Source organism: Rhizophagus irregularis, chromosome 19 (genome assembly GCF_026210795.1).
Source record: "Rhizophagus irregularis chromosome 19, complete sequence".
Taxonomy (NCBI): Eukaryota; Fungi; Glomeromycota; class Glomeromycetes; order Glomerales; family Glomeraceae; genus Rhizophagus; species Rhizophagus irregularis.
The window spans coordinates 350,275-471,025 of NC_089447.1; the positions used below are offsets into that span (position 1 = coordinate 350,275).

General features: G+C 26.7%; 22 protein-coding genes across 22 annotated transcripts; 7 read left to right on the top strand and 15 right to left on the bottom strand.

Moving 5' to 3' along the window:
- Positions 1 to 5,173: 5,173 nt before the first annotated feature.
- Positions 5,174 to 6,281, bottom strand: OCT59_010616 (uncharacterized protein; the record flags this gene model as incomplete). Its single annotated transcript, XM_066136029.1, has 3 exons — positions 5,174 to 6,070; positions 6,148 to 6,164; positions 6,230 to 6,281. 3 exons carry the CDS (start codon positions 6,279 to 6,281, stop codon positions 5,174 to 5,176), a joined length of 966 nt encoding a protein of 321 aa, XP_066000704.1.
- Positions 6,282 to 14,647: 8,366 nt separating this feature from the next.
- OCT59_010617 (uncharacterized protein) lies at positions 14,648 to 16,051 on the bottom strand (the record flags this gene model as incomplete). Its single annotated transcript, XM_025328079.1, has 1 exon — positions 14,648 to 16,051. One exon carries the CDS (start codon positions 16,049 to 16,051, stop codon positions 14,648 to 14,650), a length of 1,404 nt encoding a protein of 467 aa, XP_025168289.1.
- A 2,800-nt stretch (positions 16,052 to 18,851) lies between these two features.
- OCT59_010618 (uncharacterized protein) lies at positions 18,852 to 20,079 on the top strand. The gene has a single exon (XM_025321637.2). It carries the CDS (start codon positions 18,885 to 18,887, stop codon positions 19,662 to 19,664), a length of 780 nt encoding a protein of 259 aa, XP_025168286.1. The 5' UTR covers positions 18,852 to 18,884; the 3' UTR covers positions 19,665 to 20,079.
- A 1,017-nt stretch (positions 20,080 to 21,096) lies between these two features.
- On the bottom strand, positions 21,097 to 22,319 carry OCT59_010619 (uncharacterized protein; the record flags this gene model as incomplete). The annotated part of the gene is made up of 2 exons (XM_066136030.1): positions 21,097 to 21,661; positions 21,724 to 22,319. 2 exons carry the CDS (start codon positions 22,317 to 22,319, stop codon positions 21,097 to 21,099), a joined length of 1,161 nt encoding a protein of 386 aa, XP_066000705.1.
- A 1,251-nt stretch (positions 22,320 to 23,570) lies between these two features.
- Positions 23,571 to 23,840, top strand: OCT59_010620 (uncharacterized protein; the record flags this gene model as incomplete). The annotated part of the gene is made up of 1 exon (XM_066136031.1): positions 23,571 to 23,840. One exon carries the CDS (start codon positions 23,571 to 23,573, stop codon positions 23,838 to 23,840), a length of 270 nt encoding a protein of 89 aa, XP_066000706.1.
- Positions 23,841 to 24,645: 805 nt separating this feature from the next.
- Positions 24,646 to 27,208, bottom strand: OCT59_010621 (uncharacterized protein; the record flags this gene model as incomplete). Its single annotated transcript, XM_066136032.1, has 3 exons — positions 24,646 to 24,945; positions 25,029 to 26,578; positions 26,686 to 27,208. The coding sequence occupies 3 exons, from the start codon at positions 27,206 to 27,208 to the stop codon at positions 24,646 to 24,648; spliced, it is 2,373 nt and encodes a 790-aa protein (XP_066000707.1).
- A 10,680-nt stretch (positions 27,209 to 37,888) lies between these two features.
- OCT59_010622 (uncharacterized protein) lies at positions 37,889 to 40,056 on the bottom strand (the record flags this gene model as incomplete). The annotated part of the gene is made up of 1 exon (XM_025321634.2): positions 37,889 to 40,056. The coding sequence occupies one exon, from the start codon at positions 40,054 to 40,056 to the stop codon at positions 38,239 to 38,241; it is 1,818 nt and encodes a 605-aa protein (XP_025168282.2). The 3' UTR covers positions 37,889 to 38,238.
- Positions 40,057 to 52,734: 12,678 nt separating this feature from the next.
- OCT59_010623 (uncharacterized protein) lies at positions 52,735 to 53,145 on the bottom strand (the record flags this gene model as incomplete). The annotated part of the gene is made up of 1 exon (XM_025328076.1): positions 52,735 to 53,145. One exon carries the CDS (start codon positions 53,143 to 53,145, stop codon positions 52,735 to 52,737), a length of 411 nt encoding a protein of 136 aa, XP_025168281.1.
- A 1,929-nt stretch (positions 53,146 to 55,074) lies between these two features.
- Positions 55,075 to 55,485, top strand: OCT59_010624 (uncharacterized protein; the record flags this gene model as incomplete). Its single annotated transcript, XM_025332705.1, has 1 exon — positions 55,075 to 55,485. The coding sequence occupies one exon, from the start codon at positions 55,075 to 55,077 to the stop codon at positions 55,483 to 55,485; it is 411 nt and encodes a 136-aa protein (XP_025168280.1).
- Positions 55,486 to 61,417: 5,932 nt separating this feature from the next.
- On the bottom strand, positions 61,418 to 64,519 carry OCT59_010625 (uncharacterized protein; the record flags this gene model as incomplete). The annotated part of the gene is made up of 7 exons (XM_066136033.1): positions 61,418 to 61,432; positions 61,498 to 61,557; positions 61,730 to 61,864; positions 61,935 to 62,604; positions 62,683 to 62,806; positions 63,131 to 63,421; positions 63,505 to 64,519. 7 exons carry the CDS (start codon positions 64,517 to 64,519, stop codon positions 61,418 to 61,420), a joined length of 2,310 nt encoding a protein of 769 aa, XP_066000708.1.
- Positions 64,520 to 65,213: 694 nt separating this feature from the next.
- OCT59_010626 (uncharacterized protein) lies at positions 65,214 to 65,585 on the bottom strand (the record flags this gene model as incomplete). The annotated part of the gene is made up of 1 exon (XM_066136034.1): positions 65,214 to 65,585. One exon carries the CDS (start codon positions 65,583 to 65,585, stop codon positions 65,214 to 65,216), a length of 372 nt encoding a protein of 123 aa, XP_066000709.1.
- Positions 65,586 to 67,348: 1,763 nt separating this feature from the next.
- On the top strand, positions 67,349 to 68,606 carry OCT59_010627 (uncharacterized protein; the record flags this gene model as incomplete). The annotated part of the gene is made up of 5 exons (XM_066136035.1): positions 67,349 to 67,415; positions 67,515 to 67,879; positions 67,948 to 68,180; positions 68,249 to 68,519; positions 68,601 to 68,606. 5 exons carry the CDS (start codon positions 67,349 to 67,351, stop codon positions 68,604 to 68,606), a joined length of 942 nt encoding a protein of 313 aa, XP_066000710.1.
- An 8,919-nt stretch (positions 68,607 to 77,525) lies between these two features.
- On the bottom strand, positions 77,526 to 77,978 carry OCT59_010628 (uncharacterized protein; the record flags this gene model as incomplete). The annotated part of the gene is made up of 1 exon (XM_025328373.1): positions 77,526 to 77,978. The coding sequence occupies one exon, from the start codon at positions 77,976 to 77,978 to the stop codon at positions 77,526 to 77,528; it is 453 nt and encodes a 150-aa protein (XP_025166928.1).
- Positions 77,979 to 80,688: 2,710 nt separating this feature from the next.
- Positions 80,689 to 81,221, top strand: OCT59_010629 (uncharacterized protein; the record flags this gene model as incomplete). Its single annotated transcript, XM_066136036.1, has 4 exons — positions 80,689 to 80,772; positions 80,856 to 80,922; positions 80,996 to 81,030; positions 81,117 to 81,221. 4 exons carry the CDS (start codon positions 80,689 to 80,691, stop codon positions 81,219 to 81,221), a joined length of 291 nt encoding a protein of 96 aa, XP_066000711.1.
- A 342-nt stretch (positions 81,222 to 81,563) lies between these two features.
- On the bottom strand, positions 81,564 to 82,505 carry OCT59_010630 (uncharacterized protein; the record flags this gene model as incomplete). Its single annotated transcript, XM_025329572.1, has 1 exon — positions 81,564 to 82,505. The coding sequence occupies one exon, from the start codon at positions 82,503 to 82,505 to the stop codon at positions 81,564 to 81,566; it is 942 nt and encodes a 313-aa protein (XP_025166930.1).
- Positions 82,506 to 84,285: 1,780 nt separating this feature from the next.
- OCT59_010631 (uncharacterized protein) lies at positions 84,286 to 84,888 on the bottom strand (the record flags this gene model as incomplete). The annotated part of the gene is made up of 1 exon (XM_025322166.2): positions 84,286 to 84,888. One exon carries the CDS (start codon positions 84,886 to 84,888, stop codon positions 84,286 to 84,288), a length of 603 nt encoding a protein of 200 aa, XP_025166931.2.
- Positions 84,889 to 89,200: 4,312 nt separating this feature from the next.
- Positions 89,201 to 89,605, bottom strand: OCT59_010632 (uncharacterized protein; the record flags this gene model as incomplete). Its single annotated transcript, XM_025328374.2, has 1 exon — positions 89,201 to 89,605. The coding sequence occupies one exon, from the start codon at positions 89,603 to 89,605 to the stop codon at positions 89,201 to 89,203; it is 405 nt and encodes a 134-aa protein (XP_025166932.2).
- A 3,888-nt stretch (positions 89,606 to 93,493) lies between these two features.
- Positions 93,494 to 95,593, top strand: OCT59_010633 (uncharacterized protein; the record flags this gene model as incomplete). Its single annotated transcript, XM_025328375.1, has 1 exon — positions 93,494 to 95,593. One exon carries the CDS (start codon positions 93,494 to 93,496, stop codon positions 95,591 to 95,593), a length of 2,100 nt encoding a protein of 699 aa, XP_025166933.1.
- Positions 95,594 to 97,597: 2,004 nt separating this feature from the next.
- On the top strand, positions 97,598 to 98,050 carry OCT59_010634 (uncharacterized protein; the record flags this gene model as incomplete). Its single annotated transcript, XM_066136037.1, has 1 exon — positions 97,598 to 98,050. One exon carries the CDS (start codon positions 97,598 to 97,600, stop codon positions 98,048 to 98,050), a length of 453 nt encoding a protein of 150 aa, XP_066000712.1.
- A 10,352-nt stretch (positions 98,051 to 108,402) lies between these two features.
- Positions 108,403 to 108,814, bottom strand: OCT59_010635 (uncharacterized protein; the record flags this gene model as incomplete). Its single annotated transcript, XM_066136038.1, has 2 exons — positions 108,403 to 108,580; positions 108,741 to 108,814. The coding sequence occupies 2 exons, from the start codon at positions 108,812 to 108,814 to the stop codon at positions 108,403 to 108,405; spliced, it is 252 nt and encodes an 83-aa protein (XP_066000713.1).
- A 1,281-nt stretch (positions 108,815 to 110,095) lies between these two features.
- OCT59_010636 (uncharacterized protein) lies at positions 110,096 to 111,253 on the bottom strand (the record flags this gene model as incomplete). The annotated part of the gene is made up of 1 exon (XM_025328377.2): positions 110,096 to 111,253. One exon carries the CDS (start codon positions 111,251 to 111,253, stop codon positions 110,096 to 110,098), a length of 1,158 nt encoding a protein of 385 aa, XP_025166936.1.
- Positions 111,254 to 118,209: 6,956 nt separating this feature from the next.
- Positions 118,210 to 118,617, bottom strand: OCT59_010637 (uncharacterized protein; the record flags this gene model as incomplete). Its single annotated transcript, XM_025328378.1, has 1 exon — positions 118,210 to 118,617. One exon carries the CDS (start codon positions 118,615 to 118,617, stop codon positions 118,210 to 118,212), a length of 408 nt encoding a protein of 135 aa, XP_025166937.1.
- Between the last annotated feature and the right edge of the window lie 2,134 nt (positions 118,618 to 120,751).

The following is a 120,751-nucleotide window of genomic DNA, read 5'->3' on the forward strand; positions in this document are numbered from 1 at the left end:
CCATGCTTTTTCCGTGAATGTATCATTTTCATGGAATTAATAGCCTCAAATCATGGAAATTTTCATCTCGCTAACACGGATATCCGTGAATGTATCATTTTCACGGAATTTTTACGGAAGACACGGATAAATAATGGAAATATTCGGATAAAAATTTTTTATAGGGTCTGAAAAAAGAAAAAATGATTTTTCTTTTTTAAAAATGACCGACTTGAACAATGATGTTCTTAATTTAATATTCGAACAACTACAAGATGATAAAAATACATTTTATCCCTGTCTTTTGGTTAATAAAAATTGGTGTGTAATGATTATTCCAATTTTATGGAGAATCCTTGGAAATTCTTAAAAAGAGAATGAAGGATTATTATTAAATGTAATCATCTTATCAAGTATATCAAGGAATCAAATAAGGGAACATGAGTCATTGACAAATTCTTATCAAAGACCTTCATTTAATTATATTAGTTTCTGTAGACATTTAAATTTAAATGAAATACATAGAATAATTAATGAATTATATAATAAATCTTTCTTAACAGTTCTATAAAATGAAATATTAAGTCTTTTTATTAACGAAAATATGAAATTTACTCACCTTTATATGAATCAAAAATTCGACAAAATACACTCCATTCATGGAGCTGTAAGGCATTAAATTCCTTAGTTGTGGTTACTGATTTAAATAATAATATTTTATCTAAAATAATAGAAACATGTAAATCAATTAAGAAATTGGAGATTTTTATTAAAAAAAAAAGACATAATAATTGTGAAATTATTAAATTGATCGAAGCTCAAAAGAAATTACTTAGTATTACTAGCTTAGTTCCTTCGCACACAAATCATCCATTTTATAAAATTCTTGAAGATTCGTTGGTTAAACATGCAAATACCGTACAATATTTTAAGTTACCAGATCAACTCACCGCAAAAATTTTCTCATCTTTTGCATTGTAAATTTAAAAGGATTAAAATTAGTTAATGGTAATCTCAATCTGGAATGGAATTGTTTAAAAATTTATCTTTATCTTTCTTACAAATTTTAAGAACTAGCCTAGTTCCAGATTTAGCTTTTACAGATTTAATTGAAAATACAAATGGTTCTCTTATTCTGATTATTGGCAGATCTTGTTTCTTCAATAGACAGATTTATATTTTTTATTATCCCCCTTTTTCATTAGCAGATCTTTTTTCTTTACCAGACAGACTTATATTTTTTTATTATTACTGACAATCATTTTTATTTATTAGCAGATCTGCTAAATCTCACCGCAGGTGATTTCACCATAATTCGAATATATAGAAAGTAAGTAACGGAAATTGGTTAAGTAAGTAACGTAAAGTCACATGATCTATTACGTTACTTCTCTTATATAAGGTACGGAACGTAAATTTTTTTGGTATCCTGTTCTTCTTTCGGTAGTGGAGGGGGATCAGGCTGGTTCCAACGTCTTTAAAGAAGTTCGGGTCCGTCCTGGTGATGGATGATAGCTAGAAGTAGGATAACTCTCCCTTTCGAGGGAATATGTTCTGTTGAATAGTCTGTCTGGCTTCACATAAAATAAATAAATAAAAATAAATTTTTTTGGTAAATACTTTACGTTACTCTTATTGCTAGGGTCTTCGATCACGTGACGGATTTAATATTTTTGATTGGTCAAATTGGCCACATAATCACGTCATGTTTATTTGTTTATTGAATCTCGTTTTCAGTATAGGTTCGTTTCTCAGTTCTTTCGGTCTCAAGGTATTTTTCTTTTCTTTTATTTTCATTTCTAACTTACATTCTGCTTACACTTTATTTCTTACTAACTCTATTTCATCATTTTAGGTCCTTTATTCCTTCCAGTTCTGCAATTAAGGTTCAGTTGTTTTTCACTTTACGTTTCGTTTCTTTCTTACTTTTTTATTTTTTTTATTTTGTTTCTGTTTCATATTTCGTTTTCACTATTTTATTTTATTTTTTTTTTAGATATTTTAGTTCTTTCAGTTCTACAATTAATAAAGGTATGCTTTTTTATTTTTATTTATTTTTTTTATTTCATTTTTATCTTATATTTGGTTTCTTACTAACTTCATTTTTTTTTACTTTATGGTTTATTTTTTACTTGGTTTCCTATCATTACCCGACCTTTTATCATGATCGTTTTTTTATTTTTTGTCTCCCATCATTTTTCACCTCATATTACTTCTCATTATTCGTCTCCCATTATTTTCTATTACATCATTTCATTTTCCATTATTTCTTTTTCTCTCCTGTTTACTTCCCATCATTTCTTTTTATCTCTCATCGCTTCTTTTTGTCTCCCATCACTTCTATTCGTTTTCCATCACTCCTTTTTGTCTCCCATCACTCCTCTTCATCTTCCCATCACTTCTTTTCATCTCCCATCACTCTTTTTCATCATCCATCATATGTCCTATTTGTTCCCTATCACTTCTCATTACTCTTTTTTACTTCCTTTCTTCTTCTATTACTTTCCATTACCCCATTGTTATTTCATTTTTTTTATTAGCTTCTTTCTCCTTGATCATTGTAATTTCCTTATCTTTTTTATTTATTGTTATTGTTATTGTTTTTTTATTTGCATCACTTCATTAAAAATAAATACAGTGAAATTTTTCTTTAAAATCGAAAATGTGGAATTAAATTTTAATATTTGCAAATAAAATTTCATTAAATAAGATTATTTTGAATAAATATGTTTGTAAAAAAAATTTTAAAAAATATCTTCAAATAAAATTTTAAGTTTAACCGATCAACAGATGATGTTTAGTACCTTATATAAGAGGAGTAACATAAAGTAAATATAATTGACTTTACGTTCCGTGCCTTATATATATAAGGGGAGTAACGTAAATTGACCTAAAATAGTAATTTTACGTTACTTACTTAGCCAATTTCCATTACTTACCTGCTACCTACCGTTATAATTCCAGCCAAATTCAATTGTGTAACCTAATAAAAGTTTTTGGCTTTTTTTAGTTACAATGTGGTATAAATATTGCACCAATGGATCCGGAAGATACCCATTTATAAGTGAATATGCAGTTAAATTTTGTGTCACCTCACTGCATAAATCACTTTACTTAAGAAATCTATTTCGTAATGGTCAAAAGTGGTCTATTTGGCCTTAAAAGTGGTCAAACTTGCCTATCAGCTACCTTAATTGATGGTCAAAAGTGGTCTATTTGACCCTTTGACCATCAATTAAGGCAACTGATGGTAATTTGACCACTTTAACCATCAATAAGGTAGCTGATGGTTAAGTTTGACCACTTTTAAGGTCAAATAGACCACTTTTGACCATGATTAATTACTAAGTAAAAGAGATTTATGCAGTGAGGCTACATAAAATTTAACTGCATATTTGATATAAACGGGCATCTTCCGAATTCATTGGTACAATTTTCATACTACACTGTTACTAAAAAGTCAAAAAACTTTTTTATTAGGTTACACAATTAACTCCAGCTAGAATTATAATTTGGCCGGAATAAAATCACCTGCGGTAAGGATCACCTGTGGTGAAAACTTAGCGAATAAAAATGATTATCAGAGCTAATAATAAAAAAATACAAATCTGTCTATTAAAGAAAAAAGAACTGTAATTTTAAAATTACAAGAGTTGGTAATATTTAAATTAAATAAATACAAATCTTTCTAATAATATAAAAGGAATTGCCATTTTAGGAAAAATCAGTAATTTAAAAATACAAGAGTCAGTATTATTTAAATAGTAGGAGTTGGTAATAACAAAATACCAATCTGTCCACATCAGCACGCCATAAAATCATAAATAAAAAAATAATAATAAATCTCATAATTTCAACATTAGCTACAATTGATTTTAAACAAGAGGAGATTATTTTTAGGGAATTGGAATTTGAAGAAAAGAATTAAAACTTATTAAGTGAATTAGAGTTTACAGAATGGTTATGCATGATAATACATACTACTAGTATAGGCTTAAATGCAATAATGTGATAGATACTTTAAAATTGACCTGACAAATTGATTTCTTTGTAACTAATAAAATGGCCACATTTTTAAGAGAAATAAATGATATATAGGTTAGAGGTCTGACCCCCTATTTTACAATCCAGCCCGGCTCACACTTGGAAATTAACATAAAGTGCCCGGCCCGGCCCAGACTTAATATATTAAAAACTGGAGCCACACTATTATTGTATCATTTTGTTGTAAAAAACAAAAAAATCGGCCAACTTAATTTTGGCCAGTTTAATTTCGGCCAGAATTAAGACGATTTTGGCCAGAATTACGAAAATCCAGATTTAACGAAAAATCATGTGCCGGCCCGGACCTGGCCCGGGTGAATTTTGACAACCCAAACCTGGATCCGGGTCTGGACCAGGTTAGGGTTTCTGGGTTCTGAGTCCCGTTTGCAGATCTCTAATATAGGTGTATATATGCACATATGCATAAAATTTTTATTGGCCTGTGAACCAATAACAATAGTGATTATAGTGATTATCCAGACTTTTATAGATTTTGGCTCCTTTGGTATGGAATTCTACTTCTTAAAATATTGAGTATGGTTAATTATACTATATAATATGACATGATATTCAGTTTTCTGAGTATTCAAAAAATTTTATAGTTCATGTATTATAAAATTAATTACTTGTAAAAGTATCAGGTAAAAGCTGTATTTCTTTTAATTCACTTTTTATTGCCTAGCCAAGTGTTATAATATTAAAGCCTTTTAATTCAAATATATTGTAAATAAAATAAACTTGGATAATTTATATTTAATAATTGATAAGTTACAAAAAAAAGATTTATTTAAATTACAAACTAAGAAATTTATAAAATATTTACTACTCTAGTTCTAGTGTTTAAATAATTCTAAGTAAAATAAAAAAAAAAGAGAATGTAAATATTTAATATTTGGATAAGCTATAGAAAAAAGGAATTACTTAAATTGCAAACTAGGAAACTTGTAAATATTTTACTACTCTAGCCTTAGTGTTTAAATAAATCTGCAAAAAATAAAATAAAAGATAACTCTTCTGTTGAACACATCATGTCAAATATCATTTAATTTCATCTGTTTTTAATATATAAATAAAATTAGTTTCACATAATTAATTAGCAAATTAGTTTTTCTTTATAAACTATATATTACATACCTAATTGTTAATAACTTTAAATTATACAATCATTCAAATCTTCAGTTATGCCGGTAGAAGAATAACTTCCACTTTCAAGAATTTCATTCAATTTTTCACTAGTAAAATTAAGTAGACGACTTGTATAACATGCTTGTGGATGAGGTTCAGCAGTATTAAGATTGTTATGCCCAATTTGTGCATTTATAAATTCCATTTTGTTATTTTCTAATTCTTCATTAATTTCATTACTAGTAGGCTGGAAAATCCAATTTCCAATAACATATTTCACTTCTGATACAGATGGCCTTTTTAATGGATCTTCATTCCAACATTTTTTCATTAACTCCATATAACATTTTGGAGTATTTTCAATAATTTTAGGACGTTCGCCTTTACAAATACTTAAACTAAGCTGAAGATCATGTGTTCTATCATTAAATGGTGGAACTCCAGATGTAAATTCCCACATAATCATAGAAAAACTATAAATATCACTAGCTGGAGTATAAGGTTTGCCTCTTAAAACTTCAGGTGCCATAAATGGTATAACTCCATAAATTTCACCTTTTTTTAAAGATGATTTTACAGGTTGACATAATCCTAAATCACTAATAAAAACTAAATTATTATCAACTTCATTTTCTTCCTCCTCTTCATCCTTTTTATTGCTGTGATTTAAAATATTGCCATCATGTAAATCACAATGAATAAAATCTTGTTTATGTATTTCATAAAGCCCAGAAATAATTTTATACAACATATTTAACTTTTGTTTCCAATTATATTTAATTACTTTAGTTAAATTTCCTCTTAAATTACCTTTATTTGCATAATCCATTACTACCATATAATACGAAGTATCTGAACTTTTTGTGAATCCATATAAATTAATAATTTCATATGAATCTGAACAACTTTGATGATATTTCCACTATAAAAATGAAATAAGAAATGTACAATTAGTACAAGTAAAAATCAAATTAAAAAAATTAATATTGGTTATCATACTTCATTTAAAAATTCATCTAAATTTTCATTCAAATTATTGAAGCATTTAAGAACTACTTCTCTATTTTGATTTATATCTAACCAAATAGCTTTATATACAGTACTAATCCCTCCTTTATCAAGGTATACAACATTTGTAAATTTATCATAAGGAATCCATTTTAATCTTCTTTCAGAAATAAATTTATCTAAAATTATATTTCCACTCTTTCCAAATCTATAATATAAATAATTAAAATTATAATAAAATTATCCTAAACTTTAGAATTAAAAAAACAATTTAATACTTACCCTAAATTTAATTAGAAATACAATAACAAAAAATCTTAGTAATTATATAAATATATATATAAACTTATAATTTATAACTCACCCGCTAAAGTATCAAATATATATTAAAAAAAGAAGTATTTAGTTAATTTAAGTCAAATTCTATATAGATGTAATAATAAAAAAACAACTTACAAGAATCTAAAGTAAATTACAATTTTTAAAATAAAGAATTTAGTTAGTTAGTTCAAGTTATATATAAAGTTATAAATATGTAATAATAAAACTAAATAAATAACTTACTATCTGAAATAAAACACCAAAATAAAGAATTTAGATACTAGTTAGTTTAATTTATATGCAAATATCATATAAAATAATAAAATTAAATAAATAATTTACCACCTATATTTTAAACAATTTTTTAAATAAAGAATTTAGTTAGTTTAAATCATAAAATTGCTATGAGATTTCGCCGGCGTCACATGATTTTTAATAATATAAAATTTGTCACCCCGCGTCACACCCTCCTTGTTTCCGCTTTTACTATGTATTCTAGGGACAGAATTTGCTAATTCCGGCCAAATTTTATAATTCCGGCCAAAATTAAAAAATCACGTGATACCGGCGATAAATAGACTCCTTTAAATTATATGCAATAATGTAATAATAGAATTAAAAAATAACTTACGTGCTATATTATGAAATAATTTTTTTAATGAAGAATTTAGTTAGTTAAATTATTATGCGATTATGTAATAATAGAATTAAAAAAATATCTTATAACTTACGAACTAAACGAAATAAATGAAATTACAAAATAATTTTTTAAATAAAGAATTTAGATAGTTTAATGATGCAATAATAGAATATAATTAAATAACTTACTCCCTATATTACAAAATTATTTTTTAAATAAAGAATTTAGTTAGTTTAAATTATGTGCAAATATTATACAATTATGTAATGATACTTACGACCTAAAATAAATTACAAAATAATTTTTTAAATAAAGAATTTAGTTAGTTTAAATTATATGCAAATATTATACAATTATGTAATGATACTTACGACCTAAATAAATTACAAAATAATTTTTTAAATAAAGAATTTAGTTAGTTTAAATCATATGCAAATATTATACAATTATGTAATGATACTTACGACCTAAAATAAATTACAAAATAATTTTTTAAATAAAGAATTTAGTTAGTTTAGATTATATGCAAATATTATACAATTATGTAATGATACTTACAACCTAAAAGAAATTACAAAATAAGAATTTAGTTAGTTTAAATCATATGCAAATATTATACAATTATGTAATGATACTTACAATCTAAAAGAAATTACAAAATAATTTTAAATAAAGAATTTAGTTAGTTTAAATTATATGCAAATATTATACAATTATGCAATAATAGAATAGAATTAAATAACTTACTCCCTATATTACAAAATTATTTTTTAAATAAAGAATTTAGTTAGTTTAAATTATATGCAAATATTATACAATTATGTAATGATACTTACAACCTAAAAGAAATTACAAAATAATTTTTAAATAAAGAATTTAGTTAGTTTAAATTATATGCAAATATTATACAATTATGCAATAATAGAATAGAATTAAATAACTTACTCCCTATATTACAAAATTATTTTTTAAATAAAGAATTTAGTTAGTTTAAATTATGTGCAAATATTATATAATTATGTAATAATAGAATCAAAAAATAACTTACTTGCTATATTATGAAATAAATTTTAATAAAGAATTTAGTTAGTAGTTTAAATTATATGCAAATATTATACAATTATGTAATGATACTTACGACCTAAATAAATTACAAAATAATTTTTTAAATAAAGAATTTAGTTAGTTTAAATTATATGCAGATATTATACAATTATGTAATAATAGAATTAAAAAATAACTTATAACTTACTTGCTATATTATGAAATAAGTTTTAATAAAGAATTTAGTTAGTTTAAATTATATGCAAATATTATACAATTATGTAATAATAGAATCAAAAAATAACTTATAACTTACCACCTAAAAGAAATTACAAAATAATTTTTTTTAAAAAAAAATTTAGAAATATTATACAATTATGTAATAATAGAATTAAAAAATAACTTATAACTTACTTGCTATATTATGAAATAGTTTTAATAAAGAATTTAGTTAGTTTAAATTATATGCAAATATTATACAATTATGTAATACTAGAACAAAAAATAACTTATAACTTACAAACTAAAAGAAATTACAAAATAATTTTTAAAAAAAGAATTTAATTAGTTTAAATTATATGCAAATATTATATAAATATGTAAAAATAGAATTAAAAATAACTTACAATCTATATTATGAATAAGTTTTAATAAAAATTTAGTTAGTTTATTTATATGCAAATATTATATAAAAATATGTAATAATAGAATTAAAAAATAACTAATAACTTATCACCTAAAAGAAATTACAAAATAATATTTTAAATAAAGAATTTAGTGCAAATATTACACAATTATATAATAATAGAATTAAAAATGACTTTTAACTTACCATCTAAAAGAAATTACAAAACAATTGTTTAAATAAAGAATTTAGTTAGTTTAAATTAGTTGCAAATATTATACAATTATGTCAAAAAATAACTTACAACCTACATTATGAAATAAGTTTTTAATAAAGAATTTAGTTAGTTTAAATTATTTGTAAAAATTAATTATACAATAATAGAAATAACTTATAACTTACAAACTAAAAGAAATTGCAAAAAAAATTTTAAATAAAGAATTTAGTTAGTTTAAATTATATGTAAATATTATAACAATAAGTAATAATAGAATTAGGTAAATAATTTATAACTTACAAACTAAAAGAAATTGCAAGATAATTTTAAATAAAGAATTTAGTTAGTTTAAATTATATGCAAATATTATACAATTATGTAATGATACTTACAACCTAAAAGAAATTACAAAATAATTTTTTAAATAAAGAATTTAGTTAGTTTAAATTATATGCAAATATTATACAATTATGTGATGATACTTACAACCTAAAAGAAATTACAAAATAATTTTTTAAATAAAGAATTTAGTTAGTTTAGATTATATGCAAATATTATATAATTATGTAATGATACTTACAACCTAAAAGAAATTACAAAATAATTTTTAAATAAAGAATTTGGTTAGTTTAAATTATATGCAAATATTATATGATTATACAATAATAATAGAATTAAACTTACAAACTATATTATGAAATAAGTTTTAATAAAGAATTTAGTTAGTTTAAATTATATGCAAATATTATACAATTATACAATAATAGAAATAACTTGTAACTTACAAACTAAAAGAAATTGCAAAATAATTTTTAAATAAAGAATTTAGTTAGTTTAAATTGTATGCAAATATTATATAATTATGTAATGATACTTACGACCTAAAATAAATTACAAAATAATTTTTTAAATAAAGAATTTAGTTAGTTTAAATATATGCAAATATTATATGATTATACAATAATAATAGAATTAAACTTACAAACTATATTATGAAATAAGTTTTAATAAAGAATTTAGTTAGTTTAAATTATATGCAAATATTATACAATTATACAATAATAGAAATAACTTATACTTACAAACTAAAAGAAATTGCAAAATAATTTTTAAATAAAGAATTTAGTTAGTTTAAATTATATGCAAATATTATACAATTATGTAATAATAGAATAGAATTAAATAACTTACTCCCTATATATATTACAAAATTATTTTTTAAATAAAGAATTTGGTTAGTAGTTTAAATTATATGCAAATATTATACAATTATGTAATGATACTTACAACCTAAATAAATTACAAAATAATTTTTTAAATAAAGAATTTAGTTAGTTTAAATTATATGCAAATATTATACAATTATGTAATGATACTTACAACCTAAAAGAAATTACAAATAATTTTTTAAATAAAGAATTTAGTTAGTTTAAATTATATGCAAATATTATACAATTATGTAATGATACTTACAATCTAAAAGAAATTACAAAATAATTTTTTAAATAAAGAATTTAGTTAGTTTAGATTATATGCAAATCTTATATGATTATACAATAATAGAATTAAACTTACTTGCTATATTATGAAATAAGGTTTAATAAAGAATTTAGTTAGTTTAAATTATATATACAATTATGTAATAATAGAATTAAAAAATAACTTACGTGCTATATTATGAAATAAGTTTTAATAAAAAATTTAGTTAGTTTAAATTGCATGCAAATATTATACAATTATGTAATAATAGGATTAATAAACAATACCCCGAGCCATTATTTATAATTGTATCAAAGTCTTCTCTAAAAGATAGTGTAAATATTTTTTAATTTGTTAAACGCTTTTATTATGTAGTGTATATATAATTGTTTAGGTAATACAAAATGCATGTAGATCACAACCAGCCTAATTATGGCGCAGCAAAAAATCACAAACAGAGAAAATTTTCATAATATAATTAACATATAATTATTAAAAGTCATTATTAATAAGTAAATTTGGCTGCTCTGCAAGTTGACATTAGTTTTTATATTCCAAAGTCAAAACCAGAATTAAAATTTCCTTATTAATTAATTCTAAGCCAGCTTTTAGAGCAATTAAAGATATAAGCGCCTTAAAAGCTTTGTTTTAGTTAATTTTTTTTTGAAGTGTTACGCGACAAGGAACCTTAACCTCATGCTATTTATAAACATCATGATAAATACCAGCAGTAAATTACAAATACTTTTTAGTTAACAAAAAGTAAATTATAGATACTTTAATGATACGTTAGTTGAGTTATATACAGGACTCCGAGCAATATATACTGTAAATAGGTAGCAACTCATTTATTATCATCTCTTCATCAACATAATACGTCTGGCATTATCAAAAAAGGATGGGACTACACGTTATTTTGGTGCATTATATCATAGCAAACTTCATATTATTACCTTTTTGTGTATTGCTCAGGTCCTTTATATATACATATAATCATTTATTTTTGCTCTTAATTCATTTTTTGTTTAAGTTGTTCCGACATTTTTCATTAATATCAACACTCTTTTATTTTTACAAGGTCTAGTTTGTGTTAATAGTAGGATTGATGTATGAAATTTATTAGTAGGTAATATCATGTGTGTTTATAAGAGAAGAGATTTATAATAAATTGATAATATAAATTAAATACAGTATACAAAATCATGAGTGCGTTCATTCGCCTATAGAGAAATTTCATGGAGCTAGATTGATTTGCGTATAATTTGTGTTTTTAAAAGTTGTTACATTTTGTATTCTATACATTGATATAGTTCACTCATCCTAAACGGGTCACTCCTAAACATGTTGGAAATGTTTTCTGAAAGGCTTCCAAGCTTAAATATATTGATTATATCATACTGTAATAATCTAAAAAAAGTAATATGTATCTATATAAAATAAATAAAACTGTGAGAGAAAGATTATCTTATCCGCCATTTTTATTCTGAATATATAGCAAGGGAAGGATAAATGTCAATTTATAATTATTTTAATTAAAGCATTCTGAGCAAGTTGAGGAATAGAAGAATAGAATTCTGATAATATGGACGATGATGATCTAATACAAGTTGATGAAGTGACAACACCTAGTAGTCAACCTAGTCAATGATAGATAATAAGTACGTACGCAGGATAGTTAACCAAAATTATTGTATAATAAAAATGAAGAAGGCATGTATAAGCGTGTTAAGGCCCAGTAGCTTCTAAAGAACAAAAAAAATTTTGGTAGCAACTAGAAAACAAATAAATTTATTTTAACTTGTGATCCTTGCCTACCTTAATAGTTTGTATACTCATGTTGCCACCTTTGGATGCTACCTGAACGTTTCAAGGATATTCCAAGCATGCCTCAAGGATATATAGTAAGATGTGATTAAATTTCGCTGTTAAATGCTCACCACTTATCTAATCAAAAGAAATATCAAATTAAAAATGTCAAAATAATCAAAAAATTCGGATCTGACCGTAGGGATACGCGGTAACACTAACATGCTAATCACCTTGTGGTTCACATCTGTGAGCTATGGGGAAGCGCCGAAGCGATCAAAATTCTTAGTATTATTTTGAAATATATTAAAATTACCTATTGTAAAGGCCACCTGGATTTTAAAAAAATATGTACGGTTTTAAATGCTGTATTATTTTATTTGTGATCTACAAATGATCTACAATAACGAGTAGCGCATAATGCGGATTAAAAAAAAATCATTTATTTATTAAAACAATGTTTTGTCAAAACTGACATAATAGTTTTTTATTTTTATTTTTTATTATTTTTTATTTTTTATTATTTTTTATTTTTTAAAAAAAAATCTTTTAAACTAAATTTAAAAACTCAATAACAATGCTAAAAAAAACAATTAATTCGTGATCCGTTAGTCAACTGCAAAAAATTCATATATTTCGGTGCAAATTTATATCGATCATTAGTAATTTTTTCTGATACCCGATTTTCATTTCTTAAATAATGCTCTTTATGTAAACCCATCTAACACCAACATATTCTAATACATAATATTTATCTCAAAGTTTCAAATAGTTTGTTTTTTACAATAATTTTTTATAATTTTTTACTTTTATTTGACGCCTCCCATTTTCTGCAGATCGTTTGCAGTTGACTCGTGGAGACCAATATTAAACATAATTTTGGCCATACTTAATTCTGGCCAAAATATAATTCGACCAGAATTAAGAAAAACGAAGTAAACGTAATATTTACTGTACTTAGATTAGGGTCGCATTTCTGGATCTCAAATCAATAAAAAAGTGTTACCTACGGGTATTACCGTACGTTTATATAGTGTTTATATCCGTTTATCTTTTTCATCCGAGTATTACCAAATAAAAATAGGACCCAGAAATACTATATATATATATGGGATGGTATCAGGACATTTTGCCGAAAGCCATTTCGCCGAAAAATAATCTCTGGCCTGAGTTATTTATAATTCTGCATAATGTTGCCCTATTTTTCGGCGAAACGTCCTTTCGGCAAAATGTACCGTAACCATATGGGAAGAGTAGTAGATAGAGTCCAATGATACGTCGCCATCATAGTATAGTCAGGCAATGTTTGCATACAGTTTACTATAGGAATTTTCTGCTTAATGTCAGGATTATCATTTTTTATTAAAAATTTAGAAATTTAGTTTGCTGTTATATAATATTCTGTATTTATTATAATAACTGATACAAGAAAAAAAATTTTTTTTTTTTTGATTATTCCTTAAAGAGTAAACATATTTGTATAACCTTGATATGACATTTTTCATACAGATCATTATGTCTCTTTGTAATAAATTATAGGAGTACAAATATATAATAAATATAAATTCTTCGATTGGATTGGTTGGCGGTCATACCCGGGCATATCATGTATCAATATAATAAAAACGGATACAATCTGATATTACTCATTTTTTTATTTCAATAATCCGGATACTCATAAATATCCGAGTATCCCCGATTATATCCGGGTAAATGGGTAACAGGCCGTAGCTCTAACTTGAAAAAAAAAAAGTTCATAAATTCATTAACCTTCGTATTAGCAGCTGTCGTAACCCTGTTTTTGTAAGAAATTAATACTATAATGTAGAATGTTGCAAAATTTATTTTGTGAAAAATTGCGGATTTTCCGTAAAAAAGTTGGAAACCCTAACTCGCAACGGAATAAATAAGACCCGAAATATACATAAACAAGTCAGTTTCAGGTTTGAGTACAAGCTGAAAATCATTCCATACATATATTTTGGGATTATATAACGGTAGGAGTTAATAATACTTTACAATATTCTGTTTAATAATACTTTTTTTTTTTAATTTAAGGGATTCCTTGTAGCTGATTTTCATAATATTAAGCCAACTTTAACACTGCCTAAAATCATTATGATGCTTGAATCATCATTGGTGACGAGTGACGATCAATCTATTGCTAACGATGGTATAACGATTAAAAACACAATTTACGTAATTTCTAAATATTATATTAATAATTTAAAACCGATTTTTTTTACAACAATAAATATAATTTAATTATTTTTTAGTCGTTTGGTTAACAAATCACGTTCGGTTATTAATAATTACTAAGTTTTTTTTTAAAAAAATAGAATAATAATAATTTTAAAAATTAAATCCATTCAAAATCTCCACCACATAATTCATTACATTTTTTAATTATTCCATCCGCTTTATATTTTTCTATTAAATCACCTATATTACCTATATTATCTAATCGACTGAGTTGTAATACTAAAGAATGTCGATCTTTCCAATTATCAAAGAAAAATTTCAAAAATTCTAATTTAATTGGTTTATAACAAAAACTAAATTTAAATCTAAACAAACTAGTTGGTGATGTTTCAGTTAATATTTCAAATAAATTATCCCAACCAAATGTATCTACCATATTACTAATAATAAATAAACCACTTAAATTTTGACAATTAACTAATAAATTTCTTAATTCAAGAATATTCTTATTTCTTAACATTAATTTAAGATATTTAAGATTAGGACATTTCTGATAAATTGCTTGAATAATTCTCTTATTATCAATCTCTTCATGAGGTATATGATCGATTTTTATTTCAATAAGTTGTCCGCTTGTACTTGCAATTAAACTTGTTAAAGCACAAATTGGAACGCCCTTAGCATATAAAAATTGTAAACAAGGTAAAGATGAATAATTTAAACAATTCCAAGGAAGATTTTCGTATGAATTATCTAATTCTAATCTTTTTAAATTAGCAAAAGATGAAAGAACTTTTGTGACAAGTGGTTTAGTTGATATCTTAAAATTTTCTATAGTATTTGCGTGTCTTATTAATGAATTTTCAAGAATTTTACAAAATGATTCATTGACATACAAACACTTATTTATGAAACTAATTTTAAATAAATTTCCTGCAGATTCGATTAATTTAACAATTTCGTAGTTATTATCATTCCCTTCAATAATAAGTTCTAATTGTTTAATTGATTTGCAAGTTTCTATTAATCCAAATAAAATATTATTATTTATGTTAGTATGACAACTAAGGAATTCAATTTCTGAAAAACAACTTTCAGTTCCAGGAATGAGACGTATTTGACAATCAAGTTGTTGAGGTATATAAAGGGTTTTATAACTTACGTTTCCGTTAATAAAAAGTTTGATTATTTCACTTTTAATAATTAATATTGAAGATTTTTCTTGTACAAGTTCAACGTCAATTATCCTTTGGATTTCATTTAAATTTAAATGTCTACAGAAACTAATATAGTCAAATATAGAATTTTGATATGAATCTATCAAAAAATCAAAATGTTGACCTAAATTATTTCTGGATTCTTTTGATAAATGAGAAATAATTACGTTTAATAAGGATCTTTCCTTTCCATTCTTTAAACGTTTCCAAGGATCTTTCCATAAAGTTGGAACGATTGTTTCACACCAAGTTTTATTGACTAAAAGACATGAATAAAGAGTATTATCATCATCTTGTAACTCTTCGAATATTAAATAAAGAATATCTTTATTTAGGTTTGACATTTTTTATTAAAAAAAAAAAAATTATTTTATCGTTATTTATTTAATTATTTTTTTGTTTTTATTTTTATTTTTTATTTTTTTATTTTTTTGATGCATGATATTAATTACATCGTGATTATGCAGGGCCTTTTTTGTTTACGTACCACATTATATTTATTTATGATACCAATGTTGTTTTGAATTTAAACGTCAATAAACATGTATAATATAATATCAGATATCACTGATCATAATAATAAATAATTTTTTTTTTTTAGTCCGGAAATTTCCGAATGAGGTCTCCTCATAATTCCGGCTAAAAGATCTGCACGGCTTTTTTTTCGGTGAAACAGTATCCGGCATTAAAGAATTATGTAACGGGTAATATATATTGTAAATTGTGTAACGCGGAAGATCCACCTAGACTGGGTCTAGAATGTCTAAAATGAATTAAAAATATATACATATCTGTGAAACTATTAATTGTGTAACATGAATGGTCTAGTAATCAACGGAAGAAAATTTAGGATATTATGGATTAATGGATATTAAGGGACTTTTTATTCGGATCAATCGGACTTTTGCTAAAAAAATCTTTTTAACATGGATCGATCCGTCAAAGAAAAAAGAAAAAAATTAAATAATAAAATTTTTTTTTATTGTATATGTATAATATAATTTGTATATATATATATATATTGTTTTTTTGGTAAAAATTTTACTGTTTATGTTCGCTGTATATAATTTGAATCAATTGATTTGATTGGGCATTATAATTTGACGATTATTCTGTTTCCATTTTTATTTATGTCACAATGTCGCATCAAATATGCTTGTATAACTAATATCATGTTACAAATAATTATTAGGTTTTCTTTAAAAAAGAAAAAAAAAAATGTTTAGAATAAACAGAGACGTACTTCATTTAATATTTCAAGAAATTAAAGATGATAAAAAAACACTTTATTCATGCCTTTCAGTTAATAAAACATGGTGTGAAATGATCATGCCAATTTTATGGAATAATCCTTGGAAATATATAAATGAAAATTGTGAACATCGAAAATAAAAATTATTATTAAATATAATTATTTCACATTTATCAAATGAAAATAAAAAAAATTTAAACAATCAAGGTATTGATTTTTTAACAAAAACCTTTATTATTTAATTATATTAATTTATGTAGACATTAAGACATTAATCAAATTCAATAAAGCTTATCTGTTATGTTTTTATTTGTTTTTATTTTTATTAATAAATTATAAATAAATAATTTTGTTTTAAAATAAATAATTTTTATAATTTTAAAAGTATAAAATCAATTTTCTTTATATTTAAAGGCATAAGAAAATCAACTCTAATAGTATGAAAAATTCTTTTTTAAAATAAATTTTTTACTAAGATAAATATGCAAAAATAGATAATATAAATCACGTGGCTAGATATGGTGAGTTAACGTAAGGTAAAAAAATTTTATCTTACGTTCCGTGCCTTAATTAAGGGAGTAACCTAAATTAGTAATTTTACGTTGCTCACTTAGCCAATTTCCGTTACTTACTTACCTACCTACCGGATTAAATGGACATTGATGTCCGAAACTCCGAATAAACCCTATGGTTAAAACGTATTATTTAGATCGTTATGGTATGATATAGTGTAACAGTTATGGCATGGTTGTTTACTTACATACAGTTGTGATATCAATAGGTACTAGTATGATAACCCATTTACTAATCATATTATGCCTGCTGTTTTGCCATATGTACTGTATACATTACTACTACTAAAGTTACAGATATTGTATGAAATTAAATATATAAAGATCATACTTGTAATAATACAAGGTTGATTGTTAAAAAAGTGTTTAAATTGTGTCCAGCTGATAATTAAAGATAAAGAACTTGAAATTGCTCAACTAAAAGCAAAAATAAGCGGTTTATAAAAATATTATTAATTTACCAAAATTTTTTATGTCTCTAAAAAATGATTGAAATTTCAAAAAATAATGATTCAATTTACACATTACGTACTATATGATAAAATTGTCAAAACTATTTTCTTTATTTACTGTATAAAAATTTATTTGATATCATGCATTTATATATATATATACACATATATATATTTTAATATGTGCAAAAAGTTGCTATATAAATTTATGAAGTAATTTCCTGAAACTTGATAATTATAGAACCCTCCTTTTACAATAATAAAGTCATTCTTCACAATTATTTAAATTTTTTTACAAATGGATCAAATTCTAATGGTTCATTCAATTGAATTCAACTAATTTAAATCAAAATAAATCAATCGTAACATCAATATTAACTCAATAACAACATGAATTAGATCATATCCATTCGTACCTGTACATTATTGATTGTACAGTACCTTTCACTCCATATCATACCGTAATGTACCATATACTCTTAATCATACTCAAAGGATTATTTTATGTGCTATTGTGATTTCTCAGTATTTCGGTACGACATCATACTTATATATGATTAGTAATACCATATCATATCGTACTGTACTACTTTACTATATACTTATGGTTAAATGGACATTGTCCAAAATAAACACATGTAATCACTACTTATTCTATCACTATTTACGATCTGCATCAAGTCATTTGATCAACCGTACCGCACTTGTTTGTCAAATTTGCACTAGTACTGAATTATCTCTTATCTACGATATCTATGATACGCCTAATTGTGAAAACAATGACCAATCAGTGAATTCGAATTTTACACGTTGTTTACTTGTGAATAACCTGGATAAATAAAACAAATAAATTAACCCTTATTAAAATAAGTCATTCCGGAAAAACATTAATAATATAATCATGGCTTATAAACTGTCCCTAATCTTTGTCAATATTATTATTCTGGTTCTCCTATCAACTTTTGCTTATTCCGCACCATATAATAATACAACTGAACATAATGAAAATGATATAATTAAAGAACAAGATGATAACTTCATTTGTCTAAGTGGGTCAAACATAGCTTGTTGTCCTCAATTGGCGCACCATGTTGCTTCTAAATATCATTCACGATGTGCATCAATTGTTCTAATTAATAAGAGTGGTTATAATATGGTTTTGGACATTATCAATCTTGAAGATGGTCGCTGGGTTACATCGGATGATTATGATGATATTGATATAAATTGTGAACCACACTCTCTTCTAAATGATGAATCTGAAGCTATATCTAGTGTTACAAGTCATTTTCTTGGTGGAATATCGAGTGTTGTTATTTTCACCATAGATGATGATATTTCAAGCAGTTTTTTTATCTCTTGGAATGTTCCAACTATTGGTTCCCCTAAATATTTAATTGAGTTCTTTGATAAATCATCAAAAGATAAATACAGTATTATAACTCAAAAAACCTTTAGAAACACAGTTTTTCGAATTGAAATTCATAAAAGAATTCCTTGGACTTGGTCTATTCTTCCATTGCTTGTGTTTTTTATCGCTATACCTTGCTGTTACATTCCAATGATTATGAAAGAATCAGAATTCAGAGAACGACTGCTTAATTCTACTAGTTGGCAACAAAAATCTTATAATTCTAACGGACAAAGCAATCAATCTTCTAATTCCAACGGACAGGGTTAATAAACAAACTTATAATTCCAACGGACAAGGTAAACAATTTTATAATTCCAACAGAAAAGGCAAGCAATCTCTGATAAAATACATAATCTTCTAATTCCATCATTCAAAATAATCAATATCCTAACACTATCGGTCAAAATAATCAATCTTATAAGTTTTTTTGGAACTGGAATTATCATTATTTTAATTTTATGTTATAAAAAGATTTTTTCAGAAAAAAATATATTGCAGTAACAAGTAGAATCAAATCTTTTGATGAATTTTTTTCAAATTCAAGCCTGACTCCGAACATTGGAAATTGTAGCTATGATCTCAATGATTATATTTAGTAAATTTTAAAGACCAAAATTGTAATAAAATTTGCAAATACTTTTAAAGTAATGAATATCAGACAAGGGTCATTGATAAAAAAAAGTGAAATAATAAAAAAAAATATAAAAAAATATCCTTTGTTCAAATCTTGATTAGATAAATAATGTAATTGTATAGTATAGTATAACATGTATAATATACTGTAATAATACTATTTATTTCTCTTAAATATGAAAATAATTTTGTATGTGAATAAGACATTTTAACTTTAATTTTGGATTGGACATTTTTTCGTCTGACCGCTTAATTGTAATATCGTTAATTTAAAATAAATGATAATAATAAAAAAATAACAAAAATATTAATAAAAAATGCACAAACATTTTTATTCATTTTTATTTTGATCTTTCGTCAGACATATAAGTTTCCGGTTCCTTGTTCCTTATACTAATTATATTTGTATACTTAGGGGCGCCTATCCTGATCAATACCCGAACGGTACGCTCTTTCCGTCGTTCTTTCCCTTCTTTGCCTAGAGTTGAAAAAATTTTTGATTTTATTCTCAGAACGAAGCATGCCAAATTTTATTACTAATCCATCAACTATATATTTCCGATGAATGATACTAGATCGCATTTGGTATTTACGGACTCGTCCAATAATAAAATTTTTCTCATTAATACTTAAAGGATCGTGACATACTAATTATTAAAGAAAATTAAACATATGATATGTAATATATTATAGCATTGGTTTAATGGATAATAAATTAAAAATCATAGAATCAAAGAAAAAAAAATAAAAAGTCTTAATTTAATCATAATTAATAATTTAAAAACTTAAATAATCTGTTATATACATGTATATTTTTTTCTTCCAAACATCCTTAATTGAACTATAATTGATTTAATTGATTAATACTCAATAATTTAAAAACTATATAATCTATCGTATAAATATTACTTTTTTTCTCCAAAACATAACTTAAAATAATATATTTATTAATTTTAACGTAGATTAGCACTTTATAAATTCGTCAATTTTGATTAGCGTAAACGAGAAATAAAAAATTAAACCATATCGAAACGGGTTTCATTGCTAATGTTGGATATGATGGGAATCAACATCTTGTAACTTGATGAATATCACTTACATTTTGGCGATCACATGCCAAGTCATTGGTTTGCGTTGTTATTACATTGTTATCGACATTACTATTATGCGAATCTATGTCCTCATAATTATTGTTGATATGATTAACTTGATGAATATCATTTATATCTTGGTGATCGCATGTCAAGTCATTAGCTTGTGTTGTCGTTACATTGTTTTCAATATTTTCATTATGCGAATCTGTACCTCTATAATTGTTGTTGATATGATTAACTTGATGAATATCATTTGTATTTTGGTGATCGCATGTCAAGCCATTAGCTTGCGAAGTCGTTACATTGTTTTCAATATTTTCATTATACGAGTTCCCATAATTATTATTAAAGTCAACTTGTTGCTGTGATTGGTGAATATCATTTATGTCTTGGTAATCGTACGTCAAGCCGTTAGCTTGTGTTGTCATCACATTATTTCTGATATTTCCACCATACAAATCTGTGTCTCTACAATTATTGTTGAGATCAACTTGTTGCCATGTGTAGGCAAAATTTCTTGTTCTATTTACGTTTTGGCTATCATTACCATGATTAATATCTGTTGTCAAAACAGATTGTGTTACGGGTGTATTATTTACAATACTTCATGAAACGATCCCATTTCTCTATCAGTAATGTGTAGTGAAATATTATTGAAATCAATTTGTTGTTGTGAATTAGTAGTGACATTATGAATAACTCTATTTTGTGGTGCCGCAGATGTTGAAAAAGGATTGATGGATTGAAGGAAACCATTGCCTTGGCTATTGGTGATCGAAACTGCTTGTGTTGTTATTACATTATTTCCGATATTTCCACAAAATGAATTTGCATTTCCATTATTACCTGGTCTTTTGGGAATTTGTTGCGGTATACTATTGAAATTACCTTGTTGTGAACTGGTAACATTATTTGTATAATATCCAACTTCAATTGGTTTAGAGAAATTATTATCAAAATTAGTTTGACTATCCCCTATTGAAATTGTTTGAGTATTATATCCGTAAGGAGAATTTAGGTTTCGATTAGAATTCATTCTTAATTCTCTATTAGAAGTATGATGTTGTGTAAGATGAAAAGGAAGGATTCGTTCCAAATCTTGTTCCAAATTCAATTTTTGATGCAAAGATACTACTTCTTTTCGTTCCGAATTATTTATACCAATATCTATTCCGTATGTTTTTCTGTTCAACATGTTTGCGATCAAAGAATGTGGTAGTATCTCACATGTGATATAATAATTTTCTGTATGATTAATATTATAAAAAAATCCATGATCATAATTGTGGTCATCAAAGAAGTCAGAACCTTGTAAAATAATTTGGCAAGTTATATGATAAAACTTATCATAATTTGGTGCATAATGAAAAAATTTATGTTCATTAATTTGTAACTTTGCGTAATGGATTGAATATCAAAGTTGAATGAAGTGTAACGATAGAGTTACTGAAAGGAGGATAGTAACCGTTGGTTATAATAAAGAATTGTGTTAAATAACAATAAATGTAAAAAATAATTATAAAATAATCTCTTTATTTTTTTAATTTTTTTTTCTTCATAAAAATTTTGCGAATAAAATAGAAAGATAATTTGTAATCTTAATTTAAATAAATTAAATTTTTTATTTTTTTGAAAGATACTGGAAAGGGGAATAGAAGGCTGTTTCTGAAAATATTACGGGAACGAATGGGTACCCTTAGATAATAATATCCTAATATTGATTCATATAAAAAAAGCACAAAAAAATTTTTTTTTATTTCATAAGAATATATTTTAATTTTATCGTTAAAAAAAGTTTTTTAAATTATTTTATGTGGTATTGGAATAAAAAATAAATAATGAAATTAAAATTTTTATGAATTTATAGAAGAATTTTTAAATGTAATTTAACCAATCAACATAAAGTAGCTGCATGATGATCAACAAAAAAGAATTACCAAACCGACTTTTGCTTTGGATAATCATTGATTTGCTAAGAGTTTTTTGTCAATGATGTGTTACAGGGCTGTGTGTGTATTTATAAAAACATTAGCTTGAGCTATACCAAAATCAGCTGAATTCGGCGAAAACTGATGCAGTTGCGTTAGACAACCATTTGAATAGCAAATTTTCTAATAACAAAGGAGTTTCTTTTTTATTTTTTTTAGGAAGCATAACAAAGGAGTTTTTTTTTTTTTAGGAAGCATAATAAAGATTTTTAGAATAGTTTTTCTCTATTTAAACCATTTGTTTATTTTATTATACATTATTATCTTACTCTTGATTGTCATTATCGGTCATATTCATGGTCATAAGATCGATTATTTGGTTGACTGTAATAATAATGTAAAATTATATAATATTACTAAAATAAATCCAACACACGATCAAGAAGTTGTTTATGCAAAAGGCTGTACTAATATTGAACAGTTAAATCAATTGACCAGCTCGTAAAACCGTCTTTAAAATGGCATTCTTTTATAATCCACCAGACGATTATCAAATTTATCATATTACTTGTGAATTTTTGAACGGTATCAACAATAATGAATCTCTTTCTGATCATACATTCTATTATAAACTGGACGATAAAAACCTTTATAAGATAACTTGTATTTTGATTTCACACTCATTAATTGTTCAATTTTTGAACAAAAAGATGTATGGAATTGAACTTAAACAAGGCGATGAACAACAACAAGAATTTTTGACTTTTAGTAATTATGAACGTAATTAATTTAGAATCTAATTTGAAGGAGTATTTATTAGCGTCGAAACAAATTAAGAAATCGAATATAACTATAATATATTGTATAAGGTAACCTTTATTCTTCTAGGAAAATATATCTTTTTACCTTTATGGGTTACGCCGTTACGGTACATTTTGCCGAAAGCCATTTCGCCGAAAAGGACGTTTCGCCGAAAAATAGGGCCAACATTATGCAGAATTATAAATAACTCAGGCCAGAGATTATTTATGGCTTTCGGCAAAATGTCCTGATACCCTTTTTATGGAATTATTATGTCAAATATTATAGTATACAGCAATTAAACAAAGAGTTTATGCAGTGTGATGCAGTGTGAGTTTCTTACATAAACAAATAAGTATATATTGTTACTCTGCAGATCATATGAATAAGTCTACTTGTTTATATATAATATAATACATTTATGTAATGAATATTAATTTGCCAATTCTCATTATATAGTTGCAAAACGTATGCAAATGTAGGATCAATAAAAATATTTCCTGGATGAAGATCTTTATGAATTAACCCATGAACATGAATATTATTAAGTGCAAGACAAATATCATATATTTTATTTAATCTTTGATCCCATGTAATATTATTAGCAGTTCGTTCAAGATATTTTCGTAAATCGCCATTTTCCATATATTGTAATACTAACGCATAATTGTTAGTAATAGGATCTTGAGTAATTCCAAAACATTTTACTATACACATATAACCACTAACTTCGTTAAGAAAGTTTATCTATAAATATATAATTAAATATTAATTTGTAAATTAAAAAGTAATTTATTTTACTATTTTACGTACCTCATTTAGAAAATCTCCACTTATATTTTTTGAATTATTCAATACTTTTAAAGCGATTTTTATTGTTTCATTTCTTTTCCAATTATTAGAAAATTGACTCCACTTTTCAATTGGTCCATCTTTCCATATAGCTGAATATACTTTTGCAAAACCTCCTTTAGCAATGTAATTAATATTCGTAAATTTATCAGATGAAATCCATTCTAATAATCCGTACTTTCTGCCTATATTTTGATTGTATTGTATCAACTTATCAATAACCTCATTCCTACTGGTCCGCTTATCAAAATCTCTTTGAAAATGTTTAGGATTGCAGGATAAACAACCATCCAAATCCTCATGTATCTTTAGACATTCTTTACATTTTCCAAAATCCATACGTTTTTTTCAATAATATCAATTTCTTTATCATAACAATCACAGCAATAAGAACGAAGTTTACGCCAACAATTATGTACTCTATTATATCTTATATTATTTATAAGAATTTTCTTATTATCTACATAATTTTTCGTGTTTTCAAATTGTTGTATTATTTGTTTAAATATTCCTAAATTACTATTTAATTTAAAATAAACGTTTTTGTAATCTATTAAAATAGATTGTAATTCTTTTAATTCTCTTAATTCTTTCGTTTCTTTTTTGTATACTTTAAAATAAAAATTTTCATAATCTTGTAATTTAGAGGATAATTCTCTCATTTCTTTATCAAAGCACTCATAACAATAATTATAATGATACTTTCTATCACACTTCTCACATAAAATATAATCGAAGTTCTTGTATTTTACTCGTCTATCATCTTCATCTAAATCATAATCTGAAATTCCAATTTTTGATTCTATAAATACATTATTTTCATTAATCCATTTACTAAAATTTTCCAAAAATTGCTTAAATTCATAAAATGAACAACAATCATCATTATTTCCTATAAAACATACTTTACATCTATTAATTATTATTTGATTATTATGATAACAATAATTACAATTATAATATTGCTTTTTTATTTCATTGTTACATTTTTCACATACAATATGACCATAATTTTTATATTTTACTTTTCTTTCTTCTAAATTTAAATTATAATCGAATGTCTCAAAAATTCTAAAATTTGGTCCAAATTTCATATGACTCTTTACAATAACATCAGTTTCTTTATCATGACAATACGCACAATAATAATAGTGTTTATTAATTTCTTGATTACATTTTTCACATAAAATACCATCAAGATTCATATATTTTGCTCTTCTTTCTTTTAAATTTAAGTTATAATCTAAAATTCCAAAATTTGATCCAAATGTCATATGCCTTTTTTTATTAGTATCAGTTTCTCTATCATAACAATAAGTGCAATAATAGTGATGTTTTTTAATTTCTTTATTGCACTCTTCACATAAAATGCCATCAAATTTCCCATATTTTGCTCTTCTTCCTTCCAAATCTAAATTATAATATGATGTCTTAAATATTCCAAAATTTGATTCAAATTTCATATGCCCTTTTTTATTAGTATCGGTTTCTTTATCATAGCAATAAGTGCAATAAATATAGTATCTATTGATTACTTTATTACACTCTTCGCATAAAATGCCATCAAATTTCCCATATTTTACACTTCTTTCTTCCAAATTTAAGTTATAATCTAATGTTTCAAAAATTCCAAAATTTAATCTAAGTATCATATGCTCTTTTTTATTAGTATCAGTTTCTTTATAATAACCATAACAATAAGCGCAATAAATATAGAGTCTATCAATTTCATTATTACACTCTTCACATACAATGCCATAAAATTTCCTATATTTTGCTCTTCTTTCTTCCAAATTTAAGTTATAATCTGATGTCTTAAAAATTCCAAAAATTGATCCAAATTTCATATGAAGTTTTTTATTATTATCAATCTCTTTATAATAACAATAAGTACAATAATAGTATTCATTAATTTTATTATTACACTCTTCACATAACTATGTTTTGAATATTTATATTTTGCTCTCCTTTCTGTCAAACCTAAGTTATAATCTGATGTCCTAAAAACTCCATAATTTGATCCAAATTTCATACGAAATTTTTTATTGACATCAGTCTCTTTGAAATAACAATAAGTGCAATAAAATCTATAATAATCTACTTCTTTATAACAATCTTTACATAAAACATAATTTGAATTCCTGTATTTTACTTTTCTTTCTTCCAAATTTAAATCATAGTCTGATGTCTTAAAAATATTGCAAATTGAACAGCCATAAGAAGTACTTGATGTAAAACAAGATTTACATATTCCATGATTCATACGATTTCGCTCATTACAATCGGTTTCCTTATTATAACAATTATAACATACAAAACTAAACTTTTCAATTTCTTGACTACAATCTTCACATAAGACACGATCATATTTCTTAAATTTCAACTTTCTTTCATCTAAATTTAAATCATAATCTAATATTTTAAAAACTCCAAATCTTGATTCAAATATATCATATTTATTAATAAGTTGGATGTTTTCTTCAATATTCTCTTCTAACGACATGATTCCAACAAGTGTTTTCAGCCTTATCGTATTTGAACTTTAATTTATACCCAATGAATAAGGCCGTAATCTTATTTTTATTCACTTGATATAATTCTTAATTCAATAATAATTGACTATATATAAGAATGACTATTTTTTAAATATTTTTAACAATTCACAGTTTATTTATAATAATATTTCGTATTATTAATTGGAATAAAACCATAAAAAGGGGTTCATTTCCCGACAAACGTTTCACCAAAAGGGTTATTTCGCCAACAAACGTTTCACTGACAAACGTTTCACCGACAATCATTTCACCGACATAAAAAATAAATATTGAATATGAGATATTTTATTATATAAACTTTTATTTAGACATTTACTTAGACCTAATAATTAAGTATTGATACTTACTTCCATCTTAGACGGGTTAGTAGATAGAATAACATATAGTTATATCTATTGTATTTTTTTATCTTTTTATATATGTAATTTATTATAAATTTCATTAAATAATAAAAAGCGCGTTACTAGCAATAATAATAATAATAATAACAAGAAATTGACTTATTAGCAGGGGAGCTGCCATTCGATTCATTCATTGTGTTATAAGATAATAAGAACCATCTAAAAGAGGAAACCAAATAGTAATGCTTTATTCACTAGTAAATTATTATTTAAAGAAAAAAAATTATTATTAAAAAAAAAAATCTATATAACTAAAAAAATTTGTCCGACGTTTGGATTTATAGTCTCTATGTAAATAATTTGGAATTGTGTAACTTGAAATCCCATGCCATACAACAAGCCTCTTTCTGATCTATTTATGGTCAAAACTATTCGATCCGTGTGCATTCCAATCAACTAATTCAATTTTAGTTAACTGTTAATAAAATTTTGGAAAATTATTTGTCCGATTTTTTTTTTTAAAAAAAAATTTCAGAATTTTTTTCGTACTTATTTTTTTTTTCAGATTCCTTTTTTTCGAAAATTTCCCTTTTTTTTTAAAACTGATTTCCTTTTTCTTTCCCCAAATTTTTTTATTATATTAAATATATTTACAAAATTATTATTTTTTTAAAAAAAATCAATATAACATATCAGATATAGGAAATTGACCGACGTTGATAAAAAGATGAGTAAGATTTTTCAATTAAATTGAACGCTGGATAAATAGTTTGATTTTCAAATTCATAAAAATCAATTAATTAATTATAAAATATGTAAAAATGTCAATTTTTTTTGAATTGTTTATTTAATAATAGATTATTATAACTAAATCCATATCCGAAATTCTCTAAATAACTACTAGATTTTTGAATAAAGATTTTAATTCAAATGGTTTAGTCAAATTAAGTACCAAAAGAATAATAATAAATGAAATGAATAGATTCTAATACGTTTAATTATTTGAGTTGGTTATAAGTTTAAGATTGACGTAATATAAAATAAGAAATAATTATAAAATTTATAATTAATTAAAAAAAAATATTTATAGTATTTTCATAATATTAAAGTTTTTCGAAAATGCTTCTAAAAAATTAATCAAAAAAATGAGGGTAAATGAAAAAATAGGGAGATAAAAGGGAAACGAAGAGGGAGTGAGGGAGAAACGAAATGGAGCAAAGGGAGAGTGAAAGAAACAAAAAGAACGAAAAAGATCAAGTAGGAATGAAAAAAAATGAAAAAAATGGAGGGGATGAAATGGAGCAAGAGGGAATTAAAAAAATGAAAGGAACAAAGGGTAGTATAAAGATAAAAGAACAAAAAAGATGAAGCGGGAATGGAATAAAAATGAAAGGAACAAAGAGTAATGTAAAGGAATGAAAAGATGAAGAAACAAAGAGGAAATAAAAACAACGGAAAAAATGTAGGAAGGGAAGAATAAAAAGAGCAAAAGAAATGAAAAGACAAAAAGAAACAAAAAATGGAGAAGGGGCGGAAATGAGATAAACAGGGGGACCAAGTAAAAACCAAACCCATAAAATTAAAAGAATAGATAAAGTTAGTAGGGAACGGAAATTACATGTAATAAATAAACAAAAACAAAAAAATAAAAAACATACCTTAGTAGTTACAAAGAAGTACATTAATTAGCCAATAAAATTTAATGTACAAATTTAATAATGAGGTGATATCACCGGGTAAATTATATAGGTTAAATCACCCAAGGTGAAAAATTATTAAATCGCCAAATCGCCCAGGGTGAAAATACACTCAAACGTCAAATCATTAATATAAACTATATTATTGTAAATATAATTTAATAATGTTATTTATTATTTTTTGCTAACTAATTATTACCATATTAAATTCCTAATTATAAACAAAAAACTACTGTAACCATCTTTAATTTACCTATAATCTAGATTTTTTTGAAGATATAATAATATTATTAAGATTAATCACTTTTTTAAGAACGATAAATCAGCTGTAAATAGTGATATAGTGATCTGCAAATTCGTATATAGTACACCATAAAGTTATTTAAAAAAATAATAATAAACTAATGCTAAATTGTACTATAATCTAAATTTTTGAAGACATAATAATATTTATTTTTTATATTTAAAAAATGGAGTAAAATTATTATTAAAAAAAAAAATCAAAAAATTATTAATTAAGAAAAAATTCATTTTGAAAATTTTGAAAGTCATTTTTCATTTTTTAATTCTTTGATAAAAATTTTTTTTGTATAAAAAGAGATTTTTAAAGATAAAATAAATAAATATAGATTTTTTACAAAAAAAGAAAAAAATAGATCAAAAATGTAAAACCATTTCCTTTTATATTTTTATGATTTTTTGATTTTTTTTTTCAACGAAAAAAAAATTTTTACAAAAGGAGAAAAAAAATAAATTAAAAAGGAAACCCATTTCCTATGATTTTTTTTCATGAAAAAAAAAATTTTTAACAAAAAGAGAAAAAAGTAAATCAAAAATGGTAGGGTATTTCCTTTTTTATTTTTATAAATTTTTTTTGATTTTTTTTTTCAACAAAAAAAGAGTTTTTTATGAAAAGAGAAAAAATTAAAGCAAAAATGGAAAGTTATTTCCTTTATTAATATAGTTGCGTCTATTTTTGTTATGAAGATCAAGGAAGTAGTATTTACTGACGAAATTAATTTAGCTGGCCTTATTAGTCATTTTTATTACTTAATGGAAATTAATATAGTTATTGTCCGAAGCATAGCGTAGGACTATACTGTTTGAACTCGATATCATGCAATGTCCGTCTGTCACGCCGCGTATATAACCAATGAAATTTTAGGATCAGTGTAACAGATAAACGCGTAAATAATTTATTAATTATAAAATAGTTTAAATAGTTTATTATATAGTATAATGGTACTATATATAATAAATTTTTTAAACTAATGTTTTTATGGTTTTTATGTATTATAAATAAAAATTTGAAAATTAATATCTCTTTTGCTAATAAACCGTTGCTTTTAAAGTGTCAGTCTATAAATTGTACATTCAAAAAAAAATTAATAAATAATCCATAAAAAATAATTAAACAATTTGATAAATAGCAAAAGCAAATGAACAGATAACAAACCTGTCAACACTTCGTAAATGTAAATCCAGAGAAAATGAAACTGTTAAACATCATGAAATACGCCATTCAAAAGATCGAGAAAATAAACAAATGAAAAGGTCACCAGAAACACCAGATCAGCATGACGTGTGGCTGAGCAGAGAATGTAAATGAAAGAGTAGTAAAAGAACGAGAGGTGTTTTAGAAAATAATAATGACCACATCAATAGGCAGAATGAAAACCAGAATCGGGATGCTGTCAACCAGCAGCTTTCTGAAACTGATCGAGAACTTCTGTATAAGTTTTAAACAGAGATGAATAAACTTAAACATACTTTTTGCTTTAAATGTAACGAACGATTTCCATCCGTTGAACTTATAAAAGGAGAATGTTGTCGACGCTGCTATAGTGATAACAGGAAGGTGACAATACAGGGAACAATACATTGAAAAAGTTTTTTGCGGATAATAATATGGACCTGGGTGAAGTTCCAGAGGAATTAAAAGGATTAACAGAAATAGAAGAAATGTTAATTGCCCAGATATTTCCCATCGCTTTGGTATATTGCCTTCACAAGATGTATTAGAGTTTGCAACGCACCTCCTCGAAATCCATCATTGCTTGATATTCTTGTCATATGGCATCAGTCTTCAAATGGTTTGGCATTCAAAAATTTTTCAACTATACATTTTTTAACTTTAGTGATACATTTAACTATACATTTTTTAGTGAAGCATTTTTTTAGTGATACATTTTTTAGTGATATATTTTTTTAGATGGTCATGTGAAGAATATAACGCTTCGGACACTCCAACAGTTCCTGTTACCTAGTTATTTTATTTATTTTGATAACTTAAATTTATTTTATATATTATTTTTTATTTATTTATTTATTTGATTTTTCCTTTGTGATTTCTATCTTCCGTGTAAAAAATGGAGTGAAAGTAAATAAGTGGGACCGATCTTGCGAAAATGTGAGCCTTACTATTGTATAAAATAATAAAATTATAGTTTCATGTTGTACAGCTCCGGTTCATCTAGTCCCAGCAACTCCAAAAATTAAGGTGCCAAATTTTACTTTAAAGTCACGTGATAAATTAGCCAGCATTAAGAAATTAAGCATAATTTTGGCCAGCATTAAGAAAAATTTTATTTGAGATGTCTTTTATATTATCAGTTATAAGATTTTCTTTAATTTGTGATATAGGATGCTGCGACAGGATGAAAGTGGTGGCATTTTTGGAATAGTGTGCAAAAATTTTTTGTTGCCTATCTTATAGAAATTCATGAAATTTTACCATAAATAGCAGAAAAATTTCATATACAATATTATGAAATTTTGCCAGATAAAATTAATTTTTTACAATGATTGCAATTTTATTTTTAAATTGTAATCTATTAAAATACGATAAGTTTATTACGATAAATATAATTTTCAAGAAGTAGAAATAGGATAAAAAATTTTCTGAGACTAGATGACGGGAGCTATACAATGGAAAAATGAAATGAATATAAATACAACAAGTTGGAATCATCAAAAGCATCATTAAAAGTATTTTAATTTTCTTCATTAATTTTGCAATGAATTTGATTGATCTTTGCATAAATTACAGAATGAACACTTCGTTCAATATTGGAGATTTTAATTGATTGGCATTATAATAAAGCAGGTGTAATCCATGTTTTGAATAATTGAAAAAGAAATTGATAATGAACGTATCACTTACATTTCTATTTTTGGCCAAAATTATCAATAATTCAATTCAGGCAGCACTATGACTTTGGCCCGAATTACTGACGATCAGTAACGACGCAAAAAAAAGATTTTTTTAAAATTATTCTGGGACTTTAAATTGGATATACTGTATCATCAAAATTCATTTGCATTTAATGTGATTTGTACAGAAACTAATTTGATATAGTATTCTTTTTTTTTAATTTTTCGTGTTTTAATTTTATTAATACATATTTTTATGTATATGATACAGCATACGTGCGTTATTTTTTTTTATACTTCATATTAAATTAATTACTTTTAATCTACAGTATATAAATTTATAAATTATATTACATTTTAAAAATTTTATCATAAAATCTGAATCTATTCCGAAGTTACGGCATTATCATAATTCTTGCCGACATTATTTGTTAATCCCGTGACTTTATTAATGTTCATTTATAATGATGATTGTTTCCATAACTATCATTGATGAATGATCATTTAAGCTAATTACAAATATTTCATATGTGAACCCTATATAACCTTCCATTTTTGTTACTTATATTGTTTCAAACAAAAAGTAAAAGGTTAAATGAAATTATAAAAGGAAATAATAATTGAAATGCACAATAATAAATATTTCCGTAATTAGATAAGCATTTCTTTGTTATTTTTAATGAAAATGCCTTTTATACAAATAAGAAAAAAATTTTTATTTATGGAATTTTTCAACTCCGGATAATTACGCCATTAATTTCGGGATTTCGATAATTTTCAAAATATTTGTGTTATTGCATTTACTTTATTTGGTATACTAACATCAATTATCTACACTCTTAAACGCCAAGAATAAACTATCCCTAAATAATAATATTTATTAATAAACAAAAAAAATATACAGATAAAAGAAATTAAATATTTTTTATTTTAAGGAATATTTTTAGCTCCGTATTATTGCGTCATAATTTCGGTTTTTTCGATTTTGAAAGAGATATTTTCAAATGTTGCGTACAATAAAACTTTATTTGGGTATACTAATAGTACTTGCATCGATTAACAGAACTTAAATCACACTTTTATATATCATAGCGCCTCTTTTGATCTTTTCAGGGTATTCGTGAAATGTTCCTGATTGATTTATACGGATAAAAGAAATTATTTATGGAATATTTTAACTCCGTATTATTGCGTTATTGCGATTTTAAAGAGATAATTTTCAAATGTTTGAATCTTTATTTGGGTATACTAATAATACTTGCATCGATTATCTGAACTTAAATCACACTTTTATACATCATAACGCCAAGCTAATGACAATGAACCATCCTTAAATAATTATTAATAAACGAAAAAGTATTCTAAACAAAAATAAAAATAAATTAACCGTAAATACACGAATCTCCTACGTTGACCACCTATCTTTAATAAAGATTGGCCGCGTTTATGTCATCTCCCATCATAATATTCAAAATATTTTTATCTTTTTATCATATATCTTGATCTTTCAGGGTATTCGTGAAATGTTCCTGATTGATTTATAAGGAATATTTTTAGCTCCGTATTATTGCGTCATAATTTCGGTTTTTGCGATTTTAAAAGAGATAGTTTTCAAATGTTGTGTAAAATAAAACTTTATTTGGGTATACTAATAATACTTGCATCGATTATCCACACTCTTATACATCATAGCGCCACTTTGATCCTTTCAGAAATGTTCCTGATTGATCTATACGGGTAAAAGAAATTATTTATGGAATATTTTAACTCCGTATTATTGCGGTTTTTGCGATTTTAAAGGGATAATTTTCAAATGTTTGAATCTTTATTTGGGTATACTAAATAGTACTTTCATCGATTATCTGAACTTAAATCACGCACGCATATCATAACGCCAAGGTTAATGATAATAAACTATACTTAAATAATAATATTTATTAATAAACGAAAAAATATTCTAAACAAAAATATAAATAAATTAACCGTAAATACGAATCACTTACGTTGTTCACCTATCTTTAATAAAGATTGGCCTATCGATAAGCGTTTATGTTATCTCCCATCACGATATTCAATTGATCTTTCAGTATTCATGAAAATGTTTCTGATTGTACAAATTAAATATTTTTTTATTTATGGAATATTTTTAACTCCGTATTCTTGCAGTTTTTACGATTTTTAAAAGAGATAATTTTCAAATGTTTGTGTTAAAAATAAATCTTTATTTGGATATACTAAATAAACACTTGCATCGATTATCTGAACTTTAAATCACACTTTTATACATCTAACGCCATAAATAAACTATCATTAAATGATAATAAACGAAAAAAAATAAATCAACCGTAAAAATACGAATCTCTTACGCTGTCCGCCTAGATTGGCCTATCGTTGATCTTCGGGTATTCATGGAATGTTACTTCTAATTTGATTAAAAATAAATGTTTGTTATTTTTTGGAATATTTTGACTCCGTAATAATATTACGCCATTAATTTCGATTTTTGCAGTTTTAAAAAGGATAATTTTCAAAATATTTGAAAAATTTGAAATATTTGGATTAAAATCTAATATATTACGTTACTTTATTTAGTATATTAATAATAATATCCGCATCGGATTATTTTAAGTAAATATTTTACGCCAACTCCAACTTAATAAACTATTCTTAAATAAATGAAAGAATATTTTTAAAAATTAAAAAAAATAATCCCTTACATTGACCACCTATCATTGATTGAAAACTATCAATGTTATATCCAATCATAAATAATCAAAAAAAATTTTTACATCTTTTGATTATATATTTTAATCTTTCAGGGTATTCATGACGGAAATGTTTCTGATTATATCTATAAAGATATAAAAAAAAAAATTAAATGTTTGTTTACGCAGAGATAATCTTCCAAAATATTTGTTTTTTAAAATCAAATATACACATTACTTTATTTAGTATATTAATAATAATACCCGCATCGGATTATCTGAACTTTAATTCTTTTTATATTTCATAACGCTTAGTTAATGTCAATGAATTATCCTTAAATTAATAATACTCACATACATCGGATTATTTTTTCATAATGCCTAGTTAATGTCAATGAATTATCCTTAAAATTAATAATACTCACAACATCGGATTATATTTCATAATGCCTAGTTAATGTTAATGAATTATCTTTAAATAAAACAAAGTATTTTCAAAATTGGAAATAAAACAAAGAAACTAAAATAAATCGACAATAAAAATTTCCACCTATCATTATTTTACAAGATATTTATTTTTTCAAATTAAAATTTAATAAAAGTAATAAAAAGTTCCCAATGCCACTTTAGTAAATAAAATATGCAAGCGCGGTGAAGACCTTAGATTCAGAATTTCAGATACGTCGTTTGGATGAATATCAATGATACAATTATTCATTATCGCAAATAAAAATATTTCTATTATGCTTTTTCCTTATTCGCCATTGATGTATGTGGAACAACAAAAATTGCTTTATGAAGGAATGAAGGACTTCCATAAATAGAAATTATACAATGAAAATTTACACAATTACGCATAAATAGTTATTTAGGCTTCAAGTTGTATCACCTGACCTAGTCAAATGCATGATCGACACACATATGAATGAAAAATGGAAGTTAATTCGCACGGTATGACCGCGCAGACTTTGTTCCGATATCTATGTAAAAAAAGACCTCTGGGAACAGATCTCAGATACGTTATCACAACGTACCAATGAGAAATTTTCACCTCCGCAATGTGTGTGTAAATGGAAAAATATCAAACAAGATTGTAAGGTAAGATCTTTTTTTTTTTAAAAAAAAAAAAATTAATTGCGATTTTTGATAAATTTATTATTTAGCGCCTACAATATTCGTTGTAAATTATATATCAAATAAATTTAATTACTAGTAGTAATTCATAATAATTCTGAAGTAGTATTGTTGAAATTAATTTCTATTACTAATAAGAATATAAAAGAAAGAAAAGTTTATAAATAAATAAAAGCATGATCTATATTAGTTGTACGATAATATGGATACCACGGTATTGTACTTATATTGATTAGCGTCTCTTCGCGACGTTGACCATGTAAATACCGCAGTATAATATCTATGAAATTATATAATTTTTAGTAATAATCTTAGTAATTTTTACGTAATAAATAATCATTGTAATTTGTAAACCTACGTGAACTTTCTATAATAAATTTGTCTTCATATTATTTAGTATTCAGTTAGTGATTTATTGTGGTGGTTCGTGATGGCATATTTTTGTAACATAATGCGTCAGCATCTATTACCATCGCCCATTGGTATGTTTTCAGGAACAATACAGCGATATTTTTACAAAATTATAGGTACTAACAGAAGAGGGAGGTAGTTATTGTTAAGGCGTTACCGCTGGCTCGACGATGTCGTAAAGCGAGTTTTTACGCTTGAGTTCAAAACGTCATCGTATGAGCGGGACTACTGACGATCCAAAATCATTCATGTAAGCATTTTGCTTAAACTTTTTTAACGCAGAAATTCATCAAATTTTTCTGCGACGTGCATTGTATAGGTTCATATTTATACTAAAAATTATAATTCTAACGGACTTAAATGAATGATATTTCATCTTTCGAAAATTATGAATGACTTTTGAAAGTAAATCAAATAAATCGTCAAACATAAAACATAAGCATAAAATGAATTGTATAGATCAGTAAAATAATTGTAAATTTGACACGAACAATTATCCAATGATAATGGATTAAAAAATTATCAGAGTTGACAAATTGACCAATTGGAACAGCTAATTATAAAAAAAAAATTGCATCATATGCGTGCCAACTGGTCAAGAAATTTTATATGCCCAGTCAAAAAAAATAAAATTACTGAACATGTACTATTAAAATTTGCCAACACTGTTTTTTTTTCATATATTGAGTTTTATAATTCTTTCCAGCCGAGTATAAAATTTCTTAATTTGCCTGTTAGTCGATTTTTTTTTTTAGTAATATACATATATGTGTATATATATATACAGTATATATATTTTTACATATTTCTTAATTTGTTGCAATTTCAACTGAAATTGAAATTCATTCTCAAATTGGAATTCGAAAAAAAAATAAACGTTAAATTAACAAATTCCAATTTTCGGAAAAATTTAATTTTTATCTTAAAGTTTCGATCAATAACATCAAAATCGAAATTTGATCTGAAATCAGAAAACATCGATCGTACCGTTCCCGATTTCATAAGGATCAACAAATGAAAGGTAACCCAGTAACATCCGAAAAAGTTCCGTAATAATGGACAGACTTTATGATCAGAAACATAAGAAATAATCCTGTCAAAAATCGCGGAATTTTTTCGAGTGTTACTGGGCTAATATTTCCGATGAGAATTCGCATTTATTGGCTTTTTTAATATCAGTCATTTTTAAGGTTTACAAAATAAAATAATGTAAAAATTTTTAAATATTTATTTAAATAATTTTATAATTTAACATTAATAATTTAATTTTTATAATACATTTAAATATAAACTAATTTGTTCTGTGGCGGGCTTGCTTACTCGGAATCACTTGCATTTTTTTTTTTTAATGATCATCCCTTTTTCTCGGCGCTAACTGCATGGACTCCAACTTAATAGCGGACATACATACAAAACGTGAAGTTTGGTTTTGGTCCGGTATAATACATACATACGTATTTAACTATATACATTCTTACATCAACACGTTCCTCGACGCTATTAGCATATTTGGTGCCGGATTTTTCATAATCAAACTTTATTGTTTTAACCTTTTGGGACAAACTTCTTCATTAATCTCTTGATTCTGCGAAGAAGTAATTCTTTCCAAGAATTTTTCAAAATTGTTTCTAAAAGTTTCGGTAATGTCTGTATTATTATTTACAAGAGTTTGCAAATCTTCTAATAATCTAATCCATCCACTTCTATCTGGATGTTCTGGTTGTTCATTCATGTCGGTATACTTTCTCTTATTATTTTCATTATTGTCAATTTCTGGTCTGTTATATTCATAATCTATTTTATATGAATTGCATTTTAATTCTAGACCAAATAAGTTTGGCAAACTAATTTCAAATAAAGGCCTTATTATCTCCTCATTGTTTACCAATGTTAAATATTGTAAATAATTTGCTTTAAATGGAATTCTTTCATTACAAAATTCGAGGTAAATTGAACAAATAGCATTAAAAGCACATCTAGTAAGATGATCAGGAATTTCTCTTTCAAGAATTTCTTGTGATTTTAAATCTATCCATATTCTTGATTCCATAATATCCTCGAAACATTTTTGGGTAGCTTCGGAATTAGGTCCGAATTTTTTTAATATCCAATAATATAGATTCGAATGTACTGATAAAGACCTTATTTTTATCTTTTTTATTGAAAAAGTATTATATCTAAATCCAACTTTGTAACATTCCAAAGCATTTTTCATAGCTTGTTCAGGTTGATCAATTCTATCATTCAAAAATTCTAATAAATCAGTTTTTCTATGACTTCTCTCCGGCTTAATAGCTTGAATGAGACATAAACTAGCAATAGCAGATTTTGATTTTTTCTTATGAATAATCTGAAACGATTCAAGCAAAACATCTCCAATTTCATTTAATTTATGTTCAAATAAATGAAGTGCTTCTTCCATGACAGAAGCAGTTAACTTAAATCCAAGATTAATGAGTTGTTTTAAGCGTTTCACAACAATCTTTGTATCAGGACGTTCCCAATCAGCAGGAGGGGTCGGTGGGAATAAAATTAATAGTGCCCCTTGCATCACGAGGTCGTTAACATCACTACAAATTTCATAATATCCAATTTCTTTCCATAAAGTTACTAAATCGGGATATATCAAGATCGCCCGAGCTATAACATTGAGTTGACGACTATTTTCGTAACCATCTTTTGGAGGATATTCTTCATGAGCCCTCGATTGCATTAATTGAATATATTCCACCGTATCTTCATGAGCCGGTTTTGGTCGCGGTGGAAATGGTACGAATTTTTTATTTATTATTAAATCTTTAATATCAGCAAGATTTTGAAATAATTTTTGAGGTGCTTGATTAATTACTAAAGGGCCAGCTGATAAGAAATGAAATAATTCCATATCATTTCCTTTGATCACGAGATTTTCATCGTTTAAAATATTATAACCCGCAGTAATCAATTTTGTAAAAATTGGTAAGGGCAAATTGGATGCCCATGGAGAACTTAATTTTTTTTGAAAGGCTCGAATTCTATCAAAATCGACTTGATTTACATTATGCTCAATTTTGAGTTCAATCAACTTTTCATCATATGGTCCGAAATGCATCAATAGACGCTGTATGAAATATCTTGAAATTATTGCATTTTTACTTAGCAAAGAATGTAATACTTCACTTGTTAAAAAGCTGTTCCCAAGTCTTACTGCGTGGAACAGTGCATGAGCATGACCGTACTTAAAAATGAGCCAATCAGCGCGAGACTGCGGATCTTGCGAAATAGCATACCACTTCTTATTAGTGAGAGCTAGTGAAATTGGTGTATCTACAAATTTGAATATTTCGATTCTTAACTCGTTGTAAAGAGACTCCATGTTTTTTTTTTTGTGGAAGTGTTTCGATAAAAATTGGGACTTATATAATTGATCGGAAGGGGCGGAGTGTGATCATCATGTACAAATTGTACAAATTTTTTTTTTTTATACATCATTCAGAAATCCCAAAAAGGGGAACCAATAAGTTCATTCGGTGTATGTAAATTTTTACTCCAAATGTATAAAAAAAAGGTAAGCCATCCCGCTATTATTTAATTATTTAAAAAGCTTTAATTATTTCTCTTGAGGATAGTGAACAAATTTTATGACAATTAAATGATCAACAAATTATCTCGTATATATAAAAATTTTTTTTAAGGCAAATTTTCTTCTTGTTAAATATATGTTAACATTAAACATTTTTGTATTGAACTTCTTAATCTTTAAAATATAATAATATTAAATTATTAATTAAAATTCGTATTATTCAATCCGGAATTAATTTTGCTGAATTGTGATTAGTTTCATTCAATCCTTTCAAACATGGCCAAATTTGGTCACATTTCAATGTAAATAAATGTAACACAACCCCATAGTCCCTTATTAGCTTTGAAAAAATTTTTGTGTAATTATTAAAAAATAAGCCATAATTAATCTATGCAGTTATTTACGACCAGTTCATTCATTCATTCGTTTTGATTGTTGTTTGTAGCAGTTATTCATTGTTGTCCCATATGATTATCTATATCCTTTCATAAGCGAGTTTGTCCGTTTTTTATAAAAAATGAATGATGATTAGTACTTGAATGCCAAATGTTTACAAATAGAGAAATAAAAAATAAATATTTGGTATAACAGTTTCTTTTATTAGTAGTATCTTTATTTACTGACTTTTTAATTAATTACATATTATTCCTATACACAAAGTTACAAGAAACTTTAGCAAGATCAAAGAAATTATAAGGAAGCTTATTGTGCTTATTGTCGATGCAGGTTATTAAAAAATTTTTATATTTTAAAATTTTTGAATTCTAATCAGAAATTCCGATGGTGTTATTAATAATACTATATAAGTAATTATTCAACAAGAATCTATTGTTTTAAAAAGGAGAACCAGTTATTCTCTGCATTAATAAAAGCTTAATTTTTAGTACCCGAGGTAATAACTAAGAAGGATATCGTAATATTTATATAATTGCATAATATGACTCCGTATCTAGTGATTTATTTAGCTGGGGAGAAATTGTACATAAGGAGAATTATACAAGGCGCTAATTAACTTTATCGGTCTTACTCCGCATATTGTACGCATATCCATACGTATATATATAAAACGATAAATGATGATTCTTTATTGTCTTAGATTATTATGGTTTGAATTGTTTAATAAAAAAGGAAAGAGCTTAAACGAAATAAACATTTTTTAAGTAAAATTTTCGATTTAATCTATTAATCTTATATGAGATAAAAATATTATGCTTTTTTTATTAATCGAAAAAATTATAACTATCGTAAATTTTATTAACGTTATTAACATGGCATTTTTGGTAGGTTAGTTTGTAAAACTGTAAAGTTTGTTCGCTAAATCCTTGTTTCCCAAAATTGGAAATAATCTGCGATGTAACATTTATTTTTATTTCTCTTTCTTAGAATTTCCTTTTGTAGTTACAGTAAATTCCGTGACGCCATTTTTGATTACACATAATTAGTTACAGTTTTTTTATGATTTTCCTTCTTTGATCTTATTTATTCATTTTGAAAATCGCTTTGTTGTGATTTCCTAATTTTGTTGATTAAAGTTTGCTACAGTTTTGTGTATCATTTGAATAACACGTTGATCTTTCAATTTCGACAAAAGAATCTAGATTAAATAAATAATGTAATGAAAGACAAATATTGATCATGTGGTCGTTCAATCAGTATTTTTGTAAAATGTTTATTTGTTATTATATAACATGATTAAGCTATTAAACAAAATAATAAGCTTACTTTGAAAAATTCACCATATTTGATCAAATTATATTTTTAGGAAACATTATCCATAATAATAAAGCTTAATTAAAAAAAACGAAAAATAAAAGGAATATTTTCTATCTTATCAAATTTCTTCAATGTAAAATGAAACAAATTAAGTAATAAAGTTATTATGTTTTAATCAATTTTATAAATTAATATTTTGGTGTAATTAAAGATTCCGGAAATTAACCTTACTTTATTAATTCAAAAATGGAAAAAAAATGGAAAAAATTAATTTTTTTTTTTCTTTCCCTTCTTATTTTCCTTTTTTTAAAAAACATACATACAAGGTATTATTGTGGACTTATAATTAAGACGAAATGTGGTGGTCAATGTTTGGTTTTACCGTATTTAATTTCGGTATCACCATCTGCTGCGCCAAGCCCAAAATACTTTTAATTTTTACCTTTCGCTTTGTACCGATAAAGAATCGAATAAAAATGTCATTATTCATATTACATATTTTTTTTTTATAATCTAACATTAAGAAATGGGCATCTGACAGGGGAATGATGCAACAACGCATATTTTCTCTTTCATAAGGAAAGCTTCAATATTATAACAAAGAAAATAATCAAAGATCTACACATGTTAAAAATAGTATACGCCACAATGACAGAAATTACCTCGATTGAATGTAAAATTTTTGAAAATTGTTGAGAGTAAAAAAAAAAAAAATGAATGAATATTATTATTATGATATCAAATTTTGTAAATATTTTTTTTTTTTTGAATGAATACTTAAATAGAAATAAGTTACCAAGAAAATTCATCATGTTATTCATGCTTCGTCTACAAACTTTGTTCGATTAATATTTTTATGGTAATGATGAAAATAATGTTATAGATATCTCATTACGTATTATTATGCATATTATAACGGTAACTTTGTTTGTTTACTTTTTCTTTCTTTTAACTCCGTCTTCAGTTATTAAACAAAACAAAATAGGAAGGAAGGAAATGAGACAAAAAAAGAAACTTCTTTTTTTTTTGTTTCATTTGAAACCACTTAAAAGGATAATTCCAAACTTTTACAAAGTTTGCATGAAATTCACTTTATAGATTCGTTCTAAAGCAAATAAAAGGAAAGGAGAGTTATCATAATCTGTGCGCGCACATTCTGAAATGGATAAGAACGACTTTACAATAACATGCCATTCCTTGCATGCATTTACTTATAATTTCGTTTAAAAGTAGAAAAAAAGGAAAAAATAACATATCCGTGCGGTGCATCATGCATTTGGATCATTAAAGTATCTCCTTTAAGTAAGTGAAGTTTTTAGTGAGCGACATTTATAGTGCAAAAAATGGAATAATAGGATTTCTACATATAACAGATAATATTTTCATATTTTACCTTTTCAACTAGCGACCGATGTCCGGTAATTATCAATATCTCAGCAATGAAATTTGAACGAAAAAATTATTCACATTGTAATAGGCAAGTATCCTAATTTTTTTTTTTTTTTAAAAAAAAAATACTAATGTTTCAATTTTCGAAATCCAATATTTTAGAAGCGTTACGGTGACTATAGTTTGAATTCTCAATGTTCCTATTATTTATATTGCTATCGGATAAATTGTGAAAATGATCAAGAAAAAATAATCAAACGCCAGTATCAATAAGGTAAAAATTTCTTCTACTTTAGATTCCTTTAATTTTTAAGTTTCGGACGGAACAGCTGTAATTCTATAATTTGTAATGACATACTACTATTTATTACCTTCAGAGTCAAGATAGTCGCCAACGAACCGTACATCCTATTACTCTGACGAAATTAATCTATGTTACGCGAACTATAAAATTAGTGTGTTTAATATGAACAATACAAATATTTCCAAAGGCTCTTTTCGACATCATTTGCTAAAGGTGAATACGCATTTTTTTTTTTGTTCTATTTATCAAGAGTATTCTATATATTGTAAAAACAGATAATTCCTCAGAAATATTCAAGATTTTAAAAAATTGATATCATTTGGAACATCGACTAATAATACTCTTTTATCATTTTTTAGTTCTGAGAATAAATTATATAATTTGAAATTGCTTTAGGGCATTTTCTATATTAAAAAATTTTCCCGGCAGACGGCTTTCTGTATTTTTTTTTTTCCAACCATATCAATGGTTTAACATTAATAAAAGTATTAAAAATTATGACAATACATTTTGTCAAATTAATAACTGAAAATTTTTTAGATTCTCGTAAAAATTTTAATAAAAATAATGAGGATCGTGCAAATAATCCATATAACAATATAACAATACGTAGTAAACTTTGGTTCTTGCATTTATTTTTACCATTTTTGACAAAAATTATTTTTTTATATTTGACAAAAATTAAATTTTTTTTTTTTAAAAAAAAAAGTAAAAAATATGAAAAATTTTATATTTAAATGAAAAAAAACAAAATTGTGATAAGAGAATTCATTTGATATATGCTAGATTTATAATATTCATTAAAAGAAAATTTCAAGAATTTTATAATTATTTTTGTATATTATTTTTTTTTTTCCAAAGTAAAAGGTATGGTTGCGACGTAAACCATTAAAAAAAGCGATGGACTAGATCATTCACTACTGCCAAGTATACTTAACACCACCGATCTTCATGCAACGAAAAAAGAATATTTGAGCTGATATGCAAATAAAATTGAAATTTCCGAAGGTAATTATGTGAAAGTGATGACGAGAATAAAAATCATCCTTCAAAGAAGATGGTTCAATTCTCAATACTTGGAAAAATTTACCGTATGATGCTGGCCGCAGTACTCTCATATATAGTATTCCCCTCTTTTATCTGGAAAAAATCTCCATTTTCTTCCCCATAAAAACGAAATTTGTTAAATTTGTCTTATACTTGTGCTCATGTGTAATAAATGTCTAAAAAACGCCATTTTGTTTAATTTTTGTTTTTTTTGTAATGACATAAATCGGACAAAATGGTGCTTTTTAGACGTGAACACGAATATATCACACATTTTATTTTTATAGGGCTTTAATTTTACTATTTAAACATTCTAATTTTACTCAGGCGACACATTTAAATAATTTTTGAATATACTACAAGTTTTTAAAACCCTTCGTTTATAATAATAAAAAATTTCGTACACCCCGACAGCGTCAACCGAGTACTGCGGCCTGCGAACATGACATGCGACTGTTGATGCATAACATTAACATGTTTACATATGTTTACATATGAGAAACAATGTTTGTGTGAAAAATAAATAATCATTGAATTACAGACTAGCCTGGGTGAATAAAATAATTTCTAGATTCTCGTAACTCTCGTGCGTCGGTTTTTGAAAAAAGAAAATTTTCTTATAATAAAAAAATTACCGCATGATTTAATGGCGCAGACTTTTTGAAGACGTGTTGATACCAGATAATAAATGTGAAGACATTGCGAAGAAGGTAACTCGCGAATTCCACTATATCGAATTATGAAACAACTTTGCTCTAAGTCGTTTGAATTTCTGACATGCTAATTATGTCAAAAATTAGTAATTGAATTTTTTGGTCTTAGTCCTTGACAAATTTTCATATCTATAAATTCATCGTGAGATATATTATGATAAGGAGGTCGAATGGCCCTTAAACATAACTGAATCATATTGATAACCCGAAAGCCACCGAAGATCGAGTCTGCGGCACTCACGATAACCGCTGGTCGTCAATGGGTTACCTGGTCTGATAGGAATTTTCGCGCGAAGTAGTTGTTGAAAATACGTCCTCTTTTGGGAAATCTTATACAAATTTCTTATGCAACAATTCTAATCCATAAAGTTCATCTGCTTGGTATATATTTTTCTCTTAAGACATCAAGGCAATACTTTATAAATTTATAAATTTTTTAAATGCTTTTATTTTTACTAGTTACCTACTAAATTATCTGTTTTCTTCTTATTTTAAATTAAGCGTTCCTAATTCTTTCTTATTAGCAACCGTAATGCGTGTAATATCATTCATCACGATAATAATTAAGATTAATTTATTTTAAGTCCGTCAATCTTAGGGTTTTTACCGTATTGAAAACAGATATCAATCCAAATGAAAAATTGTATGATTGTTATTTTATTATTATTATTATTGTAATTTGGATAGTTGTTAAAATTACAAGTTTTTGTAAATCCTTAAAGTAAGATTTTTTATTGCTTCGTCAAAATTTCTATTTTCATCAATATTCAATTTTGGCTTTTATTTTACATAGTATCATAGCGAGTAAAATTCAGTTTATTGACCCGTAACATTATGATAGATTTTTATAAGATATAGTAATAGTAAATGATAATCATGAAATGTAAAGTAATGAAAATTGTAAATTTGCATTTCATTTGTTTTATAATATTATACATATATTATTTCCAAGAGCAATTAATATATATAATGAATCATAAGGAAATTCTTTAAGGCTGAGGTTAATATAAATTTTTAATTCTACGTAATATTATAGTATCAATAACAATATTTGACAAAGTTTCCAGATAGTAATTATATTTATTAAATGAATAATGAGAAAGAGGAAAAAGAAGTGGAAGATTTAGGAGGAGAAAATAATAAAGGTGACGTGATTCAGTCTCTTTTTCATGAGCAAGTTTTGACCTACGCAGTTCACGACTATGAGCTTATACATTTTGATACCATTCTTCAAATTCTTTCACATTTTTAGGTAATCCGGGATCTTTGAAACCTAAAGTAATTAACCTATTTCACAATCTGGCTCCCCATATTAAAAAGTCCCTATAAAAAATTTTTATCCGAATATTTCCATAACTTCGTAAAAATTCCGTGAAAATGATACATTCACGGATATTCGTGTTAGAGTGCATGATTTAAGGCTATAAATTCCATGAAAATGATACATTCCCGGAAAAATCATGGAACGATAAAACACGGATCAACACTTTTTACAGGGAGCGTTCATCTGGTTACGTTCCGTTGGGTTATACCATGGATGCTTTCTTGAATCATCTCGTCCGTAATCTTACGAATCGTACGAGGGTCTGGCATTGGGTCTGGCTCAACTCAGGAACTTTTAAATGGGCGGAGGTAGCAGGTGAGCTTCCCATTAAATTAAACTGACTGGTCAGTTTGTTAATTCATCAATTGATGAACTACTTTATTCGCCTGGCTTTTCTTCTGATTGTACTGGCACTAATGGTGCGGATACAGGAGCGAGAAGATGAAGGAAATGTGAAAACTTCTTAGAGAAAAATTTATTACGTGAAATTATTATTAGTAAATCTGATATATAAATGGTAAATATAATGCACGCTCTTTTCTTGTAATGTACCATTCTAAATTATAATTTCATCAATTATTCAATTCCTTGCAAACGCGTAAATAAAGCTTTACTAGCAAGCCTTAATATTTGTTGTAGAAATAAATGGTATTTTGTTGGTTTGTATATTTCAATTATAGAATGAGGATAATTCGTGGATAAACTATAATCAGGATTATTTTATCGAATTATTATGTAATTTATCAAGAAAAAAGTTTTATAATGAAAAAAGTGTAACGAAAGGTGATAGAATTTTTGAAAAAATAATAAAAAACGATAAATTTTTCAAATAATTTTTTGGTCGTTATAAATAACGAAATATCTTAAAGAGTTATTAAATAAAGAAGGAACAACAAATTAAACAAAGATAAGTAAGTCATATTATGTGAAAAAAAAAAATCTAAGAAAGTGCTTTCATTCAACGAAAAGTTTTGTTAAAAAATTTGATTTCCATGTTTAGAAATCGTAACATTGAACATATGGGCTATGGGTAGTCGTAGGCACAAAAGGTATTTATTATTTGAATACAAACAAGAGCATAGTGTTATATAGCTATAGCTATTTTACTCGTTGTTTCCTTGGTTGCATATAATTACTAGTAAGCACCACTTTTATAAGTGCTGTCGGAATTATTTTACGGTTACGGCACGTGCCGCAACGCCGTAATTAAAACGTAAATACCGTAATGCAGCAATGCCGTAATTTAATTTGGCGTCGTAATGTCGTAAATATCTGATATACAGTATGCCGGTAAATGAATAAGACAAATAATTTCAGCCAAGTTCGTAATTCCGGGTCAATTTTTCGCGCTACATCACGTGACGTTGCACTGATTTCCAAAAGGAAATTCCCACAAATAAAATCGTAGTTAAAAGGAAAATTTTCTTTAAGTTATTGTGCAAGTCGTTTTTAGTTTTATTTTTTTATTTACCCCTTTTTTCTTTTACTTTGGTTCGGGCGGTTGCATCCTTAGGGTGTACCCGCCATTTTTGTTTCTTACAACCAAGGTGACGCCGCCATCAACGCGGTTTGGTTTACAGTTTGTTTGAATTACTTTCGACTCTAGTAACTTAGTTCACGTTGAAAATAAACATAAAAATAAAAACAGAGATTATATTAGAACTGAATAATAAAAAAAAACATTAATTATATTTTTTAATATTGGAATGATAAATAATAATATTATTAAACCCTAATGTGAATTATTTGTATTTTTTTATTACAGTAAATAAAATATTCTTTAATTATGTAAGTATTTACTGGGCGCGAGGAACTTTTAGAGATTTATTATTGATAACAGATGAAATTTTTATGAAAATGAGGGGAAAAATATGGGGAACGTAAAGAATTAATGTACCAGATGAAGAAATACCGAAAAAGAGAAAAGCCATTCGACATTAAAGTTGGTGAAACTAAAACTTCAGATGAATGGTCTTCCGTTGAGGATAGATTTCCTGAAGATGAGGATTACCTAGTTCAGTTAGCACTTAAACTTTTTTCTGTTACACCTCATGCAGGCTGCAGCTGGTTGCGAACGGGTTTGGTCAAGTCTTGGTTGGATATACAGTAAGAGAAGAACTCGTTTAAGCTTAAATAAAATTGAAAATATGTACAAACTTTCAGTCTATTATCATGCAAATGTGAAAAAGAATTACCACATTACAGTGTGGAAAAATCTGCTGAAGAAATTTATCAAATTTTTGTTACGCTCATTTGAATCCCGACCAAGACCTTCTTGAAATAGAAGATGATTTGCCTAAGGAAATAGTAATTGGTGAGGAGGAAGAATTAGATTTGTATAAGTTTTGAATTTAGACATATTTATTAATAATTTAGAAGATATAATTGAAGATAGTATAGATAGTATAGAGAGTGAAAATGATGAACTAAGTAGAAAAATCTATGGGTGAAAATGAATGAGACCCAGCTGCTGAAGCTGATGAAATAATTGACACTTTGTAAATTGTAATAATTGTGACTTATTAACAAATTTTGTGTTGTTTGTACTATTGTAAAATGTATCACAAAAAAATAAAAGTGTTTTGCAAGTTTCGCCTAGTTTCAGAAGTTTCGCCCAGTTTCGGAAGTTTCGCCAGGGGTCTAGTTTCGGTTTCGCCCGAAATACTATGCTGTACGCCAGTCAGTCTTTATTGGTATGCAAGTTAGAATATTTATTGTGAATCACCTATCCCAATAAAAATCTTTCAGAAAAATGATCATTTATTGGAGTTTTTTCTAGAAATTTTCTTATAGGGTATAAATAAGTTATTTGTACCGTTGTTTTTGGAAATATAAAATACAAAATTAAGATTAGTCTTATTAACTGGCTGCATGATGTGCGACAGTCATTCCATTGGAAATTACTAATGATCATCCAGTGGATTTGACACACCACATACATATATAAATCTCTCTACTTAAACTTACTACTATCCAATAAAATGCGCAATTTAAAAAATCTTCTCTTTGGAATTATTCTCTTATCATCTTTTGGTTCAGCATTTGCTGACGAATATGATCCTAAACAAGACGTTTTAGATCAAGTAAGGTTCCTTTACTTATAGTTTTTTTATTTAAAGAATCTGAAGAACATTTAAAAATATCAGAAGAAAATTCAGATGATGTAGGAACAACACGAAGTAAAAGCATACTCGATAAAATTAGAATACCTGTTGAAATTAGACGGGCTTTCGATGATTTTCTTTTTTTATTATCCCTTTTTGTTCTACCAAGTATAGTGTTTCATAAAAACCACGAGAAATTTGAAACACCCCTCTGGATTTCAATCTTCTCCGGGGTTACAGCAGGCTTTGTTTCCATTTCGATCATAATCAATTATACTGGTTGGAACACAAAGGATGATAGTATCTTCTGGTGGATAGCTTTTCGTATATTACCATTCGTAATTGATTTATGTCATGTATTTTCCGATATTTGTTTCCTGTCTTACACTCGGAGTATTCCCGTGGGTAATTTCAAAGATGGTTTCATTTATATACATGCAGTAACTGGAATCTTAGGTGCGATTTTTCTGCTTTACATTATTTTCTTTCTTTCATAGATTTATATAAAATCAGATGTTTTTATCGTAAGTACCTCATTACTATAACTGGAATCTATATACATGCCGTAACTGGAATCTAAGGTGCGCTTTTCTACCTTATTTTACATAGATCATAGAGATAGTTTATTTAAAATCGCACGTATATCTGGTGAATGCCTCATTGCAACATTTTTCATCTGGACACCAATAATCCAAATGTTAAACATGGCGCTCCTTTCTGGCAATGACTATTATTGGACGAAGTTAATATTGGCATTAAATCTAATTTACTTCTCTAGAGTTCTATATTATGTTTTTGAAAAAAAATACAGAAAGTCGGAAAAAGCGGAAAATTTCGGCTTATTAAATAGAATCTTTTATGTATGTCATTATCCTGACCAATATATTTATTCTGAATAATAAATTTATCCCGATCAATATAATTTTCAGAATAATTTATTAATTATAAAAAAACATCATCACTGATTAGATGATACATGATATATATGTTAAGATTAAGAACGAAAAAAGGGATGATATTAACATTCTAGACTGGAAAAGTCATCTTACAATTCTAATTAAATTTTAGAATATAACTAAAAGAACCTATGTTTTACTAATCTAGTACATGTCACATGAAAAAATATTTTGTGATACATAATATTTAATCTTTTTGTAACCATTTTTTGTATCAATAAGACGGTTGACAAATACAAAGTCAACACGTATTTTCTTCAGGTACAGAGTTTAACTCATTGGTAGTAGGTACCGAGAGTTACAACTATTTTGTAAATCATATCCCTATCTAGTATTTACGTCCAAATTTATTACTCTGTTGATGTATAATCTGTATAATCGTTATATAAGCAATAAACAAAACAACAACTAATTCCGTAAAAGTTCTCTAAAACTACTATTCTGTATAATGATTTGGTAGTATGATATTGTACACCGAAAATTCTTCATATAAACACGGCAACAATTTTTTTCGTACTACTTAAATGAAACGTGTAGTCATTCAATAAAAGAGAAAGCAGTCTAAGAATAGCTACAGTGGTCCAATTTCAATAAAAAAAACATTCCCCGAATAAAGGTTAAACGGGAGACCTTAACTTGTAGGATCAGCTACTTTTCTATGCATATACGTCGAAAAAATTGATATTTTCGTGCAATTTAATATATATGCTTCGCTTGTGTAACTTAGATTTTAGGCTTCAGTTTTTTCAACGCTTTGATCAGCCTGTGTAACATTTGAGTTGACCCCCCATTTTATTTATCTATCCCCTAGATATTAGCTATCTGGAGTTTACATAATGCTGGCAAGAATTGGATTTTGGCCTGCATTATGATTCACTGATGAACGATAATTTGATATACCGATATATTTCCCAAAACAACAGTATCGGTACATAGAAGTCCGACTGTATATTTGATGGGAAAAATATACCCCATAAAGGTAAGACCGATAAGGCATCTGATTATCAAAAAATCTCAAAATCTGATTGGTTGTTCGAACCCACCTTTTGATCAATGTGTTACAATGAAATTGTTAGTTGTACACAACGAAGACAATAAAAGATAACTAAGAATACTTTTATAGATTATGAAAACACGGCAAAAACTTAATCCCGTGAGGAAAATTACCTCCAACGTTTGTTTGTAAAAAATTGATGTCGTAAGAACGTAAATTTACGGTAAATTCACTAAATCAGGGTGTATCGATATTTTTACCCCGTTCTTTATGTTTATAAAGAATAAGCAATGTTGCAAAAGGTAAGCAGAAAATTTATAATAACAAGCCAGACGAATGACAATAAAGATAAATGACAATAAAGACAAATGACCATAATGATCCAATCAGACGTGAATATAAAACAGCACTAGTAGAGGATCAATTAATTCTTATAAATCTAAACAAGAAAAAAACCTGTATTGATCTGCAATGAAGCAGAGCTTTATTCATATAAAAATAAATGCATATTTTGATATAACAAATATAAAGATAAAATAAATATAATAAATATAACTAACATATAAAATAATAACTGATATATCAAATAAAATAAATATAATAACTATAATAAATTCTTCATTAATGATTAATTGACATGCAAGAGCTATATCGTTGAGCTGGCGGCTATTCTCGTAACCATCTTTTGGAGGATATTCTTCATAAGCTTTTGATAACATTAATTGGATATATTCTACCATATTTTCATGAGCTGGTTTAGGTCGCGAAGAGATAAAGAGAGATATAAGAGAGATATAGGAGGGAAAGTAAAGTTTCGAAGAGATATGATGTATTCTACTTTTAAAATCCAAGATTCATAATTTATTACGCGAAACTTAATAGGCTTGACATAGTAATAAATGTGATAACATACCATAACGTGCTATTCTAAATTATAATTTCATCCGTTCCTTGTGAAATACGTAAATAAAGTTTTAAAGACAAGCTTTCTTCAAGGCTTAACTTTTGTTGCGGAGATAATGGTGTTTCGTTATTTCGTGTATTTATATCAAACTGTTCACTATTCAATAAATCTTCAACTATTGAATGACGTAATAATTTGCACCTGACATAATAATTTATTGTATAATACGGATAAAAAAATTCATGATCGTAACTAAGATTATAATCAGAATCATTTTCATTGAAATAATCGGAATTTTCTTGAATAACTTTGTAAGTTATCAAGTAATAATTTTTATCATTTGATGTACAATGAAAAAATCTTCCCCTAGTAATTAGCAAACGTTGCATAATTGTTGCGACTGGATTAATAACAGTAGTTGGTGAAGTAGACATGTTGCTTCTTTAGGAGACTTAGTTTTTATAATATAAATGAAAAAATATATGTTAATTAAAAATGTGGAGGGTATACGTCTTGCCAGGAAGTTGTTCCCAAGCCTTACTGCGTGAAACAGTGCTTACTGTGTGAAACAGTGCATGTGCATAACCGTACTTATAAATTATCCAATCAGCGCGAGACTGCGGATCTTGCGAAATAGAATACCACTTGCGATCAGTAAGAGCAAGTGAAATTGGAGTATTTACAAATTTGAATATTTCGATTCTTAATTCGTTGTATAGGTTGTATAGGAACTGTATTTTTCGAATTTTATTTTTATTTTGCTAAGAAAAAAATGAGCATTTTTATAATCGCCAGCGGAGGTGATCATCATTGTACAAAATTTTTTAACGTCCAAAATAGGGAACCAATAAGTTCATTCGGTGTATGTAAATTTTTACTCCGAATGTATAAAAAAAATCCCGCTATTATTTAATTATTTAAATAGCTTTTAATTATTTCCCTTGAGGATAGTAAACAAATTTTATGACAATTAAAATGATCAACAAATTATCTCGTATATATAAAAATTTTTTTAAGTTTTGTATTGATCTTGAGCTTTAAAGTAAGGGAATAATAAATATTAATTAAAATTCTTATTATTCAGTTATTATTATTCGGAATTATTTCTTGATTGTCGTACAACCTATTTTTTATAGGTCAACTTTGCATTTGTACCTTCATTTATTTAGTAACCCTGTAAAGACGTAAACAAAAGAAAAAACTTAGCTAACATAGTCAAATATTAAACCCAAATTATATTGAAAAAAATCTCCAATAATTATTTATTCAATTAGACATCAAAGAAGCAATATGTTTAATTCTACCAGCTACTGTTATTAATTCAGTTGCAACCATTTTTGTAACGTCAGTTATTTATTATTAAAGGAAGGCTTTTGTCATTGTAAACCAAACGATAAGTTTTATTAATGTAGAGAAAAAACTGGTTCACCTTTTTAAAACAATAGAATATATTCTTGTTAAATAATTACTTATATAGTATTATCAATAACGCCATAAGAATTTCTGATTATAATTAAAACATTTTAAAATATAAAATTTTTTAATAGGCTATTACATACATATATACTGTATATATATATTTGAATAATAGGAATAGTAATATATAATTAATTAAAAAGTCAGTAAATAAAGATACTGATAGTAAAAGAAACCGTTATACCAAATATTTATTTTTTTATTCCTCTATTTGTAAACATTTACATACTCATTTTTTTTTAAAAAAACGGACATATTCGCTTATGAAAGGATATAGATAATCATATGGAAAAACAACATGTAATGAAAACAATGAATAACTGCTACATACAACAATCAAAATAAATGAATGAATTACCTGGTCGAGAAAACTGCATAAATTAATTTTGGCTTTGGTAGTGTGGTACGAAAAAGGAGGTGGCTGAAAATCATATATAAGGACTTCTAATTCACTGATCGGCGAATCACGAGTTCTATTTTTTAAAATGACATGTAGATCTTTAATTATAAGACAAATAGAGAAATATGCGTTGTTGTAAAAATTAAAAGTATTTTAGACTTGGCGCAGCAGATGGTGATACCGAAATTAAATACGGTAAAAACCAGACATTGATCACCACATTTCGTCTTAATTTAAGTCCACAATAATACCTTGTATGTATGTAATATTTTTATTGATATGCGGTAACCGTTTTAGGCGATTTGAATGATTTAAAGTAGATTTTTTTTTACTGTAAATAAAAATATATAAAAGAAAAAAAAATTATATTGAAGTTAAAACCTAAATTATTTTTTTCAAAAATTCTATCCCTTTTCTTTTCACTCTTTCATTAAATCATTGAATAAATTTTACGCTTTTATTCAACTATACGTTAGACTGAAGCAATATGTCTACTTCACCAGCTGCTGTTATTAATCCAGTCGCAACAATTATACAACGTTTGCTAATTACTAAGGGAAGATTTTTTCATTGTACACTAAATGATAAAAATTTTTACTTAGTAACTTACAAAATTATTCAAGAAAATTCAAATTATTACGATGAAAATGATTCTGATTATAATCTTAATTACGATCATGAATTTTTTTATCAACATTATGCAACGAAGTATTATGTCAGGTGTAAATTATTAACTCATCTAATAGTAGAAGATTTATTGAATGCTGAGCAGTTTGATATAAATACACGAAATAACGAAACACCGTTATCTCTACAACAAAAATTAAACCTTGAAGAAGGCTTGTATATAAAGCTTTATTTACGTATTTCACAAGGAACGGATGAAATTATAATGTAAATAGTACATCATGATGCGTTTATCACATTTATTATGATTATTAAATATTTCAATTTCTATGAATTTTAAAATATAAAATATTTCTCTCCTACACCATAATACTTCATTCATTTTTCAAACTTCACTTTTCCTACTATATCTCTTAACTCCTTCACCTCTTTCTTCAATATTACCTAGAATTATTTGGTCAATTCTTATACTTATCACATCATTCTTATATATAAATTTTTCAATTTTTACTAATTAATTACTTGAAAATAATTTAAATGACTATGATCTCATGATTAAAGGAAATGACATAGATTTTTTCATGTCCTATCAGCAGTCTTTTATTAGTGGTTGATTAAGATCCTCAAAAAACAATTCATTTGTCCCTTTTCCACCTCGTCCTAAACCTATTTACGAAGATTACCAAAGCTCATGAAGAATATCTACAAAGGGTGGTCATGAAAATAGTCGTCAACCTAATGTCGTGGTTAGAGCAATATCATACATCTAATTCGAAATTTACAGTGATGTCAACGATCTTGCCTTTTAATTTGATTTTATTTCTTTTAATTCACCAACTAATTGGGTAATTCCTAATTCTGTATTTGATCGTTTATACCAACTTGGATTTCAATTAACTGGAATTATTATGGAAGGAAGCATGTCACTTGTTTGAACATAAATTTGAAATATAACAAACGCTAAGCGTTGATTATCCGAGATTTTCACTAAATAGCTAGTCCCATAAGTGAAGCTCTATAGGTTCCTGTCGGTTAAACCTTACAAATGCCAGTTACTACAAATAGGCTATTAGAGTAAATTTTAAGGCTAGAAGGGCTTTTCTACAATCAGCTAATATGCAACAACATAATCACATGATTCTGCTCATCATTTGTGTCAGGAAATGTACTGTTACTACTGTACAGCTTAAATGGAGCGAGATCGGGCTCTTTTTGATGTTTCGTCTAATGGATTTAATCACGTGATTTCAATAACTAATATTAAATGTCTACCAAATAAACAAATACTTTACCAGACTATCGATCGTAATTCATACATTCCTATTCCTTTATTATATAATACCTCATATGTGATATCCAATTTTTATCTTCAATTAATTATAAATATAAATTTATATAAATTATATATATAAACTAGGTGTAACCCGTCGCGCTGCGCCGGCGATAAAACTTCTTAGTATTTTGATAATAAATATTTACAATATGGTAAGGTTAGACTAATAAATTTATATAATTTATATAATTTACATATTTAATTCTATTTCATCATTTTTAGGTCCTTTAGTTCTTCCAGTAAGGTTCAGTTGTTTTTCACTTTACATTTCGTTTCTTACTCATTTTTTTATTTTTTATTTTGTTTCTGTTTCATATTTCGTTTTTCACTAATTTATTTTATTTTTTTTCAGATATTTTAGTTATTTCAGTTCTACAATTAATAAAGGTATTTTTTTTTATTTTTTTTATTTTTTTTATTTTTTTTTATTTCGTTTTTATCTTATATTTCATTTCTTACTAACTTCATTTTTTGTTTACTTTATGGTTTATTTTTTACTTTGTTTCCTCATGATCACTTTTTTATTTTTGTCTCTCATCATTTTTCACTTTATACTACTTCTCATTATTTGTCTCCCATTATTTTCTATTACATCTTCATTTTCCATTATTTCATTTTCTCTCCTATTTACTTCCCATCATTTCTTTTGTCTCTCAATCACTTCTTTTCATTTCCATTACTTCTTTTCGTCTCTCATCACTCCTTTTTATCTTTCATCATTCCTCTTTGTCTTCCATCACTTCTTTTCGTCTCCCATCACTTCTTTTGTCTTCCATCACTTTTTTTCGTCTCTCATTACTCCTTTTCGTCTCCCATCACTTCTTTTCGTCTCCCATCACTTCTTTTGTCTTCCATCACTTTTTTTCGTCTCCCATTACTCCTTTTCGTCTCCCATCACTTCTTTTCGTCTCTCATTACTTCTTTTGTCTTCTATCACTTTTTTTCGTCTCCCATCAATCCTTTTCGTCTCCCATCACTCCTCTTCGTCCCTCATCACTCCATTTTGTCTCTAATCACTCCTATTTGTCTCCTATCACTCCTCTTCGTCATCCATCACTCCTTTCCATCACCTATCACTCCTCTTCGTCTCCCATCACTCCTCTTCGTCTTCCATCACTTCTTTTCGTCACCCATCACTTCTTTTCGTCACCCATCACTCCTATTCGTCACCCATCACTCCTTTTCACTTCTCTTCGTCTACAATCACTCCTTTTAGTCTCCCATAACCCCTCTTCATCTTCCCATCACTCCTTTTCGTCTTCCATCACTCCTCTTCATCTTCCCATCACTCCTCTTTGTCTCCCATCACTCTTTTCCATCATCCATCATGTCCTATTTTTCCTTTTTGTTTCCTATCACTTCTCATTACTCTTTTTTACTCCCTTTCTTCTTCTATTACTTTCCATTACTCCATTGTTATTTCATTTTTTTTATTGGCATCTTTCTCCTTGATCATTGTCATTTACTTATCTTTTTTATTTATTGTTATTGTTTTTTTTATTGTATCACTTCATTAAAAATAAATACAGTGATTTTTTCTTTAAAATCGAAAATGTGGGACTTAAATTTTAAAAAATTTCATTTAATAAGATTATTTTGAATAAATATGTTTGCAAAAAAAATTTTTTAAAAAATATCTTCGCAATAAAATTTTAACCGATCAAAAATTAGCTATCTATACGTTTGCCGATCAAATAAATGGCCTTAACTTTTAAGTTTAAATCAGGCACTGAATCATGCTACACAATTCAAGATTATTTATACAGACTTAATCTAAACGTTAGAAGATCGACATGTATTTTTTTTATTATATTAACTAGGTGTAACCCGTCGCGCTGCGCCGGGGATAAAACTTGCCCAGAAAAGTAACAATGGTATGGCTATATTTTAGAAATAGGCTTAGTATTTTAATAATATTATTTACAGTATGATAAAAACAATCTAATAAATTTATATACTTTGCTGAAACTTGGAGTTTACAATCGATATTGATTAGATATTGCAATGATATCATTACGATATCATTACGATATTTTGATAAAAAATAGATTCGACGTCGTTAAGTTAGTCGTAACTATATTTATTCGACATTGATTAGTTCGATATCTCTGCGATATCGCAGCGATCATTATGCGATGTAAATATTATCACGTAATCACATCGTAGTGATGTCGTATTAACATTGAATTAATATTACAAAAATATTTGACATTTATTTGATATCGTAACCATGTCGTATTAACATTGAATTAATATTACAAAAATATTTGACATTTATTTGATATCGTAACCATGTCGTATTAACATTGAATTAATATTACAAAATATTTGACATTTTATTTGATATCGTAACCACATCGTAGTGATATCATATTAACATCGAATTAATATTGCAAAAATATTTTACATCTATTTGATATCGTAACCACATCGTAGTGATGTCGTATTAACATTGAATTAATATTACAAAATATTTGACATTTTATTTGATATCGTAATCACATCGTATTGATATCATATTAACATCGAATTAATATTCAAAAATATTTTATCTATTTGATATCGTAACCACATCGTAGTGATGTCGTATTAATATTGAATTAATATTACAAAATATTTGACATTTTATTTGATATCGTAACCACATCGTAGTGATATCATATTAACATCGAATTAATATTGCAAAATATTTGACATTTTATTTGATATCGTAACCACATCGTAGCCATATCGTAGTGATATCATATTAACATCGAATTAATATTGCAAAAATATTAAAAATATTTTACATCTATTTGATATCGTAGCCACATCGTAGTGATGTCGTATTAACATTGAATTAATATTACAATTTTATTTGATATCGTAACTACATCATAATAATATCATATTAATATCGAATTAATATTACAAAAAATGTTTTACATTTATTTAATATCGTAACTACATCGTAATGATATTATATTAACACCGAATTAACATCACAAAAATATTTTTATTGTAATATATGTTTATTATTTATTATACATTAATAATAATAATTTTTTATTAGTGGATTATTATGGGTAAGTGGAGTACGTTTCTTTTCTTCCTTTTTTTTATTCTTTTCTTCTCTTTTTTATTCTTTTCTTCTCTTTTTTATTCTTTTCTTCTCGTATGTGAGTGGATGGATACGTCATTTTCAATTTTAAAATATATATATATATATATATAAAAAATAAAAAAAACAATCATGATTAATAAAATGTACTCTTTGTAAAATATATTTAAAATTTAATACATAACCTTGGGATAATAGTTAGAGCAGGTAATTCCGGGATTTTGTAAAGAATAATAAAAATGATAATATTTTTAAGTTAGTTCTTTCTTTAAATTTTTTTGAAAGTGTTTTGTTTCTTAAAATCATAATATTGTAAAAAAATGCTGGTTGCTACGACTGACGGACAACGACAAATTGTCAGGCTACCCCCGGACAAAGTAATTGGAAGGCGGAAAATGCCATAAATATCCAGCCCTATTTTACAACATTTTCTTCCAGGCTAAAGCAAATATTACAAAAGAAATTGCAAATATATTTAACAAGCAATAGATACATGGCCGTTGAAAAATATATTCACACTTCATATTGTAATACCACAGTCTAACAAAGAAATTGCAAATATATTTAACAAGCAATAGATACATGGCCGTTGAAAAATATATTCACATTTATACCACAGTCTAACAAAAAAATACTCAAACCACAACATATTGTAAAAAAAATATGAAAAATACGCGTATATCCTATTTTCATACCTTGCTTAACAGCTCCACTATTTATTTAAAAAACGGCTTTTTTCTCTTTTGTATGTGGGTAGGTGGGTACATTTTTCCTTTCTTTTATTCTTTTCTTTCGTATGTGAGTGGCGGGTACATTTTCTTTTCTTTATTCTTGCTTTTATTCTTGCTTTTCGTATGTGGGTGTCTTACTATGTTGAATATATAAACTAAAGTGTCCCAAAGTATTGTTAATATTGTAAAAAGATAATTAAAGTATACTTTAAAAAGAGACGAACTAAAATACCGTAAAGTATTAATATAAAAGACAAGAGAAAAGCGTATTTTTGAAAATAAACAAAAAAAATCTCATTAATAAACGCGAATTTTAGCTATTTTTAGATATCACATGCATGATATCACATGCATGTAATTAAAGTGATTTTAATTGGTTAATTTTAATTTATTATTACATCATGCATATGATTTTATTGGTTAAAATTTTATACGATACAAATTAAAATAATTATTTTATTATATTTATATAATTAATATAATTATATGGCTGTAAAATAAAAATTATTTTTTATCCAAATTCTATTTGTAGTATCATGATTTGGTAGTTGGCACCTTTCTGAATTACAATTATGAATAAAATGTACTTTTTGAACATTATCTATTACAGTAATTGGAAAAATACGTCTCCATTTATCTCCTGTTGCTTGGAGACGGTAAAGTGGACATTTTAATACTGAATGTTCAACCATAGTATCTTCAAACCAATCTACAACAATAAATGCATAATATTTGTTATTGTTACCCTTATGTTGAAAGATACCTTTGATTATTGCATAAGATTCTTCATGATCTTCTTCATAAATTGTGATAAAATCATCGAGATGTAGGTGAACTTTTGAAAGGATACCATTTTCTTCTTCAATCATATATGATGCAAATTTGTACCAACTAATTGAAGAGTTTATAAGTGCCGCCTCAAACTTCATATCCACATAAGATAAAAACAATTCAGTTTTAAAATTATGTAAAGTTAAAAGAAGTTTATCACGTTCCTGCTTTGGCATTCTTTTTTTTAATGAAATATTGGAAATAAAGTTTACTGGAGATATAACTAAATTAAAAGATTAGTAAATATAAATATCAAACATGTACTATTATATGCAATAAAATACTTACTTTTTGTATCATCATCATCGTCTTGAACTTGTTCAGTTGCTTCAGTTGAATATTTATCTTCTGTAACATACCAATTTAAAAATAATTGTCCAAAATTTGAATTTGTAAATCCAGTACAAGATCTATTAAATCTTGGATCAATACCACCATCTGCTAAATGTCGAATTGCAAATAAAGTATTGTAACGCTTTAATAAATCTAAATCTATGTTTTTGCAATTAGTTTTTGGTACCATCCCCTTAAAAATACGATGGACCATTTCTTTTATACCAACTTGGGTATTAATAAGTGTTCCAAAGGTTTTAGCATGCATCAAAAGATGCATATTAACGTGTATGTTTGGTAAATTAACAAAATTTACAAAAACCTATAAAAAGTAAAATATTGTTAATTATTTGAAATTATTCCACATTTCAATATCAAATTTGTAACTATACCTTTGGAAGGATTGAAAACTCTTCTTCAAGACATTGTTGCAATTCCTCATAGCTATCTGATGTAAATTTCTTGTTAAAAACCGCTTTCATAGTTTTTGCAACATGTATCCAACAAGATATAATAATTTTTGGAACTGAACTAACTCGAAATGCATCAATTCTTTGTTGAATCATGGCTGTTTCATTACGTTTGATACTTGATTCTTTTAAAAACTGGTTTAACAAAAATGGCATAATCATAGCTAATCTAAGTAAATCCGACATCATAAAACTATTGTAGTGAGTAATCGGATTTGGTAAGCGAGACCATCTTTTTGGAATTTCAAAATTTTTCCAAATTTCGATAAAATTATCTTCTCCTTCTCGTGAAAATAATTCACAAGTTAATTTTAGTAGCCGCCCAATCTTTCCTGCAGTCGCATGATAAACATCCTGCGGCGTCTGTAAATGTCTTTCCCTTTTTAATTTATCTAAAATACTAGGTAATGATCGTAAACCATATTCCGTACAAAGTTGATCTCTTCTTGACATTATAGTCTCATGAGAAATTTTTAAGATTTCTTCGTCTGTAATATGATGATAACGTAATGTTGTTACGATATCCTGATTGTGAGCACTCAATGATTCTTTAGTAGTTTTACAAGTACGACAACCCTTATTTGCATTATGTCTAAATTTATTTTTTAAACAATTTTAATAGTTGTCATAAAATTATATTATTATATTATTAACTAAGTTGAAAAAATACCTTAGTACTCCTGTCATATCGTTACCTTGAGGTAAATCTGCCGTAACAACGCCTAAACCAGCAATTATCCATGCATCTTGTCCTTGGACAGTCATCACCTTTCCTTTCTCTAATTCCTTCATTTCTGAAATGAATGGTATCATAAATTCGTCAAATTTTCCTCCAAATGGGATAAACCCAATAACAAAATGGTTCTTTATTAGCTTTCTTTGATGTGCTGGCATATTTCCAAACTGTACATAAACACCACCTAGAGAATGGTATACATTTCTAAATGTACCAAAATCATCATAATAAAGATCTAAAAACAGCTTATAGATTGGCATAGATGATGATGGTGGATTTCTAATAGAAATGTAATCAGATGGATGTAGGTATGAAAGCTTTACATTACGAACGTGCCAACGGTCATTACATTTATAAATTATTTCACTAATCCGCAATGAACCATCAGGAATATTTTGATGTTGAAACATCATCAATATAGTTACTTTTTCTAAAATTTGAGAAGTCATTATAATTAAAAATGGTTCGTCTTGTAACCATACTTCACCGGTAATAGAACGACGTTGTCTTGGTAACCCTTTTAAATTTCCGGGTAAATCACTATATTCCAAAATTTTTTGAATTCGTAACTGATAATATCCATCATGATTTTTTAAAATTGATCTTAATCTTCCAAGTTTTTTTTGACCATTATCATCATGATAGTAAACAAAATCACCAGATCGGTACAATACTATTTATTAAAAATAAATAACTTTAATAAATATTATCAATGATAATAAATTATAATTGTATCAAAGTGTATTAATTTATAACCTTCTGATATTAATATTTCGTGTTGTCCAAAAAGTGGGGATTCTCCCCATAAATTTCCATGCCAAAATTCTGATTTTTCTTCAGAATTAATGCCGGGTCCAAAATACATATGCTTCATTAGCATCGGATTATTAAGAACACGCCATATAATTTCACTAATTGAGAGTTGATACGAAAGTTTTGATCCTCGTGAGGTTGATGGAGTTTTTTTTGGTGAAATTTTAATAGACTTTGTTATTATTGGTAGGAGAGGAAGACGTTTTCTCCATGATTGGAATCTTCGGATATTTTTTACCACATGGGTAGGTTCAAATTGAGAATTGTGAATGATATCGACAAGATCTTCATATGCTTTCGTAGAAACATTATGTTTCTGAAGCCAGCAAAATAATGCCGTAGTTGTATAATTATCAAAGTACGGTGCAAATTGACCATTGCAGAACGGTATCTTGTCTTCATCTAACGCTTCAACGATTTGATGTATTTCTTCCTCTTCGTTATTACGTTCCTCTTCATCGTTATTACGTTCCTCTTCATCGTTATTACGTTCCTCTTCATCGTAATTACGTTCCTCTTCATCGTTATTACGTTCCTCTTCCACTTGATTATTATTATCATCATTATTACCTTCATCCTCCTCCTCTTCGTCATTGTTTTCATTATTATCTTCCTCCTCTTCCTCCTCTTCATAATTGTATTCGTTATCACTTTCTTCTTCCTCTTCAGTATCAGATGAATTGACATTATCTTGCGAAAATATCATCTCATCATTGTAGTCTTGAGGATTAATTGATCCATATGCATTATCGTCATCATTAATGTCTTGAAAACTTAAATCATCTTTATGATCATACTGAAAGTCCATGTCATCGTTATCATTATCAGGTGAACGTACAGGCGAACGAATTGCCACTCTCTCGTCAGAATCTGTTGTCTCATTAGGTTTGCTGTAAGAAAACCGATTTCGAATTCGAATTGGCTCTATTGGCTTGTTGTGACTATATCGTCTTCTCATCTTTATAACAATTTAAAATAATTCAAATTTAATTAGAACATAATTACCAGTGGTACCACTACCACAGTATCTGTTATAAATTCAATTAGAACTAAATTTATTAAATACTATTAGTGTGTCGGCAAAAAAAAAATGCAATTAAGTAATCAATTCGGTTAAATTACTGCCGATTTGGCTACACAAAATTTAGGGTCAATTATACCGGTTAATGACAATTGGTATGACAAATAATACTATCGAAAATAGTCATTTATTGAATCAGAAAATAAAATAAAATATATAATAATATAAAACATAATAATAAAATAAAATAAAACATATAATAATATAAACATAATAATAATTAAATAAAATAAAACATATAATAAAATAAAACATATAATAATAAAATAAAATAAAACATAATATTAAAATAAAATAAAACATAATAATAAAATAAAATAAAATATATTAAAATAATAAAATAAAAAATAAAAAATCAATGACGTCGGTGAGAGCGCCTGCGCTCTCGGTGGTGAGGAGATCGAGAACGAGAGCGCCTGCGCTCTCGGTGGTAGTAGGGGGATCGGGAGCGAGAGCGCCTGCGCTCTCTATACTCGTATGTCCTACGATCCATCCTATTTCTCCGGGCGGCCCGGACTAATGCTTAAAACAAAGCAAGTATTAATATAAATGCAATGAATTAATGAAAAAATCAGTTAAATAATAAATACTTACGCTCCACTCTCCAAAACTCGTCAGAGAGTTCCTGGTGGAATCTCTCGTCATGCAAAGTCGGGGTACGAGTGGGATATCCTTCAGGATTTCTGTTTATTAATCTCTCTAAATTCTCGTACCCCGACTTTAGCGCATTCCATTTCTCTCTACATTGTTTTCTAGTTGGCCTGAATATGTGGTTGTTTCGTATATCACGAGCAATTCCACGCCATAATTGGTTTTGGTTATGTAACCTCGTTGTGGTGAATAAGGGCTGATAGGCCCGACGACGCTGAATTAAGGTCAAAGCAGCGTCATCGGGCCATTGAATGTATACTGGAAGATTTGCGTTTAAGTTTAATGCTGCCATTATTAAATATTATTAGTTTGATGGGGAAAATGTCAAGAAAAGGCTCTATATTTATAATAAATTTATTATGATTTCTTTGAGTTTATTTTTACGATCTTGTCTAAATTTTTTAGTTCTAATGCAATCATCCTTAATTAATTTATTTAACATTGAATACACACATAATTTTTTTTTGATTTCTTTGAGTTTATTTTTACGATCTTGTCTAAATTTTTTAGTTCTAATGCAATCATCCTTAATTAATTTATTTAACAATGAATACACACATAATTTTTTTTTGATTTCTTTGAGTTTATTTTTACGATCTTGTCTAGTTCTAATGCAATCATCTTTAATTAATTTATTTAACATTGAATACACACATATTTTTTTTTGATTTCTTTGAGTTTATTTTTACGATCTTGCCTAAATTTTTTAGTTCTAATGCAATCATCTTTAATTAATTTATTTAACATTGAATACACTCAATTTTTTGATTTATCAATTTATTTTAAAAATATAATTATAGTAATACTGCATTAATTAATATATATAAATAAAAATAAATAAACAAATTCTATTAATAAAAAATGAGTTAAAATGTTATCTTTATACTTTATAATTATAAAATATAATATTTTAAATCACGCATGTCCTTCCTTAATTATATTTCATATTACACTGCGATGATATATTACAATTATACTGAATTTTAAGCTAACCTTAATTTACACCGTAACGAACTTAATTCGATCTTAATTTACTCTGTTTTAGGAATATTATCGAACAATTAAACAAATGATTAGTTGCACATGACTTGTATTATTTGAATAGTTGATACTTTATATACCGATATTTGATTACACCAATATGTATTAAAACTCTTTCCTATCAGTAATTTCACAATTTCAATCAATATATCGGTATTTTTCAAATATCGTTGTAAGTCTACTACTGTAGATCCCATCTATTTTTTATGTAATCAATCCAGAGGCTTACACTAAATAGATATGGCTTAGTTAGATAGGATCATCACATGGTTCATTGGCTCAGTTATTTTTCCGTCAAGAGTACCAGGATCTTATAAATTTTTTTTTCTTGCATGTCATCGTATCACACATAAAAATGGAAATTCAAAACGTAATATTCCATTAATTTCTTCTCACTCCTTTTCTTCTACCGATCATTTTTCTTCTCACTCCTTTTCTTCTACCGATCATTTTTCTTCTCACTCCTTTTCTTCTACCGATCATTTTTCTTCTCACTCCTTTTCTTCTACCGATCATTTTTCTTCTCACCTTTCCATTATTTTTCTTCTCATTCCACGTATAGCCTGAAAAATATAATAAATTTGAAACCGTAAAATCGATTTGAGGTAATCTTCCATGTAAAAAAAAAATTTCACTGAATGAAATTCGATATTGTAATAATTTATTTATATTAATTAAATTTAATTTTCGATCTTCTAGAAATCATAATTTTTAGTTTTCCCATCTCCTGATATTTTTAACTGATCCTGCATTCTACACGATACACAATGATATTAAGATCATGTATATTTTCCAATTAAATACTACAATCATAATTACAATAGCTAAAATCTCAAAATTATATCATGATAACCTCGCCCTTTTTTTTGTTCATTCAATATTTATCATCTACTTTTTTGAGCAAGAAAGTTGCTCTACATTTTTTATTCATTCATATTTTCTCGATAAATATCACCTACTTTTAAACAAAAAGGTTGTTCCACTTTTTTTTTCGCTCATATTTTTTTTTATATTATGACGACTAAACGTAAATTACCTAATAAATCGTCTGATGATAATCAAGAAATGGAAGTTGAAGGAGGTATGTAGATATAACTCTTTTGTAAATTTATAGTAAGTTTTGCTTATATAGTTATATGTAAGAAGAATAATTAATAAATACCAAAAATATGTATAATAGGATCGAAAAGAAAACAAATTACGAAAAAAAGAAGAGATATTGACATTGAGAAAGCCAATCAGTTGATGAAAAAAAGTAAAAATAGTAATAAAGAAGCTGCCGAATCTGCTGATAAAGAAGTTATAGTAGTAAATGAAAAAAGAAGTAATGATGATGATGATGATGATGATGATGATGATGATGATGATGATAATGATGATGATGATGAGAGTAAGACGGAAGATCATAAAAAACCCGAAGTATTTCAATTAAAGTCAAATTTAGAAATAGTTGCTTGGCTCGTCGACCATCCGGAAATTTTAAGATTGGCACTAGAAATGAACAATACGGATGTTGCTATCTCATCATCCAGTAAAATTACGGACGTAAGTATTAAATTAACATGATTTTATTATGTCTAAATCTTTTAAATAATGTATTTTTAATATTTTAGGATAAAATTCGTCTATGGGACGAAAGTGTCAAGTGTCTTTTTTTACGTGCAAGAAGTCCGCGTGGTGAAGTTTTTGATGAGTTGATAACAAAAATTTTCAAAATAAAAATACATTCGAACGAAGCTAAAAGCTACCTCGAAAAAACCCGAAAATTTTTTATCGATTTCAGAAATAAGTTTAACCAAATTATTTTAACTTCTGTAGAAGAATTTAAAGAAATAAGAAAAAACAGGTATTTATTTAATTGTTTCGTAGCTAACCAAATAGTGCTGTTTGTATTAATTATTAATTTAATTATAGAGCATCTACTGGAAGTTTATCTCAAAAGGAACTTATAGATTACGTTGATGAAGAATTTGTCCAAAAGATTTTAAGCCGACAGCTTGTAGCTGTTAATATTTCAGAATTAACAAGAAATGGAGGATTCAATACCTTGGTTGATTTCGTAAGAGAAACCTTTAAGGTTTCGTGGAACGGAAAAAATTTGTCCGCCGTTAAAGAATTAGATAATATGACCAAAAAATTAACGATCCCTTCTAGGAGCGGAAATAAGATCGTTGATTCTTTATCGGTAAGTTATTTTATTTATACTGTACTGATACTTCATATCCTTTAATCATAGTTATTAATAATAATATTAAATTATACATAGTTATAAATCTTAGCAAACGCTCTAATTTTTTTATAAAATTATGCATTTTATAACGATATTACATTGAATAAATTTAGTAAATTTTACAAGCAAATGATAATATGAAACATCATTATTCAAAACATTATACCATAATGTCGAGTGATAATAATATAAAATAAAATGGATGTATAAAACTATAAAATGTTTGTCTAAGATATAACATTTTCAAGTTTAAAAAGTAATTGTTGTTTTGTTAAAAATGGAATGGTTATTATATGACGTTTCTTCTTTAGTATATACGGCCTAAATATCTCTATATATTTGACGTTCTTATACAGATCAAAAAGAATACATTTGCGTAACATTTGCGTAAAGTAAGAACTTTAAAGTTTAAGCCAATTCTGACTGGTAATTTACAAAATAACAAACACATTTCTTAAAAAAAAATTCTGAATCAGAATACTTTTCCGGTTTCCATCTTCGATTCTGCAAAAAATTGAAAAGTTCAGGTGATAATTTAAGAAATATCCACCTATAAAGAGACTAAACAATTATCAGGTTGATCAAGTTTGTGTAATACCAAATTTAATAAATTGTCTGATTAAATGATCGCGTATATTAAATGATCGCGTATATTATAAGGCTATAAGGCCTATTAATTCCTAAAAAGTCAATTTAACCACTATTTTATTTAACCGCTATTTATTTGTACGTTTTTTTTTTTTTGAAAAAAAAAACTTTCTTTCTGAAAGTAGAGTCTTCCTCCTATACCGTTTGCTGTCGTGCATAGTGTGTTATAGGAAAAGGCGGACTTGAATTATATAGGTGTAAGCTTATGTTATATAGGCGTAAAGCTTATATAATTAACGCAACGAAAATCCTTTAATCAAAGGTTAAAATAGGCATGATGGGATATTCTCATATATCATGAGCTCTGTCTGTTCGAAGTGTCGTTTTATATATAATTAAGTAGGCTTAAGTCGTAAGTAACTTTTTTATAACATTGATTATTGGAGAATTAAGTGGCAAAAATAATTTTTAGTTTGTAAGACTTTTAACTCCATACCAACTTGTGTGTGTTTGGCGTGTAATTAATTCCCTAACCCTTAGACCCACTCGTGGGTTAGGTAGGTTGCTTTGCACTTCTTGCAGCCTACCTTATAATGGGTTTTAGATCCACGTTTGCCCATTTAAAATTTATTAAACAGGATGTCATTCGTCCAAACACATTGCAACGTTTGTTGATGAAGCTATAGTTGTCTAATAAAAGTTCGCTTTGCCAGGCAATTTATGGTGGATTCAATGGATCAAATTACAAACAACAATAATGCAGTCATATGAGAATTCCAGGCCAAAGAATAAGGGTGAATTGTCAAAGTTGAGAATATATTTGTATTTTTTTTTTAAAGCCGTCATTCTCATGAACTTTTTCATTGTATCCCTAAATTCAATGATTTTGGTAATGATGAAACTGCAGTTGTTTATAGGGGTTTCCCGCCAAACTTCTGAGGTGAATTTATGTCTGGTGTTTTCGAATATACTTATCCTTTTTGCAATAGAGTCGTAGCGAGTCTTCTTAAAGCGTACCTGTGACACCCCATCCAACTTGGGCAGTGTCGCTGAATCTAAAGCAAGGTACCCGGTTAATCCTCAACTTTGGGTTGATGAGTTATGATTCTGGAGTATTAAGGCATAATGTTTTGACTTACATCACCAATTTAACTCATAATTCTAATTTATTGAATTAGTTTATTATAGATTTATTGATATTTTTTTTATCTGTTATATAATATTTAAACTAATGTATACTTTATCTGTAATTAAAATTGTTATTGTAATAAATAACCGGTAACTTAAATCTATTGAAATTAACTTTTAAATTAGATTACAAATTATTAAAATATTATAAAACGATATTTGATTGATTTGATATTTTTATAGATAATATCATTTTGATATTATTTTGATACTGAATTAATATTAAAATAATATTATATTGATATTGCATTTATTAAAAAAAAATCATTATTGTTATAACAATATCAAAATGATATCGTTTCGTTATTTGTCAATATCGATTAGATAATTATAAAGTGATATCTTTACGATATCATATTGATATTGAATTAATGTTGGAACGATATCATATTAATATCGTATTTACTTCCCATTTTTCAAAAAATTCATTGTTGTTATAACAATATCGAAATGATATCGATCTGATATTTTTTCAAACAAATATCTTTACGATATCATTTCGATATATTGAATTAATATTGAAATGATATCATTGCGATATCATAATGATATCATTTGCAAATCGATATCGCCACGATATTTATTTAACATCATTATTATATCAATTCGGTATTGTTTAAAAATTCAAGGTTTCTGTAAAGTAATTTACATATTTATACTAATAAAAGTGAATTGTGTATGAATGTTATATATAAAATATTACATATGAAATATTGTTATACATACAAAATGTTATTTTTAAATGTGAAATCTATTTATAGAATGAAATATTTCACAGTATTCAATGTTTCTTGTCTTGCAGTTCTCACCATTATCTATAAAAACCTTAACATATAATTGCTCATGTGTAAAGACAGGTTCAGGTAGGTAAACACCAACCCTGCTCAGAGTTTGCCCTTGTGATTTATTAATTGTTATTGAGAATGCAACACATACTGGAAATTGACATTGATTCAAAGTAAAGTCTCATTATTTTTCACCTCATATTACTTCTCATTATTCGTCTCCCATTATTTTCTATTACATCTTTTCATTTTCCATTATTTCTTTTTTCCTCCTGTTTACTTCCTATCATTTCTTTTTGTCTCTCATCACTCCTTTTCATCTCTCACCACTCCTCTTCGTTTCCCATCACTCCTTTTTATCTTCAATCACTCTCTTCGTCTCCTTTTCATCTCTCATCACTCCTCTTTATCTTTCCATTACTTCTTTTCATCTCTCATCACTCTTTTTCATCATCCATCATGTCCTATTTTTCCTTTTTGTTTCCTATCATTTCTCATTACTCTTTTTTACTCTCTTTCTTCTTCTATTACTTTCCATTACTCCATTGTTACTTCATTTTTTATTAGCATCTTTCTTCTTGATCATTATAATTTACTTAACTTTTTTATTTATTGTTATTGTTTTTTTATTTGTATCACTTCATTAAAAATAAATACAGTGATTTTTTCTTTAAAATCGAAAATGTGAGGCTTAAATTTTAATATTTGCTTCATTAAATAAGATTATTTTGAATAAATATATTTACAAAAATTTTTTCTATATGTTATAATGAAAAAAAGTATAAGAAAAATTTTAAATCAACTAAAAAAAAATATATAATCTCGCAAAAATCTGTAAACTTCAATTTAACCAAATAATAATAATTGTACTGAAAAAATGACAAATGAGATATATATTAATTGATTAAAAAAGTGAGATTAATACTAATTAGTATTAGCAAAACGCCAGTAATAGGGAACTAAAATTATTTTTTTTATACTTTAGTAATTAGCATTTGCTGATCAAATCATCTTAAAATAAAAATAAAAATAAATACCTTGAACGCACACTGCACCCTATCACGTGATTTATTGTATTTTAAATTTGATTGGCTGATCAGTGTTATCGTTTATTTATTCATCAAATAATCTTATTCATTATTTAATTTTTTTAAATGAAAAGGCTTTTTTAAAGTTTTTTTTTGAAACAGTTAATAAACTGATATAACTATATAAGTCTTATTGTTTTCTATTACCTTTTTCTGTTGTTAAAATTTATTAATTATTTCCAGGAGTCCATTTCATCTCCAGGTGGTGTTCCTATAAAACCATCAAAAGAATGTTAGGAAACATTCTTAAACAAAATTAGCAAAAGAAAACAAAAAATCTTTTGTCTCCAGGAGTCTCTGGGAGGCATTCCTATAAAAAAATTATTAAAAGAACATTAATAGAACATTCTTGAATGAAATTAACAAAAGAAATGAAAAGAAATTTACTTTTCGTCTCCAAGAGTTTCCAGGAGACATTTCTATAAAAAAAATTATTGAAAGAATATTGGAAACATTCTTAAACGGAATTAACAAAAGAGACGAAAAAATAAAATTTATCTTTCATCTAGGGGATGTTCCTACAAAAAAAATTATTGAAAGAACGTTAGGAACGTCCTTGAATGAAATTAACAAAAGAAACAAAAGAAACTTACTTTTCGTCTCCAAGAGTCACCAGGGGCGTTCCTATAAAAAAAAAATTATTGAAAGAACATTAGAAACATTCTTAAATGGAATTAACAAAAGAGACGAAAAAAGGAAACTTATCTTTCATCTAGGGGATGTTCCTACAAAAAAATTATTGAAAGAACATTAGGAACGTCCTTGAATGAAATTAACAAAAGAAACAAAAAGAAACTTACTTTTTGTCTCCAAGAGCGTTTCTATAAAAAAAAATTATTGAAAGAATGTTATGAACATCCTTAGTTGAATGAAATTAACAAAAGAAACAAAAAGAAACTTTTTCGCCTCCAAGAGTCACCAGGGGCGTTCCTATAAAAAAAAATTATTCAAAGAATGTTAGGAAATGTTCTTAAATGAAATTAATAAAAGAAACAAAAAAAGAAAACTTACCTTTCATCTCCAAGAGTCACCAGGAGGTGTTCCTATAAAAAAAAATTATTGAAGAATGTTAGGAATGTTCTTAAACGAAATTAACAAATATAAATGAAAAAGAATTTTACCTTTTGTCTTTAAGAGTCTCCAGGGAGTGTTCCTATAAAAAAAAAATTACGAAAGAATGTTAGGAACGTTGTTCTTGAACGAAATGAATGGGAAAAAAAATTGAAAAAAACACACCTTTTATTTTTAGGGGTCCATTTCATCTTCAGGGTATTCCTACAAAAAAAGAGTAATTAAAAAACGTTCCTAAACAAAGTAAAAAATAAAAAATAGATTGATTATCACCAATAAAATTTTAAAATCATGTCACGTGAGTGGGTGCAGGTGCATTCAAATTTTAAACCCTTTTATCTATTATTTAAAAAAAATGGGTCATATTTAGATTAGTCATATAAAAAATTTTAAAATTGTATAATGATATAATGTTTATTTATTTGTATTATTGATTTATTATCTGTTTAAATTTTTGGATCGGTAAACCAATATCATGAATACCGATCATTACCATTTATTTATATCATCATTTTATCATTAGTACTATGAATGCCGATCATTTTATTATATAATAAATCATTAAATCGTACTATGAATGTTAATCATTTGAAATTATCGTAACTTTATTATCAAATTACCAAAAAAAAATATTTTAAAAAAGCTATTATAAAATTAAAATTATCTATAATATTATAATTTCGTATGATTTTACAATTTTATTTGTAATCTGTAATAAAATTAGTAGACACACATAATAAAATATATTTTTGATCTCTGTTTCATATGATATATCATATAATTTTTTCATTATATAGCACATATTAAAGTAAGTTAAATTAATATCATAAATACATAAATACTGTTCATCTATATAATTAAAAAAATTCTGTAACATTTAGATTATCTTGTATAAATAATTTGAATTGTGTAATGGGTGGTCTGTCTGCTCCTGAAATATTTGATCTATATTATTATGGTTAAAATTCATTAATCAGTAAATTATAGCATTAATACAAATTGCTAATCATTGCTATTTTATTACTGAAATTAAAAAAATTAATTAGCCCATTTATTGATTACAAATACTTATTATAACTATGTACTCTTTTCATAAGTATTCATGTCAGATATTTACTAATTACTCTAATGCACTATAATTATATCATTCTAAATATAATTTATATCATTCTACTAATCAAAAAACTGTAACCATTTTTAATTTACTTAGTATTACATTATACAGTCTAACCTCGATATACCGATATTCGATATATCGATATACTATTAAAAACTTGATATACCGATAAAATTTTATTTTCCTACTATATGTGAGGACATATAAATATCGGTATACCATTGATATAATGATATTTTCTAAAAATTTCATATATGTCCCAACATATCATTATATAAAGGTTTGACTGTAATACCAAATTGTTCTTGGCCTATTTAAACAAACTCATTAGTCCCAGTGCGAAGCAACGGGTAACTGCTAGTATATAATTAGTAGTACTGTTAGGCGCAGATGAATCATGCATTACACAATTCAAAGATGATTTATACAGGCTAATCTAAACATTAAAAGATCGACATGAATTTTTTTATTATATTATATAGATATAGATATAGATACTGCCAACAATTCAAACAACATTATAAAACAAACATTAAATCTTGTTATTAATAAACAAGAAATGAAAGTTTCCAGTTTTTTTGCCAATATTTCGTTTTTCACAAAATGAAGTTTAGTAGAAATGTTGAAAAATGTACAGTAGGCTTGAGAATCCCTTACATTCCTTACGTAATTAAGTTTTTATTATAATTATAAAAGTTCCTTGGATGTAGGGATTGGAATCGATTCCCATTATTAAAATCGATTCTAAAATCGATTAATCACGATTAATCGTTTCGCAAATACCGATTTTTTTTATACTATTTATAATAGGTGTGTTTAAACACATATCACGTGATTACAAAAAATTACAGTGATCAACAAACAAATTTCCTTTTTTGGAAATTTGTACAACCTTGTGCGATGGCAACTTGAATTTTATTGGGAGATAAAATTTCCTTTTTAGGGGGACGTCTAAAGCGGAGTCAAATCACGTGACTTCGAAAAAAATTTATTTTCTAAATAAAATTTTTCGCAATATATATACGACCTTTTAAACATATATACTAAGTGTATTTTGGCCTGCTCTGCAAGTTTACTTAGAATGACAAAATGAGTTTTGAATGCCGTTTTCGATTTATTTGACTTTTCATTTTTGTCTATCCATTTTTGGATATGATCGGCAAAAAAGCTTTTGCTAATATATAAAGTGAAAACCAGTATTCAAAATCTACCTTTTAACCTTAAGTAAACTCGTAGAGCAGGCTAAAATACACTTATTTTATGATTTTCAAGTTTATGTTAAACTTGATTCATAAAAAAATTAGTTCACTCATATTATATCAAATCACGTGATTTGACTCCGCTTTAGACGACCCCCTTTTTAGGAAGTTTGTATTCCGTCACGTGATTCGCGGGCGGAATTATGAATTTGGCTAAAATTAACTATTATGAACAAATAATAATTTACGGTCAAATTAACAAAACTGCGCCACAATAAGTAGATTCGATTTTTATTCGAGATTCGATTTAAAATCGATTCTTATCGATTTTCAATAGTTTCGATTTTAATCGAATCTTTTCCGATCCCTACTTGGATGATATCTTTGTCGATCCAGGAAGACCTTTCCGCATTGTGCAACAAAAAAAATTGTGAAACATAATATAGTGATACAACAGCAGTTACCATATGCAAAGTCCAGTGATTAAAATTATCTTGTATTAAAAAAAAAAACAAAACATTTTATTAAATAAATTTTTAATAATCCAAAGTATAATTGTAAAGAAAAACTTACTTTTCTTTGAATAAGGAATGGCTTCTTTGGTTGTTATTTTCGACAGCTTGAGATTTTAAAAAAAATATTTAAAAAATAGCTTACTTTATTTTTACTATTAAAAAAATAGGAAAAAAAAGAATTACAATATGTTAGTTGTTAATGTTAATAGCAATCCTTACTACTACTTAATAATAATAATTTAATTACATTATAAATAAATAAATATTTATTTATAGTATTCCGAAAGAGTCGGGGTTATTGATCCGACTCGTATTTAGGGTCGCACGATTTAATGACCTGAACTCGATCCGACCCGTCGAGTTGGGTTATACCTTTACTTCGATCTGGCGACCCGAATCTTTTATTATATTTTTACAGCTATTTGCAAAAATAACGGACCATCCAATTCATTTTTTCATGCGCAGTCATACGCAGTCATACGCACAAGAGCATAGTTGATCGGCATAATTCTGGCCAAAATTATATCAGTCGAATATGTCACGTGATTACTGATAAAAGTTTAGCAACCGGGCAAAATTCAATACGCTAAAATTGTGCAAAATAGATACGTTATACAATATTTTATACAGGAAAGATTTTTTAATTCCAGCCGGAATTATGTTCTTGGCCGGAATTACTGCCGATCAATTATGATCATGTGCTTATAAGTGCGTATGACTGCGTATGAAACTTCGGAGCATCCGTTATAGAAATACTGCGGCGACAAATAGGAATTAACGTCATCAATAATGCTAATTGAAGTATCACAAAGTATCAAAAAAAAAAATATTTTTTTAATATTATTTGTTATTAGTCATCTTGCCTATAAAAAGAATGTTTAATGCAATTTTGCCGATTATGCATTAGTCACAAAATTCATAAAATCCCTATTTTATAAAATAGAACTTTTATTAAACAACAATTAATTATGTAGAGAAACTTTGAATCACAAATTTTCAACAATTGAGTTTCCTTTCTTATTCTTAGAAAGAATAATAAAGGTGTCTATATGCATTTCAATGTATAAATTATTAGTAGTTCATAACAATCATACATCGGAAAAAAGCCGCTGTTTTAAATAAAATCTTATTCCTTATTATTCATAATTTTTTAATTTTAATGAACTTATATTCATAATAAGGTTAATACTCCATAAATTAAAAATCATAGAATTAAAGAAAAAATAAAAAAAGTCCTTAATAGAACCAAATTAAATTGGCTAATTCTTAATAATTTAAACTTAAATAATCTATTGTAATATATTCGTTAATTTTAACATAGATTAGTCCTTCAGTCATTTTATAAGTCCGTAATTTTATCTAATGTAAACGAGAAATAAAAATTAAATTTAAAAGTATGTCAAAACGTTTTCATTGTTGATGTTGAATATGATGGGAATCAACATGCTGTAATCGAGTAACTTGGTGATTGTCATCAATATTATTATTATGCAAATCTGTGTCCTCATAATTATTGTTGATATGATTATCTTGGTGATTATCATTCATATCTTGGTGATCGCATAACAAGCTATTTGCTTGCGTTGTCGTTACATTGTTTTCAATATTTTCATTATGTAAATCTGTATCTCTATAATTATTGTTGATATTATTATTAACTTGGTTAATATCATTTATATCTTGGTGATCGCATGTCAAGTCATTGGTTTGCGTTGTCGTTACATTATTTCCAATATTTCCGTTATGCAAATCTGTGTCTTTATAATTATTATTAAGATCAACTTGTTGCTGTATGTAAGCAAAGTTTCTAGCGCCATTTACACTTTGCAGAAACCTCTGATTTTCACAAAATATGTTAGACATAATCACTACATGTTACTAACAGATGGTATATATATGTTCTACATATTTTAATATATGTAATATGTTTGTAATATTAATAAAATAATGTTATAATATTTTTAATATATGTTGAAATTTAAACTAATGTAGTAAATAATTTTGTAATATGAATAAAATAATTTTACAATATTTAAAAAGTATGTTATACTCAAACTAATGATATAGTGAATATTTTGAATACATTGTTAATATATTTCAAATATGCTGTTGTTATATGAATAACATATTTTGAATAGAAAAACCAATTTGAAGTAAAAATACGAATAATATATTTTGAATATGTTGTTGATATATGAATAACAACGCTTCTAGCATGTGACTATCATATGACTATAAGGTCGATCGCTAGTGGCATTTTTTTTCGTCTCGGCTGTCCCATATTGGCTATATGAAGACAGTATGAAACCTTAATTTTTTTTAATTTTAAATAATACAATTATTTTTTTTTTTAAAAAAAAATTTAAATTATAGATTTTATCCTTTTTGTCCTTTCACTTCAACTCGGCAATAAGAATGTAAATATAACAATTTTTTTTATTAATCCATTAACGAAAATATTATCTGAAATAAAATTGTGTTCAAATTTACCTAATGTTAAAAAGTAATAGTTGTTAATTTATTTATATATAGCAAAAATGTATAATAACAAATTGTGACTTTTATACACATGTTAAATTTAAATGGTAGTCAATAAATTGTGTAATTAAACATAAGATATTTTGATATATATATATAGTTGGAGCTTACTTAAGAATCATAAACTTCGTAGCCACGCTCAATTAAGGCAATGTATTACTAGACCTACACTAAAGATGACTTTAGCAAGGCTTTCTTTGTGAATTAAAGAAATTTCATACACTTTGCCAGCTGGTGGGATAGCTTATGACCTTTAACCTCAAATTCTTTTTATACTAATAAACCCAGAATGTTTGCACCACTAATAAAAAGTATAAGTATAGTTAAGGTACTTCAAAGAATCCCTAAAAAGAAAAAAATTAAATGAGCAATTAGTAAACATTCATCAAATTAAAATAAAAAAAAAATAAAATACTTTCATTTTGTTTATAACCACATGGTATCAATTGAGATAACAGTTCACACTTCAGACTTGTACAGACAATCCCAGAAAAATTACAGCCATACGATCATCAATATATCAATTATCAACCAAATTTTACGCGTCTAGATCCATCTAAAGAGCAAATATTCATCGGAAATCCAAAAATTTTAAGCTTCTTACTCTAGTGGTTCCTGTTTAATCTCGCCAAAGATTAGCTTTAAATACTTTTTTTAAAAAAGAGATGAAATGATTTAAAGAATAATAAAATATAATTGTTTCAATCTAAAAGTGTATAAGATATAATTGTAAGGAATATGTAAAATAAACATTTAAAATGTATTAAATATATAATATTATACAGAGTTCATAAAGAATAAAATGAGTTAATTAATTAAAGTATATGGTTTATTCATTCTAATCTAATGAAAGTCTCAAGGCAACGTTATTAAGCTTCTTAATAGACTTGATATTATATTAGTATAACTGATAATGTATTCTCTGACGAATACATATCATTATTTATATTATTTATATTAGATATATATATGTGTGTATATATATGAGCACATGTATAAATATCATTAAAAATATAAAAAAAAAAAAAATTTATTTCGGGGAAGCCTCCTATTTATACTATTTTATATAAAATTATATATCACATGAATCATGTGATACAAATATTAATATAACCGCAGCCACAGCCGCAGTTATTTATTTAAACTAAAAATAAGCTTTTTCCTTTTTGGGTTCGATTTTGATATAGTAAGTTTTACGAACAAATTTTTACTTTTTTTTTGAGAAAAGTTACTAACTTTTCTCATTTCTTTGTAGGTTCCATTTTTTTTCTGAATATAGAAAGTTTCGCAATTTTTGCAAAACTTATTTTTTAAGAAACCAGATTTCGGTAAATATATTTTTCATTCTTTTTTTTAATATTTTAACGAACTATTATTAACAGTTTAGTTCTTTTTTTTAGGTAATTCTTTGAGTCTCTTTGGATGTGGGAATTCGGCAAGTAAAATTTTTATTTTTTTCTTTTTTAGTTTAATAAATAGTTACTAACTGTTCATTTTTTCTCTTTTTTTAGATGGTTCTATCAGGTTTTTTTAGAGGTTACATTCTGGTAAGTTTTTGACTATTTTTTTATTTAACTCTTCCATCTTTCAACGAACAGTTTCTAATACATTTCTTTTTTTTTTAGACAGTTTTTCGGATTTCTTAAGATATTGGATTTTGGTAAGTATATGTTTTCACTTTTCAAAATTTTTTTCGCCTTTTAACAAATGGTTTCTAACAGTTCATTTTATGTTTTTTAAGGCGTTCTCTCAAATCTTTGGATATGAAATTTTGATAAGTAATTTTAATTTTTTTTCTTAATAATTTTATTTTAACAACTTATTAACAGTTTATTCTTTGGTTTTTCTCTTTTAGGTTTTGCCGATTCTTTCTGGAAATAGAGGTGGCTATTAAAGATCAATGGAGTGCCAAAAAAGTTAAGTGTAAAGACGTATCAAAAAAGTTGGCTGATAATCATCCATTTTATCAAAATCTCTATAGAGCTTATGCAGATTATTTAAATTAAAGTGCGAATTTTATAGTTCAATTTCATACATGGTTATTAAAGACAATCAAGAACCTGTACGATTGAAATTTCATATTGGCGATATTGTAGATCTAAATGAAGAATCTAAAGGTGTCGCATATGCTAAAATTGAATTTATTATTTAACATAAAGCAAACAATGGTCAAATTTTACACTATTTTTTATTTAATTTCAGGTGACGAACTATGTTGATTTTATATCAAGATGTCCACTTTATAATATTCAGAAGCTGGAAGAATCACGTTAGTTTTGAATCTTTCCAATCAATTTTATTGATCACATGTCTCAAATTCACTTTATTCACGAATATAAAAGTACATGTAGCACCAAGCATGATGAGGCTAATTGAAGTTATGTTTTAAATAGTTTTTATTATACTGCAGTTTAATCAGCTAGACAACTATATTGCTAACATTATGTTATTATATTACACTAGAGAAATTCTTTCAAAAATCAAGTCGTAGATGAATTTATTGGAGGAAATTTTAATTTAAATCGAAATTTTTATCATACAATCATTATATTATTTTATTATTTTTGAAACATGGCTATTATATTATTTTATTATTATTACTCTGTCTTCGATATATTTTCAATATATGATTGTTATATAAAATTGAATTTCTATTATATTATTGATACATATTTACCATATGATGGCTATATAAAATTAATATTTCAAATAATATTTTTATCATATCTCTGACACATATTTGGCATATAATAACCATATAAATTTAACATTCAAAATAATATTTTACCATGTCTCTAACATATAGTTACTATATAAAAATAAGATTTTTATATTATATGTTCAACATATTGTCAGCATATAGTTAAAACAGAGATAACATAAATAGGAATATCATATGTCTGGTATATTTTAAAAATATCGCCAACATATTTTGTAAAAACCAAAGGTTTCTGCAAAGGCATCTGGGATATAATTACGATTAATATCAGTTGTCAAAACAGGTTGTGTTACGGGTGTATCGTGCACAATATTTCCATAAAATGAATTTAAATTTCCATAATAATTCGATCTCATTTCTCTATCAGTAATTTGTTGTGGAATATTATTGAAATCAATTTGTTGTTGTGAATTAGTAACATTATTTTGTGGCACCGAAGATGTTGAACTTGAAAGGGGATGTATGAGTTGAGGAAAACCATTGTTTTGACTATCTGTGATCAAAACTGCTTGTGTTGTCATTACATTATTCCCAATATTCTCACAAAATGAATCTGTATTTCCATTACAACGTAATCGTTCAGGGATTTGTTGTGAAATATTATTTAAAACAACTTGTTGTGGATTAATGACATTATTAGTAAAATACCCGGCTCTAGTTTGTTGAGGAAAGCTATTATCAAAATTAGTTTGATTATCAGTTATCGAAATTGTCTGTGTATTATCATGTTCGTAAGAATTCATTCTTATTTCTTTATTAGAAGTATGATATTGTTTAAGATGAAAAGGAAGAATTCGTTCCAAGTCTTGTTCCAAATCCAATCTTTGATTCAAAGATAATAATTCTTTTCGTTCCAAATTATTTATGTCAATATCTATTCCGTATATTTTTTTATTCAACATATTTGCGATCAAAGAACGTGGAAGTATTTTACACGTGACATAATAATTTGCTGGGTTAATATTATAAAAGAATCCATGATCATAATTGTAATTTTCAAAAGAGTCAAAACCTTGTAAAATAGGTTGGCAAGTTATATGATAAAATTTATCATAATTTGGTGCATAATGAAAAAATTTACATTCATTCATTTGTATGTTACTTTGCGTATTTGGTTGAATATTCATATTCATAATGGTTCTTTAATTGTTAATAACGTTAATAAAGTTGGATGAAATGTAACGATGGAGTGAGGATAATCGTTGGTTTATTAAATAATAATAAAGGTAAAAGCCAATTTTAATATAATATCTTTCTATCAAGATAAGCACGAATTTTTATGAAGAAAAAATTTAAGAATAAAAATAATTTGTAATTTTTATTTTTGAAGGACAAATGGAAAGGGGAATAGAAGGCCGTTCCCGAAAATATTATGGGAACGAATGGATGATCCTAAACCTCAATATATTCACATAAAGGAAGCTTAAAGTTTCTACTTTTTTTTATTAAATTGTTCGAGTGATATTGGAATAAAAGTAAATTCAAAAATCGACTTAAAAATTTTTGAATTTATCAAATTTTTCGATGGTTTTTATAAGGAAAATTTGAAACATTAGTTACATTGCAGAAACTTAATTCCCTTAATATGCAGTAACTGCTGCGTATGCGTATTTACAATATTTTCAGATAATATAGTTATTGTTGATTGTATAAATAAAAAATTATAGTGTATAGATAAAAAATTATACTGTATAGAAAAAAACAATACTGTATAGATTTTCGTCAATTATGATACTTATTTAACGTGATTTGTTGATGACATGTGATAAAGTGATCATCAATTTTAAGCGGCAATATATACATATGTATGATATGCGTACACTACCTTCCTACATTCTGAGTCATATTATTGCAATACCATAAACATTACGATATCCTTCTTAGTTTTGCCTCAGGTATTAAAAATTAAGCTTTTATTAATGCAGAGAAAAAACTGGTTCTCTTTTTTAACAATAGAATAAGTGTATTCTTGTTAAATTAATTACTTATAGTATAGTATTAAAATATAAAATTTTTTAATAACCTGCATCGACAATAAGCTTCCTTATAATTTCTTTGGTCTAGCTGAAGTTTTTTGGCGCAATATTTTACTTTGTGTATATTGAATAATAGGAATACTGGAATAATATGAGATTAATTAAAAAGTCAGTAAATAAAGATACTAGTAAAAGAAACTGTTATAACAAATATTTATTTTTTATTCCTCTATTTGTAAACATTTACATTCAAATACTAATCACCATTCATTTTTTAAAAAAAAAACGGACAAACTCGCTTATGAAAGGATATAGATAATCATATGGGAAAACAACGTGTAATGAAAACAATGAATAACTGCTACAAACAACAATCAAAACGAATGAATGAATGAACTGTCGTAAAAAACTGCATATATTAATTTTAGCTTATTTTTTAATAATTACACAAAAATTTTTTTTCAAAGTATGGGGCTGTGTTACATTTATTTACATTGAAATGTGTCCAAATTTGGAAATAGATTAAAGGGGCTAATTTACTTCCGAATAATAACTTAATAACAAGTCATTTATTCCTATTTATATTATTTCATGTTAGAAAAATTTTGCATATACGAGATTATGAATCGCGTCTTCTATTCTGGAATTCTGTAGTTTTCTCGGTAAATAAAATTCACATCACATGCAGGTAAAAGTTGCCAAAGTCTGTGCAACCCAAAAAACGGGTTTGAGGCCAAGGAAAAATAAACAACGTAAAAAAAGACGAATCAAACGTAGATTGTGCGACAGCGATCAAAAATTATTGCATAGCCAGAGACGAAGTTTATTATCGTATCTTATATAAAACCCAAATTTTATATTTTTTTCGTAAATTTCTTCCATTAAACCAGGCTTGTGAATTCCTAGCCTTCCTCACGTGATTAAGTTTTTATCATAATTATAAAAGTTTTCTTGGACGTACGAATTTTTTATTTATTATTAAATCCTCACCAAGACTTTGAAAGAGTTTTTGAGGTGCTTGATTAATTACTAAAGGGCCAGTTGATAGAAAATGAAATAATTCCATATCATTTCCTTTGATCACGAGATTTTCATCGTTTAAAATATTATAACCCGCAGTAATCAATTTTGTAAAAATTGGTAAGGGTAAATTAGATGCCCATGGAGAACTTAATTTTTTTTGAAAGGCTCGAATTCTATCAAAATCGACCTGATTCACATTATCATGCTCAATTTTGAGTTCAATCAACTTTTCATCATATGGTCCGAAATGCATCAATAGACGCTGTATGAAATATCTTGAAATTATTGCATTTTTACTTAGCAAAGAATGTAATACTTCGCTTGTTAGAAAGCTGTTCCCAAGTCTTACTGCATGGAACAGTGCATGAGCATGACCGTACTTATAAATTAGCCAATCGGCGCGAGACTGCGGATCTTGCGAGATTGCATACCACTTTTTATTAGTGAGAGCGAGTGAAATTGGTGTATCTACAAATTTGAATATTTCGATTCTTAACTCGTTGTATAGTGACTCCATTTTTTAATTTTTTTTTTGTGAATTTTATTTTGATGAAAGTTGAGACATTTTTATAATTACCTCGGAAAAGAGCGGAGATGATCATCATTGTACAAATTTTTTTTCAAAAAAGGGGAACCAATAAATTCATTCGGTGTATGTAAATTTTTGCTCCACATGCATAAAAAAAAGCCCTATTACATTTTTCGATTTAATTATTAAATAACTTTAAATTATTTCTCTTGAGGATATGAAACAACTTAGCCAACATAATTAAATATTTATATAAACCCAAAAAAAATCTCCAATAATTAATTATTCAATTATACATCAACCAGGTCATTCATTCATTCATTTTGATTGTTGTATGTAGCAGTTATTCATTGTTTTCATTACACGTTGTTTTTCCATATGATTATCTATCTTTCATAAGCGAATATGTCCGTTTTTTTAAAAAAATGAATGATGATTAGTATTTGAATGTAAATGTTTACAGATAGAGGAATAAAAAATAAATATTTGATATAACGGTTTCTTTTACTATCAGTATCTTTATTTACTGACTTTTTAATTAATTACATATTATTTCTATACACAAAGTAAAATATAGCGACAAGAAATTTTAGCAAGACCAAAGAAATTATAAGGAAGCTTATTGTCGATGCAGGTTATTAAAAAATTTTATATTTTAAAATGTTTTAATTATAATCAGAAATTCTTATGGCGTTAATTTTAAAGCTATAAATAAAATAAATAAGTTTATTTTGAAGAAATTATCATATTTGATTATTAAAATTATATTTTTTGAAGTTTAATAATAAATGATTTTCTATATTAAAAAGCCATCCACTATAAATATTAGATACTTTAATTAAACTTATTAAGTTTAGGTTTAGAATTTGTGGCTTTAAATTTTTAAACATAATCCTCTCTGCCCTTTCGTTAGTTTAGGTTAGAGTGTTTTTATACATTTATGTATTCTCTTTTACTCAACTTATCGATCAATAAATTTTATTTTTTCCATTCTTGGATTTACTTTTAAAAAAAAAAGCAAGTCATCCGTTTCAATTTAATTATTAAATAACTTTCAATTATTTCTCTTGAGGATATGAAAAACTTTTAGGCCAAATTCTTGTTAATATGTAATAAACATTAAACATTTTTTATATTGAGCTTCTTGGCTTTAAAATAACATGAGAATAATATTATAAAAACAATTAAAAATTCTTATTATTCAATTATTATTCGGAATTTTCTTGCAAAATTTGTACAACCTATTTTTATAGGCCCCGATTTCTTTTTCTCGTTAGAAAAATAGAATTTTCTTGAATAATTTTTTGTTAATTTATCGTTTGGTTTACAAAACAAAAGCCTTCCTTTAATAAATAACTGACGTTACAAAATTGTTGCAACTGAATTAATAACAGTAGCTGGTAGAATTAAACATATTGCTTCTTTGATGTATAATTGAATAATTAATTATTGGCGATTTTTTTTGGGTTTATATAAATATTTAATTATGTTGCTAAGTTTTTACGTCTTTACAGAGTTACTAAATAAACATATGATTGTCATAGCATTTGATTGAAACGTACGGTCAGTTTATCATAATCTTTAAAATTATTTTATTATTAACAAAAATTTTTATTATTTAGCGCACTATGAACAAAACCTTTCCCAAAATTATAAAAATTCTATCACTTTTTCGTTTTTTCATTAAATCATTGAATAAATTTACACTTTTTATTCAGTTATTAATCAGTCGCAACAATTTGTAGACTATTTTTGGTACTGTACATCATGTGATTGTTATGGAAATGTTGAGTAACATAGGACAACGGGGGCGGAATTCATTTTAATATGTTAATCATGAGAGTTTCTTCCAAAAAAATAATTATTTTCTTTCTCTTATTTACTGGTCGATTATTATCTATCCTAATATACGTATATCAGAAATACAAAAAATTTTTGGCATGGAAAATTCGTTTATACAAAGGAAGGTTTTCCTACTGTAGTCCAACTTTTCGACCTTAGACTCTTTGACACTTGTACATTTAATCGAAGGTAAAAAATTGTTGTTATAAGAATGTAAATAACAGATATTACATACTGTATAAATTTATATAAAGAATGTAAGAATTCTTAAATTTTTTTTTATGATTGTTGAGCCTGGTAAAGTAAATTAATTTTATTATTTTTTTTATTTTTATAATATAAACAAGATAAATTAAAACTACATATTAATAGTTAAATCCCACCAAGATGGAACCGCTCCACCTGTTATTTAAATACTCGGCTCGGCTAGCTTAAAACTAAAAAAAAATTAAAATGCCCTAATCAAGAAATAAAATTTTTTAAAAAAGGTATCTATCTAATTTTAATATTCCTTATTTTTCTTTCACCATGTGTAAATATAAATACCGTCAAATATGAAATAGTTCAAAAATAAAGGAAATTGTTTTTTTTCTTTTTTACTTAGAGAGCCTTACATGACATGACGTTTCTAATTAACAAGGAAGTCGTCATCAGAGAATATGGATTGACGCCGAGGTGATAGTGAAGTTATCATCGTCGCCATTAATTGCATCATCAATATATCCTCAAGTGGAATCTTAGGACGTCCTTTCGTGAAAGAAATTTACTATCTTTTTTAAGAAATGTTTCACCAGAAATTTGTTGGAGAGAAAGTGATATTTTTCTATAACTATATTCTGGTGATTACATAATATGATCGTATGTATGCAGTAATTAGTTTGTTTTTGCGTCCTTGCCGAAGCTGATTCTTCATCTGAAAGGGGTGGGTGGAGATGGCGAATAGATTTGTAGAGTAAATATTAAATCCGCTTAATAAAGGTGTTGATGAAATAGTTGACAAAGGGATTAACTATATTCTGGTGATTACATAATATGATCGTATGTACGCAGTAATTAGTTTGTTTTTGCGTCCTTGCCGAAGCTGATTCTTCATCTGAAAGGGGTGGGTGGATATGGCGAATAGATTTGTAGAGTAAATATTAAATCCGCTTAATAAAGGTGTTGATGAAATAGTTGACAAAGGGATTAACTATATTCTGGTGATTACATAATATGATCGTATGTACGCAGTAATTAGTTTGTTTTTGCGTCCTTGCCGAAGCTGATTCTTCATCTGAAAGGTGTGGGTGAAGATGGCGAATAGATTTGTAGAGTAAATATTAAATCCGCTTAATAAAGGTGTTGATGAAATAGTTGACAAAGGGATTAACTATATTCTGGTGATTACATAATATGATCGTATGTACGCAGTAATTAGTTTGTTTTTGCGTCCTTGCCGAAGCTGATTCTTCATCTGAAAGGGGTGGGTGGAGATGGCGAATAGATTTGTAGAGTAAATATTAAATCCGCTTAATAAAGGTGTTGATGAAATAGTTGACAAAGGGATTAACTATATTCTGGTGATTACATAATATGATCGTAATTATTTTGTTTTTGCGTTCTCGCCGAAGCTGATTCTTCATCTGAAAGGGGTGGATGGAGATGACGAATAGATTTGTAGAGTAAATATTAAATCCGCTTAATAAAGGTGTTGATGAAAGAGGTGACAAAGGGATTTGGTTGTGCTAAATCTTCATCATAACAAATGAAATGTTTCTTCCGCAATCAATTGAAATCCAAGATCAACCGTCAGGAATTATCTAATCAGTTGGTGGATTAGGAGGGAAATGAAATTGAAGCAGCACCTTGCATCACGAGTTCGTTGACATCACTGCAAATTTCATGGAATCTCATATTTTTCCATCGCTCTTAAGTTGACGGCTATTTCATAACCATTAGAGGTTTATCAACATCCATGACAGAGTCGTAAGCAGCGACTCTGGTACGTTTATTGGTAGGGTTGGTCAAAGGTGGAGTAGTAGAAGGACCAGACGAAGAGCCTTTGGGGTAATCTTTGTGAACTCTCGCTTGCATTAATTGAATATCTACGGCATCTTCGTTAAGAGGAGCTAATTAATTACTAAAGGACTAGCTGATAGGAAATGAAATAATTCTATATCATTCCTTTAATCACGAGATTCTGATTAACTAAGTATTATATTAATTTAGTAAAATTGGAACCATCATGGTAAAAAATTTTAATCATGAAATATAAAAATTCATAAGAGTTGATTAATTAATTTTTGGTAATAATGAAGGAAGAGGTGAAGGAATTGTGATGAGGGAAAGTAAAGTTTGAAAAGATGAAGGAAGTATGGTGTAAGGAGGAATATTTTATTTTTAAAAATCCTAATTTATTACGTGAAACCAAAATAATTTAATAAGTTTGTAGATGTGATAACGCACCATAACGTACTATTTAAATTATAATTTCATCCGTTCCTTGTGAAACACGTAAATAAAGCTTTATATATAAGCTTTCTTCAAGGTTTAATTTTTGTTGTGGAGATAATGGTGTTTCATTATTCCGTGTATTTATATCAAATTGCTCATTATTCAGTAAATCTTCAACAATTAAATGAGGTAATAATTTACACCTGACAAAGTAATTCGTTGTATAATATTGATAAAAAAATTCATGATCGTAATTAAAATTATAATCAGGATCATTATCATTTAAAAAATCGGGATTTTCTTGAACAATTTTGTAAGTTATTAAAAAAAAATTTTTATCCTTTGGTGTACTATGAAAAAATCTTCCCTTAGTAATTAATCGTTGCACGATTGTTGCGACTGGATTAACAGTAGCTTGTGAAGTAGACATGTTGCTTCTTTGATTTATTAAACAATCGGAGTTTTATTTTCAATAATTTTAATGAAAAAAAGGTAAACAGGTTATAGAATTTTTGCAATCGGGTTTGGTGTATTTATATATATGATACAAGATCGGTATAAAATTACCAAACAATAAAGCTAACTATTTTAGCTTAGTTTTTGTTTGTTTATGTCTTTAAATAAAGAAGGTATAAATATAGATTAATTTATCGATTAAAGTATACGAAATTTTTTTTACCATATTTATACTTGAACCGATAAAAAGAACAATATTATCAATAGAGATATTGTTAACAAAGTGCATAAATCAGATTGATAGGACTAGAATATCAGATTTTGAAATCGAAATTATAAATTTAATCAAAAACTTCTTGTGTTTGTGTTGTGAATGGTAGATCTTTGTTTGTCTGTTTATTATGCATCGTTTCATCATAAGTAGAAAAAAATAAGGTTAGTCTCGGAATCTTTAGTTACACAAAATAAATTTAAAATTTTATAAAAATAAATGTCGAATTTATTTCTTAATTTGTTTCATTAGTCATTGAAAATTTAATATAATAGAAAATGTTCTTTATTTTTCGTTTAATTATACAATGCTTCCTATAAATATAATCTAATCAAAGTACATTAACCTCAAAATAATATTTTTTTTTTAGCTTGATCATGTTATAAACCTCATGATCAATATTTATTGTATTTATTGCATTATAGTAATCTAATATGGGAGATCAACGTGTCATTCAGATACACAAAACTGTAATAAACTTTAATCGACGAAATTAGGAAATCATAACAAAGCAATTTTCAAATGAATAAGATCAAAGAAGGGAAATCATAAAAAAACTGTATTTATGTGGTATGTACTGATAGTACTGTAGATATAAAAAGAATATTAAAACGTACCTTCCAATTTTGAGGAACAAGAAAACAATAATAAATATACAAAATAAAAAAAGTAAATAAATTTATAATATTCTGAACAGTGCATCGGCTCATATAAAATTAATATAATAAATCGAATAAATTTAATTAAAATATGTTTATCATAATAATTTCGTTTAAACTCTTTCCTTCTTATTAAATAATTCAAAATCACAATAAATTCAAGAGCTTTAGGAAATTTTTTACAATAAGAATCATTATAGAAATATAACTGAATAGAGTCGGTCAGCGTCCTACATTATATTATTACACGGTACTGAATATTAAGCATTTATAATACAGAGAAAAAATTGGTTCTCCTTTTTTAAAACCATTGAATACATTAGTTCTTGTTAAATAATTACTTATATAGTAGTATTATCAATAATACCATCAGAATTTCTGATTATAATCAAAAATTTTAAAATATAAATTTTTTAATAACCTGCATCGATTATTACATACATATATACTGTATATGTATATATTTGAATAGTAGGAATAATATCTAATTAATTAAAAAGTCAGTAAATAAAGATACTAATAAAAGAAATCGTTATACCAAATATTTATTTTTTATTCCTCTATTGTAAACATTTACGTTCAAATACTAATCACTATTCTTTTTTCTTTAAAAAAAACGGACATATCCACTTATGAAAAGATATAGATAATCATATGAGAAAACAAAGTGTAACGAAAACAATAAATCACTGCATACAAAATATTTTCAAACAGAATGGGGGTTGTGTTACATTTATTCTTTAACCATTTACAAATTTGGTCGCATTTTCAATGTCGTGCTATTATTTTTTATAATACTTGTTTTTTTTTCTTAACCTCGAAAAAATTTTTGGGGTTGCAGAGACTTTTTCCTGATTTGACGTAGAATTTCATTTATCCTACAGAATTTTTTAATGATGCAATGACAAAAATAATTACAAAGCTTATAAAACCTAAATCCCCTTTCCTTTTCACTCTTTCATTAAATCATTGAATAAATTTTACACTTTTATCAATTATACGTTGGCCAAGTTACTTTACTTTCAAATAATTTTTAAGGGTACCAGAATCAGCATACTCCATCACTAACATATAATTTTTTGCTTGAGAATTTTGATTTTCTAATGGAATTCCGCAGTCTCGCGCTAATTGGATAATTTATAAGTACGGTCATGCACATGCACTGTTTCACGCAGTAAGGCTTGGGAGCTCTCCACATTTTAACTAACATATAATTTTTTCATTTATATTATAAAACTAAGTCTCCTAAAGAAGCAACATGTCTATTTCATCAGCTACTGTTATTAATCCAGTCGCAACAATTATTCAACGTTTGCTAATTACTAAGGGAAGATTTTTTCATTATACACCAAATGATAAAAATTACTACTTGATAACTTACAAAGTTATCCAAGAAAATTCCGATTATTTCAATAAAAATGTATTACGATCATGGATTTTTTTATCAATATTATACAATAAATTAATATGTCAGGTGTAAATTATTACCTCATTCAATAGTTGAAAATTTATTGAGTTTGATATAAATACACGAAATAACGAAACACCATTATCTCCACAATAAAAATTAAACCTTGAAGTAAGCTTGTATATAAAGCTTTATTTACGTATTTCACAAGGAACGGATGAAATTATAATGTAAACAGTACATTATGGTGCGTTTATCACTTTTATTATTATTAAATTATTTCAGTTTCTATAGTTTCTATGAATTTTAAGATATAAATATTTCTCTCCTACACTATACTTCATTCATTTTTTTCAAACTTTACTTTCCTACTATAGTCCTACTATATCTTTTAACTCTTTCATCTCTTCCTTCATTATTACCTAGAATTATTTGATCAACTCTTATTCATTATTCTTATACTGTATATAAATTTTTCAATTTTTATTAATTAATTACTGAGAATATAATAATTTAAGTGACTATGATCTCATGATTAAAGAAAATGATATAGATTATTTCATCAGTCTTTTATTAGTGGTTGATCAAGATCCTCAAAAAATAATTCTAAAAATTTGTACCTTTTTCACCTCGTCCTAATCTATTTACGAAGATTACCAAAGCTCATGAAGAATATCTACTGTACAAAGGGTGGTCATGAAAATAGTCGTCAACCTAATGTCGTGGTTAGAGCAATATCGTACATCTAATTCGAAATTTACAGTGATATCAACGTTAATTTGATTTTGTCCACCAACTAATTGGTAATTCCTAATTCTGTATTTATCGTTTATACCAACTTGGATTTCAATTAACTGGAATTATTATGGAAGGAAGCATGTCACTTGTTTGAACATAAATTTGAAATATAACAACGCTAAGCGTTGATTATCCGATATTTTCACTAAATAGCTAGTCCCATAAGTGAAGCTCTATAGGTTCCTGTCGGTTAAACCTTACAAATGCCAGTTACTACAAATAGGCTATTAGAGTAAAATTTAAGGCTAGAAGGGCTTTTCTACAATTAGCTAATATGAAACAACATAATCACATGATTTTGCTCATCATTTGTGTCAGGAAAATGTACTGTTACTACTGTACAGCTTAAATGGAGCGAGATCGGGCTCTTTTTGATGTTTCGTTTAATGGATTTAATCACGTGATTTCAATAACTAATATTAAATGTCTACCAAATTAACAAATACTTTACCAGACGAAGACCAAAAGAAACTCTTTCGGACGATCGTTAAAACCAAAATTTTTAGGAAGAAATTTATTAAAAACTGCTATTTCTTCATAGACAACTGTTATTTTTTTCACTTTTTTTTGGTCTCTACGCTCGATCCGATACATATTTACATGAGTTTTCGTATAGGAAAAAAATTTCAAAAAAAATTTCTCAAAAATATAGAAGAATCCCATCGCTCAGTTACTAACGAAGAAGACATTTATTATACATATTCTTCGTCCAACAAGAATACCAAAATGACTTCTAACCAAAATACAGATACTCAAACTCTTAGAACAACACAAAATATTACAGACGAAACTGCTCCTATGGAAATAGAAGCTACTACATCCACCCATATTCTATCTAACTCTGAACAAGACGTTACATCACGTGATTTGCAAAAAGAAAATGATATTCATACACAAACACCAATTACATCAACCATACAAGAATCTACTTATATGGAAGAAGATCATATTGAACTTAACACAAATAAAGGAAAATCAGCAGAATATCAAACAAACACACAAAATGAATTACCAGATAAAATACACTTTACTATGCTCAACAACCTATTTGAACAAACGCCACAAGACTTAAACAAAGCACACAAAGCATTCGTCCCTAAAGACAGCTTTCAACCAAACATCAGTAACAATGATATCATCAACATCTTAAAAACCGCATTTATCAATGATAATAATGCATTCAAATTTGAAGTCAACGTCCTATCAACATATAGATATTTCACCATATACTTTAGAACACGTGACTCCCTTGAACAATATATCAAGAACAGTCCACCCTCGTTAAAAAATATAAAAATCTACGAACTTAATAAAACTACTATCAACACATTAATTGAACAAAAATTCAAAAATCTAGATAACGCTGTTATCAAAATCATGGATATTCCATACAACTACGACACCAAGATGTTACTCAAACATCTCGCCAATAAAACCAGCAGCGCAATTCTCGAACACACAGAAATCAAAAAACCTCCTAGAAAAATTCCTAATCGCAATAACCAAAAGAAACCAATCTTTATAAAACCTGCATACAAACAACTAATAGTACGATTCCAAAAACAAACAGCATATGATTACTTCATGAAGGAAGATTATTGGAGCTTAGAAATTGAAAATTTCCTTGTAAGAATCCTTCCAGGCAACTCTGAAGACCAAGAATACAAAAAACGTACTAGTAAATTTTTTAAAATCACAGGACTACCAATTAATACAACGGTTAGAGACATCGACCCAATTATAAAACACGTATACGGGCGTACATGCACATTTACACAACCCTCAAAATATTCAACAATGAAAAACGCATATGTTTATGTACACCCGGATAACTACCCAAAAGATGTAAATAGTATAGTTAGCACACCATTTAATGGGTCGCTAGTATATATACATCCATGTTCTTTATCACCAAAAACATGTAACATTTGTGGATCACATACACATACTATACAAAACTGTGACGAAAAAAATTTTATTTTAGATAAAAACAATAGAAAAATATTTACAAAACGAATTATCAAACGAAATGACGAAAAAATCACTATCAACGAAGACTATAAATCAAAATTTAGTCACGTTATCACTCTTAACGCTACCAATGCACGCCACAACGAATATCAAAACCATACTCGTCCACAACAACAAATGTCCAGACAAAATCAAAACAAATACATATCTCCATTTTCACAACATAAGGAACAAAACACTCCTCATGATCAATTTAGACAAAACGAGCGCTATCCAACATCAAAACGACAAAATAATGACTACACATCCGACATATCAACACAAGATAAAATCCGTAACCTAGAAAACCAAGTAGCTACATTAACAGAAAAAATCAATAAAATGGAAAACATTCTTAATCAAAACAACCTGCAAATGGACAACATTCAGAAAAATTATACGACTATCCCGGAATCAAATTTCAATATAGTCAATTCTAAACAAGACAGATACGATGAAATTTTACAAAGACTCACGGATAACTTAGCTAAACTTAGCGACAAAATAATTGACAATGAACGATCAATCAAATCACCTAAACGTTCCTCTCCATATGATAAATCCTCATACGAACAAACAAAAAGAAAATACCATCTAAGATCTAACAAACAATCACGTGCGTCAGCAGAAGATAGCGATGCTGTTCCAGCAACTGATGAAGATTTAGATCTTCAAGATACCACCACATTAACTGACAACACGACATATGAAGGAATAATCGAACCAGACTCAGATTACACTCCAAACACTTCCACATTTATGGCATCATCTTACAATCCTTTAAACATAATCTCAGGAATGACTACACGTAAATAATTTACGTCTATTATTCCTCTCATTATCATATATAACACCGGTAACGATTCCCTATTACTGATTATAATCCATCATTTATTATAAACACATACCCAAATTTATTTTATTAATCTATGAAATACACCAATAATAATTCACTGATTGGCCTCGAAAACCAATCCTCAAATATTTCTTCACATATTTCCCCTTTAACTCAAAAAAATCATAAAAATCAAAAAAATAATAAAATTATAGAAAAAACAAAAAAACTTCATATTTTAACCCAAACTCTTTTATATCTAATTCAATTAACGTCGCTTCACCTAACATTAGAGGATCATTTGATCAACTCTGATATCCATTTTTTACATTTATGTGAAACACATAAATACGATCCCAAAAACTCGTACAACAATGATAACGATTTCCAACAAAATAACAAAAATAACAACAAACTATTACCTCACCTACAATTTACACATACACCTTCCAATCAAAAATTTATCATTATACATAATCCAGATCCAAATAATAAAGCATCTGGAAATTCAATTATAATATCACCTATTTTATATAAACATATAGGACCATTATACTTTATACCAGGCAGATTAATACACGCTACATTTTATTTCAGAAAACACCATCAATTAAATATAATTAATTATATTTACCACCCATTACGTCAGCTAAAAATAATTACACAGTACTACAACTCAACTAATAGATAATTATATATCTAAAGTACTTAACAAATCTAACAAACATAATTATTTTATTCTAATGGGCGATTTTAATATTAATCCACATAATAGAAAAACATTAAACATAACTCAAAACGAGGATGAAATACCTATAGACATAAATAATACCAACCCTAATATTCCACAACATTATTACCACAAACATATTTTACATACATTAAAAGAGAAATTTTATAAAGATTTAGTTGATAGATATATATATCAATTTGTGGTCCGTATTGATGGGTGCATCTAGTAGTATATTACCAAATGTAATGTAATTAATTAAATTTTGTGATCCAAATATTATATCTATATATGATGTTTGATTATTGTGATTAATGAACGTTGGAGGTGGGGTTAATAAAGATTTTAATATTTCTTGATCCGTTTGCGTTATCGCCATTTTGATCTTTAGGTCAGAGGATATACGTTTTAATCTGTTTAATTTTTTTGGGCTATTCCAAAAGTTTAGTAATGGTAAGTGTTTAGAGTTGTTATTAACAGAAAAATATAATTGTGACAGTCTGATCAATTTAAGTATATAATAAAGATCATTTTGAAGTACACGTATTTCATGTGTATATTCGTATTGATGAGAATTATTTTTTAGTATAGGAAAATGTAGTGATTTGATGGTACAGTTGATACTTTGAGTAAAATTATCATATGTCGCATTAATAAATGTTTGTATATTATTATTTTGCGTTATATGTGATTTTCTGTGTATATATTCATCCCATACAAAATTATGAAAGTCGGTCCATTGTTCTTTTGTGACTTTTTTATAATTAATTTTTTCATTGGATGAGATATGTTTTTTGTTGTTTAATTCTATAATGTTGTTTGACGTGGTGATGTGGTTGTGTGTGTTCGTGAAGAAATTGTTCATGTGGCCTCACAATTTAATACACAATAATTTTTCGGATATATTAGAAAAATTAAAGACTATTCATAACATCCTGAAAATATCTTACGATGAAGCAATAAGTCATTTTAACAAAAACAAAATAGAAAAATATATTAATCAAAGAGATAATATTATTATTACTAATCAAAAAAGGATGCTTAATTCATTATTAGATCAAAAACCAAATATCATCAAAATTGATAGACTAATATATGATGATGAACATGGTGTTAAAACCTTTACTACCGATCCCGAACAAATAGAACAGCGAACCATAGACCACTATAAAAACATATCCAAATCAAAAAAACTAATAGATCTTATGATCAAAATATCCCATTACGACAACCTTGGAAAGATATTTACCAACCGATGAATCATATCCCTTCAGCAGAAATTAACAAGTTGATCGTTCCAATTACAATGGAAGAACTCAAGAATAATATTAAAGACCTCCCTAACAACAAAGCTACAGGTCCTAACAACATATCTAATGAAATTATAAAAAAACTACTGCAACAAATGTTGGAAGTACTCCTTCTCATCTTTAATAGATGCCTTGAACATGGAATAATACCATCACAATTTGAATTAGCATACTTATACCCAATACCGAAGCCACAATGGTGGAATTATGATATTAACCTGACTAGACCTATCATATTACTAAATTGTATAAGAAAATTGATGGTCAAAATCATTAATGGTAGACTTAACCATTATTTGTCGACTAATTATATTCTACAAATAAATAATCAAGCAGGCATACAAGGCGTGTCCTGTAATGAAATAATTCTACAGATTCAAGCTATCATAGTCTCATAGATCACCAACACGATACAAAAAACTCATTTTATCTCGCCCTTCAAGACCTCAGTAAGGCATATGACAGAGTGGATTTAAACCTACTACAACTAGCTTTAAAACGAATCAATATCCCAGAAATATTAATCACATTTATTGAAAAATTATTTTCAAACCATCGTAATCAAATATTATTTCCCTTTGGTTGTGGATCTGAATATACCACTACGAATGGCATTATACAAGGGGAGTTATCTCTCCCTTGCTATGGGTAATATATTATGATCCCATGTTCGCTGCTATTAATAATTCACCCTATCCAGGCTACAACCTCCACGTAGCCATTCCAAAAAATATTTTTCACAACAATGATCTTCACGAAAAATCAATAAATATCAAACTCCTAGGTTACCAACACAACTTGGTTCACTCAAAATTTTAACGACCTACAAAATAATTTATCGATTGCCGATGATTTTTATGCATTAGCTAATATCAAAATTAACAAAGATAAAACAAAAATCCTTACTAATGATAAGGATATTAACAAAAAACAACATATTCCTCTAAAATTTGGGGAAGATTTAGTGGATATAACAGTCGTTCCTCCATCAGATAACGAACGCATATTAGGAATTTATATCAATACTAACAACAAATTCCAATTTACAATTAACAAAATTAACAGAATGTTGAAATATACTTGTTCTAATCTACGAAGAAAAAGAATCACACACGACCACGTTATATACTACGTCATCAACATACCTAGAATAGAATACCTTTGTCAACATTTTATATTGTTACCGTATATATGTAACAATTTTAATAGAACTATTCGATCCATTTACAAATCATCCCTTTTACTCCCACGCTCTATTTATAACACAATTATTCATAATCAAATTTACCCGAATATATTAAATATCTGGGATCGCCAATTTGCATCGTTATTAAATGCACAAGCAAATAGTCCCCTTACACGTGATATTATTGAATATCTTATTTTATATTCTCAATCGAGATTATGGACAAATGATATTTTTTTTACCACAAAGTTCCTTGATTCACCTTCTAAAAAATTAAATAGAATTGAAAACTTATTATGTATTATGCACAATTATAAATTAGAATTCAAATTTTCCTTCAAATTTAATACTAAAGGAGGTGTTTACCCCTTTTCAGCATATCTTATTCGATCAAACAAATTTTTTAGTTATATTAAATCTTTAAAAACTAAAGAACTCTTTTATCTACAACAGATTATTACCGTTGATGGACTATTTCTTAAATCATGGAAAGAAATACAAAATTCGTTATCCAACAAAAAAGGTCGACCTCCTGCATGGTACAAATATTTACGTGAATGTATCGTTCTCAACCAAAATAACTTACAATTAAATTTTGACTTACCAGTAAATAATTATCATAATTCGACTATTACAAAACCAAAAGTTATCGCTCAAAATTCCAAAATTACAAGAATAAAAAATATATGGATTGCCTATTGGTGTCCCAGAACTAATAACGTAATTTATGGAAGAGTCATAGAAAAAAATCACTTTTATAACCACCATCAAACTATTACCTTTGAACATTTTATACACATACCTGATTCACATCCTTCCAACAATAATTTGACACCACGATCATGCCCCACGTACCTTTCTAAATGTACTGGTTGTCGTTTGTCAGAACAAAATGTTTATAACAATAACAATTTAAACACTTGTTATATTACTTCATTATCAAATTCTACATTTATTATTAATATATCAAAAAGTAATCATACCTTTCCTAATTACCAAAAACCAATTTACAAATGTTCTAAACAACATTCTACTATTAGACAAATAGCTTTAATAGATTTTAATTTCTCGCCCTTTAGAAAACCCGGATATTTCAAATGATCCTATAATATATCGATCACAATTACAACAATTAATAGATTTAGACTCGATTAATCAGCTTAATAGAAATCTTATTATACAATTAATTATACCCAATTTATTACATATTCCTTTATTAAATATTTCTTTTCAACTTTTTTCTTTTACTAACTTAGAATTCCCTATAAAAAATTTTATCCGTTATTTCTGTAAAAACTCCGTAAAAATGAGCCTTTCATGGATCCATTCACGGAAAATGTAAATAATTCGATAAATTCCGTGATATAAGGTTATTAATTCCAGAAATATGAGCCTTTTACGGAAAAAAGACGGAATATAAAAAATGGATAGACTTTTTTTACAAGGATTTTATACAGATGGATCGCTCAGTCGAGACGATGATATACCAATCATGGGTTTTGGTTGGATTTTCACCTCTGATTTATCAATGAATATTAAATATTCAGGCTCATGTAAAGAATGGGCCAGCTCAACGAAAGCCGAATTGGTCGCTATTATTACAGCATTAATAGTCTGCCCACCCCATAGTACTATCAATATTTATACCGATTCGAACAATTGCATTAACACATTTAATGATCTACACTCTCCAAAATTAACTGCTAGACGTTTCCAAAAACTTAACAATTGTTCCCTATGAAATACGCCCGAACATATCATTAATACTTTACATTTGAAAGTTTCATTAATTAAAGTGAAAGCACATTCAGACAATCCTCTTAATGATGCTGCTGACATTTTAGCAAAAGAAGGTAGATCTTCGATTAATTTTATACAATTCAACATACAACACATTAAAACACAAACATGCCACCTTACGTTTAATAATACTACAACTGTTGATCGTAACATATGAAAATCTATCAGAAGAATAACCAACTTTCAATATTTTGAATGGCACTTAGCACATCAGAACTTACAAAAAGTAAAACATTACGCTCTCAATAATATTATAGATTGGGAATATTCACAATTATGGTTTAAATATAATTCATTTTCTAAACCAACTAGCAAACAATATACCAAACATATAAGCTGGAGAGTTAAATGCTCCAGTCATAATTTACCAACACTGGACATCCTCAATCGTAATTATCCTGAATTACTTCAAAATTATGAAACTTGCATCTTATGCTCAACATATATATAAAGAAACTAACGAACACTTATGGAACTGCCCGCAAGTGTAATTCTTCTTACACCAATATTCGAAGAACATTACAACAAATTCAAGACGCTCATTACTTCGGAATCAAACTCGCTTTATGCCTTATATTCAGATTCCATCACGCGTAACCCCATTTTTAAATGGGTTAAAAAACCACCTCAACAAATCATCAATATACCCGAACTCCATTGCCTTCTGATGAACTTTATTCCAACTTCCTTAACCTATCCATTCAAAGTGGCTAAAATTAGCTTATTGAAATTTCTATTCGACCTATATAAAGATATATATGAGAAAATATGGAAACAACAAGCTATAGCATGGCGCCAATTCAAAAAATCATGAGGTATCACTAAAAAATCTTTCACCAATTACAGACGTAATTATCATCAAGAAACAGCTCAAAGACTTAGACAAACTGATTATAATAATATTAACCATATCAATGGATATCACTGTCCGTTGAACAACTCAAGATGACGAGTTGAGAATAACAACCTATGGATTTACCTAACCTCATCGAACTTTTTACATAACCTACCTTGGTTATCATCGCTCAATGACGATCTATCAAATTTTCATTTAACAATATATTTTTATTTTACATATAAGCCTGACGGGCATTAATATTTACTACTTTACTACCTACTGATTTTACTAATATTAATGTTTCTTTTTTTTTAGATTAGTTTTTGTTATATATAGTTCTTTTTCTAATCTTTATCAGTAGCGTAGTTTTACTGTTAGAGTAGTTCCGCCCGGAGGGTGAGGTCCTGTTTACAGGATATATAACCACAGTACCCCTAATAGTATAGTTTTTCACTCAAGTTGTTGTTAACTTATATTAGGTATTCATCATAGGTTACTCCTCTCTAAAATAAAATAAAATAAAATAAATAATACTTTACCAGACTATCGATCGTAATTCATACATTCCTATTCCTTTATTATATAATACCTCATATGTGATATCCAATTTTTATCTTCAATTAATTATAAATATAAAATTATATAAATTATAAATATAAATACTGCCAACAATTCAAACAACATTATAAAACAAACATTAAATCTTGTTATTAATAAACAAGAAATGAAAGTTTCCAGTTTTTTTTGCCAATATTTCGTTTTTCACAAAAATGCCTAGTGAAATAAAGTTTAGTAGAAATGTTGAAAAATGTACAGTAGACTTGAGAATCCCTAACCTTCCTCACGTGATTAAGTTTTTTATCATAATTATACGTTGTGCAACAAAAAAAATCGTGAGTGATGCAAATCATGCAACAGCCATATATGTAAAGTCCTTAAAGTCCTGTGATTAAAATGATGATCTGTCAGGTGCTTGTATAAAAAAACATTTAATTTATTAAAATAAATTTTTAATAATCTAAAGTATAATTATAAAGGAATATTTGAATATTTGAATAAGGAGTTGCTTCTTTGGTTTTTATTTTCGACATTTTAAGAGTGTAAAAAAATATTTTATTATATGTAAAATTTTAAAATTTGTAAGTAAACGTAACAGCATTATAAACAATTCCTTTTTCCCGCATAATTTTATTTGTTTTCACGAGAAATTATAAAAAATAGCTTACTTTATTTTACTATTAAAGAATGGGAAAAAAAATGATTGTGATTTGTGATATGCAAGTCCTGGGTCGAAGACCGTAAAGATCAGTCCTAAGACCAGGACCGGTACTCCTAGGACTACTAAATGAACAAATTTAATTAGTTTAAATTAAGACTCAAACTCATGGAAAAGTACTACTATATAACTTCGCAAGAAATGATATCTCTTTCACTGTATCACAAAAAAATGAAATATACTATTAATTACCGAGTCAAGACTTTCATGATTGTATTTAAGAATTAATTATGTATCCTCTAAAAATTTTTTCAAACGTAAGTTATTTATTATATTTACTCTTACTAATCAGTTTTAGTTAAGATTTAAATGGCGCAGTATTATTAATACTGAGTCTGTTAGTTACGGTACCTGCTAAAAGGTAAAGATCGTAACACTCTGGAGTACTGGAGTGCTACGATCAATTAAACCACATTAGTAGCACTTGAATACATTACCGATATAATTAATTATATTTACTTATGTATTGGATTTTTTTTTGATCGGTTTTCCTTTTAGTTCTTAACATTTGGAAATTTCAATAAGGATTTTAATGAAAACTGATGACCAATATGTCTATTACTATGATCTCCAGTTGCAACAACTTAAACCAAACGATAAATTAATAACTTACAAAATTATTTAAGAAAATTCTATTTTTCTAACGATAATGATTAGTTCAGATTATAATCTTTAAAATTATGACATGAATTTTTTATTATTATATTTTTATTGACAAAATTAGGGGTTTTTCAAAAACATACCGCATGGTAAACGTAACTTTGATAAAATACAAAAAAGGGGAAAAAGGTAACACATGAATTTTTTATTATGATTTATAACAATTTGAGTACTGTACATCATGTGATTTTTATGGAAATGTCGAGTAACATAGGACAAGTATCGTTTTCCATTTAAATATATGAGAGTTTCTTCCAAAAAATAATTATTTTCTTTCTCTTATTTACTGGTCGATTATTACCTATCCTAATATACGTATATCAGATATACAAAAAGTTTTTGTCATGGAAAATTCGTTTATACAAAGGAAGGCCTTCCTACTGTAGTTCAACTTTTCGACCTTAGACTCTTTGACACTTATACATTTAATTGAAGGTAAAAAATTGTTGTTATAAGAATGTAAATAACAGATACTACATACTGTATAAATTATTATATAAAAGAAATGTAAGAATTCTTAAATTTTTTTTTATGGTAAAGTAAATTAATTTTGTTATTTTTTTATTTTTATGGTATAGACAAGACTGTTAAATTAAAACTACTATTAACAGTTAAATTCCACACCAAGATGGATTCATCCCGCCTGTTATTATACAGGCTCGGCTAGCTTAAAACTAAAAAATTAAAATGCCCTAATCAAGAAATAAAAATTTTTAAAAGAGGTATCTATCTAATTTTAATAGTATTCCTTATTATTCTTTCACCATGTATAAATACTGTCAAATATGAAATAGTTCAAAAATAAAGGAAATTGTTTTTTTTTCTTTTTTCCTTAGAGAGTGTGCTAACGAAACCTCACATGGTACGACGTTTCTAATTAACAAGAAAGTCATGATCATCAGAGAATATGGATTAATGTAGTCTCCTTTTCCTCCGAGGTGATAGTGAGGTTATCATCGTCGTCATTAATTGCATCATCAATATATCTTCAAATGGAAGCGTGGGACATTCTTTCGTGAAAGAAATTTACTATCTTTTTCAGAAATGTTGCACCAGAAATTTATTGAAGAAAGTGATATCTTCTATAACTATATTCTGATCGTATGTACGCAGTAATTATTTGTTTTTGCGTTCTCGCCGAAGCTGATTCTTCATCTGAAAGGGGTGTATGGAGATGACGAATAGATTCGTAGAGTAAATATTAAATTCGCTTAATAAAGGTGTTGATGAAAGAGGTAACAAAGGGATTTGGTTGTGCTGAATCTTCATCATAACAAATGAAATGTTTCTTCCACAATCAATTGAAATCCAAGATCAACCGTCAGGAATTATCCAATCAGTTGGTGGATTAAGAGGGAAATAAAATTGAAGCAGTACCTTGTTCGTTGACATCACTGCAAATTTCATGGAATCCCATATTTTTCCATCGCTCTTAAGTTGACGACTATTTCATAACCATCCTTTGGGGGGATAATCTTTATAAACTCTCGCTTGCATTAATTGAATATTCTACGGCATCTTCGTTAAGAGGAGCTAATTGATTACTAAAGGACCACTACATCATTCCTTTAATCACGAGATTCTGATTAACTAAATATTATATTCTCAGTAATTAATTTAGTAAAAATTGGATAAAAATTCATATGAGTTGGCTAAATAATTCTTGGTAATAATGAAGGAAGAGGTGAAGGAATTGTGATGAGGGAAAGTAAAGTTTGAAAAAATGAAGGAGTATGGTGTAAGGGAGAATATTTTATTTTTAAAAATCCTAATTTATTACGTGAAACCAAATAATTTAATAAGTTTGTGGATGTGATAACGCACCATAACGTACTATTTAAATTATAATTTCATCCGTTCCTTGTGAAACACGTAAATAAATCTTAATATATAATCCTTATTCAAGGCTTAATTTTTGTTGTGGAGATAATGGTGTTTCGTTATTCCGTGTATTCATATCAAGTTGCTCATTATTCAGTAAGTCTTCAACAATTAAATGAGGTAATAATTTACACCTAACAAAGTAATTCGTTGTATAGTAATATTGATAAAAAAATTCATGATCGTAATTAAGATTATAATCAGGATCATTATCATTAAAAATATCAGAATTTTCTTGAACAATTTGTAGGTTATTAAGAAAAAATTCTTCCCCTATTAATTAAATAACGTTGCATAATTGTTGCGACTGGATTAACAGTAGCTGATGAAGTAGACATGTTGCTTCTTTGATTTATTAAACAACCGGAGTTTATTTTCAATAATTTTAATGAGAAAAAAGTAAAAAGGGTTATAGACCTCTTGCAATCGGGTTTGGTATATTTATATACGAAATTATCAAACAATGAAGCTAACCATTTTAGCTTAGTTTTTGTTTGTTTATGTCTTCAAATAAAAGAAGGTATAAATATATATTAATTTATCGATGAACATACTGTAAGTATACGAATTTTTTTACCATATACTTGATACATGATTCGAACCGATAAAAGAACAATATTATTAATAGAGATATTGTTAACAAAGTGTATAAACCAGATTGATAGAGCTAGAACTAATATCAGATTTCGAAATCGAAATTATAAATTTTTTTAATCAAAACTTGTGTTTGTGTTGTGAATGTAGATCTTTGTTTATCTGTTTATTTATGCATCGTTTCATCATTTATTTGTCAATATAGGATAAATAGAAAAAAAAATAAAGGAAGGAATTTTTAGTTACACAAAATACTAATTTAAAACTTTATAAAAAAAATGTCGAATTTACTTCTTAATTTGTTTATTTGTCATTGAAAATTTAATATAATAGAAAATGTTTTTTATTTTTCGTTTAATTATTAAAAATATAATCTAATCAAAGTATGTTAACCTTATCATAAATATATTGATTGAACAACCTCATCATTGCATTATAGTTTAATATGGGGATCAACGTCGATTAATAATTATACAGTAATCATAAAATAAAAAAGTATAATATTCTGAACAATGCATCGGCTCATATAAAATTAATATACTGAATCGAAAAAATTTAATTAAAATATGTTTGTCATAATAATTTCTTTTAAACTCTTTACTTTTTATTAAATAACTCAAAATCACAATAAATTCAAGAGCTTTAGGAAAATTTTCACAATGGGATCATTATAGATTTACATATCGGCTGATTGGAAAAATCAAGCCAATTAATATTTAAGCTCAGTTGATGGGTTCATTATATAACTGATGGGTTACTTATTGTCATTAGTGTATAAAATTATGGGGAGGCTTTTCTGATCAGCCGATATGATATACGCATAATATGCGTGCACTGCGTGCACTGCGTGCACTGTGCGGAATATAACTGAATAGAGTCGGTAAGCGTCCTGCATTATACTACACATCGTACTAAAAATTAAGCTTTTATTAATGCAGAGAAAAATTGGTTCTCTTTTTTAAAACCATTGAATAGTACATTCTTGTTAAATAATTACTTATAATTCAAAAATTTCAAATATAAAAATTTTTTAATCGATAATAATTTTCTTATAATTCCTTTAGTCTTGCTGACCCTATAAAAACGAAATGTGTTGAATTTGTTTTATATTTGTGCTCATGTGTAATAAATATCTAAAAAAGCATCATTTTATCCGATTTATGTCTTATTACAAAAAAACAAAATTAAACAAAATGGTGCTTTTTCAGACATTTATTACACATGAGCACGAATTTAAAATAAATTTAACACATTTCGTTTTTATAGGGTGAAGTTTCTTCCCGCTATATTTTACTTTGTGTATATTGAATAATAGGAATAATATGTAATTAATTAAAAGTCAGTAAATAAAGATACTACTAATAAAAGAAACTGTTATACCAAATATTTATTTTTTTATTCCTCTATTTGTAAAAATTTACATACTAATCACCATTTTTTTTTTTAAAAAAAAAAGGACATATTCGCTTATGAAAGGATAAGATCATCATATGGAAAAATAAAGTGTAATGAAAACAATGAATAACTACTACAAACAACAATGGATGAACTGGTTGAAAAAAAACTGCATAAATTAATTTTAGCTTTTTTTTTTAATAATTACACAAAAAGCTAATAAGGGACTATGGGGTTGTGTTACATTTATTTACATTGAAAGTGTGTCCAAATTTGGTCATGTTTGAAAGGAGTGAATGAAGCTAATCACAATTCAGCAAAGTTAATTCCAGACTGAATAATACGAATTTTAATTAATAATTTAATATTATTATATTTTAAAGCTTAAGAAGTTCAATACGATTTGAAGGAGTGAATGAAACTAATCACAATTCGGTTAGTTAATACAGTAGTAGAAAAACCATTAATAACTATACGGCACCATAAGGCCACACAAATTCAATTTTTCGGTTCACGTAACATTGAAATTTAAAATCAACCCGGGGACCCGGGGTTTATTGTTTATTAGTAAAAAAAGTTTATATATAAAATCGTGACATTTGATTGGTTGTCTTTTAAAAGGGAGGAATTTATTTTCTCAGAAGTTCTCAGCCGCGTGATAAACTTACCCGCCAATAAAATTACGTCCTGATCACATGATAAATTTTTTATATATAAACTTTTTTTTATTGAAATTTGAAAAAGTGACCCGGCCGGGTGAAGTGAACCGAAAATTCGAATTTGTGTGGCCTAATATGGCTATCATAATAAGAAAATTTTGCCTTAAATTTTATTATATGCGTAGTGATTGATATCATTTCCTTTATAAATTATTTAAAAATTAAAAAATTTACAGTATAAGAATGATGTGATAAGCATAAGAGTTGACCAAATAATAATTCTAGGTAATAATGAAGGAAGAGGTGAAGGAGTTAAGAGATATAGTAGGGAAAGTAAAGTTTGAAAAAAACGAATGAAGTATGATTATGGTGTAGGAGAGAAATATTTTATATTTTAAAATTCACAGAAACTGAAATAATTTAATGATAATAAATGTGATAAACGCACCATAATGTACTATTTACATTATAATTTCATCCGTTCCTTGTGAAATACGTAAATAAAGCTTTATATACAAGCCTTCTTCAAGGTTTAATTTTTGTTGTGGAGATAATGGTGTTTCGTTATTTTGTGTATTTATATCAAACTGCTCAGCATTCAATAAATCTTCAACTATTAAATGAGTTAATAATTTACACCTGACATAATACTTCATTGCATAATGTTGATAAAAAAAATTCATGATCGTAATTAAGATTATAATCAGAATCATTTTCATCGTAATAATTTGAATTTTCTTGAATAATTTTGTAAGTTATCAAGTAAAAATTTTTATCATTTGGTGTACAATGAAAAAACCTTCCCTTAGTAATTAGAAAACGTTGTATAATTGTTGCAACTGGATTAATAACAGCAGCTGGTGAAGTAGACATATTGCTTCTTTAGGAGACTTAGTTTTATAATATAAATGAATGTTAGTTTACTGCGTGGAACAGTGCATGTGCTCATAAATTAGCCAATCAGCGCGAGACTGCGGATCTTGCGAGATAACATACCCCTTTTTATTAGTAAGAGCGAATGAAATTGATGTATCTACAGTTTGTTGTATAGAGACTCCATTTTTTTTGTAAATTTATTTTGATGAAAGTTGAGGCACTTTTATACTAATTACCTCGGAAAGGAGCGGCGGAGATGATCATTGTACCATACATTATTCAAAAGTCCCAAAAAAGGGAACCAATAAGTTCATTCGGTGTGCGTAAATTTTTGCCCCAAATGCATAAAAAAAGCAAGCTATCCCGCTATTACATTTTTCGATTTTAATTATTTAAATAGCTTTTAATTATTTCCCTTGAGGATAGTAAACAAATTTCATAACAATTAAAATGATCAACAAATTATCTCGTATATATAAAAATTTTTTTAAGGCAAATTTGAACTTCTTAAGCTTTAAAATATAATAATATTAAATTATTAATTAAAATTCGTATTATTCAGTCCGGAATTAACTTTGATGAAGGTTTGCAATTTTACCGATTATGTACTATTAGTCGCAAAGTTCATAAAATCCCTATTTTATAAAATTAAACAATCAATAATTATGTAGAGAAACCTTGATCACAAATTTTCAACAATTGAGTTTCCTTTGTTCTTAGAAAGAATAATAAAGGTGTCTGACATATGTATTTCAATGTATAAATTATAAGTAGTTCATCATCGGAAAAAAGCCGCTGTTTTAAATAACATCTTATTTCCTTATTATTCATAATTTTTTAATTTTAATGAACTTATATTCATAATAAAGTAATACTCCATAAATTAAAAATAAAGAAAAAAATAAAAAAGTCCTTAATTGAACCATATTAAATTGGCTAATTCTTAATAATTTAAAACCTAAATAATCTATTGTATACATGTTATTTTTATTTCTTCCAGACATAACATAAAATAATATATTCGTTAATTTTGGTTAGTCCTTCAGTTATTTTATAAGCCCGTCTATTTTAACTAACGTAAACGAGAAATAAAATTAAATTTACTCAAACCGGTTTCACATGTTGTAATCGAGTAACTTGGTGAATATCATTTACATCGTGATCGCATATCAAGTCGTTGGTTTGCGTTGTCATTACATTGTTATCAAAATTATTATTGTGCGAATTTGTGTCCCTATAATTGGTAGTGTTGATATGATTGACTTGGTCATTTATATCTTAGTAATCGCGTATCAAGCCATTAACTTGCGTTGTCGTTACATTGTTTTCAATATTTTCATTATGTGAATCTGTATCTCTATGATTATTGTTGATATTATTAGCCTGGTTAATATCATTTATATCTTGGTGATCGCATGTCAAGCCATTGGTTTGCGTTGTCGTTACATTATTTCCAATATTTCCATTATGTAAATCTGTGTCTCTATAATTATTGTTAAGATCAACTTGTTGCTGTATGTAAGCAAAGTTTCTAGCGCCATTTACATCTTGGATATAATTACCATAGTTTTGATTAATATCAGTTGTCAAAACAGATTGTGTTACGGGTGTATTGTGCACAATATTTCCATGAAATGAATTTAAATTTCCATAATAATTCGATCTCATTTCTCTATCTGTAATTTGTTGTGGAATATTATTGAAATCAATTTGTTGTTGTGAATTAGTAACATTATAAGTAACTCTATTTCGTGGCACCGAAGATGTTGAACTTGAAAGGGGATTGATGGGTTGAGGAAAACCATTGTTTTGACTATCTGTTATCGAAACTGCTTGTGTTGTCATTACATTATTTCCAATATTTTCACAAAATGAATCTGTATTTCCTTTACAACGTAATCGTTCAGGGATTTGTTGTGGATTAATGACATTATTAGTAAAATATCCGGCTCTAGTTTGTTGAGGGAAGTTATTATCAAAATTAGTTTGATTATCAGTTATCGAAATTGTTTGTGTATTATCATGTTCGTAAGAAGAATTCATTCTTATTTCTTTATTAGTAGTATGATATTGTTTAAGATGAAAAGGAAGAATTCGTTCCAAATCTTGTTCCAAATTCAATCTTTGATTCAAAGATAATAATTCTTTTCGTTCCAAATTATTTATGTCAATATCTATTCCGTATATTTTTTTATTCAACATATTTGTGATCAAAGAATGTGGAAGTATTTTACACGTGACATAATAATTTGCTGTAGGGTTAATATTATAAAAGAATCCATGATCATAATTGTAATTATCAAAGGAGTCAAACCCTTGTAAAATAGTTTGACAAGTTATATGATAAAATTTATCATAATTTGGTGCATAATGAAAAAATTTACATTCATTCATTTGTGTGTTACTTTGCGTATTAGGTTGAATATTCATATTCATAATGGTTCTTTAATTGATAATAACGTTGATAAAGTTGGATGAAATGTAACGATGGAGTTATTTGAGAGGAGGATAATCGTTGGTTATAAAAAAAAATTTATTAAATAACAATAAAGGTAAAAGCTTTTAATATAATATCATTCTATCAAGATAAGCACGAATTTTTATGAAGAAAAAAATTTAAGAATAAAAATAATTTGTAATTTTTTATTTTTGAAAGACAAATGGAAAGCCGTTCCTGAAAATATTATGGGAACAAATGGATGATCCTAAACTTCAATATATTCATATAAAGGAAGCTTAAAGTTTCTACTTTATTTTATTAACTAAATTGTTTTGAGTGGTATTGGAATAGAAAGTAACTTTAAAAATCGACTTAAAAAATTTATGAATTTATCAAATTTTTCGATGGTTTTTATAAGTAAAGTATGATGTGATACAACATTTTCGATGATTTTCATAAGCAAAAGTTTGATGTGATACAAAAAAAAAAGCCAAATAGACCATTGTTTCTGACTAATAGGTGAAACACTAAAGAAATTTTGATTGGATCCGAAAGTTTTTATTTAACAAATGTAGTTACTGTATGTACTGTAGATCTTTGATTATTTTCTTTGTTATATTAAAGCTTCTGAAATAGAATATGCTGCATCATTAATTTCATCAGATGTTCTTTTTATCTTATAGATTATAAAAAAAGTAATAAAGTAACATGATATAAAGTGGTTAATCAAATAGAGATCACCACATTCCGGCTCATCAATATCTTGCATGCTAAAAAGAGAGGAAGAAACAAAAAAAAAGGACTATCCCAATTGTTAGTCATTAAAACTAAAAATTTTAGAAAAAAAATGATAAAATAGAAAATCTTTATGAACTTTATAATTTCAATGTTTCCTAAAAATATAATTTAATCAAATATAGTAATTATTTTGTTAAATAGCTTAATCATGTTATATAATAACAAATAAACTTTTTTACAAAAATACTGATTGAAACGACCACATGATCAATATTTGCGAATATTTATCTTTCATTACATTATTTATTTAATCTAGATTCTTTTGTCGAAATTGAAAGATCAACGTGTTATTCAAATGATACACAAAACTGTAGTAAACTTTAATCAACAAAATTAGGAAATCACAACAAAGCGATTTTCAAAATGAATAAATAAGATCAAAGAAGGAAAATCATAAAAAAACTGTCGTTACTATATTAACTAATTATGTGTAATCAAAAATGGCGTCACGGAATTTACTGTAACTATAAAAGGGAATTCTAAGAAAGAGAAATAAAAATAAATGTTACACCGCAGATTATTTCATCATTTATCGTTTTATAAATATACGTATGGATATGCGTACAATATGCGGAATAAGACCGCATAAAGTTAATTAGCGCCTTGTATAATTCTCCTTACCAGTTAAATCACTAGATACGGAGTCATATTATGCAATACCATAAATATTACGATATCCTTCTTAGTTATTGCCTCGGGTACTAAAAATTAAGTTTTTCAGTTATTAACGCAGAGAAATAACTGGTTCTCCTTTTTAAAACAATAGATTCTTGTTGAATAATTACTTCCCTATAAGAAATATGTATACGGAAAGGATACGTTTTGTATACATTTTTTGTACGTTTCTATAGATTCCGTATACAAATTCCGTATATTTAATAAGCAATTCATTTTTGAACATTTTTTAAAAAAACTAATGTATAAGAAATGTATACGGAAAAAATTAATCATGCGGAATGTATACGGAATTTTTAAACTTAATATTTTTAGAAGATAATTTTACAAAAATCCCGTATCATAACACGAGATCACATGATTGTTTATTGTTTTGTTATGATACGTTTTTTGTTTTTTATATAAACCCTTACTTTGATGAGTTTGATCTTCCGATCTTCCTTTCTGTCTTGTCTTATTTTTGTTATTTTTTCTAAATTTTTCTTCTTTTTTCGTCACCCCCCTTTTAAAAAAAAATTTTTTTTTTCGTACCTCACTTTAAAAATTTTTCTTTTTCATCACTCCTTTAAAAAAAAAATTTTTTTGATTTTATTCTTTTATTCCCACTCTTCTAAAAATTTTCTTCTTTCTATTTCTATTTCCTCTTTATAAAAAATTTTTTATTTTTCTAACTTTGACGTCCTCCCTTTAAAAAAAAAATTTTTTTTAACTCTCCTAACTTCGTTACCCTCTTTTTTAAAAAATATTTTTTTTTTGATTTATTCTTTATTCCCCTTTCTTTTTTATTTATATTTATCCCTTTTTTTATTTCATAGGCCAGCAGATTTTTTTTTTGAGAGAAGATTCAGTTTTTTTGTAGATCAGTTTGGGAGTCCTTTCCTTTTTGTAGGATTGGTCAGGATTTTTTTCTTTTTTTAGGTCAGTTCAAATTTTCTTTTTTTTTTTTTTTGTAAGTTGGGTTCAGATTCTTTTATTTTTGTAGGTTGTTTCAGTTTTGTTGCTTCAGAGTCTTCTTTTTTTGTAGGTCAGTTTTGGATTTATTTTGTTGTTTTGGTTTCTTTTTCATCAGATGCTTCATAATTCTTTTCATTTATGTAGGTCAGACATTCTGGAGTTCTCTTTCTTTTTTTGTAGGAATGCTGACCTTTGGTGACTTGGACGATTGCAGATACTATATGAAGGGGGGTTTTGTTTCCAATTAAGTTAGACGTTCTTTTTTGTTTTTTTTAGGTTGTTTGACTCCAAATGAACCTGAACTTATAGATAATTTTGGTTGCAATAGGTGGCCTTAATAAGGAGTGAATTTTCATAATGTATTTGTATTTTGTTTATTTTTTATTTTTTATTTAATTTAATAAAGTAAAATTAGATTTATGTAAATATAATTATAGTAAACTGTAATACAAATAGTAAATTCAGTGACCAAATCGTAGGTAAAATCAGTGATCAAATCATGTAAATTCCATATGAATTCCGTGCAAATTCCGTATCCAAACCATATTTTTAGTGATACGGAATTGTGCATTTTTCCGTATCCTATTATGATACGTTATTTCTAAGGAAAAAAAATCGTATAAAAACTTTATAAAAAACGTATCCAATTTTTTTATAGGGCTTATATAGTATTATTAATAACACCATCGGAATTTCTGATTAGAATTCAAAAATTTTAAAATATAAAAATTTTTTAATAACCTGCATCGACAATAAGCTTCCTTATAATTTCTTTGATCTTTGCTAAAATTTCTTGTCGCTATATTTTACTTTGTGTATAGGAATAATATGTAATTAATTAAAAAGTCAGTAAATAAAGATACTGATAAAAGAAATCGTTATACAAAATATTTATTTTTTATTCCTCTATTTGTAAACATTTACATTCATTACTAATCATAATTCATTTTTTAAAAAACGGACATATTCGCTTATGAAAAGATATAGATAATCATATGGAAAAACAACGTGTAATGAAAACAATGAATATATTAATTTTGGATTTTTTTTTTTAATTATTGCACAAATGGGGTTGTGTTACATTTATTAACATTCCAAATTTGGAAATATAAATGGACTACGAATAATAACTAAATAATTCATTTATTTTTTTTTATATTATTTTCATGTTATTTTAAAGTCAAGTAGTTCATTATGCAGGCCAAGAAAAATTTTGCATATACGAGATTATGGACCGTAGTTTTCTCGGTAAATAAAATTCACATCACATGCAAACGTTGCAAAAGGCTGTGCAACCCAAAAAACGGGTTTGAGGCCAAGGGAAAAATAAACAACGTAAAAAAAGACGAATCAAACGTAAATTGTGCGACAGCGATCAATAATTATTGCCAGAGACGAAGTTTATTATCGTATCTTATATAAAACCCATATTATATATTTTTTTTCGTAAATTTCTTTTACTATTTCCATTAAATCAGGCTTGAGAATTCCTAGCCTTCCTCACGTTATTAAGTTTTTATCATAATTATAAAAGTTTTCTTGGACAATATCTTAGAAAGACCTTCCGCGTTGTGCAACAAAAAAAATCGTGAAACATAATATAGTGATGCACATGCAAAGTCCCGTGATTAAAATGGTGATCTGTCAGGTGCTTGTATAAAAAACATTTAATTTATCTGTTATTAAAATAAATTTTAATAATCTGAAGTATAATTATAAAGAAAAATTTGAATATTTGAATAAGGAGTTGCTTCTTTGGTTTTTATTTTCGACATTTTAAGAGTGTAAAAAATATTATAAGTAAAATTTTAAAATTTCTAAGTAAATGTAACAGCATTATATTTTTCCGCATATTTTTATTTGTTTTCACGAGAAATTATAAAAAATAGCTTACTTTATTTTACTATTAAAAAATGGGAAAAAAAATGATTGTATGCAAGTCTTGGGTCGAAGACCGTAAAGATCAGTCCTAAGACCAGGACCGGTCCTCCTAGGAATGAACAAATTTAATTAGTTTAAATTATACATCAAATAAGACTCAAACTCATGGAAAAGTACTACTATATAACTTCGCGAGAAATGATATCTCTTTTACTGTATCACAAAAAAAATGAAATTATACTATTAATTATCGAGTCAAGACTTTCATGATTGTATTTAAGAGTTAATTATGTATTCTCTAAGTATTTATTAAAAATTTTTTCAAACGTAAGTCTTACTAATCAGTTTTAGTTAAAATTTAAACAGCGCAGTATTATTAATACTGAGTCTGTTACTTACGGTAACTGCTAAAAGGTAAAGATCGTAACACTCTGTAGTGCTGGAGACATTAGTAGCACTTGAATTCATTTATTCATATTACCGATATGATTAATTATATTTACTTATGTACTAGGACCCCCGAACAATACTGAAATAGGTCATAGGAAAAAATGCGTAGAAAAGGCCAAAATAACCATGAAAATCTTTCCTTTTTTAGATAATTTTTGATAATGTTGGTCAGATTTTTATTACTTATTTTAGTAACCGACCAACATTATCATAATTCCGGCCCTGAAAAAATGCGTAGAGCTAATAGTAAAATTTTTCCAATTTCCTATGACCTATTTATATATTACTCGGGGTCCTTATGTACTGGATTTTTCTTGATCGGTTTTCCTTTTTAGTTCTTAACATTGGGGAATTTTAATGAAAACTGATGACCAATATGTCTATTACTATGATCTCCAGTTGCAAAAATTTAAACCAAACGATAAATTAATAACTTACAAAATTATTTAAGAAAATTCTATTTTTCTAACGATAATGATTAGTTCTGATTATAATCTTAAATTACGACATGAATTTTTTATTATTTTTATTTTTATTAAGAAAATTAGGGGTTTTTCAAAAACATACCGCATGGTAAACATACTTTGATAAAATACAAAAAAGGGACGATCGACCTGTAAATAATTGGATGGTAGAAAAAGGTAAGAGTACTGTATATCATTTATTTTTATGGAAATGTCGAGTAACATAGGACAAGTATCGGAATTTAAGTTAAATACGAGAGTTTTTCTTCCAAAAAATAATTATTTTCTTTTTCTTATTTACTGGTCGATTATTATCTATCCTAATATACGTATATCAGATATACAAAAAGTTTTTGTCATGGAATATTCGTTTATACAAAGGAAGGTCTTCCTACTGTAGTTCAACTTTTCGTTTGACACTTATACATTTTATAAGAATGTAAATTGTAAATAACAGATACGTATAAATTATTATATAAAAGTATGTATGAATTCTTAAATTTTTTTTTTTTTATGATTATTGAGCCTGGTAAAGTAAATTAATTTTATTATTTTTTATTTTATGATATAAACAAGACTGTTATATTAAAACTAATATACTATTAATAGTTAAAATCCCACCAAGATGGAATCGCTCCACCTGTTATTTACACAGGCTCGGCTAGCTTAAGACTAAAAAAAATTAAAATGCCCTAAGGAATAAGAATTTTTTAAAAAGGTATCTATCTAATTTTAATACTCCTTATTTTTCTTTTACCATGTTCAAATATGAAATAGTTTAAAAATAAAGGAAAATTTTTTTTCTTTTTTCCTTAGAGCCTTACATGACACGACGTTTCTAGTTAACAAGGAAGCCGTCATCAGAGAATATGGATTGATGCCGAGGTGATAGTGAGGTTGTCATCGTCGTCATTAATTGCGTCATCAATATATCCTCAAATGGAAGCGCGGGACATTCTTTCGTGAAAGAAATTTACTGAAATGTTGCACCAGAAATTTATTGAAGAAAGTGATATCTTCTATAACTATATTCTGATCGTATGTACGCAGTAATTATTTTGTTTTTGCATTCTCGCCGAAGCTGATTCTTTATCTGAAAGGGGTGGATGGAGATGACGAATAGATTTGTAGAGTAAATATTAAATCCGCTTAATAAAGGTGTTGATGAAAGAGGTAACAAAGGGATTTGGTTTTGCCGAATCTTCGCTATAACAAATGAAATGTTTCTTCCTGAAGTCCAAGATCAACTTCAGGAATTATCCAATCAGTTGGTGGAGTAGGAAGGAAATAAAACCTTGCATCACTAGTTCGTTGGCATCATTGCAAATTTCATATTTTTCCATCGCTCTTAAGTCGACGACTATTTCATAACTATCTTTTGGGGATAATCTTTATGAACTCTCGTTGAATATTCTACGGCATCTTTGTTAAGTGGAGCTAACTAATTACTAAAGGACCGCTGAATCATTCCTTTAATCACGAGATTCTGATTAACTGAGTATTATATTAATTTAGTAAAAATTGGATAAAAATTCATATGAGTTGACTAAATATTTCTTGGTAATAATGACGGAAGGAAGAGGTGAAGGAATTGTGATGAGGGAAAGTAAAGTTTGAAAAGATGAAGAAGTATGGCGTAAGGGGGAATATTTTAAAAATCCTAATTTATTACGTGAAACAAAAATAATTTAATAAGTTTGTAGATGTGATAACGCATCATAACGTACTATTTAAATTATAATTTCATCCGTTTCTTGTGAAACACGTAAATAAAGCTTTATATACAAGCTTTCTTCAAGGCTTAATTTTTGTTGTGGAGATAATGATGTTTCGTTATTCCGTGTATTCATATCAAATTGCTCATTATTCAGTAAATCTTCAACAATTAAATGAGGTAATAATTTACACCTGACAAAGTAATTCGTTGTATAATATTGATAAAAAAATTCATGATCGTAATTAAAATTATAATCAGGATCACTATCATTAAAAAAATCAGTATTTTCTTGAACAATTTTGTAAGTTATTAAAAAAAAATTTTTATCCTTTGATGTACTATGAAAAAATCTTCCCTTAGTAATTAATCGGCGTTGCACAATTGTTGCGACTGGATTAACAGTAGGTGGTGAAGTAGACATGTTTCTTCTTTGATTTATTAAATAATCGGAGTTTTATTTTCAATAATTTTAATGAAAAAAAGGTTATAGAATTTTTGTAACCGGGTTTGGTATATTTATATATGATACAAGATCGGCTTTACAATAAAGCTAACTATTTTAGCTTAATTTTGTTTGTTTATGTCTTTAAAATAAAAGAAGTTATAAATATAGATTAATGTATCGATTAACGTATGCCGGATTTTTTTACCATATTTATACTTGAACCGATAAAAAGAACAATATTATTAATAGATATATTGTTAACAAAGTGCATAAGCCAGATTAATAGAACTAGAATATTAGATTTCGAAATCGAAGTTATAAATTTTTTTAATCAAAACTTCTTGTGAATGATAGATCTTTGTTTGTCTGTTTATTATGCATCGTTTCATCATTAATTTGTCAATATAGGATAAGTAGAAAAAAAATAAAGTAAGGTTAGTTCTCGAAATATTTAGTTACACAAAATAAATTTAAAACTTTATAAAAAAAAATGTCGAATTTAATCCTTAATTTGTTTCATTAGTCATTGAAAGTTTAATATAATAGAAAATGTTCTTTATTTTTCGTTTAATTATGTAATGCTTCCTAAAAATATAATCTAATCAAAGTACTTAACCTTCTCAAGATAATATTTTTTTTTAGCTTAATCATGATATGCATAGTTTATTTAATCTAGATTCTTTTGTCGAATTTGAAAGATCAACGTGTCATTAACAACAAAGCGATTTTCAAAATGAATAAGATCAAAGAAGGGAAATCATAAAAACTGTCGTTGACTACTAAATGGAGTCACGGTATGTACTGTAGATATAAAAGAACACCGCAGATTATTCCAATTTTGGGAAACAAGGATTTAGCGAACAAACTTTGCAGTTTTGCAAACTAACCTACCAAAAATGCCATGTTAATAACGTTAATAAAATTTACGATGATAGTTATAATTTTCTCGATTAATAAAAAAGCATAATATTTTTATCTCATATAAGATTAATATTAAATCGAAAAATTTACTTAAAAATGTTTATTTTGTTTAAGCTCTTTCCTTTTTTATTAAACAATTCAAACCATAATAGTCTAAATAAAGAATCATTATTTATCGATTTATATATATACGTATGGATATGCGTACACTATGCGGAACAAGACCGTATAAAGTTAATTAGCGCCTTGTATAATTCTCCTTATGTACAATATCTCCCCTACATACGGAGTCATATTATGCAATACCATAAATATTACGATATCCTTCTTAGTTATTGCCTCGGGTACTAAAAATTAAGCTTTTATTAATGCAGAGAAAATACTGGTTCTCCTTTTTAAAACAATAGATTTTTGTTGAATAATTACTTATATAGTATTATTAATAACACCATCGGAATTTCTGATTAGAATTCAAAAATTTTAAAATATAAAAATTTTTTAATAACCTGCATCGACAATAAGCTTCCTTATAATTTCTTTGGTCTTGCTAAAATTTCTTGTCGCTATATTTTACTTTGTGTATAGGAATAACTTTACAGAAACTTAGCGATGGCTTAATGCGCAGTAACTGCATATATGTAATTTCTTTACGATTACATAATGTGGTCACTATGTATTTATAACGCAGTTACTGCGCATTAAGCCATCGCTACAATCTTGAAGTTTCTGTAAAGTAATATGTAATTAATTAAAAAGTCAGTAATAAAGATAATACTAATAAAGAAACTGTTATACCAAATATTTATTTTTTATTTCTCTATTTGTAAGCATTTGGCATTCAAGTACTAATCACCATTCATTTTTAAAAAAAACGGCTTATGAAAGGATATAGATAATCATATGGGAAAACAACGTGTAATGAAAACAATGAATAACTGCTACAAACAACAATCAAAACGAATGACATGAATGAACTGGTCGAAAAAAACTGCATTTGGCTTTTTTTTTTAATAATTACACAAAAATTTTTTTTTCAAAGCTAATAAGGGACTATGGGGTTGTGTTACATTTATTTACATTGAAATGTGTCCAAATTTGGCCATGTTTGAAAGGATTGAATGAAACTAATCACAATTCAGCAAAATTAATTCCGGACTGAATAATACGAATTTTAATTAATATTATATTT

Coding starts and splice junctions, on each gene's coding strand:
- OCT59_010618 (XM_025321637.2), top strand. CDS start 18,885: ATGGCTTATAAACTGTCCCTAATCTTTGTCAATATTATTATTCTGGTT.